We start from the raw sequence: 144179 nt of genomic DNA on the forward strand, positions 1-144179 counted from the left end.
ACAGCTGGGTTGTTATCGGGCGCAGTCACCGCGTACACAAATCAACGGCCCGTTATGTACGCGAATTACATGAGCGGTTCATAGACATCTAATGCGACAAACCTCCACAAACCTACCAACAGACTGTCGCCTTCCCCACACGCAGAATCAGTGATGTACTTCGTTCCAAAGACGGACAAACAAGCTATTAAGCATATTGTTTCGGCTCATTAGTGTAGTACTAAATGTAATTAGATCTTTTTCATACCCTATATACAAGCTTGTTCTGATACTGCAACTATGCCGTAAAAGTCTCACTTCATTATCTTCATTGAAGTTCAGGGATATAAAATTTACCAAAAACCTTACCAACTTTTCTGATACTAAAAAAGAGAATGAGGGACTGTTATGTATTCACTTATAGTCTCCTCTGAAACTATAACGAAAAAAGATTCAGTTCGTAGAAATAGTTTTTTCTAGAACTTTGTTTGCTTTCGTTAGAACAGCTTGATGACGTAGAAGTAACAACTTCACAATTATTATTTAATTACGTTTTGTTGTGAGAGGGATGTGGGAAGCCTGAGAGAGAGTGTATGGAGGACATGTGCAAGATATGGATATTTCATTTTATTTGAAACTATGTAAATTTAAGTGTGAGAAAATTCTTTTGCAACGATGAGTGTGTGATGTCCAAAGGGCATGCTTTTGTATAAAGCAGCCATAAGAAATGTTATGGGTTAAATCCATTAGTATTTCATTTCTGGGGACAATTCGTATTTCGTTATGTTTTATTCAAATTTAGTTTTGTAAAGTTAGAGGTTCTTTCATAAACAACTTTCTGTAATCGTATTGCTTGAGTTAACGATTACCGCGAGTATTTGAGGGCTGGAACTTTTCTTTTTGGCTGCCATATCATTAGCCAATATGAATCAAGCAGTTCCTCTGCTCAGTGCAGGGCTTTGTACTGCAGTCCAGTGCCCAACTGTAAGAGCAGTCGCTCGGTAACAGTCTTACTGTGCCCAACAAATGGAGCCGCAGCGCACAAATTTCGGCTAAGATGAAGGAAATCTTTCGTTCTGACGGTTTTTTATCGTAATTGTGAAGCGTCTACAGTTTTAAATATTTTACTGAAAGTCTCAAAATTTTAAGCGAATATGTGTGGAAGTTATTTGCATATGAATTTTCTTGTGGCGAGTACTTCTTCTAAAGAATACCACTGAACGACTTGATGTAGCAACTCGCGAACACCTGTGGGTCAATGACTGTGTAGAACGTGGAAACTATTCGGGTTTGACTCGTAAAATTCTGGCTGCTTTTCGTGTGAAGAATTGTAGAAAAACAGTAGTGGACTTGCGATGATAATTATTTTGACAGTAAACGAGGACTTGACAGCCATTTCAATCTTGTTTCTGGGTTTATTGAGCTTTAAACCTTTTTACAGAAGTTATTAAAATCCCAAACGCCCGATATTTTCTTACAGACTTACAGATTCTTCCACGAAGTTTGAGTTATGCGGTCTTTGTTGAGTAGCTATTTACTCGATGTTTCTTCAACGCTGCTTTTCGTCGGTTGAGCCAGTGCCTATCAAGAAAGAGGGAGGGAGGGAGGGAGGGAGGGAGGGAGGGAGGGAGGGAGGGAGGGAGGGAGGGAGGGGAGGGGAGGGAGGGAGAGAGAGAGAGAGAGAGAGAGAAGGGGGGAAGGGGGGGACGGATTTCAATAAGCCTATCGAGGTAGATAAATTGAAAATTCTGCACCGAAACCCCAAACGCAATCTTTTAGGTCAAATTTTTATGTGAAGCAGGTGTAGTAAGGTGACGGAGGTGATAACCCGCCCCGCCGCAGTGGCGACCACTGCATGACACAAAACTTGACTTTCAATTGCCAAAGAAAAGCATGAAGTTTGTACTGGGAGGGTATCTCTAAAAGCGAAAGTCGAACTAGGCAACGTGGTGATCATACCATTCCTAAATTTAAAAAAAATTTAAAAAAGATCGTATGGCATGACTGACCGGGAGTCCCTCAATCTGCTGGATGTTCAGGTGCCTCGTGAAGGTCTTTTAGCTGGGCGCTACTTCGGCGCCTGTGTGCCCCTGACGTACAGCAGTAATTCTACCAGGGCGCGGGACTTGCAATTTAACGCGGAATACGAGCCACGTGTCGAATCTTCGCATCACTGAGAAGTGAAGTAAAGGAAGAACGAGAAATCTCAAGGTGTGATCGGGATTCGATCCCGCGACCTTCCGGTGTCCAGCTTTCCCTTCGCCATTCCATCACCGAGGCCGACACACCACGCCTGCAATGGCGGCGACTGGGCAGATGCAGTGTGACCTCTGCCGCCGGGGTGACGTGCATGCGGCAAACACTCGTCAGAGCGGCGCGACAAGCGCCAAATGAGCTGTGTAGTGTGGTGTAGAGTGGTGGCTACACGGCCGGCGAGTGTACAGTGTAGCGCTGTGCGGCCGGTTCCAAAACCAGGCCCCGCCCTCATTATGCACGCATTTGCGCGGCTCGAGTGCGTATTACACGGCCACCGCGCCGCTGCGTGCAAGCCACGTCTGCCTTCACTGCTGCACCAGGCTTTTATTCGTCGAGACACGAAATCTTTTTACGTGGCCCGGAGTCGTTAGAGTTCCCATTTACCGCAACTGCTATATGAGGGCGATTTTTGATAGATGCAGTAACCTGCCTACGGAAAGATCGAAAATATATCTCCTATTTTATTTATCCACTAGTTTAGTCAATAATTAACATAAAAGTATTTTGTTTACAGGAACGATCTTCGAACACCTAGGTTTGCCAGAGGATCCAGCCACGCAGATGTCTGGAGAAGCGCCTTAGAAGCTCATGTACAATCAAAGATGAGCACTACCTGATCTTGTGAATCCGAACACCTGTTACTGGATCTTAATATCGCGTGTATCCATCCTTCGCCTTCGTGAGGCCTTGAACTCTGCTGAGAACATGTTTAGTGTCGAGTCTGCATGTCCGTGAAGGAATGGCAGAGCATTTTTCCGCAAGAGCCGAAACCAAGTAGGGTAGTAATGTTGGATTCTGCAATATGGAGAAAAGTCGACGTTTTACCTCACCCAAAGATGGTGAAGGTCGGGATTCTGGGCAGGCTAGTCCATTTCATAAATGCCGCTATCCACAATCCATTACCTCACAGATGGCCCTTTATGGCAGGTTGCAGTGTCATGCTGACACAATGATTAATCTTATCCGAACATCAGGCAGTACACAATTCAGTAAAATGTGTTCACACCCTCCACTGTTGGCACTACACATGACGGCAGGTAAAGTTCTCTAGCAATTCGCCAAAGCCGTACCCTTCGATTTGACTGAGACAGAGTACAGCGTGATTCGTCACTCCAGATCACTAGTTTCCAGTCGCCCACGGTCCAATGGCGTCGCTCTTCAGACCACCTCCAGTGTCGCTAAGCGCTGACTACAGGAATGTCTGACTTACGAGGAGCTCCACCACTGTACCCCACAGACAGCCATGGTGCGAGATGGACTGCTGCCGTTAATTTCAGGCTATTTTCTTATAACCACCCTCCACAATGGTCGACCGTGTCTCTCCGACAGTACATTATGTCTGTGTGGTCTTTGTTTAGCTGTGATTTTTCTTTCACGTTTTGCACTTTACAATCGTATCACCAACAGCCCATGGATTTCTTACTCAGGTCACATCCAATGACTAGTCCACGACCGAAGTCACTGAGCTCTAACGCAGTACTCCCTGCCTTCCTTTACCTCGGCAGGCACGCCTCTCGTGAAATCTAGTGTCCCACTCTGCATTACACAGGAGTGTCCAGATACTTTGGATCAGACAGTTTGTGTCCAAGATGCTCTACTTTATTCGTGCATTACAGCCGTCAGGCAAAGCCGGGAGGAACTACGCCGTTTCTATAACTGCTACCCTCTTAGGCTTCGTCCATGACTGTAAATGTCGTTCCTGTTCTGGCCGTGTGTGTTCCCTTTAGCTGAAGCAGCTTCATGAATCGCTTGATGTTCTTTCTACTTTCTACAGGAAAGTAGTGACAGCTGATAATTTATATAGATGTGAAATATGGTACGTACAGGGTGCTCCAGTGAACAATGGGAAGCCGGCCGTAGTGGCCGCGCGGTTCTAGGCGCTACAGTCTGGAACCGAGCGACCGCTAAGGTCGCAGGTTCGAATCCTGCCTGGGGCATGGATGTGTGTGATGTACTTAGGTTTAATTAGTTCTAAGTTCTAGGCGACTGATGACCTCAGAAGTTAAGTCGCATAGTGCTCAGAGCCATTTGAACAATGTGAGGTAGGGCACCTGGCGTCGGAGAAGCCATCGTAAGGAGGTAACAGGAATAAAATCATATTACTACTTTTTTTTGCATTAGTTACAGTTAATTGCAAGTACCATCACTGACACACTGAGATTAACATTTGTACTGTGTCTAATAAAATGTGCTGAAACTGACGGCAATCAACCTCAATGCAAGCATGACATCAGCGAACAAGATCCTGACGCTCCCTGACAAACATCCCTGCTGTGTTTCGATTGAATCACATCACAGGCAGCTACAATTCCGTCAAGTAATTCCATCTCCTTATCCACTGCGATCTCATACTCAAGTGACTTTTCATGTCCCCACTGGAAATAATCAAGGGGATTTAGGTCACGTGGTTTCGCAGGTGATGGGACAGGACCTCCCCCTCCAACCCAGCGACCGGGAAATACTGTACCGGTACTGTACTGTACTGTACTGTACTGTACGTCTCTGAATTGCACTGATTAATGGATGCGCCTGTCGTTGATTCATAGCACGTTCTGTCATGGGACAATGTAAATACGATACAACAGTGTCGCCTTATGGACAAGTAAAGTAAACAAAACCTGCATCATGACATCCTGGCAACGAGGCTCGTCCTACTTGTTTCCTTGCAGGTAGTAAAGAATGTAAACACAAATAAACAGCACAGTACTTGTAAACTTGCACGCGTGTTAGTTGTAAATAGGCTGGAAAACAGTAATGAAAGCGGTAGAGAAGTTTACTTTCATCTCTCCTCAAGATGGCTCCTCCGACCACAGGTTCCCTACCTCAAATTGTTCAGTGGAGCATTGTCTATGTCCTGCTAGATTCTCGCACGCTCTTACGGAAACACGCTGTAGATGTTCTGTTCCTTTCAGTATTCCCTCATTTTCGTACACATCGGAACGTCGCCGTGTATAAACGCAGTTAAATGTGAATAAATGAGAACTGTATAAAACACTACCGACATACCCTGTCAGTCGTGCTCTGACCGCCTCTGCTGCAGAATAAGCCGTAGCAGTCATCACACTCGTGGAAGGCACCTGCCACTGCTGGTGGGGCACCGTGGGGTCACAACGCTACGTCACTGTACCGGCTTCATCATCCTTCATCGCTACCAGAAGTCAGGAAGTATAATAAAAACTACTACAGTGTAGATTGCAAGTATTCGGTCTCTCCACTGCTACCATCCAATTAAAATTTCACCCATATTCCTGCCAAACTGACTTAACGACCGGGTTTGATTTACACTATGCAACACCAGAACGCGGCACTAGCCCAGCAGGAAATACGTCATCTTGATAAAGGCCACTCCAAAAGTGACAGAAACGTTGCTTTTGTAAATGACACAGCGACACGGTCACATACTGGGTGACAATTATTGAACTATACGATAAAAAGAAAACAACGTGAATTACTTGCAAAGTACGGTGTCCACACACTTTACTTATGTAAACGTCACTACAGATACTCGGACTTAAGTTATGACGCGTTCGACATGCCTGCCATCATTGGCGATGATGTGGTGCAGACGAATAGCGAAATTCTGCTTTACCCGCTGAAGTGTCGGAACATTGATGCTTTCGATGACCTCTTGAATGGCTGTTTTCAGCTCAGCAATGGATTTGAGGTTGTTGCTGTACACTTTATCTTCAATGTAGCCCCACAAAAAGTCGCATGTGTTCAGATCCGGAGAATATGTTGCCCAATCGAGGTCCGTGGCAGTGGGCTCTGGGTACCTCAGAGCCAGAATGCGGCCCCCAAAGTGCTCCTCCAGGACACCAAACTCCCTCCTGTTTCAATGGGGTCGAGCTCTGCCTCGCATGACCTATACCTTGTCGAAACCAGTCACTTTGGATAATGCGGATGAAATCATCAAAAATCATCAAATGTGTGTGAAATCTTATGGGACTTAACTCCTGAGGTCATCAGTCCCTAAGTTTACCACTCCGTCTGCAGGCCACTAGTGGCCCATCGGGACCATCCGACCGCCGTGTCATCCTCCGAGGAGGATGCGGATAGGAGGAGCGTGGGGTCAGCACACCGCTCTCCCGGTCGTTATGATGGGATTCTTGACCGACGCCGCTACTATTCGGTCGAGTAGCTCCTCACTTGGCATCACGACTCTGAGTGCACCCCGAAAAATGGCAACAGCGCATGGCGGCCGGGATGGTCACCCATCCAAGTGCCGACCACGCCCGACAGCGCTTAACTTCGGTGATCTCACGGGAACCGGTGTATCCACTGCGGCAAGGCCGTTGCGTAGTCCCTAAGCTTACACACTACTTAACCGAAATTATCCGAAGGACAAACACACACACACGCATACCCGAGGGAGCACTCGAACCTCCGCCGGCACCAGCCGCACAGTCCATGACTAGATGAAATTATCTTCCAAAACTTGCACGTACTGTTCGGCAGTGACCGTCCCATCAAGGAATAACGCACCGATTATTCCGTGACTGGACATTGCTCACCACACAGTCACCCGTTGAGGGTACGCGCTGCCTCCCATTTCCGGTCACGAGAGCAGCCGGCAACGCATACACAACAGACGGGACTGTTTGGTAATCGGCACAGCGCCTGTGCACCAGACACGTGCGGGGCAGGCTGCGGCGGCGGCGGCGGCTCGGTATTACTGCCACGTCCGGACGCCGGCCTCCGGTGGCGCCGGGGTCGCGCCGTCGGCGTAAACAGCCGCGGCGGCGGCGGAGGCGGCGGCGGCGGCGGCGGCGGGTTTAAATATGGAAGCGGTGGGGCGGCCGGCCGGCTCACGTGCTCTGGCGGCTCGATACGACGCGGGACGCGACCCACTTGCCTACTCTGCGAAATTGCATCCGCTCTGCACGGCCCAGCCTCCCCCGTCAGATGAACAACTCCTACACCCACTGGGAGCATAGGAAGTGAGCCCTTTCCCCTCTGGGCTGGAGCTGTTCTCAGTCGTGTGTGTGTGTGTGTGTGTGTGTGTGTGTGTGTGTGTGTGTGTGCGCGCGCGCGCGCGTTGTAACACCTACAGCGCCTCTCGGTGTTGAAAAGAAACAAAAATAGCTTCCAAATTAGCTCCCATGTCCTTAAAATATCAATTCACAAAATGACCCAAGTCCCTCTACAAGTAGTAATTACGAAAAACAAATAAAAAACAAATAGAGGAAAATATCTAGTATAGAAAGCAAAAGAAGAGAAAATGAAAATTTAATTATAAATTTTAGAAACATGGAAACGGGGAAAAGCAGAAAATATTAAAATATTAGTTATTCCAATACGTAAGAAAATCAATATTATAGTCATAGAACGTAGGTCTGGGACTCCAAAGGTGGTGTTTATTGAAGTATAAATAGCCATACGTTCTGAAACTTCCTGGCAGATTAAAACTGTGTGCCCGACCGAGACGCGAACACGGGACCTTTGCCTTTCGCGGGCAAGTGCTCTACCATCTGAGCTACCGAAGCACGACTCACGCCCTGTCCTCACAGCTTTACTTCTGCCAGTATCTCTCGTCTCCTACCTTCCAAACTTTACAGAAGCTCTCCTGCGGACCTTGCAGAACTAGCACTCCTGAAAGAAGTTTGGAAGGTAGGAGAGGAGATACTGGCAGAAGTAAAGCTGTGAGTACCGGGCGTGAGTCGTGCTTCGGTAGCTCAGATGGTAGAGCACTTGCCCGCGAAAGGCAAAGGTCCCGAGTTCGAGTCTCGGTCGGGCACCCAGTTTTAATCTGCCAGGATGTTTCATACCAGCGCACACTCCACTGCAGAGTGAAAATCGCATTCTGGAGCCATACGTTCTAATTACGATACTCCTGTCTCTGTTCTAGTTTGAAAGTTATTTAGGACGTACAGCTTTAGAGAACAACAATTGGAACTTTATTAAACGGGGATCAAGAATAGATCGTGACGAGATTGTTTTCGAGGATTGTCAATTCAAGACTTTAATTTGGACATTCATCATATTAGATAAACGCGAAGGTGAATAATTATCTCTTTGGCTTTAATGTCAATTCGTGTGAATATTTAAACGCTTTACTGAATTGAGAATTTTAACCGGATTCGGACTTTGAGTTGTGATAGTGGGAAACTTTAACTTCACGCGACTAGTGATCATAGTTAATGACGGATATTAAATAGAAATAACTTATTTACCGAAAGTGACAGGATATTATCTAACATCTCTGATGCTAGCGGCAATCCTACTTAGACATCTAATTAAAGAACTTCTTTGAGTCAGATCGTATGAGTGAACCTATTTATTAATAACTCTTGTCAATAAACTGACGTTGTTAATTTGGAACATAATACAAGTCTTGAACATTAATTTAACTTAGATTAATAAACGTTAAGGTTACGTGGTCTATGCCAAGAACAAACTAGCGGTTCGTAACTAAAACAATTGAACTAAAGGTTAAAGTATCGTTCCCTGTAAACATTGGTAGTAAAGCTACTAAAGATTTTTTTTTCTCTCTCAGAGTTGGGAAGACTATACATGTACTCACCCACTTTAACACTTGGTTTTAAAAGTAATCAAACTGATGCTTAGCCGGGACAATATTAAATAAAAGTAAAACCCTTCAATGACAGTCAATGTGTGAAAAATAAAATCAGACTTTCACCTATTAGGCGAGAAAGCGAAAACAGAGAAAGGGCAGCTACAGCGTGTGTGTGTGTGTGGGGGGGGGGGGAGAGGTATTGGTGCTGCATTCGACTTGGTTACGTCATTTCCTTCTCGTTATTCCTCTGTTCACGAGACATGATATATGCTGAGGTACTGTCCCACATTTCTTTCCTTTGGTGTACGTAATGCGTCGTGAGTCTATGATCGGAACAGGCACATACGGATGCGGTTATCTGCCATTACTTTGATTTTGCAAATTAAATGCTGCAGCGATGCGGGTACATGCAATAATGATTACTTTGCGGTTAAAAGTTGCACCACGGTGTCAATACGACTGATTTCGTCTTACATGTGATCGACAATAATGATTATCATTTTTTTTAAGTCGTTAGTATTGCCCATTCGGCACGGAAAGCCGCTGTATTGTGCAGTCTTGGGTGGGAATGACGTCTGCATCTCATCTACGTGATTGCTCTGCTATTCACAATAAAGTGCCTGGCAGAGGGTTCAATGAACCACCTTCAAGCTGTCTCTGTACCGTTCCACTCTCTAACGGCACGCGGAGTAAACGAGCACTTAAATTTTTCTGTGCGCACCCTGATTTATCTTATCGTGATGATCATTTCTCCATATGTAGGTGGGTACCAACTGAATGTTTTCGCAATCGGAGGAGAAAACTGGTGATTGAAGTTTCATGAGAAGATCCGGTCGCAACGAAAAACGCCTATGTTTTAATTATTGCCACTCCAATTCACGTATCATGTCTGTGGCACTATATCCCCTGCTTCGCGCCGGCCTCTGTGGCCCAGCGGTTCTAGGCGCTTCAGTCCGGAACCGCGCTCCTGCTACGGTAGCAGGTTCGAAACCTGCCTCGGGCATGGATGTGTGTGATGTCGTTAGGTTAGTTAGGTTTAAGTTGTTCTAAGTCTAGGGGACTGATGACCTCAGATGTTGTCCCATATTGCTTAGAGCCATTGGAATCCTGTTTCGCGATAATACAAAACGAGCTGCCCTTCTTTGTACTTTTTCGATGTCATCCGTCAGTCCCACCTGATGCGGATCCCACACCGCACAGCATTCTCCAGAATAGGGCGGACAACCGTAGTGTAGGCAGTCTCTTTAGTAGACGTGTTGCACCTTTTAAGTGTTCTGCCAATGAATCGCAGTCTTTGATTGGCTCTACCCACAACATTATCTAATGGCATCGTTCCAATGTAGGGTGTTTGTAATTGTAATCCCTAAGTATTTAGTTGAATTTACAGCCTTCAGAATTGTGTGACTTATCGCGTAATCTAAATTTAGCGGATTTCTTTTAGTACTCATGTGAATCATTTCACACTTTTCTTTACTCAGGGTCAATTGCCACTTTTCGGACCAATGACTTTACAAGACGGTAAATGACAGTATCATCTGCAAACAATCTAAGACGGCCACTGAAACTGTCTCCTATGTCGTTAATGTACATGAGGAACAATAGAAGGCCTACAACACTTCCTTGGGGAACGCCGGATATTACTTCTGTTTTACTCGATGACTTTCCATGTGTAAGTGCCAAAGACGGCGATACGGCGATACGGCGATCTTCATTTTCCACACCATTACACGTACATCCTGCATCTGCCGTACCAGCAGCTACCTTACATCTCAATGCTTCCTCTTTCGTTTGTATTAACAGAGGTAACTTACATAATTACCGAAGGCTGCCATGAATCGAATCTAAAGCTGTTCTAGGCCACGCCATCTATTGGTCTAACAAAGCAGGGTCAATCACTTACGACATTAATTATGATCGAGATAAAATCAGTAATGTTCTCAACGTCTCTCTTAAAAACCTCTATAACGATACAATATACGTACGCTATTACATTCGTAAGCGTACTACGTCAAAAAGTTTTAACATGATGCCGAATTATCTAACTGGCGAGCTTTTCTCTTAACATTTGAGAGTATATAATTTATTTCATGACTTCATTCGATTTCTCAGTAGTGAGCAAATATTCTGCAGTAAATTTCAACGCGAACCCTTTCACTAATTGTGGCAGAATGTAGTAACTTACGGAACGCATCAAGAATGTTGCAAACCACGCTATCAAAAACGCGATACGATACGATATTGCAGTCCCTGTGTTATTCTGACTACGATGCAAAGTTCCTTTGGGTATGCATCAGAATAACACAGTCACTGCGATATCGTATTTATCTGCCGATAACGGGCAAGCGACTTCCAAGTATAACGTCTGACTTGTACGGGAATGTATACAACGGATGCACGAGCACAGATCGACTTGTGGAAGTTTGAGTACTGCCGTGAGTCGTGCACGGATAGCCGAATACTAAGCCGACCGCTCGTGATAAGCGGGAAATCCGGGTTAGAGTCACTGTGCGGCAAAATAAAAAAAAAAAAAAAACCAATCGTCGTCGTTCCGATCTACAGCTGATCGATGTCCTTATTCGCAATTGCGAATATATTGAATATAATGACAAAAACACTCTGTTTAGTTGCAGCGTCGATAGCGGGTGGCGCCACCTGTGTATGCTCGGACACAATCTCTGGCAGCATGACGTAATGAGAAAGCGGCCACATCAACAGCAGCCAAGGCACACTCTTGCTCCTGAGGAAGACGATGGAGCATTCTGTCGCAAGCTCGAATCATTACTCAGAACTGACGCGGAAAGCAAACCGAGAATGTTTTATACAGGAACTGTGCCTCTGCATGCCCCGGCGACTGATGACCTCAGAAGTTAAGTCGCATAGTGCTCAGAGCCATTTGAACCATCTGCATGCCCGCATACCTTGCAGGACGAGCCCTCCTGGGAGACAGAACAAAATCACTTCTTCTTCGCCCGTAATCTTCTCTTCGTCAGGGCTCTTTTCTGCATCTCATCCACCGAGCGTGTCTGTAAACAGGCGCCTCTTCAACCAGGTCAGCTCGGATCGCAGAAATATTTCGGTCTCAGTTGAGCTAAGCAGCGGACCCAAGTTCTTGGTGCGAAACCAATGACTGACTTCAGCCACCACCTGCAGATTAACATGGCAGCGAGACGAACTGTAGAGACAGTCAAGTCATTTCTACAGACTTTCAGTAATTTCAGGCTTCATTCTGAAGACTTGTTGTGGTGTCACCGCCAGACACCACACTTGCTACGAGGTAGCCTTTAAATCGGCCGCGGTCCGTTAGTATACGTCGGACCCGCGTGTCGCCACTGTCAGTGATTGCAGACCGAGCGCCGCCACACGGCAGGTCTAGAGACACGTCCTAGCACTCGCCCCAGTTGTACAGCCGACTTTGCTAGGAAAGGTTCACTGACAAATACGTTCTCATTTGCCGAGACGATAGTTAGCATAGCCTTCAGCTACGTCATTTGCTACGACCTAGCAAGGCGCCATTACTAATTTATATTGAGATTATTATTGATTTATCAAAAAGAGCGATGTTCTCCAATTATGGATTAAAGTTAAGTATTACATCAACTACGTACTTTATTTGCTACTATTAATTCCCTTAACTGTTCCAGACCTCACGCCAGTCTGCATGAGCTAAACGCGTGCCTTTCGGCTACCTCCGAGTGGCTTGGCTGTCTTGCCAAGTCACTACAGTTTGGCGACGAGTGTAAAAACGGTCTTCTTCTTTATACTTGCTTAAATTACTTGTGTCATGGCTTCGCCACAATCTCCAGATGTACTGTCCGAATTTTATCGCTTGCAGAATCAGCAGACGCAGGCCTTATTGGATGCCCTTGGACAGCTCGTCCAGGGTCAACGTGCAATGCAAAACGATGCGGCCGCCGCCGCTCCACCGCTCCCGCAGCCACAACACGCAGTTGCACCACCTTTTCGTCCTCTTGATGCGGCACTGGAAAGCTGGACGGAGTGGTCACGCCAATTTGGATTCCATCTCTCCGCCTACAGAATTCAAGGTATTGAGCGGCAGCTTTTTTGCTTTCGTGTGTAGGCGTCCAGACGTACCGAGTGATAGTGAAATTGTTTCCCCGACGCGACGTAGCAACTCTGTCATACGACGAAATTTTGTCTGCATTAGATGCATATTTCAAGGAATCAGTCAATGTAGTTGCCAAACGGTATACGTTCTTTCGTACAAAACATACGGCCGGTCAAACTAATCTGGAGTGGGTTGCAACTTTGCAAGGCCTTACTAGGGATTGTGCTTTTGAGTGTGAATGTGGACTCCCTTATTCAGATACTATGGTGCGTGATGCAATTGCTCAGAACGTTTCTGATGTTCGTATAAGGGAACAGATTTTGAAACTAGTCAATCCCTTCCTTCAACAAGTGATAGACATATTGGATCGGCAGGACACACTTCACTTTGCTCAGGAATCATTTGAAACTTCGCCAGCTGTGTGTCACATTAACCGGCCCGCCGGGCGCGCTGCACGGAACAGTAAACAGTGCTCGCGCCCGTCTGAGCAGCTGCCGCCAAGCTCTCCGCTACGTGTGCCGCGCAAGCAAGCAAATGCAGTGCTAAAGTCATGCCCGCGGTGTGCAGCTAGACATTTGCGTGACAATTGCCCGTCACGCCAAGCTATTTGCTTTTTCTGTAATAAAAAAGGACATGTTCAGAGTGTTTGCCAGAAAAAGCTCAGATCGGACACTCCCAACCATTCCAGGCCCTTTGCTTCGCGCCGGAATCGAACCAATAATACTCAGGCTCGTGAACCTTCGCCCATGGACATTCATGGAGTTCATTCCACTCTGCCCAGTGCCACTCTCTCTATCACGGAATCGAACCAATAATACTCAGGCTCGTGAACCTTCGCCCATGGACATTCATGCAGTTCATTCCACTCCGCCCAGTGCCACTCTCTCTAACAGTGACTGTGTTTGTCCCACAAATAGTGTGCGTCGACGTCGACGGAAATCCCGTCAAGTCGCAAGTGCTTCGGTACCAGTGTCTGTTCACGTTACACGAGACAGTCGCTCTTGTCGTCAGCAGGACAATAAACTTTTCGTAGACTTGGACATTAATGGCAACGTGGTCCCATTCCAGACGATACCGGAGCTGCAGTTTCACTAATCAATAAAGACACGTACAAACAACTGGGCACACCTCCGTTGCGTGCCGCAAATGTTAAGTTAAATAGTTATTCCGGTCAGAATATCCCTGTGTTAGGACAGTGCAGCCTTCTTGCAACATACAAGGGACAAACAAAACTTGTGTCATTTTACGTACCTCGTTCTTCTTCTGCAGTGAACTTGTTTGGTTTAGATTTATTTCAGTTGTTTAACTTGTCTATAGTCAATGAGGTCCTATCAGTGAACCAGACTGTGCCTTCAGCCAGTGTTTCTCGTCTATGTGAAGAATTTGCAGACATTTTTGCACCGGGCCTTGGTTGCGCTAAGAACTATGAAGCCCATTTGGAACTGAAAGTAAACGCGCAACCGAAATTTTTCCGAGCGCGCAATGTTCCCCACGCAATGCGTGATGAGGTCGCAAGGACCTTACACGATTTGGAATCACAAGGTGTGATTGAACGTGTACAGGCTTCTCTCTGAGCCTCACCCTTAGTAATATTGCCAAAACCTTCCGGAAAATTGATACTTTGTGTGGACTTCAAGGCTATGGTGAATCCACAACTAGTGATTGCAACTTTTCCTTTACCCCGCCCGGAAGATCTTTTTGACAAACTGTGCCCGGGTAAATATTTTTCGAAGTTGGACCTCGCAGATGCGTACTTGCAAATACCAGTGGACGACAAATCCCAGTGCGTCTTGGTGGTTAACACGCATCTTGGTTTGTATCGATTCAAAAGACTGCCATTCGGGTGTGCATCCGCCCCTGCATTGTTTCAGCAATTGTGCATCGGTTCCTACTGCAGTAAACTATCTGGACGAGATTCTGATCTCCGGAAAGACGGAAGAAGAACATTTAGCCAATCTCCGAACATTATTTCAGGTCTTGCGACAAAATGGTCTTCGCTTGCGGAAGGACAAATGTGTGTTTTTTGCTCGTAACCTACCCTATCTGGGACATGAAATCAATGCCCGAGGCATACATCCCAGTCCAGAACACCTCCGTGCCATACAAGACTTGCCTTCGCCGCAGAATTTGAAGTAGCTACAGAGTGTGCTGGGAAAAATCAATTACTATAACAAATATGTGCGCCACGCCTCTTCCATTTCAGCTCCGCTTCATCGCTTACGCCGTAAAGGTGTTCCGTTCGTCTGGACGACGGAATGCGAACGCGCCTTTCGCCAATTGAAACTGGCGTTGCTTTCCACTACTTGCCTTACGCCATTTGATCCCCAGAAACCCCTTTTGTTGATGGTAGACGCATCGGATTTCGGGATCGGTGCTGTGCTTGCGCACAAAGATGGCTCGCATGATCGCCCTATTGCCTTTGCGTCCAAATTGCTCTCGTCTGCGCAAAGAAATTATTCACAGATCGAGAAAGAAACTTGGCTCTCGTATTTGGTGTTACAAAGTTTCATGATTTCTTGTATGGTCGTCACTTTACCATCATCACAGACCACGAACCTTTGACATCGCTTTTTCATCCGAACAAGCCTGTACCTCCACGTACAGCGCAGAAATTCATTCGCTGGTCTATTTTCCTCTCGCAGTACCGCTACGATATCTTGTATCGGTTCACTGCTAAGCACGGAAACGCCGATGCGTTGTCCTGTTTGCCTGTTGCTGAGGATAGAGCATTCGATTCTTCCGAACTTGCTTGCATGTTCAGTGATGCGGAAACCGATGACGTGGTCGAATCGTTTCCGATTGATTTTCGTCGTGTAGCTACAGCCACAGCTGCTGACCCTGTCCTTGCTACCGTTCTGCGTTTTGTTGCTACGCAATGGCCCTTGTCAAAGTCACGGATCGAGGATCCGTTGGTTCGCCGATTTTTTGCTCACAAGGAGAGACTTTTTGTTCGACGTGGTGTTTTGCTGTTGCGTTCTGATAATGATCAGTCCAGGGTCGTGGTCCCACGTTCGTTACAGTCCTCTGTCTTACGGCTTCTCCACCAAGGACATTGGGGTATAGTGCGAACGAAACAACTTGCTCGTCAGCACTGTACTTGGTTCGGAATCGATGCTGCGATTACGAATATGTGCTCTTCTTGCATGGCGTGTGCCGAACAACAGTCCGCACCGCCGCGGAAATTCTTTGCATGGCCGAAAGCCATTTCCCCTTGGCAATGCTTACACATCGATTTTGCTGGTCCATTCTGGAATGCTCGATGGTTGGTTGTGGTAGATTCATTCAGTAATTTTCCGTTTGTTGTCCGGATGTCTTCCACGACGTCATCTGCCACCATCCAAGCGTTATCCGCTATCTTTTGTACTGAAGGTCTTCCACAGACTATTGTTTCCGACAATGGCCCACAATTCATGTCCGCAGCATTTCAGTCATTCTGCAAGGCCAATGGTATTCAACATCTGACATCCGCGCCGTTTTCGCCTCAGTCAAACGGTGCCGCTGAACGTTTGGTCAGGAGTTTCAAATCACATATGTTGAAGTTCAAAGAGTCGCATTCTCGGGAGGATGGTCGCTCGCCGGCTGAGTTGTTGCACGGTCGTCCTCTTCGAACCTTGATGTCTTTGCTACATCCGCCGCATCAGGTTCCTGTGCAGCGGCAGCCACCTGCTTTTGCTCCAGGCGACGTTGTATACATCGCAACTATCGCGGTTCACGGCGTTGGCTCGCAGGGTGCATTCTTCGCTGCCTCGGCCGCGCTATGTATCTGGTTTTGGGGGCCTCTGGTGAGGTGCGTCGGCATCTCAATCAGCTGCGCCTCTGTCGTCGCACGGGTTCTGCCGCTCCCCGTCTGCTTTCAGCGACGGTGCCGTCCGGTCAGCGCCCTGGGGACCCATCTACTGGCTCGCCTCATCCCCAGGTGTTCCCGACGCTGCCTTCCATTTTGCCCCATGGCGACGCGTCGCCGCCGCCGCCAAGCGCCTCCCTGGGTCACGCGCCGCCGATCGCTTCCCGTGACCAGCTGTCCTCCGACATGGACCTCTTGCCCGCTTCGGACCACAGGGCGTCTTCGCCCGTCGGGTGCCCCTACGCGATGGAGGTCGACCCGTCGGCCCCTCCTGTTTCTCTACGGGCGCCTACACCGCATGTTGGCGTGCACCCTGGACTAGGTTTTCAGGCGTTTCCTAGCTCCGCTTGGACCGAATGGCAGGGTGCGGGTGGCACAGCCTCGCCTGTTGTTAGGCTCCCCACCTCGTCGCATACGTCAACATGGGGTCCTCTCCACGGCGGGCGGAAGCCTTACGCCACAACCGTTCGCCGATTTGCGGGGGAGGAATGTGGTGTCACCGCCAGACACCACACTTGCTAGGTGGTAGCCTTTAAATCGGCCGCGGTCTGTTAGTATACGTCGGACCCGCGTGTCGCCACTGTCAGTGATTGCAGACCGAGCGCCGCCACACGGCAGGTCTAGAGACACGTCCTAGCACTCGCCCCAGTTGTACAGCCGACTTTGCTAGGAAAGGTTCACTGACAAATTACGCTCTCATTTGCCGAGACGATAGTTAGCATAGCCTTCAGCTACGTCATTTGCTACGACCTAGCAAGGCGCCAGTACCAGTTTATATTGAGATTATTATTGATGTATCAACAAGAGCGATGTTCTCCAATTATGGATTAAAGTTAAGTATTACATCAACTACGTACTTTATTTGCTACTATTAATTCCCTTAACTGTTCCAGACCTCACGCCAATCTGCGTGAGCTTAACGCGTGCCTTTCGGCTACCTCCGAGTGGCTTGGCTGTCTTGCCAAGTCACTACACTTGTCTACAGATTTTACGGTCTGTATGCCTTCAACACCGCCCTGAGATGCAAACGCATACGGTTCTATAACGCTATCTGCCTTTTAATATTAACACTTCAACAATCGCGTGACGACTTCACGAATATTACTGTTTTATAGTGAGATGCAGTTATTAGAATCCTACCCCAGATCATTCACGCAGATTTTCCACGGTCATATTTTGATACTGTCAATGTTTGTCAGAAGATTTAATGTGCACGTTAATGTAATAAACTGAATTGTGGTTCTTCTTTATTTTCGTAGCTAGCGAATTGCCTAGGAAGGGCTAAAATTTATGTCCGATTAACAGGGCCAGTTTACATAACTCAAAAGCTTGTACACTGTGTCCACCAGCAACGGTCATAGGGGTCGCTGACCCTTTGGGATGTTGTGAGGATCGTCACAGAAGTCCTTGGGGGGGCGATATTAGTCTCTTCACGTATTTCAGGATACGAAAAAAATACAAAGAAAACAACGATCAACGCACAGCACAAAGCATTCGGTACTGGCTAACGCGCTACTCCGTAAACGAGGTAGTTAATCTCAGACATCTACCAGTATTGCACGTAATCACACTTCAAAGCAGCCGGCACCTAAAATTTCTATGTCTGCATTATACAAGCTTTCGAACTTCAGATAGCAGACTAACGTACGAGTTTCGTTGTTCTAAGGTGCTAGGTCCTATGGTTGAGTCCTACGTTGCATTACGCAGTGCGTCATCTCACACCGCCCATTCAACCACACGCAGCTGGCGTCGCAGCAGAGGATCTAGCGCACTGGTACGTCGTTGCCATAGTGCACGTTTTGTTTTCTTACACATACTATCTCTTCAAACTGAGCTTCGCCGATGTACAGTATCAGTAACTGAAACTAACGTTTTAGGTATTCATATGCCGGAAATAAAACTATTACAAACTATCTCTGATAAAGTATTTCATATTGATACAATTCGCTTTGAAATAGCATTTATTAGATAATTTCGTATTTTGAGGCAACATTCGCATCTACGACGGGGTGCTGAAAAGTGCCTGGCTTTGTTGCCTTAATAATTGAAATAAAAAGAATAAAAAAAGAAAAACAAATTGAGGTTCATTTGAAAGTTTAAAATCTTAATATGCAACTGTGTAAGTATCAGGTGTTCACTATTTGTACGTTGCGGAGAAATCTTCTTACGAAATTACAATCTCCACCTTCATCCTCCGAATGCGAAAATATTTTATTGACGCCGACCTATGTAGGGAAAAACGATCACCATAATAAAATAAGGGATATCTAAGCACGCACGGAAAGATATAGAAGTCCGTTTTTTCCGCGCGCTATACGAGACTGGAGTAATAGAGAATTGTGAAGGTGGTTCGATGAACCCTCTGCCAGGCACTTAAATGTGATTTGCACAGTATCCATGTAGATGTAGGATTTGTTCTGTTGCAGGTGATAGTCGAGACTGCAGAGCAACAAGCAAGTTTCTCGTCACAGCAGTTACGTGCCGTCATGAAGTTAATGTTTCACCAGGGAAAATCCACAAATTACATTCACAATGAGACGCCACAAACACTGGGAGAGAAGTGGGCTTCGTACAGCACCATGGAAACTTGGACATCTCGTTTCAAGACTGGCCATTTCGCTGCTGAAGACGAGCCTTTCAGTGGTCGCCGCCAGACCAGAACGGGCTCGCATTCGGGAGAACAGTTCCAACCCGCATCCGGCAATCCAGATTTAGGTTTTCCACGATTTTCCTAAATAGCTTCACGCAAATGCTGGGATGGTTCCTTTGAAAGGGCTCGGCAGATTTCGTTCCCCATCCTTACCTAATACGAGCTTGTGCTACGTCCTAATGACTTGGTTATCGACGGGACGTTAAACATTAATCTCCATCTCCTCTTCTTACGCCAGCATCACAACCGCCACAACTGACACTCCAACATCCGATGATGTCCATGACGTGACTCCTCAAGACCGAAGAATATCCGTTAAAAAGATTAGCGAGGTACTGGACATCTCCCAGGAGTTTGTTGCTTCCAGTATCACCCCTATCCTTGGTATGCGCGTGCTTTCAGCGAAATGGGTACTGAAATGTTGAAAGTGTCACCAGGGAAATGAACGCATTGAGATATCGAAAGCCATTTTGCTCCATTCTGAAGATTCAGAGACCTTTTCGGTGAAGCTAGGGACTGAGGGTGAAATTTGGCTTCACATTTATGATCTTGAAACCAAGGAACAACAGAAAGAATGGACTCGCTTTCGGGAGGACGACGGTTCCAACCTGCGTCCGCCCATCCTGGTTTCGGTTTTGCATGATTTCGGTATATCGGTTCAGGCAAATGCCGGGATGGTTCGTTTGAAAGGGCACAGGCGATTTGTTTCCCTAATCCCATGAGACCGATGACCTCGCTGTTTGGTCTGTCTCCCAAATCAACCAACCAAAAGCACGGCGACACAGCGGGTCCCTATAGCCGAACAAGTTCCGCACACGGAAATCGGTCAAAAACGTGATGGCGTCCTTTCCCTGGTGTGACGATGGCGTTCTATTGGTGGACTATTTACCTCAGGTATGTACTATAATCTGCTAACCTGCTGGATCAGTTGAAGGATTCCTTTGTTCCATGACACAGCACCTGCCAAACTGACGATCCCGGGCTCCCAACTAGTCGACCACCCTCCCCATTCTCCAGACCTGGCCCCCTCAGACTATTATGTTTAAGGACTTGAAGCAACACATGAAGGGTAACCGTTTTCAGGAGACTGAAAAGGGACTGCGGAGAGCTGGTTTCGCGATCGACCACACGTCCTTTACTTGAGCGGACTAGAAAAGCTGCAACAATGATGTACCCGGTGTATCAGTCTCAGAGGAGAATATACTGAATAGATGGCTATTTCCAAAACTCTAGCTTTATTGTACGAGGCGTGTTTTTTAAATAAGTATCGTTTTGAAATTAAAAAAAGACGTGCTAAGATATCTCAGTAATTTTATTATTATTTGAAAGCCTGTACCTTAATCTACGCACTGACGCCATTACAGTCTGATTCTTCCTTGTTTACGTTGTGTACTGAGTGTTTAAGATGCCTCCGATAATCGTGAGTCCCGCCGACTGTGAAGTACGGGCTGTTATAAGATTTCTTAGTGCTAAAGGCCAAAAAGCGATCGATATTCGTCGTGAGATCTTTGTAGTTTACGGAGAAAACATTATGAGTGATGGAATGGTAAGAAAGTGGGTGAGAGCATTTAAAGATGGCCGCACAAATGTGCATGATGAACAACGGAGTGGACGTCCTTCGGTCGTTAATGAAAGTTTGGTGCAGGAAGTGGACAATAAGGTGAGAGAAATTAGACGCTTTACGATTTCCTCCTTGCGGGATGACTTTCCTAATGTTCCTCGTAGTGTTTTCTATGGCATTGTGACCGAGCACTTGATGTACCGAAACTTGTGCGCACGTTGGGTACCGAAAATGTTGACGGATGTGCACAAAACCAAACGTTTAGATAGTGCTTTGACTTTCCTTGAGCGGTACCACAACGACGGCGATGATTTCTTAAACCAAATTGTTACGGGCGATGAAACATCACACCAGAATCAAAGCAACAGTCCATGGAAGTTGAGCAAGGGCATCGTTCTGCTGCAAGACAATGCCCGTCCGCATGTGGCGAATCAGACCAAATATCTCATCACATCTTTTCCATGGGAAACTCTAGATCATCCTCCGTACAGCCCCGACGTTACGCCTAGTGACTACCACCTGTTCCTGCACTTGAAGAAACACCTGGGCGGTCAGCGTCTTCAAGACGATGACGAAGTCAATACAGTGGTGACGCAGTGGTTAACAAGTTAAGGTACAGGCTTTCATGTAAAAATAAAATTATTGAGATATCTTAGCACGTCTCTTTTTTACTTTTAAAACGGTACTTACTTAAAAAACACGCCTCGTATCTAGGGACAGCCACGAACTTTCGAGCACCCCGCTAGTGCACTGGCATCTATCGCGAACTGAGAATTTTTTTAGGTACCTACTTATTCAAATGGTTCAAATGGCTCTGAGCACTGTAGGACTTAACATCTGTGGTCATCAGTCCCCTAGAACTTAGAACTACTTAAACCTAACTAACCTAAGGACATCACACACATCCATGCCCGAGGCAGGATTCGAACCTGCGACCGTAGCAGTCGCGCGGTTCCGGACTGAGCGCCTAGAACCGCTAGACCACCGCGGCCGGCACCTACTTATTCCGGATCGCCATACGTCTTCTGAGCATGAGGTAGCTGTCGTTTTCTAGAGAGCACTGGAGATGTTGGGGAACTTTTTCTGACAGTGAGGCTGAGACCTGAAAGGTGAAGGTCGATACTCATACAGTGGCAGTGGGTAGGGATACCGTGATCCACCCCCACCCACGCCCTCATACGCCGCAGCCGCCGTTCACCACAGGTCTGTGATGTCAGATTACAAACACGTGATAATCACACCGTACTTGTCGATAAAGGCCGCACGCAGCTGATCCGCACTGGCCGATGTGAAAGCCAAGTGCTCCCTGATCCAGTTGGCGATAGCGGCACTGCCTGGCTGGTACTCGGGGGCGAGCGAGCGCGCGTGATCGGGCTGCTGGGGGCGGTGGGGCGGCCTGGCCTTTGCATTTATATGCGCCGCTTGGCAGCTGTCGGCTGACAGCCGCCAATCTGAATGGCCGCGCCGCCCACACTTAGTATTCCGGCGGGGGCGGCGGCGGTCCGCACGTGCCGCCTGCCTGCCTGTTCTCTTCTGCTGCTCTGCTGCTGCCACTGCTTCCGCCCCCCCCCCTCCCCCTCACACACACCACCGTTCCACCACACTCTACGTCCACGCTTACCTAGTTTCTTGTGTCCAGCCCAGGACACACTTTTTAATTTACTTATGAAGTAACAGTTTACTGACAGCAAAATGTAAACTTTCGCGGCATGTATTGTCACAATGAATAAAATATTTCACTTTAAAACCCGACGTTTCGTCCCTATCTGCAAATGACATTTTCAGGCTTACTGATATTTTAAACTTTATTTCACTAGAAACAACACTGAATTGTGTACAACGTCGGCTGTACAATCAATTACTTAAGTAAGTCTCTAAATAACTTTGAACGTTTCTGAACAGACTTTCATTCCCCTTTCTCTTCATACCGCGAAAATTACAGCAAGCGTTATCAGCAGTGTAGCAAACCAACTTTAAGATCGTATTTTTTCACACGTTGGAGAAGATGGCGAGACAAAATTTGAGCAGTTTGCCTCACACTTTACGGGAGTTTAAAAGCTTAACTCAAATTTCCTCCGAAGACGGAAATATAAGGGGCGTTCAAAAAGAAACGAGCCGGAGGCATAATCACAAAAACCAGTACCTTATGTAAGGAGTACTAACCCTGGCTGTTGAGAAACTTGTCCCACTGTGACACAAGGCGGTGAATGGCTGTCTCATAAAATTCACGGGGCTGCGATGTTAACCAGTTCCGCACATACAGCTGGACGGCGTCGACCGAAATGAATCGTTTGCCCCTCAGAGCAGTTTTAAGGGGACCAAATATGACGTAATCACAGGGAGATAGCTCCGGACTCTATGGGAGAGTGGCCAAGAACCTTCAAATGGTTCAAATGGCTCTGAGCACTATGCGACTTAACTTCTGAGGTCATCAGTCGCCTAGAACTTAGAACTACTTAAAGCTAGCTAACCTAAGGACATCACACACATCCATGCCCGAGGCAGGATTCGAACCTGCGACCGTAGGGGGTCGCGCGGTTCCAGACTGTAGCGCCTAGAACCGCACGGCCACTCCGGCCGGCCCAAGAACCTTCGATTTGAATTTCTGCAGGAGTGCCGCGACTGTGTTGGCCGTGTGAGGCTTTGCATTGTCGTGGAGCAGAATGAGCCCACGGGTGAGATTGCCTGGTCGTTTTCGTTTGATCGCTTGGCGAAGGGTGGTCAAGGTTTGCGAGTATCGCTGGCTGGGCATTCACTGTTGTCCCTGTGATAACGCCATTTTTGGTCTCCTTAGAAAGGTTCTGAGCGGCAAACGATTCACCTCTGACGACGACGTCCAGCTCTACATGCGGAACTGGTTAACATCGCAGCCGCGGGAATTTTATGAGACAGCCACTGACTGCCTTGAGTCACAGTGGGGCAAGTTTCTCAACAGCCAGGGTTAGTACTCCTAACATAAGGTACTGGTTTTAGTAATTATGCCTCCGACTCGTTTCTTCTTGAACGCCCCTTACATCTTACAACAATGAAACAAGTTTAGATCACTTATGTTTAAACCCTCTATCGTTAATCTTAAATAACTAATGCTTTCGAAAGAACGCAACACATTATCAAATATAAACGGCGAAAGAACGTTGACAATAACCACCTCGGTTTTCGTTCAAGTAAGTGAAAGTTTTCGTTCACATAACTAACTAATCAGTTTATGTGTGTTTTGAAACTAAGTCTATGCTATGAAAATGTAGCCTCTTTAGTAGCACACTCCATATCACTGTCAATCCCATGTTTGGTTTATAAACAAATCTCATATTTGGTGAAACAGTAACATCAGTAACACACCTATGTTAAAGTGTTTCCGTGTGGTCTTTAATGTCTCACGTTTCTTTCCATGCAACAGACACCTCACCAGTGCACACTGTGCAATAAACACAATTATTTTTACTGTCATTACAAAGAGTCAAAAATTTGGATCGCTGTTGCAGGTTAACGTTGAACACACACTTGCTTTTGCCCGCTGCTAGACGAGTAGAGATAAAATGATGAAAAACGTGGAAATGAGATAATTCAGACACGAGAGAAACATAAATAGCCCGTGTTGTGTTGCCACGTGACTTCGACGTCAGAGCTTGCTCTAAGTCGGCTGAGAGAGACAAGGTCGTAAGCGAATGTTTAAAAACGCGATGTCCAAGATGTACGCCTAAAATTAACAAAAGGGACTTGCGAGTTATCAATTTCTCAAACTATGGACATTTTTGCAATACCCGACATTGCCCCGGACAACACTAAAAAAACAGGACTGTACGGCCTATTCCTGAGCATTTGGTAAGCCCACTACATACCACACACACACACACACACACACAGACACAGACACACACACACACACACACACACACACACACACACACACCGATGTGGCCGCGTGGAAACGCCAACTTAATTTAAGCGTTTTCCAGTCAATTAACATTTTTTCCTTTTTTCTTCTGTTTTTTATTCTAGTAACAGCACGCTACTAAAATACCATTCTACCAGCTGTCATCAGTGAAGATACTTTTACGGGACCTACGTTCATAAGCCGACAGTTATATTAGTTACCTCCAGCAGCACAGTGACAGTTTGGGTCCGTAGTCCCACACAGTAACTGGAACACAGTAGATATTCCATAATGTCTAATAAGACTTTTATGTAACACCTAGTAACGATGTATTCAGCCAGTTCTGAATACCTGTGCAGGTCGTTTGTTTGGAAATTGCGACCAGGCTTTTGTGATGTTCGTAAAACTTACCTAGCCAAGCCATTTATAATGTTCCACTCACTTCGCCATACTGTAGCACATCAACTCCTGGCAACGCCTGTGCGCGCGCCCTGTCCGCTACTGTGGACCCTGGAGCCGGTTTCTAGCATCCACGAGACAGAGACGTTGTTCAGCCTGGATGTGGTGTATGGTGGACCAGACTACAAGTCTACCCCCCACCCCCCCCCCCTCCTACCCACGATGGTCGGTGTTTTTGCAGCATCTCTGGAACATCAATTTTGAAAAGCCCTAACAGGAAGCAAATCTTCGCCGAGAGCTAGTAGTTTTAATACCACTCCAGTACAACCTTGGAATTTTGCGACGGTAATAATCCGGAGAAGCTGTGCACGCGAGCTCTGAATCTCTGTCTGGGTTTTTCTTCCATTGCTCCATTATGAACAACATAAAAGGAAATCTTATCTGAGAAAAATGCCCGTTCTCTTTTCAACAGTCCGCAGCTCGTGGTCGTGCGGTAGCGTTCTCGCTTCCCGCGCCCGGGTTCGATTCCCGGCGGGGTCAGGGATTTTCTCTGCCTCGTGATGACTGGGTGTTGTGTGATGTCCTTAGGTTAGTTAATTTAAGTAGTTCTAAGTTCTAGGGGACTGATGACCATAGATGTTAAGTCCCATAGTGCTCAGAGCCATTTGAACCATTTTCTTTTCAACACAGAGAGTACATGTATTTACGAATGGCGCTTATGTATGCCATTTTATAATTTGCATTACAATTATAAACTGAGCAAGATAAATTAACTTTCTTATTATTTCACTGGCCTGACTTAACGTATATATTTTTCACAGTATCAGGATCGATTTTGAAAGTACTAGTATGGCGCAATGTCTATCTGATGAGAAAACCAACAATATGTTCAACGTTCATTCTTTGATTATTCGTTTAATTATGAGGTCTAAAACTTTGCTCTCGCCGTTTTGGCATTTGCGGCTAGTGGTAGTACAGGTGGTAGATCGTAAGCGTCATAGAATAAGCTTAGGCACTTGTAAACATAACGCCACCAAAATATTAGTCGACTTGTGATTGGTTCAAATGGCTCTGAGCACTATGCGACTTAACTTCTGAGGTCATCAGTCGCCTAGAACTTAGAACTAATTAAACCTAACTAACCTAAGGACATCACACACGTCCATGCCCGAGGCAGGATTCGAACCTGCGACCGTAGCGGTCGCTCGGCTTCAGACTGTAGCGCCTAGAACCGCACGGCCACGCCGGCCGGCACTTCTGATTGCATCACAAAGCTATTCTCCATTGAATAATACGTGAAATTACAAACCCAATTCTCATTATTCGCGGAAAGTTTTAACTGTTTGTTTTAACATGCAGAAATCTGCGGCTGAGTCTCATAAAATGCTGCGTAAGGCCTATGGTAAGGCACCTATTAGTGGAGGAACGTGCAGAGAATGGCTTCAAAGCTTCAAGATCGGTGATTTTGACGTCGAAGGCCGGCATGACGGTGGAAGAGACAAAGTGGTCGAAGCTACTGAAGCTGACGGAAACAATCACAGGAGATAGTTATTCAAAGCAACGACGCGTTTGAGCTATGCACTGAAAGACACACGGCCACAAAACAGCGATAGACATGAAAAGCTGATTTTGCAGCATGACAATGCTCAACCCCACGTTGAAAAACCACACGACGTCAAACCCCGCTCGCCGTGTTCTCCAGACGTTGCTCCCCTTGACTACAAACTTTTTCGATCAATGGCACACGGCATGGATGACCAGCACTTCCGGTCACATGATCAAGTGCAAAACTAGATCGATTCATGGATCTCCTCGAACGACGTCCAGTTCCTGCGCCGCGGGATTCGTGTGCTGCCCGAAAGGTGGGAGGAAGAAATAACCAGCGATGGCCAATACGTTGAATAGTAAATGTTTTGTAAGTTTTTCACAACATAGTCTCAAACTTCGAGAAAAAACGGCGGAAGCAAAGTTGTAGACCTAATATATTCCCCGACATGCATCTTTGTGAGATAGTTTAAAAAATAATTTCAAGCAACTTAAAACGTAACCATGTATGTTTCACTTTTAGCAGCCGTCAGTCAGCTAGAGCACACACATGTTCACACTACGTAGTGAGAGCTGGAAATGGTCAATGAGAAGCTTGAATTTTGTTCCTAAGACTCTTAAACACATCAGCGAAGATTGTTTCGCTGGATCAAAAATAGCCCCAGCAGGAATATTTCGACACAAACTAGATTTCCTCGAGAGAGCCTGACCTGCATTTCCACAGCATAAATCCTTGATACCTGACAATCATTTATAGGAAATACTCCAGGAGGGACAATTAGAAGGCTCCTGTTAACAGGGTATTATCGATACAGGTGGTGGTGGTGGTGGTGGTTAGTGTTTAACGTCCCGTCGACAACGAGGTCATTAGAGACGGAGGAGGAGGAGATTAGTGTTTAACGTCTCATCGACAACGAGGTCATTAGAGACGGAGCACAAGCTCGGGTTAGGGAAGGAAATCGGCCGTGCCCTTTCAAAGGAGAAATGCGAGTTTGTAGCTTAAAATGAAGAGTTACAAGAAAAATGTTGCTTTATTTACGGGAAGTTACTGGAGCAGCATTTATGACGTTCCGCTTAGTATCATGAGGAAGAATGGAAAGAAACCAGGTACACTAATAGCATTTGGATGCCTCCAAGAATCTTTGCAAAATAATATTACGCGTGAAATCCTCACGAGAACGAGAATAAACGAATGGGAAATTAAAATAAAGCATCAAATTATTTGACAGTGTTGGGGGTAAGTTGTACCAGCGTCACTTGGAGAAAGGAGAGGACTATCACCCTGTAAACACAGAACAATGATACCACAGAATATATATAAAACATCGAGCAAAACTATGTCATATCAGACAAAACAATTTTATATATATATATATATATATATATATATATATATATATATATAAATAACTGTTATTATTTCCTTGACCTTTTTATCAGCGGAGGAAGTGTTCGAACTCAGGTCGAATATTTTGCTCTGCACAAGCAATAAGGAATTAAGAAGATTAAGACGGCAACATTTTTCACTACTAAACTAGTATGAAATTAAGTATATTCATTTTCTTTTATTTAAAAGAAAAAAATTAGCCTCCATATGTTTTTTTTTTCGTCAGCTCACGTCATTTTACTGGAAAGCCTTTCGCATACGAACGTAGAATAGCGTACGTGATCGTACGACCTCGCGGCGGAAACATTTTGTAATACAGTTGGAATGTTCACGTGCTTGGAAAGGGCACAGGTAGCTTCGCCTTGGTTTTGCTCTGGGTTAGGTAGGGATACAGCGTTCGAGCGATGTACACACAGCAGCACGAAAAAATAAAAACATACTATTAATAGAAAACTACAATTTCAGTACTTTCAAATACGTCCCAACTGTCGACTGGCGGTTTAGAAATAAGAGGGCGGGGGGGGGGGGGGGGGGTAATGCAACGGACATAATTGTGTCAACTTCGATCCATGTGAACATCCGCTATACTTTCCGTCAGAAACTCGCTAAAAAAGTTCGCAGCTCGTGGTCGTGCGGTAGCGTTCTCGCTTCCCGCGCCCGGGTTCCCGTGTTCGATTCCCGGCGGGGTCAGGGATTTTCTCTGCCTCGTGATGACTGGGTGTTGTGTGATGTCCTTAGGTTAGTTAGGTTTAAGTAGTTCTAAGTTCTAGGCGACTGATGACCATAGATGTTAAGTCCCATAGTGCTCAGAGCCATTTTTTTAACTCGCTAAAAAATAAAGCTCTCCACGCTTGGAGTTACCTTACATTGCATCAGCTGTTATGAATCGAAAGCAAGGACCCCACGTTCCAGTTTTAGAGACCCGACAAACAATGTGGGAGGCCTGTGACAGCTAGATGAGTGTTCCTACAGAGAGAAGGGCCTGATTCGCAGGCATAACTCACTGGGGCGGCTCAGGGCTTATCGACGGCGCCGCGCCGCTGAAAGATACGGCCCTGTTTACCTGCTCGGTGCGGCAGGCAACCGTAAATCTCATACTGGCAGGCGGCCGGGCAACCTTCTCTCCCAGTCCGGCAGCAGCGGCGGCGGCGCGGTACCAGGGCAGCGGAACGCAGAACTCCGGTACAGTCGCACTACTGCTGGCCCCCTGACCAGCGAATGATGGCAGACATCAGGAGAGCTCAGTAGTTTTCTAAACAGGGCTGGGTGTAAATCCTGAAAGCAAATACCTGAGCACGTACCGAAATCCTACACTGGCTGAACTTTCACGTCGCACACTGAGATGGCAAAAGCCGTGGGATAGAAATTTTCATATACAGGGTGAATCGCTAAGTATTGCCACCAAGAATAACTCCGAAAATACGATAGGAGCTGAAACGTTTACGGGACAAAAGTTGCATCGGACAAAGGGGGTCACAATATGACATTGGTTTTTTGTTGCTGGGTGAGGTTGCGTCAGAGACATGAAGGTCAACTTTGTTTCTTTAAATTCGATGCTACAGTTTGGTACTTATTTTCTGATAACGACTATCTAGACGAAGCCAATGATGTGAAACAGTAAAGTCTTTGAAGGTCAACGAAGGTCAAAAAGGTGGCATGAACGTCCGTTAACAGAAGGTGTTCTAAGTGATGACCATTGGTATCAATGCAGTGCTGTAGTCTTCTTATCATGGATTGAGTGATATTCCTTATCACTTCGGCACTTATCGAAGCACATGCTCGGACAATTCTGTCTCGTATATCACGCAAATAGTAAAAATTCGCCGAATACGGCGTATCCATCTAACGTGCCATTGACGAGTAAACACCATTCGACGGTTTCGCAATACAGCACTAATAGCAGCGGTAAGACTAGTGTCGTCGAATCAAGCGAATGTGATTGGTGTATTCCTTCGAAGAACAAGTCGATGTGCTTCTCATTTACGGAGAATGTCAACGAAATCCAGTGAAAGCTAGAGACTTATACTCTGAAAGATATCCTCAACGTACTCACCCTACACGTCGCACATTTAAATGTTTGTATGACAAATTGAGAACAACTGGATTTTTAACGCATCGGAAACATAGTCGGCAAGGAAAGCTAAACGAGCGAACGGAAATCGGTACTTTTGCACTGTGGTTCGAGATCCTTGTGTTAAAAATGGTTCAAATGGCTCTGAGCACTTTGGGACTCAACTGCTGAGGTCATTAGTCCGCTATAGCTTAGAACTAGTTAAACCTAACTAACCTAAGGACATCACAAACATCCATGCCCGAGGCAGGATTCGAACCTGCGACCGTAGCGGTCTTGCGGTTCCAGACTGCAGCGCCTTTAACCGCACGGCCACTTCGGCCGGCCAATGGTATCAACATGATGTGTGTCCGGCACATTTTTCGCTGATGGACAGAAATGCGTTGCAGAGACAATTCCCAAATCGTTGGATTGGCCGGTTCGTTCGCCAGACTTGACGCCTCTGGATTCTTTCTTGTGTGGATTCGAGAAAGACATTGTTTATAAAGACGTTCTAACTACACCTAAGGATACGCGAGAGAGAACTGTCAGAGCACGTGCTTCGATAAGTGCTGATGTGATAAGGAATACCACTCAATCCATGATAAGAAGGTTGCAGCTCTGCATTGATACCAATGGTCATCAATCACTTAGAACACCTTCTGTATGTGGACGTTCATGCCACCTTCTGACCTTGGTTGACCTTCAAAGACCTTACAGTTACACATCATTCGTTTCGTCTCGATAGCCACTGTCAGAAAATAAGAACCAAGCTATAGCACCGCATTAAAAAAAAAATTGACCTTCATATCTCTGAAGTGACCTCACCTAGCAACAAAAAACCAACGGCATATTATGGCCCCCGTTGTCCCATGAAACCTTTGTCCCACAAACATTTCAGCTCGTATCATACTTTCGGAGTTATTCTTGGTGGCAATAGTTAGTGACTCACCCAGTACACAGGCGGCGCTGCTTTACCGTAGACACGGAATAAAAGGGCAATGCATCGGCAGAGCTGTCATTTGTCCTCGGGTAATTCATACGAAAACGCCTACGATGTCATTAAAGCCGCGTGACGGGAATTAACAGATTCTGAACGCGGAATAGTAGTCGCAGCTAGACGCATGGGACCCCCCATTCCGAAATACGTTAGGGAATTCAATATTTCGAAATCCACAGTGTCAAGAGTGTGCCGAGAATACCAAATTTCAGGCACTGCCTCACAACACGGACGACGCACTGACCGCCGGTCTTCACTTAATGACCTACAAGGCCGGCGTTTGCGTGAAGTTGTCAGTGTTTACAGACACGCAGCACTGCGTGACACATCGCGGAAATCAATGTGGGACGTACGACAAACGTATACCTTAGGACAGAGCTACGAAATTTGCCGTTAATGGGCTATGGACAGCAGACGACCGACTCTAGAGCCTTTGCTAACCAGCACGACATCGCCTGCAGCCGCCTCTGCTGCGCTCGTGACAATATCGGTTGGACCATAGACGACCGGAAACCGTGGCCTGGTCAGAAGAGACCCGATTTCACTTGGTAAAAGCTGGTGATAGGGTGCGAGTGTAGCGCACATTCCACGAAGCCGTGGACCCAAGTTGTCAAACTGCTGGTGGCTCCATAGCGGTGCACACTGTGGTTACATGGAATGGACAGGGTCCTCTAGCCCAATGGAGCCGATCTTTGATAGGAAATGATTGTGTTCCGCTACTTGTAGATAATCTGCATCCATTCATGGACTTAATACTGCCAACAAGGATGGAACTTTAATGGATGACAGTGCGCCTCAATTGGAGCGAAGATCGCCCGACATAAATCCCAACCAACATTTATGGGACATAATTGAGATGTCAGTTTGTGCACAAAACCCTACACCGACAACACTTTCGCAATTATGGGTGGTTATAGAGGCAGCATGGCTGATTATTTATATAGGGGATTCCAACGACTTGTTGTCCATCTACATCTACATCTACATCTATACTCCGCGAGCCACCTTACGGTGTGTGGCGGAGGGTACTTATTGTACCACTATCTGATCCCCCCTTCCCTGTTCCATTCACGAATTGTGCGTGGGAAGAACGACTGCTTGTAAGTCTCCGTATTTGCTCTAATTTCTCGGATCTTTTCGTTGTGATCATTACGCGAGATATATGTGGGCGGTAGTAATATGTTGCCCATCTCTTCCCGGAATGTGCTCTCTCGTAATTTCGATAATAAACCTCTCCGTATTGCGTAACGCCTTTCTTGAAGTGTCTGCCACTGGAGCTTGTTCAGCATCTCCGTAACGCTCTCGCGCTGACTAAATGTCCCCATGACGAATCGCGCTGCTTTTCGCTGGATCATGTCTATCTCTTCTATTAATCCAACCTGGTAAGGGTCCCATATTGATGAGCAATACTCAAGAATCGGACGAACAAGCGTTTTGTAAGCTACTTCTTTCGTCGATGAGTCACATTTTCTTAGAATTCTTCCTATGAATCTCAACCTGGCGCCTGCTTTTCCCACTATTTGTTTTATGTGATCATTCCACTTCAGATCGCTCCGGATAGTAACTCCTAAGTATTTTACGGTCGTTACCGCTTCCAATGATTTACCACCTATGGCATAATCGTACTGGAATGGATTTCTGCCCCTATGTATGCGCATTATATTACATTTATCTACATTTAGGGAAAGCTGCCAGCTGTCGCACCATTCATTAATCCTCTGCAGGTCTTCCTGGAGTACGTACGAGTCTTCTGATGTTGCTACTTTCTTGTAGACAACCGTGTCATCTGCAAATAGCCTCACGGAGCTACCGATGTTGTCAACTAAGTCATTTATGTATATTGTAAACAATAAAGGTCCTATCACGCTTCCTTGCGGTACTCCCGAAATTACCTCTACATCTGCAGATTTTGAACCGTTAAGAATGACATGTTGTGTTCTTTCTTCTAGGAAATCCTGAATCCAATCACAAACCTGGTCCGATATTCCGTAAGCACGTATTTTTTTCACTAAACGTAAGTGCGGAACCGTATCAAATGCCTTCCTGAAGTCCAGGAATACGGCATCAATCTGCTCGCCAGTGTCTACGGCACTGTGAATTTCTTGGGCAAATAGGGCGAGCTGGGTTTCACATGATCTCTGTTTGCGGAATCCATGTTGGTTATGATGAAGGAGATTTGTATTATCTAAGAACGTCATAATACGAGAACACAAAACATGTTCCATTATTCTACAACAGATTGACGTAAGTGAAATAGGCCTATAATTATTCGCATCTGATTTATGACCCTTCTTGAAAATGGGAACGACCTGTGCTTTCTTCCAGTCGCTAGGTACTTTACGTTCTTCCAGAGATCTACGATAAATTGCTGATAGAAGGGGGCAAGTTCTTTAGCATAATCACTGTAGAATCTTAAGGGTATCTCGTCTGGTCCGGATGCTTTTCCGCTACTAAGTGATAGCAGTTGTTTTTCAATTCCGATATCGTTTATTTCAATATTTTCCATTTTGGCGTCCGTGCGACGGCTGAAGTCAGGGACCGTGTTACGATTTTCCGCAGTGAAACAGTTTCGGAACACTGAATTCAGTATTTCTGCCTTTCTTCGGTCGTCCTCTGTTTCGGTGCCATCGTGGTCAACGAGTGACTGAATAGGGGATTTAGATCCGCTTACCGATTTTACATATGACCAAAACTTTTTAGGGTTCTTGTTTAGATTGTTTGCCAATGTTTTATGTTCGAATTCGTTGAATGCTTCTCTCATTGCTCTCTTTACGCTCTTTTTCGCTTCGTTCAGCTTTTCCTTATCAGCTATGATTCGACTACTCTTAAACCTATGGTGAAGCTTTCTTTGTTTCCGTAGTACCTTTCGTACATGATTGTTATACCACGGTGGATCTTTCCCCTCGCTTTGGACCTTAGTCGGTACGAACTTATCTAAGGCGTACTGGACGATGTTTCTGAATTTTTTCCATTTTTGTTCCACATCCTCTTCCTCAGAAATGAACGTTTGATGGTGGTCACTCAGATATTCTGCGATTTGTGCCCTATCACTCTTGTTAAGCAAATAGATTTTCCTTCCTTTCTTGGCATTTCTTATTACACTTGTAGTCATTGATGCAACCACTGACTTATGATCACTGATACCCTCTTCTACATTCACGGAGTCGAAAAGTTCCGGTCTATTTGTTGCTATGAGGTCTAAAACGTTAGCTTCACGAGTTGGTTCTCTAACTATCTGCTCGAAGTAATTCTCGGACAAGGCAGTCAGGATAATGTCACAAGAGTCTCTGTCCCTGGCTCCAGTTCTGATTGTGTGACTATCCCATTCTATACCTGGTAGATTGAAGTCTCCCCCTATTACAATAGTATGATCACGAAACTTCTTCACGACGTTCTGCAGGTTCTCTCTGAGGCGCTCAACTACTACGGTTGCTGATGCAGGTGGCCTATAGAAGCATCCGACTATCATATCTGACCCACCTTTGATACTTAACTTAACCCAGATTATTTCACATTCGCATTCGCTAATAACTTCACTGGATATTATTGAATTCTTTACTGCTATAAATACTCCTCCACCATTGGCGTTTATCCTATCCTTGCGGTATATATTCCATTCTGTGTCTAGGATTTCGTTACTGTTCACTTCCGGTTTTAACCAACTTTCCGTTCCTAATACTATATGCGCACTATTTCCTTCAATAAGAGATACTAATTCAGGAACCTTGCCCTGGATACTCCTGCAGTTTACCAATATTACGTTAACTTTTCCTGTTTTTGGTCTCTGAGGACGGACGTTCTTTATCAACGATGATAATGTTCTCTCTGGTAAGCCGTCAGGTATTTTATCGTTTCGCCCAAGGGGGGGTCCCTCTAACCTAAAAAAACCCCGTGTGCACGCCACACGTACTCTGCTACCCTAGTAGCTGCTTCCGGTGTGTAGTGCACGCCTGACCTGTCTAGGGGGGCCCTACAGTTCTCCACCCAATAACGGAGGTCGATGAATTTGCAACCATTATAGTCGCAGAGTCGTCTGAGCCTCTGGTTTAGACCCTCCACACGGCTCCAAACCAGAGGACCGCGATCGACTCTGGGCACTATGCTGCAGATATTAAGCTCAGCTTGCACTCCGCGTGCGATGCTGGTTGTCTTCACCAAATCAGCCAGCCGCCGGAAGGAACCAAGGATGGCCTCAGAACCCAAGCGGCAGGCGTCATTCGTTCCGACATGTGCTACTATCTGCAGCCGGTCACACCCAGTGCGTTCAATAGCTGCCGGAAGGGCCTCCTCCACATTACGGACGAGACCCCCCGGCAAGCACACCGAGTGCACACTGGCATTCTTCCCCGACCTACCCGCTATTTTCCTGAGGGGCTCCATAACCCGCCTAACGTTGGAGCTCCCTATAACTAATAGGCCCGCCCTCTGTGACTGTCGGGACCTTGCCGGAGAATCGGCCACTGGCCCAACAGGCGAGGCATCCTGTGGTGGCTCGGAAACGATGTCATCACCACTAGGAAGCACCCCGTACCTGTTGGAAAGGGGTAAGGCAGCCGCCACGCGGCCAGATCCCACCTTCGCCTTTCGGCCAGGCACGCGCGAGCCCACCACTGTCCGCCATTCACCCTGGAGTGATGGCTGACCGGTAAGATGCTCACTGCCGGAAGACGCAGCGACATCAGGGGTTCCATGTGATTCCAAGGCCACCGAAGTAGGCATAGGTCTCACCACAGTTGCCCCAACGCCACTACGAGCCGACGCCTGCGCCTCGAGCTCGATGAGCCTAACAGACAAAGCCTCCACCTGTCCCCGAAGAGTGGCCAATTCTCCTTGCGTCCGCTCACAACAACCACAGTCCCTACACATGACTATGTTTACCCTACTCTATACGGTGACAAATTCCCAAGATAATCTTCTGATGAGCTACTCTGATAATCAAGAAACACACACTGAAATACGAGACGCGAAAACTACGCTAGGTTTTCCCAGAAAAACTATTTAAAAGCTAAGCGCAGCAAATAAGTACAAAAACACTGTTATTGAAATAAAAGGTTCTACCTAGTAAGCACTCGAACACGCAAGAAATTACAAAAATAAACTAGTAATTACACAGATAACTGAAAATAAGTCGCTGCTGTTTGTAAAATATGTAAGAAGCAAACGGTGTACTCGCCTTAGTAGTAGCAGGAGCTAGCGATGCGCTCTCGCTGACGGTCTAACTGACACGTCGAGTTTCTGCACTACGCCGGGCAAAACGAGGTCCGACACGATATTAGGGGAGCCTCAAGACTTTTGCCACCTCAGTGTATAGTCGACAAAACAAAACATTTCGCACGTGTTGTTAAGTTGGGGTACCTTCGGTTGTGTACGATTCGCACGAGTGGTGAAGCAACAGACACTCGCAACGGTGGCATCGCCACTGTGTCAGCTTTCAGAAGCGTATTTGTTCCTGTCTAATTGTAGCGATGGCAATTCTGGGCCTTTCTGACTTTCTATGATTAGGTATATTTACCACATGTTGTTTTTTATATGCGATATGACCTACTTTTATCTGTCTGAAACGGTTTGTTAATTGATTTGGGGGAGGGGCCCAAACAGCATGTTCATCTGTCCCATTGAATTCGGGAAGGATGGGAATGAAAGTCGGCAGTACCTTTTGAAAGGAACCATCCCGACATTTGCCTGAAGCGATTTAGGGAACTCGCTGAAAATCTAAATAGGATAGCCGGACGCGGGTTTGAACCGTTGTCCTCCCGAATACGAGTCCACTGTGCTAACTACTGCACCACCTCGCTCGGTTGTCTGAAACGCTGTGATGCTTCGTTGAAAACACAAGTAACAGCAACTATGTACTGTTGCGCGATAGCCGCGTCATAGCGTTTGAGGCTCTGGAATTCCTTTGTTCGCCTACCTTCGATATTTTTTTTACGTTGTACTGTTTGTTGATGTGCTGAAAGCGTAACACGAATATAGCGGAGTTACGCCGAACATGTTAACACACTGCGCCAAAGACGGGTATGTGACAGTCATTTACTGCTGGGATGTGTGAGCACACGCAAGCCATCACAGACGGCATCCTGGCACTCGTCCAGTACGATGGTTTCAGTGTGCGTCAGGCGGAAGCCAGGTGCGGCGTTGAGCTTCGCTGCTCCCGGAAGTGCATATAGCGGTGGCGCGTGACCGGGGAAACCGACCGGCTTCGAGGAAAGGTGTCGTCGACGCCTCAGGTAGACAACGTACACTCCTGGAAATGGAAAAAAGAACACATTGACACCGGTGTGTCAGACCCACCATACTTGCTCCGGACACTGCGAGAGGGCTGTACAAGCAATGATCACACGCACGGCACAGCAGACACACCAGGAACCGCGGTGTTGGCCGTCGAATGGCGCTAGCTGCGCAGCATTTGTGCACCGCCGCCGTCAGTGTCAGCCAGTTTGCCGTGGCATACGGAGCTCCATCGCAGTCTTTAACACTGGTAGCATGCCGCGACAGCGTGGACGTGAACCGTATGTGCAGTTGACGGACTTTGAGCGAGGGCGTATAGTGGGCATGCGGGAGGCCGGGTGGACGTACCGCCGAATTGCTCAACACGTGGGGCGTGAGGTCTCCACAGTACATCGATGTTGTCGCCAGTGGTCGGCGGAAGGTGCACGTGCCCGTCGACCTGGGACCGGACCGCAGCGACGCACGGATGCACGCCAAGACCGTAGGATCCTACGCAGTGCCGTAGGGGACCGCACCGCCACTTCCCAGCAAATTAGGGACACTGTTGCTCCTGGGGTATCGGCGAGGACCATTCGCAACCGTCTCCATGAAGCTGGGCTACGGTCCCGCACACCGTTAGGCCGTCTTCCGCTCACGCCCCAACATCGTGCAGCCCGCCTCCAGTGGTGTCGCGACAGGCGTGAATGGAGGGACGAATGGAGACGTGTCGTCTTCAGCGATGAGAGTCGCTTCTGCCTTGGTGCCAATGATGGTCGTATGCGTGTTTGGCGCCGTGCAGGTGAGCGCCACAATCAGGACTGCATACGACCGAGGCACACAGGGCCAACACCCGGCATCATGGTGTGGGGAGCGATCTCCTACACTGGCCGTACACCACTGGTGATCGTCGAGGGGACACTGAATAGTGCACGGTACATCCAAACCGTTATCGAACCCATCGTGCTACCATTCCTAGACCGGCAAGGGAACTTGCTGTTCCAACAGGACAATGCACGTCCGCATGTATCCCGTGCCACCCAACGTGCTCTAGAAGGTGTAAGTCAACTACCCTGGCCAGCAAGATCTCCGGATCTGTCCCCCATTGAGCATGTTTGGGACTGGATGAAGCGTCGTCTCACGCGGTCTGCACGTCCAGCACGAACTCTGGTCCAACTGAGGCGCCAGGTGGAAATGGCATGGCAAGCCGTTCCACAGGACTACATCCAGCATCTCTACGATCGTCTCCATGGGAGAATAGCAGCCTGCATTGCTGCGAAAGGTGGATATACACTGTACTAGTGCCGACATTGTGCATGCTCTGTTGCCTGTGTCTATGTGCCTGTGGTTCTGTCAGTGTGATCATGTGATGTATCTGACCCCAGGAATGTGTCAATAAAGTTTCCCCTTCCTGGGACAATGAATTCACGGTGTTCTTATTTCAATTTCCAGGAGTGTATTAGCTGACAACCATTTTTGAATACCTTCCAACTCACAAGGATAACACCAGTTTCCCTGGATGCATGCAAACCGTCCACGACCGCTTAAGGGATGCTCACCTTTAAGCCCAAAGGGCTCTTAATAAAGGAGAACATCTTTGATGATCACAAACTTAATAGGCTTGCCTTCGCTAAATTCAATGTAGACCGTGCTTGGCGCCACGTCATCGTTTCAGTATGTAGCTCAGTGAATGACGATATGGTGATGGTCTTCAGGCCATGGGGAGCACATCAGGGCCCGCGGGGGCGCAACATTTGCTTGTCGGCAGCATGACGGTCTTGTGCTGGAGGTGGATGTCGTCATATGGGGCAGGGATACTTCATAAAGTTCGTGGTCGACTCGCCTCTGAGCAGTATGTGCACATCAGGAAACATACTATGGTGCCGAGAGCCAGAATGCGCGAACCCAGTGGAGTGACCCAGTTTCCACAGGGCACTCACCGTTTCACACCAGTCGAATCGCCCAACAATGGCTCTCGCAAAAGGCTGATGTCCAGCTTATCGACTGGCCTGTTCGTGCGCGAGAGCTCTATTGAAAATCTGTGCCCCTAAAGTGAGCATCACGTGAACTTACACTGGCCGACATCCCCCACCCCCCACATACACACCTGAACACTATGGAACGCAGCGTTGAACACACAGGAGTCTTACGGACGTTGAGACATACTTCCGGATGCTGACCACCTCCATCTCTGATCATATGAGGCAGGTAATTTATGTCAATGGATGGTGGATCTCACACTAGCTTATCCCTGATGTGAAACTTTCCTCCTCTCACTTAACTTCATAATTATTACAACATTTGATACAACTGTACGTTTTTTTAAAGTGGAAATCCACGTGAACTCGTTACATCGTAAATTCTAATTCGTCTTACTTCACACTTAATACATGTAAATTTGAAAAAAAAAGTACTAACACGTAAGTTTCACCCGAAGTAGAAATGGTGACGTAATTACAGTCAGAGAAGACAATACCGACCAATATAAGAAGAAGTAAAATCTAAAATAATAACATTCTCTTCGTTACTGCCTCCCCAACATTTTCTGCGTTTATTGTGCGCAAGAAGTGCAGTCAAGATATACAAAAACTATTTTTCCAAGATAACATCCTTCGGGAGCCCAAGAGTAGCATCCCACGCACTGTGTCTACTTCTCTATGTTAGTCTTCAGAGAAACTAGCACTGCAGAGGACGCCATCAGTGTCTTCTTCTTCTTCAGACTGCACATCTGAAGCATTGCCCTCAGTTAAGTTTTATCCGACTCCGAATGATTGGAAGATTATATCTGCTGCGTTTTTCTCTTTTCATTTTTTCAAGACCAAAAGTATTGCTTCCGTTTTCTTTGATTCCGCCACAGCTTTCTTTCAACTGTTTCAAACGTTCCCTGTATGGCGACGATACTAGCTACTTAACGGATTGAGAACGAGCTGATTTTACAACGTCCGGTGGCTCTTGTAGTGGCTTCATGATTCTGGGACCTGGCCGGATATGATTTGGATTGACGCTTACTCCGTTGTTTGCATCTTGTATGCCAGCCACCTGGTGTACGGCAAAGTCATGTCTCTAAGTATATGCCTCTAACGAGGGAAGAGTCCACTTTTCTAGAGGCCGTTTACAGCAGTTTCCACTGTTACTGCTCTCAAGTAGGCTAGTCCAAATGACCTCATAATCAGATATGAGGTTACCACTTGACCTCGGTTATTTGCCCTCTATGTGTGCCGGACCGAGACTCGAACTCGGGACCTTTGCCTTTGCCTTTCGCAGTAGAGCACTTTCCCGCGAAAGGCAAAGGTCCCGAGTTCGAGTCTCGGTCCGGCACACAGTTTTAATCTGCCACGATGTGTCATTTCATTTGTATACGTACCTGCACCTGGGTTTCAGGCTAGATACGCCATTTACGTTCGATGCTGAGAAGCTATTCCAGCACATGGAGAGCCTCGGCAATTTGTTCGTGTGTAACAAAGTAGACTGAGGCGGCAGAGAGAATTTGGACCGAGGGAGGGAGGCGCGCCAGGGTAATCCGTGCAACTGTGTCAACCGCTATGCCACGGTGGCTTAGTGGCTAACGCACTTGCCTAGTAAACAGGAGACCCCGGTTCGATTCCTGGCCTTGGTACCAATTTTCACTCGCCGCTTCAGTCTATGTATAGAAAATCATATCTTGCATGAAACCAGTAAAGTCTCTGAAATTGTGCCATTTCATTTCAGATGACTGTATAGTATCATTGGCCGGGAGCTGAACCGAAGATGAGATGAGACGAGAGGATTAGGACAACACAAGCAGGCGATACGCCAAGAGATACGGCCTATCAGAAGAAACACCATCGGCTAGTGACATTTCGATGGCGATGGAAGTATCGTGGTTGACCGATCGTGATAACTGCAAGAAGACTCTGATTATGTTTTGACTTGGTGTAATGAATGTTACGCCTCTTTAGAAATAAAGTAAGGCACTGTAACACAAAAATAATGACAAAAGACCCGACAGTATCCGATTACAATATTACTGGTGAACGTTTTGGGGGCGCCACAGCGTATAAGTAGGTAGGAGTAAACGGAACTTGACTAACGCAAAAAGAGGTTCTGATACTGTCATCTTAGAAACCCTGTCCGGTACAAAATTTCAGGTTTCCCCAATGATTTAAACGGTTCAAATGGCTCTGAGCACTATGGGACTTAACATCTATGGTCATCAGTCCCCTAGAACTTAGAACTACTTAAACCTAACTAACCTAGGGACAGCACACAACACCCAGTCATCACGAGGCAGAGAAAATCACTGACCCCACCGTGAATCGAACCCGGGCGTGGGAAGCGAGAACGCTACCGCACGACCACGAGCTGCGGACAATGATTTAAATCAATGCACACTCGCAGTCAATGTCTGTAATTCCTTTGTGACTTTCGGGGAGTGTTTTGAAAGTTAGACTCCTTAAAACGCTATTTTAACGCTTTTCTGAGCATTTTGAAAGTGCGTAAACAAGGTTTGTACTCGTAAAAAATAAAGTTCTATAGCACCACATTTCAAAACCTGCGGTTGTGACTTTTTATCGTCAGATGTACCAGCACGGCGAATCGGCGCGCACTGTCACAAATCGAGCACTGGGGATAAAACTAAGAAGCGGTATGCACGGGAGAACTCGCATAAAATGGCGTACCAGACGCTAGTGCGACCAATTCTATAGCGTGCATAACGACAGACACAGGACGAGTTGAGTGGAGTTGAATCGTAACTGGTCGGCACAACCCATACGAGGGTGTAACAGAAATACCAAGGGACTTTATAAATGTGAATCTTTGGAGAAACGGCCGTGTAGTTTCCGCGACGCCCTGTCGCAAAAATTCTTGTATGTTGTATATCTCGCGAAGGTATGACGAGAATGACAGCTCTTGGGGCGCGTACAGAGGCAGATAATGGTTTTTCGCTCGCTCAATGTGCGAACGCAGTGTGTTAGAAAACCGAAAATATTGGTATGACCAACCGTCTACCATGTAACGGCACGGTGGCTTGAGGACTATATACGTAAATGCAAGCACATTAACACACTGCGCTTAGATACCAAGCCGCTACATCGAAAGTGTGCCTTTCACTAAAGCGTGCCGCTTGTAAGTAAGAATTAGCAGCAACGAAAATTAAAACACCCCCAGCCGTCCTTTTTACACTTTGCATTGACATCGTTGATGAACGAAGGATAGTGACGATGTGTAAAGAGACCTGGGAACAGTGGTTATTTAATATTGGCTCTTGTTATGACTGCACACGAGATTGGATTTCTACCCATTTACTCCTTTTGTCAGGAAAGTTCCAGGACAGCTTTTTTTTTATTTCTGAGTTTGTAACACTAATAAGACCAAATGTTCGTTTTATGTTACGTGGTATGTGTGTGTGGGTGTCGTTGAAATGACATTGGTCATGTTTCTACGCAAACTCATTAGGTGGCACGGCTGTGCTTAGCAAAATTCTGTTTGGGTTCTTGGTGCATTAGTATGGTGACACAATGAATGCTGACTCTGAGTAAAGAGTGAACATTAAGTTCAGCTCAGTAAAACCCCTGGCGAAACGTGGACAATGGTTAAGCAAGCATACGCAGGCGAGGCACTCTCAAGAGGTGTGTTTTCGAGTGGCACAAAAGGTTTCGCGAAGGCAGAGATTCAGTGCGAGACGATCGCAGAGCTAGTCGCCCGTCTACAGCATCTACCGATGCGAACGTGATGCGTATAAGGCAGTTATTGCACGAAGACGGTCATGTAACTGTGCGTTCGATATCAGAGTAACTTAATTAGATTCGTGATGTGTGTGCGTCATAAGATTTTACACGAAAATTTAGGAAAACGGAAACTTAATGCAGAAGTCGTCCCTCAAACACTAACAGACGCACAGAAAGAGAAAAGCCGAAGAATTTCTGCCGAACTGCTCCGTACACCCAAAACCAATTCCACATTTCTGTCAAAGATTATTGGTGGGGATGAAAGTTGGTGCTACTACCAGCATGGTCCCCACACGAAGCGTCACAGTGCTGAATGGCGGGATCCTGGATCACTAGCCTCGAAAAAAGTCAAACGACAACGTTGGAGAACAAAGACAATTTCATCGCATTCTTCGATTGTAAAGGAGTTCATGAGTACGTTCCTGCAGGTCAAGCAGTGAACCAAACTCTTTACATCCAGGTCTTGCAACCATTGCGGCGAGCAATTCGACGACGTCGCTGTCCTGATCTGTGACATTCTGAGGCCTAGTTGTCGCTACCTGAGTACGCAAGAGCCCATACTACTTTATCTGTTACCAAGTACCTGGCCACACATTCTGTTGTTGTAATCCCACATCCACCAAGTTCGCCCGACCCCTCGGTTTGCAATTTTTTCTTGTTTCCGCTAGTAAAATGGCAACTGAAAGGAAAGCTTCACCAAGATATTGCAGACATTCAAAAGCCTGTGACAAATGTGCTTACAAGCATCGCAGTTGAAAATTTACCGGCTTGCTTCCAAGACCTCCAGAAACGTAGGCACCTCTGCATAGATATACAGGGTGTTTCAAAAATGACCGGTATATTTGAAACGGCAACGAAAACTAAACGAGCAGCGATAGAAATACACCGTTTGTTGCAATATGCTTGGGACAACAGTACATTTTCAGGCAGACAAACTTTCGAAATTACAGTAGTTACAATTTTCAACAACAGATGGCGCTGCGGTCTGGGAAACTCTATAGTACGATATTTTCCACATATCCACCATGCGTAGCAATAATATGGCGTAGTCTCTGAATGAAATTACCCGAAACCTTTGACAACGTGTCTGGCGGAATGGCTTCACATGCAGATGAGATGTACTGCTTCAGCTGTTCAATTGGTTCTGGATTCTGGCGGTACACCTGGTCTTTCACGTGTCCCCACAGAAAGAAGTCACAGGGGTTCATGTCTGGCGAATAGGGAGGCCAATACACGCCGCCTCCTGTATGCTTCGGATAGCCCAAAGCAATCACACGATCATCGAAATATTCATTCAGGAAATTAAAGACGTCGGCCGTGCGATGTAGCCGGGCACCATCTTGCATAAACCACGAGGTGTTCGCAGTGTCGTCTAAGGCAGTTTGTACCGCCACAAATTCACGAAGAATGTCCAGATAGCGTGATGCAGTAATCGTTTCGGATCTGAAAAATGGGCCAATGATTCCTTTGGAAGAAATGGCGGCCCAGACCAGTACTTTTTGAGGATGCAGGGACGATGGGACTGCAACATGGGGCTTTTCGGTTCCCCATATGGGCCAGTTCTGTTTATTGACGAAGCCGTCCAGGTAAAAATAAGCTTCGTCAGTAAACCAAATGCTGCCCACATGCATATCGCCGTCATCAATCCTGTGCACTATATCGTTAGCGAATGTCTCTCGTGCAGCAATGGTAGCGGCGCTGAGGGGTTGCCGCGTTTGAATTTTGTATGGATACAGGTGTAAACTCTGGCGCATGAGACGATACGTGGGCGTTGGCGTCATTTGGACCGCAGCTGCAACACGGCGAACGGAAACCCGAGGCCGCTGTTGGATCACCTGCTGCACTAGCTGCGCGTTGCCCTCTGTGGTTGCCGTACGCGGTCGCCCTACCTTTCCAGCACGTTCATCCGTCACGTTCCCAGTCCGTTGAAATTTTGCAAACAGATCCTTTATTGTATCGCTTTTCGGTCCTTTGGTTACATTAAACCTCCGTTGAAAACGTCGTCATGTTGCAACAACACTGTGTTCTAGGCGGTGGAATTCCAACACCAGAAAAATCCTCTGTTCTTAGGAATAAACCATGTTGTCTACAGCACACTTGCACGTTGTGAACAGCACACGCTTACAGCAGAAAGACGACGTACAGAATGGCGCACCCACAGACTGCGTTGTCTTCTATATCTTTCACATCACTTGCAGCGCCATCTGTTGTTGAAAATTGTAACTACTGTAATTTCGAAAGTTTGTCTGCCTGAAAATGTACTGTTGTCCCAAGCATATTGCAACAAACGGTGTATTTCTATCGCTGCTCATTTAGTTTTTATTGCCGTTTCAAATATACCGGTCATTTTTGAAACACCCTGTACACAGCCACAGGGAATACTCCGATAGGAGCTAGGATCATTACTTGGCAAGCGCAATTTTCTATTTTTTATTTTTTTAATAAACCTGTCCTGGAATTTTTCTGACAAAAGGAGTACGTTGGTCAACGGTCTGAAGATGGTGTAATGGAAATGGAAACTGGTTGAGTAAATACATTAAGTGCAAAAGAGACGGCTGCAGATGTTTTAATTTTCATTTCATATTGAACAGCCGAGGTCCTCGTGTCCACATATCACAGGGACGGACATGCAAATAATTTGGTGCAGTCGCGGCCCTACAAGTGTGGAGGGCGGGGCCACCGACGCAGGTCCGCGCCATCTGTCGTGCAGGGCGGAGCAGGGCGCGGCGGTGGTTGGGAAGGCGGTGCACGTCCGCCGCGTGCCGTGTGGTTCCTCCCCACAGCGCTGCCTGCGCGGCTCGTGGAGTTGTGGAGTTGCCAGCAGAAAGAAGGGACGAAGGAAGGGAGGACGGGAGGCAGCTCTGCGCGCGGCGAATCGCGAACTGCGGGTTAGCGCGCCCGCCCGGAACTAACGTAATTAAAAGCAGCCGCGCCTCGGCTACACCGTCACGTGGCTGGCGCCAGAGCGGGCAACACGGCGGAGACTTCCGTACTCGGTGGCCCAATTACCGGAAGTCGCGGTCCGGGGTTCAGTTCCCGAATGGGGAGGGTCACAGTCGGTTACTCGCTTCCCAACCCGCATACAGAGGGGTCCGGCAAACTAATTGACGGAGTTGTCTCATCTTTGGTAGTGTACTAGTTTGTAGTTCCGGCAATCCCACGATTGATACACGCAATGAACGAGGACGACCCAGATCGTAGAATGGAGTACTCCGAGTGGTTTGCTAACATGGTGCGCAACGATGAAGAGTTTGCAGAGATGACTGTGTGTTCTCATGAGGCACAGTTCAAACTCAATGGTACCGTATATCGCCACAATCGCATCTACTGGGCCGCCGAAAATCCGAACGTCCATGTAGACAAACCCGTGAATTTGCCAGATGTGAGGTGTGGGTTGTCTTACCGGGGCTTGATTGGGCCATTCTTCTTTGACGGCACAGTTACCGGTGAGATGTACCTTCAGAAGCTTCAGACATCCATTTTACCTGCCATCCGAGACTTGCATGGAGACGGAAGAGTTTACTTTCAACAAGATGGTGCGCCAGCCCACTACCAAACTGATGTTAGGGCGTATCTCGACAAAAACCTACCAGGAAGACGGATAGGCCGGAGAGGTGCTGTGGCGTCGGCGTATCCACCGCGTTCCCCAGACCTAACTCCTCTGGACTTTTACCTGTGGGGAACACTAAAGGACGTCGTTTATCGACAAAAGCCACGCACACTGGATGAACGTCGAGAATCCATCGTACATTCATGTGGAAATATCCAACTGAAAACGTTGCAATCAGTAGTTCGTGCTGTAGCTTGGCGGCATCTTTTGTGTGTCGATGTTAATGGTGACCATTTCGACCACCTACACTGATATCGTTAAGTTGGACTTTACGCTACACTTTCACCAAAAATGAGACAACTCCGTCAATTAGTTTGCAAGTTACGGACTTTTGAACAGTGGATACATTTTTTTGGACGCCTCTGTATAACTCGTCGTCGCTCCCACGTTTAACGTTACACAGACGCCACGCATTTTACACATATTCCCGCGAAAGAAGTCAGTATACGAGATGTGATCAAAAAGTAACGTGAATTTTTTAATTTCGAGGGCTGTAAACATCCAATTTTCAATTTTTTATGTTGCTGGTATACATGTTCCTGATGTATGATTTAAATATTAAGGTTAAACATGTTTTCGAGTGCTCGGAGAATTTTTACTTTCGAAAAAGATGGATCACAGAATTGTATTAAAATTTCCTTGAAAAATGGAATTAAGGGCAGCACCGCATCCGAAATGTTGACTGTCGCATTTGCGAAACCACTAAGGAAAGACTTTACGGGTGGTATAAACGCTTCAAAGAGGGTCGAGAAGACGTCGAACACTACGACCGCCCTGACGCCCTAGCACATCAATTACTGACGACAGTGTGGAAGACTAAACAAAATGTTTTTGTATGTCCATCCCTGTGACTGGACATCTGGGGCACTAAGGTCGTTCACTTACGTAAGAAAATGAAACACCTACAACCGTCCTTACGATGTCGTTTACACTATGGCTACAAGTTTGGGGCTTCAGTGCACCACCTTCAGGCCTTAGCTGATGCCAAGAGGGTTAACACCATCCGTACATACGATGTATCAGAGCCCAAGATCTATAACTGGTTTTCGCAGATTACCTGCAACTGCAATGTTATCTCCTCAACCATCAACACTGCAGTTACATGTAATCTGCGAAGACCAGTTATAGATGTTGGCCTCTGATACATCGTGTGTACGGGTGGCATTAACCCTCTTCGCGTCAGCTAAGGCCTGAAGCGCCGGCCGCGGTGGTCTAGCGGTTCTGGCGCTGCAGTCCGGAACCGCGGGACTGCTACGGTCGCAGGTTCGAATCCTGCCTCGGGCATGGGTGTGTGTGATGTCCTTAGGTTAGTTAGGTTTAAGTAGTTCTAAGTTCTAGGGGACTTATGACCTAAGATGTTGAGTCCCATAGTGCTCAGAGCCATTTGAACCCAAGGCCTGAAGATGGTGCACTGAAGCGCCGAAACTGGTAGACATACAATAAACGACATCATACGGACCGCGGTATGTGTTTCATTTTTTTACGTAAACAAAATCGTTCTGGAAAATCGGCGAATCACCATCAAAGAAGTTACTGATGATGTCGGGATATGCTTTGGCTCATGCCAAGCAAATTTTTCGGATGTTCTGAGCGTGAAACGTGTAGCAGCAAAGTCTGTTCCGAAACTGTTGAAACTCCACCAAAAGCGACGTCGCGCAGCCATCACTCAGGAATTACTGAATGAAGTCGACAACGACCTAGAACTTCTAAAGACGGTTGTAACAGGTGACGAAACAGTGGTACACGAGTATGACGTGGAAACCAAGACCCAATCGTCCCAACGGAAACTGCCTGGAGAGCCAAGACCCAAAAAAATTCGACTAGTTGGATCACATGCGAAGGTTCTTCCCACTGTTTTCTTCGATTACAATGCGACAGTGCATCATAAGTCCTGCCTTATGGTCGTACAGTCAATAAGGAATAGCATCTTGAAGTTATGAGCCGTCTGGGTGAAGCAATCCGAAGAAAGCGACAAGAATTATGGGTAAACCACTGGTGGAAATTGCTTTACGCTAATGTTCCCGCTCACACCTAAATGCTTATTCGTGATTTTTTGGCAAATAAAAACCTCTGTGATGCCTCAACCGCCGTCTTCGCCGCACATGGTCCCTAGCGCCTTCTTCCTATTCCCGAGGCTGAGGAGAACCGTGAATAGACGTCGTTTTGCCCCCATTGATGAGATAAGAACAGAATATTTGAAGGAGATGAAGGCTAAAAAGAAAGTGAGTTCAAGAAGTGCTTCCTGGACTGGAAAAAGCGCTGGCACGAGTGTATTATATTTAAGGCGGATTATTTTGAAGCGCATTAATAAACAAACGTTCTTTACACAAAAATTCCCTTTACGTTTGCCGGCCGGAGTGGCCGAGCGGTTCTAGGCGCTACAGTCTGGAACCGCGCGACCGCTGCGGTCGCAGGTTCGAATCCTACCCCGGGCATGGATGTGTGTGATGTCCTTAGGTTAGTTAGGTTTAAGTAGTTCTAAGTTCTAGGGGACTGATGACCACAGAAGTTAAGTCCCATAGTGCTTAGAGCCATTTGAACCTTTACGTTTTGACCACACCTCGTATGGACACACAATCAACAGGGAAACTCCCACGAAAAACACACTATGTGAAAATCTTAACAAGTGCCTGACTTACAGTACTTGCGAGAAACTATCCAACGCACAGGACTGAACACAGCTCCAACACAAAATGAATACCGAAGCTGGTAGAGGCGTAGAAACTGACGTGGAACCATATCACAACGCTGTCTGTATCTAGTAATGCGAAACTGCGACAGTGCTACATATTAAACCCCTCCACTACTGTTCGTTTAAAAAGAAACAATTTGTGTAAAAAAATGAATAAATACACGTCACCCCAGAAGAAATTCGCCGTTTCCCCGAAAACAGGCAACAACAGCTATCCAACTGTGAGCAAAAATAAGAAGGTTTAATGCTATTCTAGCAGACAGCCCCATAGAAGTTAAAATCGCAGCTGAAAGGGCCAATAAGAAGAAAAAGCCACGTACTATCAAGATGGACGACGTGGCTAATGTTGACAAGTCGAAGAAGAAAAAATAAACTATCCAGAAAAAAAAAATCTGAAATTTCTTCTAGAAATTCTGATGACGGCGTGTCAGAGGTTAGCTATGCCGACAGTGAACACAGCTTGGCCTTCTTTAACAGTGGTACTTCGGAGCCTGAAGAACTTTTCCATGGCGAAGAGCTTTCACCCTCCGCTTCCTGACTAGACGAAGGTGAGGGCTCTCATTCGAATGTTCCCACGCGTCCTGGAGAACCTCGAACAGATGCCAACAGGTCACATCGAACACGACCAGCAACGAATCTCACACGAACTGGAGACGGCCAGAAGAGGATTATTCAGTGTCATACCAACAAAGAAAAACTCAGCGGAAATTGAATCCATCTATTAAAGTAAACGGGCGCCCAACTGCAGCACTCCTGGCTGAAATAAAACGGTGTTCGTCTCAATTTTTTACCCCAGAGCCAATACTGGCATTTTCGGGTGGCAGCTGAGGCCTCATACGTATTGATATTATTATTAACTAACGTACAAATAAATACGTTATGAGCTCCCAATAGACTAGTTACAGCATGGGCGCGGTAACGTCGACCCCCAGTACTGGTCGTTGAAAGTCGGCACCATTCCAAACACTTCGTGTCGACTTCTCTGTGCCAGATTGTCGTCACCCTCAGTGATCCCTAAAGTTGTAACACTGTAACAGCCTGACGAAGAGCTGTTGCGCGCGTATGATTAACCGATTAATAACAGTAACTGTACTTTTATTTAAATACACTTATACAGTACGAGCCAGGAGCCTTGCCGCACTGGTAACACCAGTTCCCGTCAGAACACCGACGTTAAGCGCCGTCGGGCGGGGCTAGCACTTGGATGGGTGACCATCCCGTCTGTCGAGCGCTGTTGGCAAGTGGGGTGTACTCCGCCCTAGTGAGGAAAACTGAGGAGCTACTTGATTGAGAAGTAACGGCACCGGTCACGAAAACTGACATGTACGGGCGGAAGAGCGGTGTGCTGACCAGAGGCCCATCCGTACCCGCATCCAGTGACGCCTAAGCTCTGAGGATGAGACGGCGGCCGGTCCGAACCGTTGGGCCTTCAAGGCCTGTATTTGTTTTACACAGTATGAGACAGGATCAAAAATGTAACTAAATGTTTGGACTGTCATTTTTCTTCGATTTATTCCTAAGCATAACAACACCCTTAATGCAATTTCATATTAAGTGCTACAAGTACGCACCGCATTTGGAGATGACCGTTGCTGTACTGTGCATTCACGAATCCATGTTACTTCCGTTTGAAATTTATACTCACCAACAGGTGATCGGTACGAAATACGTTCGTCCAAGAGTTGTCAGTACTGGAAGACAAGCAGTAAAAAATTCGGGCCGGCCGCGGTGGTCTAGCGGTTCTGGCGCTGCAGTCCGGAACCGCGGGACTGCTACGGTCGCAGGTTCGAATCCTGCCTCGGACATGGGTGTGAGTGATGTCCTTAGGTTAGTTAGGTTAAGTGGTTCTAAGTTCTAGGGGACTTATGACCTAAGATGTTGAGTCCAATAGTACTCAGAGCCATTTGAACCATTTTTTGAGTAAAACATTCCCCACTCACCCTCCCTCACATCTTTCAACCCCGCAGTTCTATGTTCTATGTTCTAGGGGACTGATGACCTCAGATGTTAAGTCCCATAGTGCTCAGAGCCATTTGAACCATTTGACTCTTGGGCTGTGTCAACTAACGGCGCACTGGGAATTAGTAGGCATAATTTCAAGCTTTTAGGAAAAGTGGTTTTAGCATTATCTAAACACGCATTTAATTTAGGGGCTCTATAAGACTTTGTAATCAAAAAGTTTAGCTATCCGTTGCATTCGCCGGAACCTGTCCAGGTATTGAACCACAAAGAAAAGGAAAATCAAATTCCAAAATTACGCCAACTGGCCGCAGACTCCCCTATAAAATGTTTGTTGCTACGGCCAGCACCTTACCACTTGCAGATCCAGGCTCCGCACCGTTCGAGTGAAGTCAAAAAAATATGACGCGCAAGAATACGACAAGCAAACAGTTCCTTAGTAACGCGAGCAGTCTCACTACTTTCGTGGAGAGATTGTGCGTTCTGAAAAGCGCGAACGCGATAGGAAAGGGAGCGCGACTTAATGATATTAGCGAGTACCCGACGTCACGAATCGCCCCGGCTGCTTGCGGCATGATGTATGCAGATGTGATTCTCGCTGCGACGCGCGGTGGAAAGTTAGTTCCCGGCACCTGGCGCACGCTGCGCGCCCCTGTCCGGCGCCAAGTGCCTCCGCTAACGAATGCGCGCTCGCTCGCACCATGAGAGGGGGAGGGCGGGGGGTGGAGGTCCGGCGGCCGCGCGCAGACGCAGGGCCTCCGCTAATGAAGCCCTCCTGCGCGCCATTAGCATGTAAATGCCCGGAGCTAAACTGCCGTTGTGTGGCGCTGTCTCTCTGACTGGTCACCCCCGGACGCGGATTGACTGCGCGCGGCCAAACAACGCAATTCAATTGCAGTACAATTTTGCAGGTCGCTATTTGCATCTGGCCGCTTCATTCATAATTCATCCGGCCGCGGGACCCCCCCGGGGGGGCGGCGGTCTGCGGGGGTGGAGGCGCCGGGACGGCGGCGGCAGCCCGTTACCACGCCGCAGGCGGCGCGGCATCGCACGCCGGCCATACGCCGCCGCCGCCGCCAAATTCCATCAGCGGGCGCCGGCGCCGGCCGGTGCTCGCGGCTTAATGCGCGTTCGCGATCCGCCGCGCTGCGGGCACGATGGAAACGTGCGCGCGCCACACGAGCCCTGGAGCAGCGCGCGTGCAACTTTCGCTTCTGTCGAGCGCGGCAAACCCGCACGGAAGGGAGAGCAGTAATTCACCCGGGAGAAAAGACAACACTGGTCGTAAAAAAAACCCCTAAAAGTCGTCCTCTCCTCTCGAGGGACGTGTAAACGCACGTGCACCAGGAGATGGTGACGTCAGAGCGTGGAATTCCACGTTCCGCTACACTGCCCGAGCGTGAAATAAAGAATCTGGCGTGTCCGATTTTTGCATCGTGGGGGGGCGGGATGTGGCCACTGAGACGCAACACCGTTTCTACGTCACAAGTTGACGTAGGAGTCATCATATTCTATGAAGTCGAACTTCTATTTTTTTTTTTATTATAGAGTAGGTCATATGAATATAGGCTCTTTCGAAGCTACGCCAAATTTGGGATCCCTGCAAAACGCGTCGATTTAGATACGATTTGTTACAATAATATTGAGGTAAGTGCCAAAAGGCCTCGCCCACCGATGGTTTCATACAGCCATCCAAGGAAACGTGAATTGCTTGTTATCGAAATCGATACTGGCAAGATATCAAAATATGTGACTTAAAGTGCCGTATCTTTTGACTGCACTGACGCAAAAACTAAAATTTTCCACACGGCCAAGCGACTGTACTCTTTCAGTGTGTGACATAAATTTGAACTTGATATATATACATGTTCGTGACAAAAAAAAAAGGGGGGGGGGTCGTATCGGATGGACAGGAAGACAGTCGGATACCATCACAAAACAAATATTTTTTCCTGCGATATAATCACAAATTAACAGTATTCGGAATTTTTCTTCTTCTTGTACTGCATAAACGTCTTGTCAAATTTCAGGATTCTAGGTCAAATGGAAGTACGCTATAGCTTTTGATGTGCGAGTTTGCGAGTATCACAGTATTTGACATACAGGTTGACAATTACTGAACTGTATGAAATAAAGTCGTCTTAACTTGTGAAAAATTCGCGATAGGACGTTCAAACTGCACGGTTCGCCGCGGGGCATGACGGGAATTAGTATGCGATTGCATGGTTTGGTTTAGGGGCGAAGCCCACTTTCATTTTGGTTCGTCAGTAGGCAAAACTGGCACATTTGGGGGACAGAGAATCCGCATTTCGCGATCGAGAACTCTTCTTCACTCTCGACGGGTGACTGTGTGGTGCGGTATTCCTTGATGTGATGGTGACTACCAAACGGCACGTGAAAGTTTTGGAAGATGATTTCATCCCTGCTATCTGAAGTCACACTGATACCGACAAGATGTGGTGCATGCAAGACGTAGCTCGACCCCACCGAAGCAGGAGAGTAATGTCCTGGAGGAGCACGCTGGCCGGCTCTGCAGCACCCGAAGGCCAAAGGCATGGGCCTCGATTGACCGCCGTATTCTCCGCATCTAGACACATGCGACTCCTTTTTGTGGGGCTATATTAAAGACAAGGTGTACAACAGACACCGCAAAACCACTGCTGACCTGAAAACAGCCATTCAGGAGATTATCGACAGAATCGATATTCCGACACTTCAGCGGGTCATGCACAATTTCGCTATTCGTCTGTGCCACATCACTGCCAATGATTGCAGACATATCGAAAAGGTAATAATCTAAATCTCAATATCTGTAGTGATGTTTACATGTTAAAGAAAGTGTGCACACGCCGTAGTTTATAACTAATTTACGTCTTTTTTTTATTTCATACAGTTCAATAAATGTCATCCTGTAAATGGCGGTATCTCCTGATTGCACAGCCGCACAAGCTTAATTTATTTTACATCGCCACGGACCACAGACCTCAGTATGTGACGTACATTTTACCTTGACACATTTTGCAGGTTCTTACGAATTGGACAGAATGACAGACGGATAACAGGGTGATCCCACAACGGTCCCGTTTCACCGACTGAAGTACGGGATCCTAAAAATTAAGGGAAAATACATGTCGGTAGTTAAAGCTTCCCATGTTTGTTATGTTTCATGTTATAACTTGTGTGTTATGGAAGTATTCCCTTTCGATGCTACTACACAATGCTCTATCAAAAGTGCGTCGTTTTGGTACAATTTCTCATAACTGAATATAAAAAAATGACATTTGTAGCTACAGTCTTTGCACAGTGCGTGCCACATACGAGGGCCTGGCTGCTATGTCGAAGCCATAGCCTAGTTGGTAGCAGTTTCGAATTCACCTCCTTCCAATATTTCTTTTCAGCTTTTGTTTCCTATAATAGTCTCAGTCTTTCTTATTAAATGAATAGGAGTCTTAGTTGCAATAGTTAATGTTATTTACCATATTAACAGAATCTTCCGTCGGTTCTTGGTAGAACAACATTATAATAATAAATGAAAAGCCAACAGTGGGGTATACTAAATCACCTGTTCTGATTGTGACAAATTTTACATTGGTCAGTCAAGCAGAGACATATCAACTAGGCTGTCTGAACATGAACGCAGCTGGAGGTTGCAGAATTCAGACTCTGCATTTGCTGAGCATGTACTGAGTGAGGGTCACAACTACCAGCCAGTGTCCCATGTACTTCAATTAGCAAACAAAGGCCATAAAGTCAACCTGCTCGAAGCCCTGGAAATTAACAAACATCTTGCTCACAGTCCAGATCTCATCCTAAATGACCAGACACAACTCAACACTTCCCCTCTCCTAAACTTCATATAATCATCTTTGTTGTTCATTACTTCCCACACTCTCTCTTCCTACATATTCCCATTTTCCTGTAGTCATTAAGTTGTTTTATTTGTTGCAGTTGTATTTGTATTCCACATATGCTGTAGTTTCAATAGTTAAGGGTTTGCTTTTAACTTGTACTTGTATTACTGTCCATGTTTAACTCCCCTTGTAGTTGTCTCATCAAATACAGTTCATATTTTACTTTGCTCATTTATTTAATGTAAATTGGTATACAGCCACTGCTTTGATTATAGTGTTAATGTTAAAATGCAGGACCACCACACTCTCAAACTGTAGGTTCCCTCAAACACCTCAATTTTCCTGCATTTACTAATTTCTGCTTATCTTATTGATATTGTTTAAGTTCCTCGTGTACTCTGTATTTACATTGACAACTGTCTCTTCTTTTTTAATTGTTTGTGTATCACTCTCCATGTTTCATACCTCTTCATGCAGCCTTGTTTAGTACTAATTTTATCTTATTTCATTAGTTTTGTTTATTAATAGAAACTGCTATGTAGGCATGCTATTCCTATTTTGTGCTAAAGTTTTTCCTGTCAACTCCATTGTTATTTATGTACTGTTCAGTTTTTACTATTTCATTGCAAAGATGTTACTCACTGTATGTTTCTACTTCACTCTAGATGTGTTACTTCTCTTCCAATGTTGTCTGCTAACATTCAACTTCTTTGGTGATAATACTCAGTAAATGTCTGAAGATGGCCTTGTAAGCCGAAAACCGGTTAGCAATAAAATTAATATTGTAGAACAGAAGCAAACTGGTGCTTTTCATTTATTATTATAATGTTATTTACTATAAATAATGTACGTGCTGCATTGCTTGTTGCAAAGGTCAAAAACTGAAATGTTTCCTCATTGGCCAGAAGTCTTAACGTGAATCCTAGTCTACTTCATACAGTAAACACGAGTTACACACTGGAAGTTTTTGCTATTACGAAGTTTACTGTAAAATATATACACCTATCTGTTAGTTTTATGTAGTGTTTGATTTTTGTATCTTGCCAGTGAATATCTTTTCCAGTTACACTGAGCTTACAAAAGTCCTAGGATAGAGATGTGCGCATAAACAGATAACAATAGTATCGCGTAAACAAGGCATACGAGGGCAACGCATTGGTGGAGCTACCGTCTCCACTGAGGTGATACATGTGAAAATGTTTCCGGCGTGTTTAAGGACAAAGGAAGGGAATTACGAGACTTTGAACGTGGAGCTGGACGCATGGGACATTCCATTTCGGAAACCGTTATCGAACTCAATACTCCGAGATCCGGAGTGTCGAGTGTGTGGCGAGAATACCAAATTCCAGGCATTATGTGTCACCACAGACAACGCAGAGGCCGACGCCCTTCGCTTAACGACGGAGAGCAGCGGCGTTTGCGTAGAGGTGTCAGTCCTAACAGATATGCAACACTGCGTGAAATAAAAGCAGAAATCGAAGTGGGACGTACGACGAACGCATCCGTTAGGACAGGGGGCGAAATTCGGCGTTAATGGGCTATGGCAACAGACGTCCGATGCAAGGACCTTTGCTAACAACAACACATTGCCTGCAGCACCTCTCCTGGGCTCGTGACCATCTCGGTAGGATCCTAGACGACTGGGAAACTGTGTTCTGGTCAGAAGAGTCCAGATTTCGGTTGGTAAGAGCTGATGGTAGGATTCGAGTATAGCGCAGACCCCACGAAGCCACAGACCCAATAAGACACTGTACAAGCTGCTGGTGGCTTCATACTGGTGTGGACTGTGTTTACATGGAATGTACTGGATTCTATGGTCCAACTGAACCAATCACTGACAACGGACGATTATGTTCGGCTACTTGGAGATCATCTGCAGCCGTTCAGGGATGTCGTGCTCCCGAACAAGGATGGAATTTTTATGGATGACAATGCACCATGTCGCCGGGCCACAATTGTTCGCAACTGGTTTGAAGGACATTCTGATCAATTTAAGCGAATGATTTGGCCACCCACATCGTCCGACGTGAATCCCATCGAACATTTATGGGACATAACCGAGAGGCTAGTTCGTGCACAAAATCCTACACCGACACTTGAAATTGTGGACGGCTGTAGAGGCAGCACGGCTCAGTATTTCTACAAGGAACTTCCAACGACCCGTTGAGTGCTTGCCACGTCGAGCTGCTGCACTACGCCGAGCAAAACGAGGTCCGACACGATATTACGAGGTATGCCATGACTTTCGTCACCTCAGTGTATGGTGAGCAGCTTCGAGAAAATCTGTTATTCCATTCAAATAAAATACCGAACAAATTTCTGTGTTGACATGCACGTGATGAAGCAAGTTACTTCAGTGTTGGCAATAAATACAACATCGAGAATACGGATATTATGCTCGCGCAGTCACACATTCAACAGTATTCCTTAACTATACCCAGTTTAAACGAAAATAGAATAAAAATTCTACTGAGCTGACGAATAATTTCTACTAGTATGTACCTCAGATCGTTTTTCAGCATCAAGTAGTGTTCCTCTATCAGCAATTCGACGAGTCCAGAATCTTGTTTGGTATTTTCTAAGCGCTTCTTCGACAGTCGGTAACAGAATTAACGCAGCTATTTTACTGTCGTAAGGAGACTTGTGTGATTTACGCTGCTGCCGGGAACTGCCGCTGGAGACCGCTGCGACACTGCAGTCAAGCTGCACGTCTCCACTGGGGCAAACAAACTGCCTGAAAGGTTCCTGGGCGTATTGTCGGATCGTACTGCCTACAACGCAGAATATTTCCACGCGGCGGCTGCCAGTCATCTTCAGGTGCGGCAGAGGCCAGCTGTTGTGGTTTGACAGTTTATACACTGTTACGCTAGAAAATCACGCGAGCCAAGAAGCGGGGCTATAACGTCTGCGCAAAACCTCGTGTCTCTGTTAATTAAGTTGTTAGCTACACATATTTCGTCTGTTCATTAATGATGGAGTTCCAGCACTTTGAGGCCGACGAAAAGGTCTTGGTCTCTCAATAATTCATGCTGTGTCCCACATTAAGACAGTGATCACCCATAGCAGATTTTTCTAGCTGGACTAATCTGTGTCCTTCGTTAACAGTGCGACACATTTGCACAATGTAATTTTCTATACTGTTTTAATAGTTGTAAATGCTGCTCTGTTGTTTGAAGCGGGTCACAGATGCGGTATGGAGTTGTTCTGCCCATCGCCTTTCCTTCTAGGACAGGGAGTTACATTGAGCTGCTGATCTGCGGTCCCTGGACCGTAAATGCGTCGAATACTTCTCTCTCCATCTGTTCCGTCGCCTAACTGCTAGCTTCATTTAATCACAAAGGGACAGCGGGGAAGTTACAGAGCATAATTGCTGAAGCACCTAAACAAGTCTGTATTTGCAGTGAGAATGATGTCAGATGTAGAAGATATAAATATAAAAAAATCCATACTTTGCTTGCTTTCATTCTACTTTGTCACGCAGGATCATATTCTGGCTTAACTCATCACACCGAGCAAAAGTTTTTAGCATGCAAACGCGTGTAATAAGACTCATTTGGGGTGTAAATTCAAGAACATCATGTACAAACCTGTTCAAGGAACTTGGTATTTTAACCACTGCTTTTCAGTATATTTGTTTCTTAATGAAATTTGTTGCAACTAATATATCTCTATTTCCAATCAATAGCTCAATAGCTCAATCAATCCTTGCAATAAGAAGAATCTACATAGAGACCTAAAATCACTTACGTTGGTCTAAAAATGGGTCCAATATATAGGAACACACATTTTCAATAAACTGCGAGCGACCATTAAAAAATTGGTTTCAGTAAAGGACGGTTTTCACGGAGTTTGAAAAACGTTTTGATAGGCAACTCCTTCTACTCTACAGATGAATGTTAAACCAGCTTAAGTAAAAATTTAAGTTACATTTCAGTTTTGACAGCACTTGGTCACAAAAAAGATTAGGTATTTTGTGTACGACAAATTTATTAAAACTGCATAACAATGTTTCATTCTGGCAGTGCATTAATTCTGTAAATATTAGCAGTTCTGTTCCAGTTTACTGTAATGTATTCACCTATTCTGACAATCCCCTGAGAAATGATCTGGGTAATAAATATTCTATTGAAATGTTTTATGTTTTGTATGTTATACTTCTGGCATGTTCCCCATCCACGAGAATCATCTCATTTTCGGGTCTATGGAACGAAAACTGAATGTAATCTGATATTACGAAGTAAATATGATGAGAATAGGCATATATATTGTAGTAAAACACACGAATGTGAGGCAGCCCAGTCACAAGTTTTCCAGCAAGCACTCACAAATCTGAGTGACTTGGTGCAACCCACCTTGCGGAAGGACAAGAAATTAAAACAAGAAAATACATCAAAGCTCACTGAAGTGAAATGAGACTACGTCCAGTCCCTAGACATCGAGGACGGTTCAACTAGAGACTGGGAAGATGTTAGCCGTGAGATTCGTAGGATGAAAACTGGAGCAGGAGCCGAACCAACAAAGTTCATCTCACTGCGATTTGTGACTGAGGGAATTAATTAGGAAATGACACACTTAAAGTAGTAAAGGAGTTTTGCTGTTTGGGGAGCAAAATAACTGATGATGGTCGAAGTAGAGAGGATATAAAATGTAGACTGGCAATGGCAAGGGAAGCGTTTCTGGAGAAGAGAAATTTGTTAACATCGAGTATAGATTTAAGTGTCAGGAAGTCGTTCCTGAAAGTATTTGTATGGAGTGTAGCCATGTATGGAAGTGAAACATGGACGATAAATAGTTTGGACACGAAGAGAATAGAAGCTTTCGAAATGTGGTGCTACAGAAGAATGCTGAAGATTAGATGGGTAGATCACATAACTAATGAGGTATTGAATAGAATTAGGGAGAAGAGGAGGTTGTGGCACAACTTGACAAGAAGAACGGACCGGTTGGTAAGACATGTTCTGAGGCATCAAGGGATCACAAATTTAGCATTGGAGAGCAGCGTGGAGGGTAAAAATCGTAGAGGGAGACGAAGAGATGAATACACTAAGCAGATTCAGAAGGATGTAGGTTCCAGTAAGTACTGGGAGATGAAGAAGCTTGCACAGGATAGATTAGCATGGAGAGCTGCATTAAACCGGTCTCAGGACTGAAGACAACAACAACAACAACAACATCTACATCATTCCGTGATTTATTCAGTTTCCAAATTTATACTGACTTTTTGATCATCCGGTATAATATCCAGTCAAGGCAAACGCATCATCTACGGTAAATCGTATCTTTCAGTAACTAATTTATTGTTTCGTTTTTTTAACATTTTTTCCTTTTACTTTCTTCCTGGGATCATAATTTTTTCCGGTTACATGTTTTCGGGCTGTGTATGCCTAATGGTCAGTGACTGATGTTTACTATGTTCTGTACTTACTTATGCGTTCGGCAAATATGCACTTTCCCCAGATTATTCTTAACCTTTGATCGCTACTGTACTACGTCTACTGCCTTTACTGCTATCTCAACCACCCTTACAATTCACTTACTATTTTTGCTACTATCTCAACCACCCCTCACATTTTACTAGTTACGTGGCACTGTCGTCCATACAACAGAAACACATACCGAGCGACTATTGCTTCACCCTCTCTCTATTTACACGCATTTCGGGAGATGCGAGATCATGTTTAATGAACTTTCCACGGCCACATGATGCAGGCGCCGAGTGATACCGGCAGTCCCGATTTGCGAAGGGAATTGTTTAACTTGGCCTAGGGGGGACAGTTATTACTCGCTGCCACTCACGTGTTAGATTGTGAAGCATATAGCTGGAGGAGGAGTTTGCCCACAGGTGCTGTGTCCGTCAAGCCCCGACGTCTAGGTTACCAGAACACTTACCTCGGCGTCAAGCGCTGCTCCAACCAGTCCTCGTGTATTATTATTATTATTATTGTTATTTCTTTCTTTTCTCAGACGTTATGTCTGGTCAAAAATGGAAAGTGACGCGGACCTTGATCAAGCGTGACTTCCTTTTAACTGTACGGTATATGTTATATTGCATTTAGGAACTTTCGGGTAATTGAACATGTGTCAATAATTACAGATTTCTGTAGTTGTATATATACGTTTGGATGTAGCTGTATTGCATTGATGTACTGGTGGATATTGTGTGGTATGACTCCTGTAGTTGATAGTATAATTGGTATAATGTCAACTTTATCCTGATGCCACATGTCCTTGACTTCCTCAGCCAGTTGGATGTATTTTTCAATTTTTTTCTCCTGTTTTCTTCTGTATATTTGTTGTATTGGCCATGGATATTTCGAATAGTTGTGTTAATTTCTTCTTTTTATTGGTGAGTATGATGTCAGGTTTGTTATGTGATGTTGTTTTATCTGTTATAATGGTTCTGTTCCAGTATAATTTGTATTCATCATTCTCCAGTACATTTTGTGGTGCATACTTGTATCTGGGAACGTGTTGTTTTATAAGTTTATGTTGTAAGGCAAGCTGTTGATGTATTACTTTTGCTACATTGTTATGTCTTCTGGGGTATTCTGTATTTGCTAGTATTGTACATCCGCTTGTCATGTGATCCACTGTTTCTATTTGTTGTTTGCAAAGTCTGCATTTATCTGTTGTGGTATTGGGATCTTTAATAATATGCTTGCTGTAATATCTGGTGTTTATTGTTTGATCCTGTATTGCAGTCATGAATCCTTCTGTTTCACTGTATATATTGCCTTTTCTTAGCCATGTGTTGGATGCGTCTTGATCGATGTGTGGCTGTGTTAGATGATACGGGTGCTTGCCATGTAGTGTTTTTTTTTTTTTTCTCAATTTACTTTCTTCGGATCCGTTGATGTTATGTGATCTAAAGGGTTGTAGAAGTGGTTATGAAATTGCAGTGGTGTAGCCGATGTACACTCCTGGAAATTGAAATAAGAACACCGTGAATTCATTGTCCCAGGAAGGGGAAACTTTGTTGACACATTCCTGGGGTCAGATACATCACATGATCACACTGACAGAACCACAGGCACATAGACACAGGCAACAGAGCATGCACAATGTCGGCACTAGTACAGTGTATATCCACCTTTCGCAGCAATGCAGGCTGCTATTCTCCCATGGAGACGATCGTAGAGATGCTGGATGTAGTCCTGTGGAACGGCTTGCCATGCCATTTCCACCTGGCGCCTCAGTTGGACCAGCGTTCGTGCTGGACGTGCAGACCGCGTGAGACGACGCTTCATCCAGTCCCAAACATGCTCAATGGGGGACAGATCCGGAGATCTTGCTGGCCAGGGTAGTTGACTTACACCTTCTAGAGCACGTTGGGTGGCGGACGTGCATTGTCCTGTTGGAACAGCAAGTTCCCTTGCCGGTCTAGGAATGGTAGAACGATGGGTTCGATGACGGTTTGGATGTACCGTGCACTATTCAGTGTCCCCTCGACGATCACCAGTGGTGTACGGCCAGTGTAGGAGATCGCTCCCCACACCATGATGCCGGGTGTTGGCCCTGTGTGCCTCGGTCGTATGCAGTCCTGATTGTGGCGCTCACCTGCACGGCGCCAAACACGCATACGACCATCATTGGCACCAAGGCAGAAGCGACTCTCATCGCTGAAGACGACACGTCTCCATTCGTCCCTCCATTCACGCCTGTCGCGACACCACTGGAGGCGGGCTGCACGATGTTGGGGCGTGAGCGGAAGACGGCCTAACGGTGTGCGGGACTGTAGCCCAGCTTCATGGAGACGGTTGCGAATGGTCCTCACCGATACCCCAGGAGCAACAGTGTCCCTAATTTGCTGGGAAGTGGCGGTGCGGTCCCCTACAGCACTGCGTAGGATCCTACGGTCTTGGCGTGCATCCGTGCGTCGCTGCGGTCCCAGGTCGACGGGCACGTGCACCTTCCGCCGACCACTGGCGACAACATCGATGTACTGTGGAGACCTCACGCCCCACGTGTTGAGCAATTCGGCGGTACGTCCACCCGTCCACCCGCATGCCCACTATACGCCCTCGCTCAAAGTCCGTCAACTGCACATACGGTTCACGTCCACGCTGTCGCGGCATGCTACCAGTGTTAAAGACTGCGATGGAGCTCCGTATGCCACGGCAAACTGGCTGACACTGACGGCGGCGGTGCACAAATGCTGCGCAGCTAGCGCCATTCGACGGCCAACACCGCGGTTCCTGGTGTGTCCGCTGTGCCGTGCGTGTGATCATTGCTTGTACAGCCCTCTCGCAGTGTCCGGAGCAAGTATGGTGGGTCTGACACACCGGTGTCATGTGTTCTTTTTTCCATTTCCAGGAGTGTATTTATATGAGTGACTGCCTTGTGTATTCTGCTAGTTTCTGCTCGTTCTAGAAAGAATTTTCTTAAAATGTCTACCTGTCCATAATGCAGGTTTTTTATATCGATAAATCCCCTTCCTCCTTCCTTTCTGCTTAATGTGAATCTTTCAGTTGCTGAATGTATGTGATGTATTCTATATTTGTGGCATTGTGGTCGTGTAAGTGTATTGAGTGCTTCTAGGTCTGTGTTACTCCATTTCACTACTCCAAATGAGTAGGTCAATATTGGTATAGCATATGTATTTATAGCTTTTGTCTTGTTTCTTGCTGTCAATTCTGTTTTCAGTATTTTTGTTAGTCTTTATCTATATTTTTCTTTTAGTTCTTCTTTAATATTTGTATTATCTATACCTATTTTTTGTCTGTATCCTAGATATTTATAGGCATCTGTTTTTTTCCATTGCTTCTATGTAGTCGCTGTGGTTATCCAATATGTAATCTTCTTGTTTAGTGTGTTTTCCCTTGACTATGCTATTTTTCTAACATTTGTCTGTTCCAAAAGCCATATTTATATCATTGCTGAATACTTCTGTTATCTTTAGTAATTGGTTGAGTTGTTGATTTGTTGCTGCCAGTAGTTTTAGATCATCCATGTATAGCAAATGTGTGATTTTGTGTGGGTATGTTCCAGTAATATTGTATCCATAATTTGTGTTATTTAGCATGTTGGGTAGTGGGTTCAGAACAAGGCAGAATCAGAAAGGACTTAATGAGTCTCCTTGGTATATTCCACGCTTAATCTGTATTGGCTGTGATGTGATATTATTTGAATTTGTTTGGATATTAAGTGTGGTTTTCCAATTTTTCATTACTATGTTTAGGAACTGTATCAATTTAGGATCTACGTCGTATATTTCCAATATTTGTAGTAACCATGAGTAGGGTACACTATCAAAAGCTTTTTGGTAATCAATGTATGCGTAGTGTAGAGACCTTTGTTTAGTTTTAGCTTGATATGTCACCTCTGCATCTATTATCAGTTGCTCTTTACATCCTCGTGCTCCATTGCAACAGACTTTTTGTTCTTCATTTATAATTTTGTTCTGTGTTGTACGTGTCATTAATTTCAGTGTAATGACTGAAGTTGGTATTTTGTATATTGTTGGTAGGCATGTTATGGGGCGATATTTAGCTGGGTTTGCTGTGTCTGCCGGCCGATGTGGCCGTGCGTTTCTAGGCGCTTCAGTCTGGAGCAGCGTGACCGCTACGGTCGCAGGTTCGAATCCTGCCTCGGGCATGGATGTGTGTGATGTCCTTAGGTTAGTTAGGTTTAAGTAGTTCTAAGCTCTAGGGGACTGATGACCACAGATGTTAAGTCCCATAGTGCTCAGAGCCATTTGAACCATTTTGCTGTGTCTGCTTGATCTTTAGGTTTCAGATAAGTTATTCCATGTGTAAGTGTATCAGGGAATGTGCATGGCTCTGCAATGTAACTGTTAAATAATTTAGTTAGATGTGAGTGTGTTGAGGTGAACTTCTTTAGCCAGAAATTTGCTATTTTATCTTTTCCAGGGGCTTTCCAATTGTGAGTAGAATTAATTGCTTGGGTGACTTCATGTTGCAAAATTATCACTTCAGGCATTTGTGGCATCATCTTGTATGTGTCTGTTTCTGCTTGTATCTACCGTGCATCCCTGTTATGTTGTACCGGGTTTGACCATATGTTGCTCCAGAAGTGTTCCATGTCTGTTATGTTTGGTTGGTAGGTTGGTTTGGGGAAGGAGACCAGACAGCGAGGTCATCGGTCTCATCGGATTAGGGAAGGACGGGGAAGGAAGTCGACCGTGCCCTTTGAAAGGAACCATCCCGGCATTTGCCTGGAGCGATTTAGGGAAATCACGGAAAACCTAAATCAGGATGGCCGGACGCGGGATTGACCCGTCGTCCTCCCGAATGCGAGTCCAGTGTCTAACCACTGCGCCACCTCGATCGGTGTCTGTTATGTTTGGTAGATTGTCTATTTTAATGTGTGTGTTATCTATTGTCTGGTAAAATTTCTTTTGGTTTGTGTCGAATGTTTGGTTTTGTTTCCTTCTATTTTCACTTTTTTTGTATCTTCTAAGTCGTTTGGCCAATGCTTGTAATTTCTGCTTCTTCTCGTCTAATTGCTCTATCGCTTCTTGTTGTGAGATTTTACCTAACCGTTTTCGTTTTTTTTCTGACATTTCATTTCTTATAAATTGTGTTAGCTGTCCGATGTCTTTTCTCAGTTTTTCTATTCTGATCTGTAGCCTGTGTTGCCATGCTGGTTTTGTGGGTTTCTTCTGTGTGTTGGTTGGTTCTGATCTCTGCCTGGTGTGTATATTTAGTGTAGTGAGTGCTCCTATATAAACCAGTAGTTGTAACTCTTCCATAGTTGTGTTTTCATTTATTTTGTTGTGTATGATTGTGTTGATAGTTTTTATTGTTGTTTCGACTTGTGGGTTACTTGGCAGTCTATGCAAGAATGGTCTAATGTCTGTATTTGTGTCTTTGTATTCTATATATGTCAGCTGAAATTTTTCGTCTGTATTTAACATGTGTGTCACTTCGTGTTCTATTTGTGCTTGTTCTGGTGGCTGTCTTAAGATTTCGTTTTCCTTTGACTGTTTAATTGATGCGTGTTGTTCTGTGTTTGTTTGCTCTGGGATGTTTGAGTCCATTACTCTATTTTCTTCTTCTTCTGATTGCACATTATTTTGTTCCAGTATTTGTTGTACTTGTTGTTTGATGTTTTCTAATTCTGACTGGGGTATCCTGTTATTTTTGATTATTACACGGATCTGATCAGCTAGTCGTTGTTCTGTTAAAAATTTTAATTCTGGGTATCTGGTAATAAATGTTGTGTATACTTGTGATCTGTATCCAGTTGTGTTGGTTCCTAGGTTTGTTGCTTGGTAATAACAGAACATGAGGTGTCGATTAACTTCATCTGACCATCTCATCCTCTGCCTTTGTTTTCCTTCCAGGGTGGTTGCAGGAAGCATATCCTGCAAAACACCTCTATTTGGATTTAAATCATTTTCCAGTTGGCTAGCAGTGTCGTTACCATTGTGGGCGGGCATAGAGCTCAAGCGTCGTCCCCGACCATGACGGCGCTTGTCCGAGGCTTCTTTAGTTCTGTCCTGAACCAACTCATCACACTAAAAGGGCGGTTAACCCTATTAGTGGTTTCTTCTTTTCGTCGCCTTTTACGACTGGCAGAACATACCGGAGGCCTATTCTTTTCCCGGGCCTCCACGAGATTATTATTATTATTATTATTACTAATTCCTTTTAACTCCTTGTGTGGAGCATAGGGCTGAAACAAAGGATCGCCATCTTGTTCCGTCTTCTGCTAGTATCTTCATTTCTTCCCACCCTATTCCTTGCTGATGGCCTTCTGCTTCTACTGACTGCCTCCATGCCATTTTGGGCCTACCTCGTCTCCGTCGTCCTTTCGGGATCCAGTCAAGTGCTTCTCTCGCAATAAGTTCATTTGGTCTTCTAAGAGTATGTCCTAACCATATCCACTTCTTGCTTCTGATCTGCAGCTCAATTGGCTTGTGGTTTGTTCTTTCCCAAAGAGTTTCTTTACAGATGACATTTGGCCACCGTATCCCGAGGATGTTCCTCAGGCATCTGTTGTTGAATGTCTGCAGCTTGTGGATTAACTGTTTTGTCACTTTCCATATTTCACATCCATAAAGAAATACAGATTTTACATTACTTTCAAATATCCGCAATTTGATCCTCAGAGATATTTCCTGGACCTCCAGATAGAACGTAGAGTTGTAAAAGCTCCTCTTGCTTTGTTGATGCGGCTGTTAATGTCCTCTGTTGCATCGCCATCTGGTGTGATCATGCTTCCAAGGTAGTAAAACTTATCCACCTTTTCAATTATCTGGCTCCCAAGCTTAAGATTGGATTTCAGATTTTCTAGCTTCTCTTTCATGCCATTGAGGCTGTGGAATAGAAGGCAAAGGTCATCTGCAAAATCTAGGTCTTCTAGATGTGTCCCATTGCTCCATTTTATTCCTCTCACTTTATCTATTGCTTGCGCCATTACAAGATTAAGTACTATGTTAAAAAGTTCGCCTCAATGTGGGGGAACAAAGTGGGCTGGCAAATCCAACTCATGTAATGAGCCCACAAGCGAGAACAGCGATTGACCCACCGCGTGCCAACGTACCTCCCCAATACCCAAGTGTAGCGTCACAGGATGCCCCCGCTCCCTCCCCTTAAAGGAGTGTTTTCGGGAGAGTGCACAATTCTTTTATGGGAAGTCGCGGCATTCACGCAAACATCATATCCAGGCTCTCGGACTCAATGCTTTGTGGTGCCAAAACCAGAAGGCCATTCCTGCAGACGTACACTGCTTGACAATTACTAAGAAACAGAGCCATGTTGGAAAAGAATAATCACAGGCAATAATGAACGACATGATCCACAATACACACGCAACAGAGGTGGAGTGGGGTATTTATACCGAAAAAAAATGGTTCAAATGGCTCTGAGCACTATGGGACTTCACTTCTGAGGTCATCAATCCCCTAGAATTTAGTACTACTTAAACCTAACTAACCTAAGGACATCACACACATCCATGCCCGATTCAGGATTCGAACCCGCGACCGCAGCGGTCGCGCGGTTCCAGACTGAAGCGCCTAGAACCGGTCGGCCACACCGGCCGGCATATACCGAAAAATGGTAGCGATTTCACCATATGGGAAAGCAGGATAACAGACGTATGTAACGTTCATGTTTGACACAGATCAGATTCCTAACATAGTGGTCGATATCGGACTCTTAGTAGAGAAGATGCACTTGTCGGGCGCTAGTGCACATTTTTCACCTGTTATTCTTCCAAGCTACCAAGCAGTTTTTGGGGGATATTGTCCCCATCTCTCAAAGCAGTTGTCAGTTCTCGCACGGCTGGGGGAGAAATACATCTGCTTAGAGCGTTCCACACATGTTCTGTAGGGTTTAGGTCCGGCGAGTGCGCACGCCGTTCCATACTTTCAATATTTTCAGTTTCCACTGCGTCTGACACCTCTGGGATCCTGCGTAGCGAGCTTGGTGCAAGGAAGTCGGGACCTACCGCATCCCTGAACACACGGCCATCATCCAGAATAATCCGCCCGCAGTACTACTGTGCTGTAACGGTACCTCGCGCAGAGGTATGCAGCTGCCTGTACACGTCTGGCCACGCCGTAACTCCCAGGCCACACCGATGTATTCATGAACATTGTGGGGTGTGTAACGTGTTGTCTTCTCTTTCCACATTAACTGCTGGCTAGAATCTCTTGCCACAGTGAAGCGGTATTCGCCAGAGACGATCACTCTGGACCACTGTTGCTGACCCCAACCAACATGCTATCGACGAACTCTTTCTCGACGGTGGCGTTGTTGACGTGGGATTTATTAAACAGGGTTCCGAGTATACAAACCAGTCTGAGTTAATCGCCTTGAAATGGTTATAGCAGCGACATGTGTACCGGCAGCAGTTGCAAGGTCAGCAGAGATTTGCTTGGGAGAGAGATGTCTGCTCGTTTTCGCCACTAGGGCTACGTACAGAACCTCTTGGTCCACCCGCGACCACCGACCCGCTTTCGCATGAAACTTCCACCTTCAGCTGCCTTTTTTAACCGCGAGATGACACTTTTGGACACACCCTTCACTGTTACCACAGTATTGACGCTCTGACCGGCTTCGAGCCGTCCAACTGCTCGTCCACAATCGTAATCACTCAAATGATGTCTTGCAGACATATTGCCATACCACACGGAATGTCACAATAATCGGCTCGACAAAAACCTTCGTCAAACATCGCACTGCATAATGTGTCAAATGCATAGAAAGCGTTGGTGCAGAGGCGTCGCTGGAGTTAACACGTTCCGCCCACGACATTTCCTTTTACTATCATCGAGGATGAGGAGGAGGAGGAAGAGGAGGATGAGATTAGTGTTTAACGTCCCGTCGACAACGAGGTCATTAGAGACGGAGCGCAAGCTCGGGTGAGGGAAGGATGGGAAAGGAAATCGGCCGTGCCCTTTCAAAGGAACCATCCCGGCATTTGCCTGAAGCGATTTAGGGAAATCACGGAAAACCTAAATCAGGATGGCCGGAGACGGGATTGAACCGTCGTCCTCCCGAATGCGAGTCCAGTGTGCTAACCACTGCGCCACCTCGCTCGGTTTTTACTATCATCGGTCGGGTGTTACATAGAAATTGTCAGTTGATCTCTAGCAAGTGGCAGTTGTTCTGTAGTTATACCTTAGCGCGTGTCGAGCAGTGTATTCATCATCTGGTGGAAGAAGTGGTAACACGAATAATTTCGTGTGGCTGAATGGTCGGATGCAAGTATCACCTTGTTAAACGTAGTTTTGTTATTCAAAGAGTTCCGTGACGTTGCTTCGAGACTCCTAGTTTTCGTGCTAAGATATTCTCCGAAAGCCAGCTGTGAAATTTGGAAATTGATATACTCGCATGTATACAGATATCAACGTATCTATTAAAACAATTTCTTTCAAGGGAGGAACATGAACCCTATGAAAAACCACTGTCGCTCCGCTGGATTCGTGTCCGCTGTTGCGAAAACTCGTCTCTACGCGCTGAAAAAAGTGCATGTTGTAAACCGTCTGCCTGTTTAGCAAGTGGAGGTCCTGTTTAGTCCTGGACAGCTTTTGCAGACGACTCGGGAGCTCGGGGCGATCTGGGCTGATGGCGGCCATTATCCCGGGAACGGAACGGCCGCACTAATTGCAAAGAATCGGAAGCAGCGGCGCCGGCGCCCCCCTTATTGAACAACTTGCCCACCGGCTGGAGCTGTTGTCAGCCGAAACGCAGTTAGGCGGAGGATGGGGAGGGGGCGAGTGTCCGCTAGGCTGCGCCTGCTGAGCGCAGCGGACGCCGGAATCGAAATTGGAAGCGGGGGGGGGGGGGGGCAGGGGGGGAGTGCTGCGATGCGATGCGGGCCCCAACAGGCGGGGGGTGTAGGAGGGTGGAAAGGGGGGGGGGAGCAGGGCGGAATTTCTTGCCGGCGGTGGTAGGCGTACGCCGATTCCAATCTGTTCCGCCGGTCGTACAATTCAGTTTCTCTCTGCGCTCGCCCGGAAACGGCGGCAGCCGCCCAAATGATGCCGCCAAACGGGGAATCCGCGTCGCATGCGATATTCCGCTGGGCGGTTCTGCCGGCTGCGCCAGAGCGAGGCCACCGTGCGTACGCGTCCGCGAGAAGCGATGGGCGCCAGTCGGTGCAGCTGATGAACAGGTGACGGTTGCAAGCGGCAGATAACGTTAAGGTTCTACATCTACAGGGTTCGGCGCTTAAATCAGGAGAATTTTCAATTTGAATTTCCCGCCATATCCTAGTTCCGCCAGAGGTCGCGATTGCCGTTCTTGAAAGCCATAGGCACAGTCAGAACCCCAAAATGGCCGAGATGTTAACGGCCAAGTTCGGAGTACAACAGAAAACTCTTCGCGCTCGGCGTTCGCCCATTGAAATACTTTGATTTTGCGGGTACCCGAGATCAACTGTTTATAGTATTGTGGCCAAGTATAATGCTTCGAGGAAGTCTGGGGAAGGTTCCGCTAATCCTGCAAGAAAACCTCATTCGCAGAAACGTGTGTCACAAACTGCGGCAGTCATCGAAAAGGCTCGAGCGCTGATTTCGGAGGACCCGGGACAGTCGCTGGAGCCGGCCGCTATGACCGAGCGCTTCAAGGCGCTTCAGTCCGGAACCGCGCTGCTGCTGCGGTCGTAGGTTCGAATCCTGCCTCGGGCATGGATGTGTGTGATGTCCTTAGGTTAGTTAGGTTTACGTAGTTCTAAGTCTAGGGGACTGATGACCTCAAAGTCCCATAGTGCTTAGAGCCATTTGAACCATTTGACACTCGCTGAGTGAACTGTCGTCAGTTTTGAATGTCAGCGAGCGAACAATGCGTCGGATGGCAGAGGAGGACCTCATACGGGCCATTTAGTCCAAAACTGGTTCTCGGATAAAGTAGACATCTTCTGGTCAAAGGAGTTCTGGCCGCCGAATGGGCCGGATTTGAGCCCCCTCGACTACTATGTTTGGAGCGTAGTCGAAGAGGCACCCTCATGTCGCATGTCTACGCACCGCTATCGAGGCAGCACTCGCGAATATGGTCGGCGCTGTTTTTAGAGAGTGCGTTCGATCGCTTCACGACAAGATTGGAGGCGGTCACTGCGGCTGAAGAAGGGTTACGTCGAGTAATGTTACTCTTGAAAGATAACACTACTTATATGATAAAGTCTTCTCGTGTTGACAGCCGAGTCAATGCGTTGTTGTCCGGCAACGTTTCAGTTAGTTTCTAACTTGCCATCTTGGCCTGAAGAGGGCAAGTAAGAAACTTGCTCAAACGTTGCCGGACAACAACGCACTGACTCGGCTGTCAACACGAGTAGATTTTATCATCGAGATTCGCCGAGAAAACATGCTTTCTCATATACCACTACTTATATGTAAAAGGATTTTAATTTGTATTCTGATTTAACAAATTTGCGTTTAAAAAAAATGTTTCATTTGTCCTGATTTAACCGCCACACTCTATACATAAATACTAGACAAACCACCATACAGCTGATAACAGAGAGTACCTTCTACTAATACTGGTTTTTCCCTTCCCTGTTCCAGTCGCCAATGGAGCGAAGGGAAAACGGGTGCCTGTTGCCACCGTACGAGCTTTAATTTTTCTTATGTTCCTGGTCCTTATATGAGAAATACGTTGTAGGTAGTAAGGTGCACCCGTGGTCTAGGGCTGCCGGCACGGTCGCTCAGTGTGTTCGGTCAGAGGGTTCGCTACCCTATGTAATAAAAAAACCTGACAGAACGGATCAACGAATAACCTGAACGGGTGTCATCGGACGTCCGCCACGAACAAATTCAAGGAACAATATAGAACAAAATGAGATAAAAAAGTAGCGTCTTTGCTTCGTAATCAAAAAAACGTTCTCGGTCCCTGGTTCGAATCCCACCACTGCTTACATCTTGATTAATAATCAGCACTGGCGGCCGACGAATTCCGGCATAAGAAGCCACCCTCGTTCTGCCAACGGCCTTGTCAAAGAGGGCGGAGGAGCGGACAGAGGTTCAGGGCACCCTCTTTTCCCTATCAGCAATGATCAACGGCGTGAGGATGCAGAAGGCAATGGAAACCTCAGCATTAAAGACACGTAACGTGTATTTACAGGACATGTGACATGTATTTGAAGAAGTGTCATGATGATCTCTCCATTGGCAAAAGATTCCGGAATAGTCCCCCATTCGGATCTCCGGGAGGGGAATGTCAAGAGGGAGGTGACCATGAGAAAAAGATGGAATTATCAACGAAAGGATAACGTTCTACGAATTGGGGCTTGGAACGTCAGAAGTTTGGACGTAGTAGGGGAACTAGAAAATCTGGAAAGGGAAATGCAAAGGCTCAATCTAGATATAGTAGGGGTCAGTGAAATGAAATGGAAAGAAGACAAGGATTTCTGGTCACATGAGTATCGGGTAATATCAAGAGCAGCAGAAAATGGTATAACAGGTGTAGGATTCGTTATGAACAGGAAGGTTGGGCAGAGAGTGTGTTTGAGTGAACAGTTCAGTGATAGGATTGTTCTTATCAGAATCGACAGCAAACCGACAACGATAGTTCAGGTATAGACGCCGACATCGCAAGCTGAAGATGAAGAGATGGAGAAAGTGTACGAGGATATTGAAAGGGTAGTAGAGTATGTAAAGGGGGATGAAAATCTAATAGTCATGGGGGACTGGAATGCAGTTGTAGGGGAAGGAGTAGAAGAAAAGGTTACAGGGGAATATAGGCTTGGGACAAGGAATGAGAGAGGAGAAATACTCGTTGAGTTCTGTATTAAACTTCAGCTGGTAATAGCGAATACTCTGTTCAAGAGTCACAAGAGGAGGAGGTACACTTGGGAAAGGCCGGGAGATACGGGAAGATTTCAATTAGATTACATCATGGTCAGACAGAGATTCCGAAATCAGATACTGGATTTTAAGGTGTACCCAGGAGCAGATATAGACTCGGATCACAATGTAATAGTGATGAAGAGTAGACTGAAGTTTAAGGCATTAGTCAGGAAGAATCAATACGCAAAGTAGTGGGATATGGAAGTACTAAGGAAGGAATGACGAGATACGGTTGAACTTCTCTAAGGCTATACGTACAGCAATAAGGAATAGCTCAGTAGACAGTACAGTTGGAGAGGAATGGACATCTCCAAAAAGGGTCATCACAGAAGTTGGAAGGGAAAACATAGGTACAAGGAAGGTAACTGCGAAGAAACCATGGGTAACACTTGATCAATAAAAGGAGGAAGTACAAAAATGTTCCGGGAAACTCAGGAATACAGAAATGAAAGTCGCTCAGGAATGAAATAAATAGGAAGTGCAGGGAAGCTAAGGCTAAATGGCTGCGTGAAAAATGTGAAGAAAGCGAAACAGGAATGACTGTCGGGAGGACAGCCTCAGCAAAAAGGAAAGTCAAAATAACGTTCGTTGACATTAAAAGCAAGAGTGGTAACATTAAGAGTGCAATGGGAATTCCACTGCTGACTGCAGAGGAGACAGCGGAGAATTAGAGGAGATAGGGGATCCAGTTTTAGAATCAGAATTTAAAAGAGCTATGGAGCACTTAAGATCAAATATGGCAGAAGGGATAGATAACATTACCTCAGAATTTCTAAGATCATTGTGGAAGTGGCAACAAAACAACTACTCACGTCGGTGTGTAGAATGTATGAGTCTGGCGACATACCATCTGACTTTCGGAAAAATATCATCCACACAATTCCGCAGACTGCAAGAGCTGACAAGTGCGAGAATTATCGCACTATCAGCTCCACAGTTCATGCATCTAACTTGCTGGCAAGAATAATGTACAGAAGAATGGGAAAGAAAATTGGGGATGTGCTAGATAACGATCAGTTTGGCTTTAGAAAAGATAAAGGCACGAGAGAGGCAATTGTGACGTTGCGGCTGATAATGGCAGCAAGACTAAAGAAAAATGAAGACACATTCATAGGATCTGTCGATCTGGTAAAACCCTTTGACAATGTAAAATGGTGCAAGATGTTCGAAATTCTGAGAAAAATAGGGGTAAGCTATAGCGACGGACGGGTAATATACAATATGTACAACAACCAAGAGTGAATAATAAGAGTGGACGACCAAGAACGAAGTGCTCGGATTAAACAAGGTGTAAGAAAAGGGATGTAGTCTTTCCACCCTGCCGTTCAATCCGTACATCGAAAAAGTAATGATAGAAATAAAAAGAGAGGTTCAGGAGTGGAATTAATATTCAAGCTGAAAAGATATCAATGACACGATTCGCTGATGACATTGCTATACTGAGTGAAAGTGAAGAAGAATTACAGGAACTGCTGAATGGAATGAATACTCTAATGAGTACAGAATATGGATTGAGAGTAAATCGAAGAAAGTCGAAGATAATGAGAAGTAGCAGAAACGAGAACAGCGAGAAACTTGACTTCAGGTTTGATGGTCAGGAAGTCGACGAATTTAAGGAATTCTGCTACATAAGCAGTAAAATAACCAATAACGGACGAAGCAAGGACGACATCAAAAGCAGACTAGCAAAAAGGGCATTCCTGGCCAAGAGAAGTCTACTAGTATCAAACATAGGCGCAAATTTGAGGAAGAAATTTGTGAGTACGTATGTGTGGAGTACTGCATTGTACGGTAGTGAAACAAGGACTGTAAGAAAACGGGAACAAAAGAGAATCGAAGCATTTGAGATGTGGTGCTACGAACGAATGTTGAAAATTAGGTGGACTGATACGGTAAGGAATGAGGAGGTTCTGCGCAGAATGGGAGAGGAAAGGAATATGTCGAAAACACTGATAAGGAGAAGGGACAGGATGATAGCACATCTGTTAAGAGATGAGAGAATGACTTCCATGATACTAGAGGGAGCTGTAGAAGGCAAAAACTGTAGAGGAATACAGAGATTGGAATACATCCAGCAAATAATTGAGGACGTAGACAGCAAGTGCTACTCTGAGATGAAAGGAACTCGTGGCGGGCCGCATCAAACCAGTCAGAAGACCGACGAGAAAGAAAGTAAGATCGTTTTGCGGTCAGTCGCAAATGATGGTTGCCTAAACATTCTCAACAGCGTTTCGCGAAAGAATCGTCTTCTCCCATCCGGGGATTCCCATTTGAGTTCACGGGACGCTTCCGTAATAGCGGCGTTTTCATGAAACCCAGAGGTACCAGATCCAGCAGCACGCCTCTGAACTGCCTCCATGTCTTTCTTTAACCAGGACATATGGGGATCCCAAACCCTGGAGTAGGACTCACGAATGGGTCGCATTAGTATTATTCTTCATAGATGAGGTAAGAGTTTTAAAGAAACCCCACAATAATCCGAAGTCGACCATTTGCCTTTTCCACTGCCAATCGTGCGTGCTCGTTGCATTTCGTATCGATACGAAATGCAACGTCACCCCTAGATATTTAATCGACGTTACTGCGTCAAGCAGCACTAAAACAGGATAGAGAATGTTTTTTAACGCTCGACTGCATTAATTTACATTTTTTGCATGTTTACAGTAAGCTTCCGATCATCACACCAGATAGAAACTCTACCAAATCATTTTGTACCCTTCTACCGTCAATTAGCGACACTGAAAAGCCACCAGCAGGCAGTCATCCTGCCCGTCAGCTCGGTTGAGTACACAGTGAACAAGGGCTGCCCCGTCCCACTCGCCTGGGGCGCTCTTGGTGATACGTTGGCGCCTCACATCAATATCCGCCTAGCGCCTTCTCGAAAGCAAAAAATCATCTTCTCCCGCGGCACGTACTGATAGAAAAAAAGGTATCAGGGAGAAGTTGTCCGAGGCGACAGCAAAAGAAAATTACGGTACTCACCATTCGACACAAAGCACATGCTCCAATGACCTCAGAGTCCACTTACCTGAAAAACAAAGAAAGAAACAGCTGTGAAGAAGTACATAGTAGTGTTATACATGAGTAAATAACATTAAATTTCGCTTTTTACAAGAGTCACGTGTGTGTGTGTGTGTGTGTGTGTGTGTGTGTGTGTATTTGTGTGTGTGTGTGTGTATGTGTGTGTGTGTGTGTGTGTTGTTTTCCACATCTCCTCTTACACCACTGCACCGATTTCAAGCAAATTTCGTACACGTAACCTTCACTGCCAGGCTACAATCGCTGGGGAGGGGGGAGGGGGAGGGGGGTGTTAACAACGACCTATGTAACATCATTCAATAGATATCACGTCAGAAACAATGAGATGCGTGAAAACTACCAGATCATGCGTGACGCTTAAATTTATTACTTCGTTTGTACTAATTCTTTCTCTAGACATTTTGCAGACAATATCCACATGTGACGCAGAATGTAACTAATAAATTATACCATTGTATGATACACAGTTCAAGAGACATGACGTCATAAACACTGAGATGCGTGAAAAAACTGACGCATCATGCATAAAGTTGTTTTGAGAGCTTTCAACTGTGAAGTTCAAACGGTTGTAGGCGAAAACAACAACTGCCTTTAGACCTATGAAGAGCGGTTCTCAGAGAGACGTTTACAAAATCGCGTTGTAGACACGCGAGACAGCTGCACCCAGCGTACAGAAACTGGCCGAGTTCATGTTTCTTAATTCAGATACTGCATTTATACCACTGTACAGTTGGCACATTTCTTCGTGCAGCTGTTTCATAATTTCAAAGATGTTTTCAATAATGAAAATTAAATTTTTCCAATACTTTATTGCAAACACAGTTAATTTCTTGTTTTCGTTTCTAAAAGAAAATTTGCGAATTGAATACCGGGGCAATGCCGGGTTTGCCAGCTAGTATTTAATAAAACACTTGTTTAACAAAACAGCGTGAAGTAGCGTTTGCGATGCATAATACTAATTATTGCACGAACTAATGAACTTAGCAGATAAACAAGGACAGCAGTGCAAAGTTGCTTAAATTTACAATCTGACTGAGGTATCGTACGTACGTATAGCGTAAAGTTAGTAAACTAATATGTATGTATGGGAAATCGGAGGAAAGTTGATTCAACGCACGATAGTGCGAGTGCGTTCATTTTCTTGTTGGTGATGCGTTTGCAAGAGCCGGAGCTCTGAACACTTCATGTATGGGCGACGAGCGGGTCGCCTTTCTGCAGTGTACGAATGGTACCGTACATCCAGGGAGTCAACAAACAGCATAAGATGCAGGTGCAACCACTACGGCCTCCACAGTGCCCAAACAACCGGCAGGATCTGCCTGTGGGTCGGGGAGCGATCGACTGCCTTGTGGAACGTGACAGACAAGAACTGACGTTACTGTAACAGTTGCAGACATAGTTAGATTTGATAGTACCCGTAGTTTTTATTTATTGTAGAACCAGTTTCTTTTTTCTAATAATAATAATAATAATTATTATTATTATTATTATTATTAGCAGTAGTAGTAGTAGTAGTAGTAGTAGTAGTAGTAGTAATGGTGATGGGAGGTAGTTCTGTGAAGGACATAATAATGTATATTGGATAATCTGTGTAAGAATCAGTACAATTTGTGTTTAAATTATAGGTAACAGGCACTAATGGAATGAATGAATGAATGAATGAATGAATGAATAAATAAATAGTGTACGAAAAATTTATGAGTGCTAACTTGAGGAACAGTGTTTTTGCGCGTGTTTGTAACGAACACACATATATATTTCAGCGAGTTTATCTAGCGTGTGAACTAAGAGTAATTCGCGCTAGGTGAACGGCATGGACTCCAAAAACATTTCCGCGGATAATTTTATGACTGAAATGCTTACGTTTTTATTGGGTTAGCCGACGTCGGACTTTAATTTTAAAACATACGCTAAATGCACTTCGAAAAATTTTCGAGATTTTACCCAACATTACTCTTTAGGTAACGTGAGATACTGCCCTGGTTTTATTTTATTTTAAACTCTAGCACAGTCGTTAGGCTGATTCAGTAATAAAAAGAGAATAATAAACCCAATTTTATTTAAATCGAAAATATTACGAGTTGTGAACGTTAATTATTTTTCGCCGCATAATCCTGCCTGCGTATTTAATTGCCGAACTTCTGTGACGAGCTATCAGCGGTAATTGAGCCAAATGCGTTAGGCTTGCCGTATGACAGTTGCGTAACAAAAATGGTTCAAATGGCTCTGAGCACTATGGGACTCAACATCGGTGGTCATAAGTCCCCTAGAACTTAGAACTACTTAAACCTAACTAACCTAAGGACATCACACACATCCATGCCCGAGGCAGGATTCGAACCTGCGACCGTAGCAGTCGCGCGGTTCCTGACTGAGCGCCTAGAACCGCTAGACCACCGCGGCCGGCAGTTGCGTAACCAAATGGTGAAAAAGCAATGAAGCATACTGAAACGCAAGACCCGTGTTTTTCGCTATTTCAGTTTATAATTCGTGCAGTCGCAAGTGAGAGCTCGAGGGCAAACTAAACGATGTTTTTGGTAGCGTTTATACTTCTTTAATATTCTTCAGTTCAGTTGTCTCGGAATACCGTGTCAGTTGCCAGCTAGCCACGACCGCTTCCTGGGCCCGTGACACTGAAGGCGTCAAGTATCAAAGTGACGGGTAACAGTTCTTTCCTCCGTGCTCGCCGCTTTACTCGAGAACCCACCGCACAGGTTCGCGTCCCGCAGACGTAACTCTGCGGCCAGAACCGGCCCGTTCGCAGCGCTGCAGCAAGAAGTGGCTGCGCTGCCGCCTGGGAAGCAGCACTTGCTTCAGTCCACACACGTCGCGTCAGCGGGCGTTCCTGGCACCGCTCAAGATGTCTCCGCACGTCTTTTCAATTGTCGGGTGCACCAGATCTCCGCTGGTTTCGTTTCCGGCGAAGCGCGACAATACATGCGATGCGATGCGAAAGCGAAGGGTGCGTGGCACAGGGGGAGCTGTGTCGAGGGACCGAGCACCAGTCCCTTTCTGTTCGCAGGGCACAGACCAGCAGGTGCTCTGCATGCCGGCGACTTCGTTTGTCGGCGTGGGATCACGGCGCGAGTCGGCAAGGGTGCTTCGCCGCGCTCCTGGGTAACCGGGGCGTGTTCTGCCAGACCCAGGAGGTGGTGACATCGCCTGGGCTAGGTTAGATGGGCCCAGACCGCCGAACGACTGGGGGACCGACCCACCACCTGAGTAGGAGTGGGTCCTTGGCCTTCAGGTGGAAGCTCGGGCTAGTAGGCGGCGAAGGGCGAGGGGTGCATCCGCCTCTCCGGAGTGCGGGGTGCACTTGCCGAGGAGCGTCGTGTGGAATCGTCGACGACGAGGCCTTCGACGGGGACCAGGGCGCTGGCAACGGCGCGCTGAACCCGGCAGCTCTGGAGTGCCCTTGACCTAGGGGCGAGGTTGGTGGGCGAGCTGCAGAAGTCCCCCCCCCCCCCCCCCCCCATGCCAGAGGAGCCGGTCCGGGGCAAGAGACGGGCTCCCAATCCTTTTTTCACTCGTCTAAACATGGCTGAATCAGAGACGAGTGACTCCAGTGCGACCTCGAGGGCGTCGATCGCGACTGTTCCTGCCTCACAGGAGGAAGCGGAACAGAATGTGCAAACCACACTCGAGAGACATACCAAAATTAATCAAATTCTTGGATACGAGTGTAAAAAAGGGCCACTGCAAGTGCAAAGCTTGAGGGGCGACTCGAAGAATTAGAAAAAGCCAACCAAAACATGGGCTGCAGTGGCTGCACAAGCAGTCACAAAAACCCAAACCACCAAGGAAACAATAGCTAAGGTCACAAAAAGGCCGGACACGGCGGTCTTCTTAAGACCCCTGCCCGGACAAACAGTAAAAAAGGTACAAGAGATATTCACCACAACAATTGACCCCGCTAAAGACAAAATTAAAATAAACAAAGTTAAGGGAACAAGAAACGTGGTAATAGTTGATGTAGCAACAGAGGAAGATAGAGACAAAATCCTAAAAAACACCAAATTGAATACAGCAGTCAAGTGCGAACCACCGAAAAAGCGAAATCCGCTGGTGATCCTCTATGACGTACCAGTAGCATTAACAGAATCTGACTGGGAGATGAAGAAGCTTGCACAGGATAGCGTAGCATGGAGAGCTGCATCAAACCAGTCTCAGGACTGAAGACCACAACAACAACATGACGACTATGACCCAAAAAATAGGAATGCACGTCTTGTAGCGAAAGATGCATTTTCCACCCAATTGCACAGTCAATATAAATAAATTATTTCGTCCTTTCTTTTTAACCGATAGATCGGATTTTTTAAATAACTGAAAATTATAATTGGTAAATACAAGTAAATTCACACTGTCAAAAATTCCCAATGGCAGAAGAATGGCACAAAGAAAAAAATGAAACAAATTGAAAAGTTCATTCGGCGATTAAAATGATGCGATAAGCGTATAGAAATAAAAAAATTACATTTAAAACAATTAGTTCAATAAAAATAATGATCAAAATCATTTCGATAAAGACTTAAAGAAAAGAAAAAAGTATGATGCAACTGGCAAGGTCCGAACCCACAACCTCCTGCATGTGAAGCCCATGCCCTTTCCATTACATCATGCAAACTGTCTGTTGTACTTAACTTTATTAAAGATATTTATCGTCACGGAAAATTCCGAAATTTTTTTCGTCAGTTACTCACAAACGAGGGCCCACCACGGTGAATGGCTACAGGGTGTGACGCCTGCGATCTTAACCTACGTCACCGTACAGACGGTTTCAGAAAGCCGAGCCCGCCGCTGAGGACCACTCCTTCCATCTTTGCAACCATGAAACAGATACCTTCTACTGCAACGTGTTCGCTATTACGAACGACCTACATAGTGCAGTAAACAAATGAGCACACATTCCTCCGTTAATGTCCATTGATACAGCATGCAGTGATCAACTGTCAGTGTTGTTACTGTAAGCCGTATTCACAGTTGCGAGTGAGTACAGCGCATAGATTACTCCCAGCGGAATCGGGTTGTGTTGTATACGTTTATGAAATGCTTATACGTTGTAGTCTTATCTTTGCACTTACAAGCGTAACGGGGAGCAGTTATTCGACAAGGTAAATGGCGGACATGGAATGAAGTGATCGTGTGACATTATTGGCTACAAGTCATTCCATTTGACGCAACTTGGGCGACTTGCGCGTCGATGGAAACGAGACGAAATGATTAGAAAATAATCAACCAGTCCCAGAATAAAGAAAATCTCCGACTCGGCCGCGAATCGAACCCGGGGCCCAACAATGTACAGACAGCTACGGTAACCCATACACCAAGAGCAGCGATCTACGGCAGACATTACTATATGTTATGTTATGTTCTGTCAAATCGAAGTAACCGTCGAGTACGTGTCCTGTATGCTGAAATGTACCCAGAACGCGGGTACCACCTGCACAATTATCCAGCCGTCTTTCCCAGCGAGTAGCAAGACACTGGCTCCGTAAATCCAACAACTGCGCGTCGAGGCAGGCCTCGTAGCCATTTGTGCTCCCGTTGTGCAGAAGCGAGTACTGGAAAGATTACATTAGAACGTCTACTGTTTCACAGTAAGAGAATAATGTATTCTCATTTGTTGACCGTATTCTGCAGGTCGTTCCTAACATCAAAGAGCCTGCAATAGAAAAAGGTGTGTTTCGGAGCAGTGAAGAGGAACAAGTGCCGGTAGCTCTTCAGTTATCCAGTTCAGAGCCCAAGTTTAACGGACTTTTGTCTGTTTTGGTCCATATTACCACCTCTCAAAATAGGGAATACTTTTTTTTGTACACCCTGTACACACTGCAAACCGCTGTACTCGATGTATGGCGCTGGGTGTATCGTATCGAATGATACGATCGATTTTCTTTCCTACTCCTTTTGCCTATTGAGCAAGAGAAGATTGTCTACATGGGTGCTCCAATCTCCACGTCTTTTTTTCGTGTTCCCTACGCGAGACATACATGACCCAAGCATACTAGTCGCACACTCCTCTGCAGATACACGATCCCTAAACGTATCCAACACAGTTCTCACAACGGCCCCGTTACCTTTCTTCCAACGAGTGTGCTTCGCGGGGTAGCCGCGCGGTCTTAGGCGCCTTGCCACGCTTCGCGCGGCTGCCCCCATCGGGGGTTCGAGTCCTCCCTCGTGCACGGGTGCGTGTGTTGTCCTTAGCTTAAGTTAAGTTAGATTAAGTAGTGTGTAAGCCAAGGGACCGATGACCTCATTAGTTTGGTCCGATAGGAACCTAACATAATTATAGCATAGCTTACTTCAATTTGTTACCGACATTATCTTACCTTTAGCTACATTCAAACAGGGCAGCCGTTCATTACAGTATGTGACAATTCTGGTCGAGTCCTTCTGCAGTTATTTACGACGTCCGACGACGGTACACAGCAGTAGAGTCATAAAACAGTCTTACAGTGGCGCTGACGTATGTGATACGTGGTTTGTCTGTACTAAAAGCACTAGAGATTGTTCAAGCTTCCTTCGGGCCACGCCCAATGTTCGTTTAGATTCTGTAAGTCATTCGCCATCCAGTAGTCCTTACTTGGTTCTACTAGTTATATATTTTTAGCGCCAGCGACATATTTGCGAGGACACTCCTCATGACAGCGTCTTCGTTAGTAGCCGACGACTTGCCACAGAGACGAACGCCTTTCGAAAATCTACGTAAACGGAATTTCCCCGTACACTTTCCAACAACCCGTAGTTCTCTCGTACTTCTAAGTAACTCGTTCGATAAAAGATTCGTAGTAGATGAATAGTCTGATAACATTTTTGGACGAATTCTCACCATCTACAAATTTTTGTTCAAATGGTTCAAATGGCTCTGAGCACTATGGGACTCAACTGCTGAGGTCATCAGTCCCCTATAACTTAGAACTACTTAAACCTAACTAACCTTAGGACATCACACACATCCATGCCCGACGCAGGATTCGAACCTGCGACCGTAGCGGTCGCGCGGTTCCAGACTGTAGCGCCAGAACCGCTCGGCCACCAGCGGCCGGCTTTTGTTCAAAAACACAGTTTCTAAATTACTTTTATCATGGCCTGCCACTTCACTATCGATTTTATACATTATGAAAACATGTTAATATGATTTACATAAAAAACACATTGACTCCGAAAAGATTATCAGCCCGATAGTTATCATGATCAATTTGAATAAAAATAATCTGGATGATACCGTGTAAAGTAAAAAATGTTGTAATGTAACAAGATATTACATGAAATTAGAATTTCGTCGATGCTGTCTCAAGAACACAGGATATTCATCTTACTGAAGATAGTCTGAACGTATGTCTGACTTCTGAAATCTTTGAACTTGTTATTCGCGCCTTTACTGCATGTAATGCGTTCGAAATAGGGCATGTTACTCCGAGATGATCGTCATAAGGCCGTGATATCAAGATCGAGTTTATATGTAACTGATTTGAAAGTTATATCAAATATTACAGTTGCTGACACGAAAAGCTGGCAATAAATAGGCGATGTTAAAATGGCATTAGTTTTCTCAATCATTTCGACATAAAGACCCAGAGCAACTAATTACAGATCCTGAAGAAAGCGAGTTTACGCCGGGACGATAGCCATTGCAAAAGGTAAGTGCTCACATAAATATACAACGACCACACAATATTCACTCTACAAAATCGTGACGATACAATTCCAAAATACACAGTGATATTGTTCGATTATTAGTTGGCCGTCTATTTCTGTGTATGGTATTACAGCCATCTATTGTTTGCAAAATTTCGCGAAGTAATAAACGAAGCCGTGAGTTCACACGAGGTCTTTTTTTCTGGAATGCGTGTTGATTCTCTGAGAGAAGCTAGTTGTCTTGGAGAAACGTCGTAATGCCTGAGACCAGTAAAGGACGGACATGAGCAATGTCTGCGCGTTATTCTCTCGCAAAAGCCTGAACTACTTGCGCTCGCCGGCTACAGACGGGAGCCCTGCCCTGTTTCACGTCGCGGCGGGTCTGTGGAGGAGGCGCTGACGACCGACGTCCAGCGCCGCTTCCGCCGCAGCCGGCGCTAATTTCCGTCGCCTTGGAAGTGGGACACGCATATATCACGCACTGCCCACACTCGCGTGCGCCCCAGACAAAGGCCCGTCTGATGCAGGCGTTCCCCACTGGAACGCCACCTGCTGCTGGCTCAACTCCCCCATTCAGCACAGCTTTCACACGCATGAGATCGAAATACAGGCTCAAGAAAAATTCGCGCACTCGGACTTCCCAGCGCGATTCCTCACGCACTGGCAATACAAAACTGACTGTCACAAAACTTCGTGCTGCGCATATTTCGGGCAGTAAATATACATCTACATCTACATGGATACTCTGCAAATCACATCTAAGTGGCTGGCAGAGGGTTCATCAAACCAGCTTCACACTTGTCTATTATTCCAATCTCGTATAGCGCGCGAAAAGAATGAACACCTATATCATTCCGTACGAGCTCTTATTTCCCTTATTTTATCGTAGTGATCGTTTCTCCCTATGTAGGTCGGCGTCAACAAAATACTTTCGCATACGGAGGAGAAACTATGTGATTGGAATTTCGTGAGAAGATTCCTCCGCAACGAAAAACGCCTTTCTTTTAATGATGTCCATCCCAAATCCTGTATCATTTCAGTGACACTCTCTCCCCTATTTCGTGATAATATAAAACGTGTAGCCCTTCTTTGAACTTTTTCCATGTACTCCGTCAGTCCTATCTGGTAAGGATCCCACACCACGCAGCAGTATTCTAAAAGAGGACGCACAAGCGTAGTGTAGTGAGTCTCCTTAGTAGATCTGTCACAATCTCTAACTGTCCTGCCAATAAAACGCAGTCTTTGGTTAGCCTTCCCCACAACATTTGTTTGTTTTCCTTCGTAATTGTACGTAATTGTAATTAAAAAAATGGTTCAAATGGCTCTGAGCACTATGGGACTCAACTGCTGAGGTCATTAGTCCCCTAGAACTTAGAACTACTTAAACCTAACTAACCTAAGGACATCACAAACATCCATGCCCGAGGCAGGATTCGAACCTGCGACCGTAGCGGTCTTGCGGTTCCAGACTGCAGCGCCTTTAACCGCACGGCCACTTCGGCCGGCTAATTGTAATTACTAGGCATTTAGTTGAATTTACAGCCTTTAGATTTTACTGACTGATCGTGTAATCGAAGTTTAACGCATTCCTTTTAGCACTTATGTGGATGACCTCACAGTTTTCGTTACTTAGGGTCAATTGCCAATTTTCGCAACATACAGATATCTTTTCTAAATCGTTCTGCAATTTGTTTTGATCTTCTGATGACTTTACTAGTCGATAAACGACACCGTCATCTCCAGGCAAGCTAAAACGGTTACTCAGACTGTTTCCAAATCGTTTATATAGATAAGGAACAGCAAAAGGCCTATAACACTACCTTGGGGAAAGCCAGAAATCGCTTCTGTTTTACTGCATGCCTTTCCGTCAATTACTACGAACTGTGAGCTCCCCGACAGAAAATCAGGAATCCAATGACATAACTGAGACGATATTCCATAAGCACGCAATTTCGCTACAAGCCGCTTGTGTGGTACAGTGTCAAAAGCCTTGCGGAAATCCAGAAATACGGAATCAATACGAAAAACCTTGTCGATAACAACACGTTGTGCAAGGAAAGAGCTAGTCGGGTTTCGCAAGAAAGATGTTTTCTAAGTCCGAGTTGACTGTGTGTCATTAGTTTTCTTCGAGGTGCTTCATAATGTTCCATAATCCTGGTTCATATCGACGTTAATACTATCGGTCTGTAATTTAGTAAATTTCTCCTACTCCCTTTCTTGGATATTGAAATGGACGTCGAAGTTTGGGAATCTGGCAACACTGCAGTCACGTGTACGGTAACTACCTCTGTTAGCACATAACACCAACGTTGTGCAGTTGGTGCAGTGGACAGCGTTTTGGGTTGGGATGCAGGAGGTCAAGGGTTCGATTCTCGGCCGAGGATTATGTTTGTTCTTATTTGCTAAAAGAAGTCTGTGTGGTACAATATCCAGCGTCTTAATCGTGAGACAGCAGTTACAGTGGGTCTTCCACAAAACATTTGCAGTTACGTAATATAAACACAGAACTGGTAATGCAATCGTTTTCATTAGTCAGCTTTTAATGAAACTTTTCGCACGTCGTGGGCGAGAATTGTTACGGACCACTGCATCTACTAGATTCAAAACTCGTTTTGTGTGCACCCTTCCCCAATGATCCCATCGAGTAATAGAAACTATTATTCTTGCCAAGTTGAGGTGTACTACATTTTGTTAGGGCCTTACGTTACCAGTAGGACTAGCAACGTACTTTGGAAATGGGCCCACTCGGCGAGGGTACACAGAAAACAAGTTTGGAATCTAGTAGACGCAGTGGCGCGAAACATTCCGCGTCCACGACATGCGAAAAGTTTCTTCAAAAGCCGACCAATGAAAACGATGTACTTCCATTTCTATATTCGTAGTACGCAACTGCAACTGTTTTGTAGAAGACCCACTGTAATCGCCATACAACGATTAAGACGCCAGATATCGTAGCACGCAGACTACTTTCAGCAAATAACAGTAAATAAGTCTCAACCCAGAATCGAACCCTCGACCTCCTCCATGGCAATCCAAAGAGCTATCCACTGCACCAGCCGCACAGAACTGTACTATCTGCTGACATACGGAGCTGCCGTAGATGTGATAACAGCGTTGCCAGATTGCGTATCTTTAACGTCTATTTACGGGCCGATATATGCATAGAGCGAAATTTTGTGTGACACATTTTTATATTGGCAATGTGTCAGGAATCGCGCTGCGACGTCAGAGTGCGCGAATTTTTCTTCACCCTGCATATTCTACGCGACGTCAAAGTGCTCTACGTTTCTTCGTAAGACACTGCAAGCTAGACTGTTCAGCGTAAGCTGTGGCCGGGTTTAATTCAGTGCACTGTCTGGACTGCTCCCGCAGTCACTACACCACTGGTAGCTGTCTGCTGCTCCAAGTTTTCCCGAGTCCTCGTCACTGAAACAGCTGCGACTTCAGGGACAAATTTTCTCTTTCGCTAACTTCCCTCACACATTTCTTTACTATTTGGATTCTCTTTAATCATTATTTATTTACTGTGGTATCGATAGCTACGATGCCACAATGTAGGTGCGCTCTCATAGGTTGGCACTACGAGAACGGACGAACAACGCCGACCACATTCAGCTCATTTGATCACGAGTAGACGGACGACCAAGCAACATTGCTTCTATTTCGTAGTGCGCGAGCGACTACAGATTTTACCTTTGTAACTTTAGTGGCTGCGTGGTCATCTCAGCCAAAGTTAAGTAACTATGTATGTACAAATATTTGTGCCCATACGAAACTTGTAAAATCTACAAGCAGTACCGAAGTACTTCATTTTTTCCTGCTCCTACTCGCGTCCTTCACTCTCGGCCTATTTTGCAGAAGCAGTTCACAGGAGCAGATCCACGCGCTGCCTATCCAGGCGGGGTACAAAATTTATGTTTTCCGATCTTTGAATTTTATTTTATAACCTGTATTTATATTTAAAAAAAATAAAAAGAAATGCTAATCGTTAAAACAGTCACAGTACTAATTGTTCCTACAAAGTGTTATATACAGAGAGGTCCAAAAAAAATGTATCCACTGTTTAAAAGTCCATAACTTGCAAACTAATTGACGGAATTTTTGGCGAAAGCGTAGCATAAAGTCCAGCTTAAAGATATCACTGTAGGTGTTCGAAATGATCACCATTAACATCCACACACAAACGATGCCGCCGAACTGCAGCACGAACTACTGACTGCAACGTGTTCAGTTGGATATTTGCACATGAATGTACGATGGATTCTCGAAGTTCATCCAAAGTGCGTGGCTTTTGTCGATAAACGACGTCCTTTAGTGTTCCCCACACAGGTAAAAGTCCAGAGGAGTTAGGTCTGGGGAACGCGGTGGATACTCCACAGCACCTCTACGGCCTATCCATCTTGCTGGTAGATTTTCGTCGAGATACCCCTTACACGATTTTGGTAGTGGGCTGGGGCACCATCTTGTTGAAAGTAAACTCTTCCGTCTCCATACACGTCTCGGATGGCAGGTAAAATGAATGTCTGAAGCTTCTGAAGGTACACCTCACCGGTAACTGTGCCGTCAAAGAAGAATGGCCCAACCAAGCCCCGGTAAGACAACCCACACCACACATTTACTCATGGCAAATTCACGGCTTTGTCTACGTGGACGTTCGGATTTTCGACGGCCCAGTAGATGCAATTGTGGCGATTAACTGTACCACTGAGTTTGAACTGTGCCTCATCAGACCACAGAATTATCTCTGCAAACTCTTCATCGTTGCGCACCATGTTAGTAAAACACTCGCAGTACTCCATTGTGGGTTGTCGTCGTCGTTCATTGCGTGTAGCAATCGTGGGATGTACAACGCTTGTGTGGCGATTGCCGGAACTACAAACTATTACACTACCAAAGATGAGACAAATCCGTCAATTAGTTTGCCAGTTATAGACTTTTAAACAGTGGATACATGTTTTTGGACCCCTCTGTAGATAGTGGGCTAATTATAGCTAATAAATAAATAGATGTCGACCACTACAAAGAACTGAGATTAATCAACAGAGAGTTAAAAGACAGATAGGCGAATGGGTTAGCTCAGATAAAGACTAGGGATTCCTCTGACACTAACACCAACGACGAGACAAATGAACAATACCATGTCCAGAATACATAAACGATACTAAATGATGATATAGGAACACACAGACAAATCAAAATAGAAACCTGTTAGTTTAGTAGGAAGGATAGATTGTGGCCGCGCATTGTACTAGGTGCCACGTTAAACCTGTAATTAGTCTATATTAACATAGAAAAATTCAATGCAAATAATCAAGCTAATCAACACACATACAGTATAAAAACACCAGAAATACTTAGATACTACAACAGTTATGCGACTGATGAATCGATTCGTGACATCCGAGCTGTGAATTATCTCGTGTAATAAACGAACAATTGCTCGAGGACGCATTCCGAGACCACCTACATGAGCAGCGCCGGTGAGGGCGACAGCTATCTCCAATACTAATATCTGCTATCTTCTTTTTCCATTTCTTCTTAAAAGTTAGAATTATATAATTGTCCACTTTCAAGAAGTAATCACAGCTGTATCTTAAACAAAAAAGGACAGAAGTGCCCACGTAGCCCCACCTCCACGTGATGCTGCATTGGCAACGGTGCTCGCGGCATCAGCCGCCTAGTCAAACGTTGTTGCTCGGTAGAGGCCCTGGGTACCACTTAAGAGCGGTCCGCACAAAATTTATGAGATGGCGGGCCCTAGCTGTCTAAATGCAGCTTTCAAAAGCACACTGGCGCGCCAAATAAACTGGTACAGAAAAGACGGCGCTGCGGTCGGAAATGCCTATATAAGACGACAAGCGTCTGGCGCAGTTGTTAGATTGGTTACTGCTGCTACAATGGCAGGTTATCGAGACATAAGTGAGTTTGAACGTGGTGTTACAGTCGGCGCACGAGCGATGGGACACAGCATCTCCGAGGTAGCGATGAAATGGGGATTTTCTTTTATGACCATTTCACGTGTGTACCGTGAGTATCAGGAATCCGGTAAAATATCAAATCTCCGACATCGCTGAGGCCGGAAAAAGATCCTGCAAGAACGGGACCGACGACGACTGAAGGGAATCGTTCAACGTGACAGAAGTGCAACTATTTCCGCCAATTGCTGCAGATTTCAATGTTGGGCCCATCAACAAGTGTCAGCGTGCGAACCATTCAACGAAACGTCATCGATATGGGCTTTCGGACCCGACGGCCCACTCGCGTACCGTTCGTGGCTGCACGACACAAAGCTTTACGCCTAGCCAGGGCCCGTCAACACCGACACTGGACTGTTGGTAACTGGAAGTATGTTGACTGGTCGGACGAGTCTCGTTTCAAATTGTATCGAGCGGATGGACGTGTACGGGTATGGAGACAATCTCACGAATCCATGGACTCTGCATGCCCGTAGAGGACTATTCAAGCCGGTGAAGGCTCTGTAAGGGTTTGGGGCGTGTGCAGTTGGAGTGTTTTCGGACTCCTGATACATCTAGATACGACTCTGACAGGTGACACGTACGTAAGCATCCTGTGTGGTCACCTGCATCCATGCATCTGCATTGTGAACTCCGACGGACTTGGGCAATTCCAGCAGGACAATGCGACACACCACACGTCCAGAGTTGCTACATAGTGGCTTCAGGAACACTCTTCTAAGTTTAAACACCTCCGCTGGCCACCGAGCTCGCCAGAGATGAACATGGTTGAGCATACCTGGGATGCCTTCCAAACTGTTGTTCAGAAGAAATCTCCACCCCGTCGTATTCTTAAGGATTTATGAACAGCCCTGCAGGATTCATGGTGTCAGTTCCCTCCAGCACTACTTCAGACATTAGTCGAGTCCATGCCACGTCGTGCTGCGGCACTTCTGCGTGCTCGCGGGGGCCGTACACGATATTAGGTAGGTGAACCAGTTTCTTTGGTTCCTCAGTGTATATACAGGGTGTTTCAAAAATGACCGGTATATTTGAAACGGCAATAAAAACTAAACGAGCAGCGATAGAAATACGCCGTTTGTTGCAATATGCTTGGGACAACGGTACATTTTCAGGCAGACAAACTTTCGAAATTACAGTAGTTACAATTTTCAACAACAGATGGCGCTGCGGTCTGGGAAACTCTATAGTACGATATTTTCCACATATCCACCATGCGTAGCAATAATATGGCGTAGTCTCTGAATGAAATTACCCGAAACCTTTGACAACGTGTCTGGCGGAATGGCTTCACATGCAGATGAGATGTACTGCTTCAGCTGTTCAATTGTTTCTGGATTCTGGCGGTACACCTGGTCTTTCAAGTGTCCCCACAGAAAGAAGTCACAGGGGTTCATGTCTGGCGAATAGGGAGGCCAATCCACGCCGCCTCCTGTACGTTTCGGACAGCCCAAAGCAATCACACGATCATCGAAATATTCATTCAGGAAATTAAAGACGTCGGCCGTGCGATGTGGCCGGGCACCATCTTGCATAAACCACGAGGTGTTCGCAGTGTCGTCTAAGGCAGTTTGTACCGCCACAAATTCACGAAAAATGTCCAGATAGCGTGATGCAGTAATCGTTTCGGATCTGAAAAATGGGCCAATGATTCCTTTGGAAGAAATGGCGGCCCAGACCAGTACTTTTTGAGGATGCAGGGACGATGGGACTGCAACATGGGGCTTTTCGGTTCCCCATATGCGCCAGTTCTGTTTATTGACGAAGCCGTCCAGGTAAAAATAAGCTTCGTCAGTAAACCAAATGCTGCCCACATGCATATCGCCGTCATCAATCCTGTGCACTATATCGTTAGCGAATGTCTCTCGTGCAGCAATGGTAGCGGCGCTGAGGGGTTGCCGCGTTTGAATTTTGTATGGATAGAGGTGTAAACTCTGGCGCATGAGACGATACGTGGACGTTGGCGTCATTTGGACCGCAGCTGCAACACGGCGAACGGAAACCCGAGGCCGCTGTTGGATCACCTGCTGCACTAGCTGCGCGTTGCCCTCTGTGGTTGCCGTACGCGGTCGCCCTACCTTTCCAGCACGTTCATCCGTCACGTTCCCAGTCCGTTGAAATTTTTCAAACAGATCCTTTATTGTATCGCTTTTCGGTCCTTTGGTTACATTAAACCTCCGCTGAAAACTTCGTCTTGTTGCAACAACACTGTGTTCTAGACGGTGGAATTCCAACACCAGAAAAATCCTCTGTTCTAAGGAATAAACCATGTTGTCTACAGCACACTTGCACGTTGTGAACAGCACACGCTTACAGCAGAAAGACGACGTACAGAATGGCGCACCCACAGACTGCGTTGTCTTCTGTATCTTTCACATCACTTGCAGCGCCATCTGTTGTTGAAAATTGTAACTACTGTAATTTCGAAAGTTTGTCCGCCTGAAAATGTACTGTTGTCCCCAGCATATTGCAACAAACGGTGTATTTCTATCGCTGCTCGTTTAGTTTTTATTGCCGTTTCAAATATACCGGTCATTTTTGAAACACCCTGTATATGCAGCATGGAAAGCGCGCCGCAGACTTCATTTCGTGGTACGACGCCAGAGCGTTCGTTCCGGTTCCATTCACGCGTGTAGCGCGAGAAGAATGATTGGCGAAACACGTCTCTGCGCGCTATAATTAATCTGACCTTACCGTCGGGCTTCCTGCGGAAGCGTTACGTGGGAGTTTGCAGTGTGCTTCTAGATTCCGAACTAAATACAGGTTCTTGAAGCTTTGTAAGCTGGCTTTTGCGGGATAATTAGTTTCTGTCTTCAAGCGTCTGCCAGTTCAAATTCTGCAGCATCTCAGTGACACTTCACCATGAGTCAGTCAAACGCTGGTCCCCTCAGTACACCTTCAGTATCCCCTGTTAGTCCTGCTACTTGGGACGGCTTTCTCACGCTTGAGCGATATTCTATGATGCAGCACACGCACGGCTTTGTAGGCTGACTGTTTCCCCAGCATCCTCCTGGCAATCAACTAAAATCCACCACCTGCTTTACCTACGACAGGAGCCTGTGTTATCGTTCCGTTTCATATCCTTACAAATTGCTACACGCAGGTATTTGTACGAGTTGAATAATTCCAAACGTGACTCAATGATATTGCAGTTAGCGGAAGGTACGTTGTTTTGGACTTCGTGAAGTGCGCTATTTTATATTTCTATAATTCAAACCTACGTGCCAATTTTTGCACCAATATAAAATCTTATCAAAGTGTCACTGATTACTTACGCAGCTTCTTTTCTTAGATATAACATAATTATATACTAACGCATCATCTGCTGTGAGTTTAACGATAGAATGATTCTGTCTGCAAGAAAATAAATATGAAAATATTAATTACATGTTCTTCAAAATTACATATTAATTTTATATGTTCGAAGACAGAAAAGTGAAATACCATGAACGAACGGCTTTTGTTGAAGTTTCGAGAACATACCTTCACCGAGGAGTCAAGCAGTATATTGCTCCCTCCTACATATATCTCGCGAAGAGACCATGAGGATAAAATCAGAGAGATTAGAGCCAACACAGAGGCATACCGACAATCCTTCTTTCTACGAACAAATCGAGACTGGAATAGAAGGGAGAACCGATAGAGGTACTCAAGGTACCCTCCGCCACACAGCGTCAGGTGGCTTGCGGAGTATGAATGTAGATGTAGATGTAGATGTAGAATGTGACGTCATTAATCCACCTTACACGTCACATGAACTTCCCAACTGTGGCCGTTTCTCGGATGTGTTGCATTGCTGTTTCAAGCGTCATCGAGCCCGAGGTTTACGTCGCAGGGCGCCGTAGTTTCGCACCCTTAGAGGCGAAGGTTGTAGAAAAAAGAAACATTTGAGCCAAATTTCAGACTTGCTAGTGGCAATGGGATACAATTATAGATTTTCGAAAAAGCAATCCTTTAATTCCGTTGCAAATTATAGGTAACCGCATCATGTGCAAAAAGTCTGAGGTTACTGTTAATACTATGAATGCTGGGCACCATGTGGTTTCCTAGTTGTGCAGCGACCGTAAACCATAAAATTACCAAATATGCAGCAACCAGTCGCAAAATCGTGTTTTATTTATTCACTTTTGCAAATCGGTTTCAACTGATTAACAGCCATCATCGGCGCTTTCAACCAATATATGCCCTGAGTAGTAATACTGTCTTAAGCAGAGGTCAAACATAAAGTCACAGTATTACTACTCAGGGCACATATTGGTTGAAAGCACCGATGATGGCTGTTAATCAGTTGAAATCGATTTGCAAAAGTGAATAAATAAAACATGATTTTGCGACTGGTTGCTGCATATTTGGCAATTTTACTGTTAATATTGTCTGCAAGCTCATTGAACATATGACAAGAATAGCATGAAACGCAACACACTTCTCTGGGGAACGTCCGAAGTTACCTCTACATTGTCGACGACTCTGCATCCAATGGGACGGAAATCGGTAGGTGAGATGTACGTGTACAGACAAGCGAATGCTTATTGCACCATCTCAGAAATATTGGATGATTTATTCCACAGAAAGAGCGTCACACACTAAGGAAGCTAATAACGCGTTGGTCAACCGCTGGCTCTTACGCTAGCAGTTATTCGGCTCGGCTTTGAATGGCAGAGTTGTTGTCTGTTCTCCTAAGAGACCGTGCCAAAACTGTCCAACTGTCGCGTTAGATCGTCAAACTCCCGAGATGGTTGGAGGGCCCAGTCCATAATCTTCCAAACGATCTCAATTGGGGAGACATTCGGTGACCGCGCTGGCCAAGGCAGGGTTAGCAAGAACGAAGACGAGCGGCAGAAACCCTCCCCGTGTGCGGGCGGGTATTGTCTTGCTGAAATGTAAGCCCAAGATGACTGCTTATGAAGGGCAACGAAACGGGGCGTAGAATATCGTCGACGGATGGCAGTGCTGTAAGGGTGCCGCAGAACACAACCACAGAGGTCCTGCTGTAAAAAGACATGGCGTCCCACACCATCACTCCTGGCTGCAGGGCGGTATAGTGGGTGACAATCAGCTGGTACACCGCTGCTGTCTGGAGTCTTCTTCGGCCTGGAATCTCATTGACTGGAGTAGAATTATTGTCATCAGTGGTGAGCCCCACTATGCTAGAGGTGTTGTCTGTAGCATACATAAACGAAGTCCTAAATATCCATGAACATGGCTCAAATGGCTCTGAGCACTATGGGACTTAACTTCTGAGGTCATCAGTCCCCTAGAACTTACAACTACTTAAACCTAACTAACCTAAGGACATCACACACATCCATGCCCGAGGCAGGATTCGAACCCGCGACCGTAGCGGTCGCGCGGATCCAGACTGTAGCGCCCAGAACCGCTCGGCCACTCCGGCCGGCTCCATGAACATGTTATGAGGCAAAAAGAAAAGTGCAATGTCAACTCAGTAAGGAAGGACGAGTCGTCGGCTGCCGACATCGCGAGTTGCCATATTGTCTCCGCGCTCTGTCACGTTCTGGACAGGCCTAGTTTTCAATACTGTGCTTTCTTAGTCTTTGTTTTGGTCGTTCTTTTGATTCTGTGAAACAATGTGAAGGCTCCGTAACAACTCGAGAACCACTCGAGAATTGCTTCGGCCAGATCAACAGTACTGCCGGATGGATGATTCGATACACCGCAACGTGTATAACAGAAAACAGATAAGCGAATGATTACCTCGCTTATATCCTGCGAAAATGTGGGAGATGTGGGGGAGGTACGGTCAAACTATTCGTACTCACTGTCCCCTACAGACCTGACAATCGTGGACAAGGCACATCCTAAGATGACGTATACATATAATAGCTAGACGAATTGAATGCGAGAACGTAATAAAGAGAGAGACACTCCATGGAGCGTCAGACACACGGAAATACTTAGTGAACATGATATTACTTACTTCCTCGGGCATCTTTCTCATTTTCAAAGAGACTATTTAATTTCTGAAGAGTATATCGTGTTTTACAGATTACGGTATTTAGAAAGAACTTTTTCTAATTTGTCATTTTTCAAGAAAGAATAATTCCTCTTTTCGGTTTTCCTTGCTGAGGGGAAACTTCAAAACGGCAGTGACGCCGGTAATAGCTTGTTCATTCAAAATTAAATTTTAATTCCGAGAAGCATAACTTTTTGTAACAAAAGAAACTTATATTTGTTAATTACTAACTTCAATACAAAATACTGCTGTTCATACTTGGTATTCAAGTTATTAATATGTTCCCCCAAGAACCGACAGAATATTCCGTAAAAACGTATCTTTGTTTTGAGAAAGAACGAACTTCCAGTTTGCTAGAGAAGACTTTTAGTTTCATGTTCACATTATGAAGACAAATACATAGATAGTTTCGCAAAGATGCTAGGCAAAGGACGAGACTGAATAGATGGCCTATTAGCAGAGACTGAAAAAAAGAAAGACTGTAATATGTTCCCTTTGATAGTTACAACGGAAAAGTGGCTAACTATCTGAAAGCAAAAAATTATTCAGGTCTTACAATAGCTGGAGAAATAAAAAGCCCACACTGTACGTAAGTTCGAACACAAATACAAGAAAGAAATTCATGAAAAACAGTATATTTTTCACTTTCAAAAGAGAATGTTTCACAGTTAAAACGATTTGTAATGAGAATTATTTCATCTACTTATCTTATTAATTACGAGCAATATAGGCTTTGAGTCTGTCCGCGTATCGTGTATCGTAAAATTCGTATAATTTTTCGCTTTCGGATATTTGGTTTCTCTTGTGGACGAAAATTCGCAAGGAAAGTATCCTAGTCGCAATGGAACAGTCGCAGAGTGTCACGAAAACAAAGAGAACAATGACACAAACGAAACCATAAAATCCATGACTGTAACACGAGATAGCTCGACGAGAATAGGTTAACTTGCGCTCCGCTCTCAGCGTGCGACGCCAACCTTCCCCCCACCCCCCACCCCCCACCACCACCACCACCACCCACCAGCAGCAGCGGCACAGGGAACGTCAAAACTTACTTCGAGAGAATCTTTTGACGTAAACGTCATTGTCTTTCCAATCCGTTGTCGAGATGAGAGAACGCTGCCATTAGAGTAGCACTGAGGAATAGTTTGACGTTCCGTTTCGTGATGTACTGTGAATCGACGTTTACTTGGAAAGGTTGTTTGCAGGACCGGTCGTCAAACTCGTCGACGTGAGCTGCTCCTCGTACAAACGTCCGCACACTCCCAGTTTGTCCGGCGCGCTACCTGCCACTGGTGCCGGCAGACAATGACGTGGCATTCCTCAGGGGTGACCAACGCTGCGACCCACGGCGCTTGTAGCGTGTGTGCAGAGAGATCAGAGCGATGAACGGCCGGGAGCTTCACAGCAATGCTCGGTGAACTGCAGTCGCAGCCCTTGTCTTGTGTGCATAACGGTGCGGTTTACCGTTGAAATTCCGGGAACGTAGGTTCCTAGAAGAGCCAGCCGTGTACAGCTCCCTTCCTCCTACGTACAACTGGAGAGAAGACTGTTGCGGCACGATTATAGATTACACACACAAGCGAATTCTCGCCGAGGCTTGGCGACAATAGTTCTTCCCACGCACCACGAAAAGGACGAAACCACACTAGTACAGTCTAGGGCATGCCTTAGAAGTGCTTGCGGAACAGGGCTTAATTTCGACCGAAAAGCGCACCTGAGATTCAAAACAGTACACGTGTATTATGTCACAAGGCAATTACAATTTTTTTCGCTGCTCCGGCACCAGTTGATAGTGAGGGATCAACGCGACGTGATGGGCAGGGGCGTGGGACGACGTGCGTGTGTGTGTGTGTGTGTGTGTGTGTGTGTGTGTGTGTGTGTTATTTCCAAGATCAATTAGGCTTCTTTCGGAAACTGTGGGCGGTGCACTACGTCACAGTCACGAAGACTACCGACTTGGGCCGACAAGTGTCGAGCAGAACTAGGGAACAAAGTGACACTGCTAAGGTGACAGACGGTAGCACCTGCTGTTTATAATACATCTTGCGGTTTTGTTGTTTTGATTATACGACACCATACTTAAAATCTTGAACATGGCTGGAGGCAGCAACTGTGATGTACGCTTCGTGTACGAAAATGTGAACCAACTGCCAAATCAGTTGCAATATCATAAGGTTTAATGAAAACACGTCGACCTAGGTTTCAATCACTCTAAAATCAACTTTTACAGAAGGATCAGTTATTAAAACTGTTAAAACACTGATCCGGAAAAAGACGTTTTTACAGACGTCAGAGTCTAGGTCAAGGGGTATTCAATAAACCTTGTACGACTGCAGCTGAACTGTCTGTTTCCCACGATTTCTTACTCGAAAAGAAATTATGTTTTAAAAGCCTGAATTTCAGAATAGTATTTTGCAAAAAATTATTTCTCGTTGTACGGTTTATCCCAAGTTTTCAATAATCGAAAATAGTGATTTTTATGGCAAGTGTGTGGGTGGGTTGTTTGTTGTATAGTTCAAGAGGTGAGTTACGAATCCTAAAATTTCAGTAATTAGGCATTGTTGCGGAGTACAGAAGTTCAGAGGTCGCAGAAGAACGGCTTTAAACGGAAAAAGATTGAAGGATTCAGAAAGGAATGAAACTGGAGCCAGAAATCGTAAATCAAATACGGTTTGATCATAAAGTATCTTGTAACGAATAAACAAATACAATCTCTTTTCCAATTAAATATGAACAAAGAAGTATACGACAGCAACGAGAAATATACAAACTAGGCGAGATCTAGGTGATTACTGTCAATACAGCAGGCCAGTGCTAACCTGGCACACTTATGGATATAATCTCACATAAAAAATAATTCGTCATCAGTCTGCTCTCTTGTGACAATGTCTTCATCTCGAAGTAGTACTTGCTCCATACGTCATCAGTTATTTGCTGGGTGTAAAAAATGGTTCAAATGGCTCTGAGCACTATGGGACTTAACATCTGAGGTCATCAGTCCCCTAGACTTAGAACTACTTAAACCTAAGTAACCACCGAGCGAGGTGGCGCAGTGGTTAGACACTGGACTCGCATTCGGGAGGACGACAGTTCAATCCCGCGTCCGGCCATCCTGATTTAGGTTTTCCGTGATTTCCCTAAATCACTCCAGGCAAATGCCGGGATGGTTCCTCTGAAAGGGCACGGCCGACTTCCTTCCCTAATCCGATGAGACCGATGACCACGCTGGTCTCCTTCCCCAAACCAACCAACCAACCAACCTAACTAACCTAAGGACATCACACACATCCATGCCCGAGGCAGGATTCGAACCTGCAACCGTAGCAGCAAAGACACAAGGTAGTTTGCAAGTGGTTCCCTTGAAAACGTTTGGCGCAATACCAGACAATGTTGAGTTCCAAGGAGTGACCGAAACGAAGATCCGTTATACTCTGTCGATAGAACACTGAACTAACTTTCAACTCAGTGCAGCGATCGTAGCAACAACAGTAACGTATTTATAACATCCAGTTTGCTGCTTTATTTTTGCAGATTAATGTAATCTTGAAGGAGTACATTCCGTCTTAAATCGTCGTTGCGTAGTACGGCTAATATTAACCTGTTCCATTTATTTATAAATAAAAAATGTACTTGCACAACATGTACTACCACATCAAAATAACTTAACAAAATACAGATCAGTTGATGTAACAACTTGCTTGCACCAACTTAGACCCAATAAGTTCGTATTAAAATTACTCCATGTAGAAACTAGGCCTGTAAACAGTAAGCACGGAATAACATTCTGGAGAATCTTTTAATGAAGTTGTCCAATTCTCTTTCTACCCTTCCAAATACACGATTAGCACTGAGCAACTGGACTTAGTCAAGATTTCCGGATCAGTGAACTTTTGAAACGTTTCGGATTTGTTCACGAGATGTAGGACTCAAGTGACGAAATTTTCATCGTAAGACTACAGTCCGTTTCCTCGAAGGGAGAGCGAATAAAAGTAAAACGATGGTTGCCGTCGGAACTACTATTATGATGTTTAGGCCGATAGCATACAGGTTCGGATCAAAAGGGGAGGGGAATGGGCTAAGAGAGACATCATCATTGAATCATCTGCATGGTTAACAGCGGCCGTAAAAATTTCCAATCTTTCCTCTGTCAAGTCTCGCCACGGTCCTGAAACATGATTAAATATTGAATACAACACAAACACCAAGTACCCGGGCAGAGAAAATCCAGGGCCCGGTCGGGAATCGAACTCGGGACCCAGTGATCCAGGGGCAGCAACGCTTGCCATTACACCACGAGATGCGAAGAAGGGGAGACATACACCCTCCCTCCCCCCCCCCTCTTCCTCCTCCAGGTGATTTTACTGGCACATTTGTATTTTTACATATACCAGTTTCTAAATCTCTCAGCCAACTTCCGGAGAATGAAATAGCACTGAAAATCAAGAGACTTGAAAGAGGCCACGATCTTATAATTTTGCAGTCTATGTTTGATACGGGGTACTCTCCGGCCGTTTGCCTGAGTGCTTGCACACGTGAAAGAGGTTGTGGTCCGACCGGCTGCAGGAAACGTACAGTAGTAGAGACAGGAGGGCAACTATTCGCAGGCCGACCACAGCTGCTGTCAGCTGTACATCGGAAAGGGTTCGAGGGGCCACGAGCAGCATCGGAAAAACCGCAGGACACCGAGTAACGTAAGAAGCCTGCACAAAGAAAAAGCACGCAACACGAAGACCTATTTTCCTGGACGTCGGCAGAACCGACTGAAACACAACAGCATTCACCCATCAATCGTGATTTCCTGTTAGGAAGGTCGCAGTTCGTAGTAATAGACAGCAAATCATCGAGTAAAACTGAAGTGATATCGGGTGTTCCCCAGGGAAGCGTCCTGGGACCTCTGCTGTTCCTGATCTATATAAATGACCTGGGTGACAATCTGAGCAGTTCTCTTAGGTTGTTCACAGATGATGCTGTAATTTACCATCTAGTAAGGTCATCCAAAGACCAGTATCAGTTGCAAAGCGATTTAGAAAAGATTGCTGTATGGTGTGGCAGGTGGTAGTTGACGCTAAATAACGGAAAGTGTGAGGTGATCCACATGAGTTCCAAAAGAAATCCGTTGGAATTCGATTACTCGATAAATAGTACAATTCTCAAGGCTGTCAATTCAACCAAGTACCTCGGCAGGACACTTAGAAGATGCAACAAGTCCATTAAAGAGACAGCTTACACTACACTCGTTCGTCCTCTGTTAGAATATTGCTGCGCGGTGTGGGATCCTTACCAGGTGGGATTGACGGAGGACATCGAAAGGGTGCAAAAAAGGGCAGCTCGTTTTGTATTATCACGTAATAGGGGAGAGAGTGGGGCAGATATGATACGCGAGTTGGGATGGAAGTCATTAAAGCAAAGACGTTTTTCGTCGCGGCGAGATCTATTTACGAAATTTCAGTCACCAACTTTCTCTTCCGAATGCGAAAATATTTTGTTGAGCCCAATCTACATACGTAGGAATGATCATCAAAATAAAATAAGAGAAATCAGAGCTCGAACAGAAAGGTTTAGGTGTTCGTTTTTCCCGCGCGCTGTTCACGAGTGGAATGGTAGAGAGATAGTATGATAGTGGTTCGATGAACCCTCTGCCAAGCACTTAAATGTGAATTGCAGAGTAATCATGTAGATGTAGAATGGTCTACAAACTTGTCTTCACAATCGTACTGTTAAGTGAAATATTCGTAATGGTGAGGGCGCAATTCGATTTTATTTCGTCTGAGTTGTGACGCTAAGAAAATTGTGAGAGAGTGTTGTAATTACAGTACTTAAATAAACTGCTTAAAACATTGAAATCTTGTCGGGCTTCTAACCCTGTGGCTGCGTTGCAATTTCGCGACGTTTCGCCAGAAAATGCTGAGAGTGACACTAATCGAAACGTTGCGGAAGTGATTAATGCAGTCACCGGGGTGGAAGCCCGACAAGATTTCGTCAGCAGTATACGCCGGAAAAGTCTTCATTAGTAAGCAGCTGACTCGTTCGGAAACACCTACATTCAAAAACTGAACTTCGTCACTGCAGTGCCCGACCGCCTCTTGAGTTTTGTCGCTGGCCTCTGCCGCTGGACTCTGCCACTGCCGCGCCCAAGAGCGCAGAGGGGCGCTTTAAGGCGGCCACACACGTAGCTGCATGCTTGACAAGCACGCCTGCGCAAGAGTGCTTGAGCGCGCGCAGCATAAATCTGAACAGGCATCAGGACTCTACAAGCAACTTGATGCTTGATCGAATTTCGACTACGCGTGCTTGTGCACGCGTGCTTGCGTGTGTGTACTTGAGCGTGTGTACCAAGTAAGATAAAAACTTTCTAAAGCCAAGAGAGCAAAAATATTTCTGTGTTTACAACAACCGATTTCTACAGAGTAACAAAACCTTATACGCCGTCTAAGGAGGATCTTCAATTATTAGAACTTATTCAGCTTACGTAAACAAATGTGCTCCTGTGCATTTTATTGTGTAGTGTGATTTTTACGACGTAAACATTATCCTGTATGGGTTAGAGACGTCGGCCTTAAGTAAAAACATGGAGAACAAGCTGGAGGCCTTTGAATTGTGGCTTTATAGGCGGATTCTGATAATACCTTGGACCCAGAGAGTGACAAACCTGGAAGTTTTGAGAAAAATGAACAGTACTCCTAACTTAATCAACATAAAGAAATGCCGAAAGTTGCATCTAGGGCATATCATCCGGAATACAAATAGACACGATTTGCTACAAAAAACACTTCAAAGGAAAAGAGGTCCTGGAAGAAGATGAATATCTGTGTTTGACAACCTTAGATGCTCGTACGATATGTCTTCAACAGAACTATTCCGCGTTGCTGCCAACAAGAGAAGAATAGCCAACATGATCGCGAACATCCGAACCGGGTAAGAACCGAAAGCATAAGAACCAGTATCTGCGAGCGTTACGCATATAGACATGATTTTAAATGTTTTATTTACGGCAAACATTTCTATAATGTGCCGCATTTCATCCACTAACACGTCAATTTGGCGTTAAGTTCCAAATCAAAATGAACACGTTCGATGACAAATTTTTTTGTAGATCTGAAGATGACAGCAATGTCTGTCGAAATCTGTTGTTGTAAATGAAGAAATCTTTACGCGATCTAGGCTCGATAACGTTTTTATTGACAAGTAAATCAGACCGCTCGTTCTGATTTCTCCAAATGAGAAAATTCTAGCAAAAAAGGCTTATGCAAGCGTTCGTCAGTGGTTTGATTTCGCTTTTATTTGGTCCTGTAAAAAGTTTTTACTGTAGTGTACATCAAGTCAAAAGACGGAAGAAAAACAATACTACCGTGGGACAGTTTCTATGAAATGTGGTGCTGGAGAACAATGTTGAAAATTAGCGGGTGGAGCATGAAACTAATGAGGAAGTACCGAACAGAATTGGGGAGGAGAGGAATTTGTGACACAACTTGGCTAGAAGAAGGGATCCGTTGGTAGGAAACGTTGTGAGGCACCAAGGGATCACCAAATTAGTATTGGAGGGCAGCGTGGAGGGTAAAAATCGTAGAGGGAGACCAAGAGATGACTACACTAAGCAGATTGAGAAGGGTGTAGGTTGCAGTAGTTACTCTGAGATGAAGAGGCTTGCACAGGATAGAGTAGCATGGAGAGCTGCATCAAATCAGTCTTCGGACTGAGGACAACAACAACAACAAAGAAGTGTAAAACCAACGTTTCGACCCTATTGCAACGGCCTTCCTCAGGGCAAGATCGATGTAATACGATCGACCAATTGTTCGTAGAGTTTATAATTGAGTGTCTTATACAATGACGCAGTAGAACTCGCAGAAGAATTTTAAGCATCACTGTGCAGCCACACAGTTGGGTGTGCGTCGCGACCTCGCCTCTGCCCAGCCTCGGCTCACCTGTTCCCCGACGACCTGGCAGATAGCGGCCGGCGGGGCCCCACCCGCCGCCGCCGCCGCCGCCAGCGCCAGCAAGCGTGCGCACGCACTGCCTGCGTCGTTCCCGCCGCATTCCTCGCCGTCGCCCGTCGCAATTCCCATCTCAACGACTTCACCACCCGTCGCACACGATCAAACACAACACAACACAACACACGCGCGCTTCCTTCCTGCACTATACACGCGGCGCACACCAGCTTCCCGCTGGGACACCTTCATAAATCGATGAAACTTCGCGAGCCGAGGAATCGCACGCTACTCACCGCCCGCCATGACACTTTATCTCTATCTCGACCGATAGCGTTGGGCAATCGGTGAACGACTGAGTTTCCCATTCCAGTCTGTTCTCGAGAACCGGCCTCGGTTCGCACGGTCTCAGTTCTCAGAGGAGTATTCGTTTCCTTTGTGCAAGACGAGACGAAATTTCTCAGACTTGTTTCCATTTTGTGCCATGTTTCCTGTCAACGCCACTGCTACGCTCATCCTTTACAGGAAGTACAACGCTACATTGAAAGTACTAAAATCATGCAATATATTATGCTCGCAAAACACGCACTAAGAGTTACTTTACGAAATATCCGATGGAACTTCACAATAGATTATAAAAAAATTCAAGAAAGCAAAATATTTTGGAAACGTGTGCTGGTCAAAATAATGAAACTGAATATGGGCTACTGGCATAGAAAGAGGCAGCAAGTTTTATCGGTGCCCCCCCCCCCCGCACAAAAAACAAAACAAAAAAAAAAACAGGTAAATACCACTGAACCAACAAGGTGTTTGTCTACGGCATGAATGCAGCCTAAGCGGTCGGCATCCACGGTCTTGCGGTAGCGTCATTGACCGGTGTTACATTTGTCGCGAGTTCAATCCCCGTACAAACCGAATTTTTTTTAAAATTAGTATATAGTTTCAACCAATGATGTGTATCAAATCGATTATTTGTTTGTCTGCGAAAACAATTTGTAATAAAAATAAGGAATAGTGATGAATAATTTCGCCACAACGTGCAGATTCAAATGGATGTACGATTCGTGCATATTTCTGCATACGTCAGGAATTATCCTTAGTTCGCTTAAAAAAAAACACACACACAACGGCAATTTACAATAATTTCAATATGACACACGTCAAAAACAAAGACGTCTTACAGTTCATCTGACTCATTGACAAAGAAAAAAATCCGTCTATCTTCCACAGAACATTAGTTTCTAATCTAGTAGTCTTTCATGCTATTTCAGCAGTACGGTGTCTAGTTAGCGCATGGATAGTACTCATCCTTCTTTTAACTGCATAAACGAACGCAACTGGAGAACTTCCAATGAGGATGTGGTGCTACGATCGTTAGATTCCAGGACGTGTATTCGATTCTATTTCGTTCTGGAGAACGGAATACAGCACCTAGCTTCTTAAAGTTCACTTTTTTACCCATCTTTACTTCATACGCTTACACAGATAGAATGTGACAGAAAGTTGTTAATAGGAGTATTTATGCGAACTACGCCACGCTATCTTTTCTCGAGAATCCACAGTTCGTAAACACAGTTTCAAGCATTTCAAAAAGAATTTGTGATAAACATCGTCACTGTTTACGTATTAATGTGTTTCCCAAACAAATTACTTTTTTCCGAAGGACGTATTTCGACATTGGGATTCTGTTTTTAACATCCATTAGATTTGTATTGTCGCCGGTTACTATCCTAAACATTTATTTTCTATTTACACATGTATTCCCTATCTCAATGTCTGGTCTCTCCGCCTGTCCAATTTATCTGTCAGCACTGTTGTAGATTTATTTGTGTACAACTTTATTGCAAAGTTCCGCCAGGCATCAGTCTAATTTCCCATTATATACGCCATGTAGTTTCCTGAATCTGTGAACATTACCATCAGCAAACACAATGCCTTGGAAACAGAGAAAATGTTCATTAATGGGGCCGCAAACAATGCAAGTAAAACGAAAACCCTGCTCCAACCAACACACCTGGCGGACATGCGCGCTTTAATGCATTACTCTCCCGGTGACAAGGACAGAGCTCTCGAACGTAAACACCATTACCGAAATGTTTCCCGAGAGGGCTATCATTTCCCCAAGTCGAAATGGCGTTGCATTTGAAGCACATTTACACGGCTGGCAGTATTCGCTAAATAAAAAGTGACTTTCTGTAATTTGCACAGACCACATGCTTGTAGTTTTATGTCGAAAGTCCCCGAAATTCACTCTGGGATTCGTAGCGGGGATAAGTATTAAACTGGTCGCTGACCAAGGCAGTAAAATGAAATTTCTCATAATTGGAGCTAAGAAGGAGCGATATGTAATTGCTATGGAAAATATTAATACCTAAGATTGCACTCAGTTCCGGATGCGATCTTGGCTATTAAACTTTATCCATGGTAATAAAAGCGCGTCAACATTGTGGCGCTGGACTACAGAGGTATTATCTTCGCCTCTGGACATTCTGTCTGCACGATTTAGGTGGGATCGGGAGAAAAACTGGTGACTGACAGACCAAGCACCAATATCTACGTTAAAGGCTGCTGAACACTGGACGAAACAGATGATCATCAGAACTATCCACAATGCATTTGAAATAGCAACATGCACACAGGCCGCCAACGGAAAAGAACGGAACGCAACTGTACGGAATGTCAACGTCTAGGTCAGCGTTGCTCATGAAGGAAGGTACAGTGTCGACGTGTGTCACCGGCTGCTAAATCTAACGTCGCAGCGCTCGCTCTACTTACAAGGGAACCTCCCCATCGCACCCCCCTCAGATTTAGTTATAAGTTGGCACAGTGGATAGGCCTTGAAAAACTGAACACAGATCAATCGAGAAAACAGGAAGAAGTTTTGTGGAACAATGAAAAAACTAAGCAAAATATACAAACTGAGTAGTCCATGTGTAAGATAGGCAACATCCAGGTGGGTGTAAATCCTTGAACGCCGTGGTCCCGTGGTTAGCGTGTGCAGCTGCGGAACGACTGGTCCTTGGTTCAACTCTTCCCTCGGGAGAAAATTTTAATTTTATATTTTCAGACAATTATCAAAGTTCAGGCACTCACATATAATCAACTTCGCTCTCCAAAACTCCAGGACATGTTCAGATTTGCTTGGACATATGCAGGATTTGACGGGCTACACACGGAAAAATTTGAAAACGTTAAAAACATATGTTTTGACAGAGCACAGACAAAACTGCGCGACTCTGAAGCTGTTGCATTCATTTGTTGCAGTTTATGTGACAAACTCGTATGTTTTCACACTTTTTTGGGAGTGATTATCACATCCACAAGAAAACCTAAATTGGGCAAGGTAGAAGAATCTGTTTACCCATTCGCCAAGTCTACAAGTTAGGTGGGTCGACATCATATTCCTGTCATGTGACGCACATGCCATCACCAGTGTCGTATAGAATATATCAGATCGTTTTTCCTGTGGAGGAATCGGTTGATCTATGACCTTGCGATCAAATGTTTTCGGTTCCCATTGGAGAGGCACGTCCTTTCGTCTACTAATCGCAAGGTTTTGCGGTGCGGTCGCAAAACACAGACACTAAACTTATTACAGTGAACAGAGACGTCAATGAACGAACGGAGAGATCATAACTTTGCAAAAATAAAAAAAGTAAACTTTTCACTCTAGGGAAGATTTGATCCAAGAACCTCTCGTTCCGCAGTTGCTCACGCTAACCACGGCACCACGGCGCTCCTAAACTTGGACTCTCCTAGATGTTGCCTATCTCGCACATGGACTATACAGTTTGTATATTTTGCTTAGTTTTTTCGTAGTTCCACACAACTTCTTCCTGTTTTCTCGATTGATTTGTGTTCAGTTTTTCAATGCCTATTCACTGTGCCAACTTATAATTAAATCTGAGGGGGGTGCGATGGGGCGGTTCCCTTGTTAGAACAGCGGATTTCTTGCTTTTGCGTCTGCTACGTTTTCGTGACATCTTGTGAAGATCCCACGAGGACCTGGCTATGTTTCCAAGGAGAATTCTTCCACAAGGGAGACCAAATATCTGAAAGCGAAAACTGATTTACGTTTTAGAATACCTGAAGAATCGAAAAGCCTTTACTGGGCACAAATAAAAACAAACAGATGAAACAATTTTCATTACAAAATCTTTATTAGCAGTAAGAAAGTTAGGTCTGTTGCAGGAGAAAAATACAGTGGTTATAAGGTAAGTAGAAAGAAATGAAACACAATGGACTAAGTAGAACAACACTAGGTATTACTTTCTAAATATTGATTGATGGGTTTTATAGGCACTTATTTTATAGAGGAAATAGACACTGATGTTTTGAAATGTTTGGGCGACACTTCCTATTCTTTCACTTTCAGCAGTGTCGAAAATTTACGATACAGTCTTTCTCAATAACATCTGTTATGCTTTTTGCTTTGGGCATAAATGAACTCTGTCGTTGTTGCCTCCTTGATTCCTATCTCATTTTTAATCAAGGATAGTACTTCGTAGCCTCACATTCACCGTTCCGTACTGGGCTAAGTGAAATTACATGGTGATAAAAGTTCCATCTAGTGGGAGCTCACCTTCATTTAATGGTGATATTACCCTTAGTCCCGTTCCGTTCCGTTGACATTCATCCTGAATTGGCTTTTATAGAATGGCCGTCCGGGTAGAAACCTCGACTGCCATGTAAGCAAGGTAAGTGAACGGGAGTATCGGACCAGTAGTCTCTACAATGAACGACTCTCGCAGCAGGTCAGGTCAGTGTGTTTACACAGTTGTGACCACAGGAAAGCCACACCGCTTCTCGCTCACGTACAGTACATGTTCAAAACGAGCGTAGCAGACGATAACACTGCTGTAATATGTAGAAGCTGATTACACTCATAGCGTATTTTCTGGTCTACATGGACCCAACGGAAGTGGTGAAGGCGTGCGCCAGTGGTGTAGCACAGCGGACGAGGACGACGGATTTCCACGACGTTGGCAGTAAGCTGACGTCCGTCTGAAGCGAGCAACTATCTTGTACAGCAAATTTACGAAAAAATTCGTGAAAAATGGCGTTTGCAGTATTTCAACTGTGTAGTGAGTGAACAAATAAGGCACGATAAATTCTGTGCTTGTTGGGTTCCATAAGTCGCAGGTGGCCTAGTTTTGTACGGAGGGAATTTGCGAATTCGTCAAGAGATGTGATAAATAATTAAATTTAAATGATCATGATGTTGTTGTTGTGGTCTTCAGTCCTGAGACTGGTTTGATGCAGCTCTCCATGCTACTCTATCCTGTGCAAGCTTCTTCATCTCCCAGTACCTACTGCAACCTACATCCTCCTGAATCTGCTTAGTGTATTCATCTCTTGGTCTTCCCTTACGATTTTTACCCTCCACGCTGCCCTCCAATACTAAACTGGTGATCCCTTGATGCCCCAGAACATGTCCTACCAACCGATCCCTTCTTCTAGTCAAGTTGTGCCACAAACTTCTCTTCTCCCCAATCCTATTCAATACCTCCTCATTAGTTACGTGATCTACCCACCTTATCTTCAGCATTCTTCCGTAGCACCACATTTCGAAAGCTTCTATTCTCTTCTTGTCCAAACTAGTTATCGTCCATGTTTCACTCCCATACATGGCTACACTCCATACAAATACTTTCAAAAACGACTTCCTGACAAATCTATACTCGACGTTAACAAATTTCTCTTCTTCAGAAACGATTTCCTTGCCATTGCCAGTCTACATTTTATATCCTCTCTACTTCGACCATCATCAGTTATTTTACTCCCTAAATTGCAAAACTCCTTTACTACTTTAAGTGTCTCATTTCCTAATTTAATTCCCTCAGCATCACCCGATTTAATTTGACTACATTCCATTATCCTCGTTTTGCTTTTGTTGATGTTCATCTTATATCCTCCTTTCAAGACACTGTCCATTCCGTTCAACTGCTCTTCCAAGTCCTTTGCTGTCTCTGACAGAATTACAATGTCATCGGCAAACCTCAAAGTTTTTACTTCTTCTCCATGAATTTTAATACCTACTCCGATTTTTTCTTTTGTTTCCTTTACTGCTTGCTCAATATACAGATTGAATAACATCGGGGAGAGGCTACAACCCTGTCTCACTCCTTTCCCAACCACTGCTTCCCTTTCATGCCCCTCGACTCTTATAACTGCCACCTGATTTCTGTACAAATTGTAAAAAGCCTTTCGCTCCCTGTATTTTACCCCTGCCACCTTCAGAATTTGAAAGAGAGTATTCCAGTTAACACTGTCAAAAGCTTTCTCTAAGTCAACAAATGCTAGAAACGTAGGTTTGCCTTTTCTTAATCTTTCTTCTAAGATACGTCGTAAGGTTAGTATTGCCCCACGTGTTCCAACATTTCTGCGGAATCCAAACTGATCTTCCCCGAGGTCCGCTTCTACCAGTTTTTCCATTCGTCTGTAAAGAATTCGCGTTAGTATTTTGCAGCCATGACTTATTAAACTGATAGTTCGGTAATTTTCACATCTGTCAACACCTGCTTTCTTTGAGATTGGAATTATTATATTCTTCTTGAAGTCTGAGGGTATTTCGCCTGTCTCATACATCTTCCTCACCAGATGGTAGAGTTTTGTCATGACTGGCTCTCCCAAGGCCATCAGTAGTGTAAGTAGGCTGTTTAGGTTTTTTTTATTGGTAACGCCACCTCTGTATGAAAATCACTGGCTGTGCTGTGTGCAGTCTGTGGCTGCTTTGCATTGTTGTAATACTCGCCATTGTAGTGTTAGGCAGCTGGCTGTGAACAGCGCGTAGCGTTGGGCAGTTGGAGGTGAGCCGCCAGCAGTGGTGGATGTGGGGAGAGAGAGATGGCGGAGTTTTGTAATTTGTCATGAACTGCTATATATATGATGATATCAAGGTAAATACATTGTTTGTTCTCTATTAATATCTTTCATTTGCTAACTATCCCTATCAGTAGTTAGTGCCTTCCATAGTTTGTATCTTTTATTTAGCTGGCAGTAGTGGCGCTCGCTGTATTGCAGTAGCTTGAGCAGCGAAGATTTTTGTGAGGTAAGTGATTTGTGAAAGGTATAGTTTAATGTTAGTCAGGGCCATTCTTTTGTAGGGATTTTGTGAAAGTCAGATTGCGTTGCGCTAAAAAATATTGTGTGTCAGGTTAAGCACAGTCTAGTAAAATTGATAAAAGGGGACGTTTCATATGTCGACCCTTAGCCGAGGATACCTCACTGGAATCTTCTGATTTTTTTTCTTGTAGTTTGTGTAATTAGTGTAGCTTTTGTTTATTGCTAGCGCGTAATTGTAGAGAAAATCTCCTTTGTAGTTGCAGTCTTTCATTGTTGTACAGTAGAACAGTTGTGGTATGCATGTAGATTTGCACCAAGTATTTCGCAGCTGCAATTAACTAGATATTATTTTCAGTGCTATGTTAATGTGTTCCCCTATTTTTGCTCTTCAAATTGTGTTTTTCTGTGTTGTCGTGTGAAATATTGTGACAATAATGGCGTGTGAAAAACGTAATACTAGGCTCCAAAGTAAACTGAGAAATGACAGTGCAGACGAAAGCAGGTTTAGCGCCGCAGAGTAATGAATTAACTAATGTTCAAAGTAATAATTTGGTAATTGTGCATAGGGAAATGGAGCGGGCGGCAAACAATGGCGTAGACAGTGAAACAATTAGTGAGCAGGGAAGCATTATCGATCGGCCGGTCGGCAACAGCTCGCCTCAGGAATCCGAAATGACAGGACACAATTTCGCAAATACTGTAGATTCAGGTTTTGGGTCATCACCGTTTTCTCAAATAAGTCAAAACACATTTTCTGCTTGTCAAAATGTGAATGTTGCCGGTGCAAATGCACTGCCGAAAAGCGTAGAGAAACAGATTCCAGACACTAATACATTATTATTGCAATTAATGCAACAAATGGAACAAAATCAGAAACAAATGGGACAAAAGCTTCAAAAGTTAGACATAATGGAACAAAATCTTCAAAAGTTAGACACAGTGGAGCAAAATCTTAAAAAGTTAGACACCACACTTGAACAAACACTTGAGGATTTAACTAATGAGTTACATCACATTGAATCGAAATGTCAAAAAGTCTGTAACGACGTAAAAACACAAATTTGTGAGCATTTCCAACCTATTTTTTCGCATCATGAAAATGCACTACAGAATCACGAAGCAGCCATAAAAGAACTGCAAACTACTGTTCATGAAAATCATGAGACCTTACAAGCTAAATTTGACTCAGTTGCATCTACCGATTCGGTTACGCAACTTGCAAAAACTCAGGAAAACTTGAAGGACACAGTAGATTCGATTTCAACGCAAATGGACAATCTGAAACTTGGTTCAGAAAAACACACTGAGGAAATGTGTTCACTATCGGAGAAAGTAGCCGAACTTTCGGATCAGGTCACTAACTTATCTACGAAGGTAGATGATAATCTGAACGACACAAAACCGGTAGTCTTTAATGACACAGAAGAGAGCGAACAAATTAGGAAACTCGCGCCCCAATACAGGAAGAGGGACATAGAAATACGGAAGAACAGCCACAAAATAATAACACAGGACACTTCGGAAATTATGAAAGAAATTGGCAAGGTGCACCGAATTTTGAGATAGAACCGCCGACACGACGTAACAATGACCGATATGCTATTCGCCGACACGATGATTTTGACTATAAGCTGTTTATTACTACACGTAAATTCAAAACGTTTAAGAATTCTGCCAACGACATTCATCCACAAGCGTGGCTCCATCAATTCTCTCATTGTTTTCCTCCGAACTGGTCATTGGAGCACAGGTTAGAATTTATGTGTGGCTACTTAGAGAATGAACCAGCTGTAAGAATGCGATCGGTCATTCACGATTGCCACAGTGAAGGAGAATTTTACCATGCCTTCCTCTCAGCATATTGGTCTCAAGCTACACAAGACCGAGTAAAACATAGCATCATAATGATTAAACATTTCGAACAATTTGAATTTTCCAGTCTTGTGAAATATTTTGAAGACATGTTACACAAGAATCAGTATCTTTCAAACCCATACAGCCCCTCAGAACTCATCCGCATTTGCTTACTCAAATTGCCTGAACATTTACGACATATTATTTTAGCAGGACGTTGCAAAGACGACATTGAAGCTTTCCAGGGACTCCTACAAGAATTAGAAATTGACACAGACAGTCGCCGGATGCGAAAACAGGAAAACAAACACTACAGATCACATCCGTCGCAATTCCGCGATGAAAGAAGTAATAACTGGACGCGACAAGGCTATTCTCGCAACACAAATCGTGACCGAAACAGACACCACCCGTATAACAACCGTTGGCAGAGTAGTAATAATTACAGGGAAAGATCACCTCTCCGCGGTAATGACTATCACAGAGACAATCAGAGAAACAGACAATATGGGAACCAAAACAATTATTATTACGAGAGACAGAATAACTTTAGACGCAACAGTTCGGCGCACAGTTACGATTCAGGGAGAAATTCTCCACCACGTGACGGACAAGGAAGAAACTACGGAACCTACCGACATGACGACAGACGATATATTCGTAACGACAGACCTGAATTCCATCAGAACTGGCGGGATTTAAACAGGGCAGGGCCTTCTCGTCAGAGTGAATGTGTAGAAGTTAGGTCTCCTAATCCCAATAACGGTGCGCGCCAACAAAGAGACAATGACTCGCACAGCAGGTAGCCGCGTGCGCCCGCTGGCTCCGAGAAAAATAACATAAGACGCTAGCCTTGAGAATAATTTTAGCATTCTTTACCGACGTATACCGCATGATAATTACGTTCAAGTCGAAACTCTGAGTACTGTGAAGAGTAAAGGTTTACACCACATTTCACATGTAAAACCGTTTATTGAAAGATAATCTACTTTATAACTTAGTCTTTGCCATACAATGTTTCATTTCACGTTACTAGTATGCTTTGTCAGATTTAAGAAACTGTTACCATGCAACAATGTTTGAAGTTAAATATCCAGTCAAGAACCAAGGGAACATTTTTAAACAGAAATTACGAATGTATTGTTATAGTGAACAGACGACACAGTGTTGTATTTGTACATTCTTGCTTGTTAGTTGCACGATTACGTAACGACTATAAGGCTTACATACATAGAACATGTACTGGTACTGCTAATGAGATTTTAGTGCAACATTTTGGTTTATTTGAAAATACATTCTGAAATTAAAGTGCTTTCTGAGAGATACCAGATGACACAGAGGTTAGTTTATGTGACAGCTACACGATTTTATCACGACGCTACTAATGAGTGACAATTTACAATGTTGCTTTTGCGGTGTATCTGTTTTATATCTGTACAGCTTCCTGAATTCTTCTGGAAAGTAAAACATATTTTAGTAGTAACTCTTGTGGTATAGCAACAATGAGACAGCCTTTTTCGTGGCACAACAATACGTTACTGTACAGTACTTTCTTCATCACGCCAATAAGCGTAATAACTACGATATCTATACACAAAGCATTTCACTTTTGTTTATCAGGAGGTAAGTACATTGACTTCTGCAGAACTTAGCTTTCGGAGGACGATAACTACGACACTTCCACAGAATTATCTTACAGCAAGACGCACATTTAGCGCTACAGGACGCGCATTTGAGAGATTAATTTTGTACTTATGCCATTTATTTTTCAAGATTTTTGAATTACAAAGAAAGTTTTCCGTGATACATTTCATTCCATTGCTGTAATCTGTAACACCTGAGGGTATAATTACATTAATCCTCAGGGGGGTACACGCTTACTTTGTGTACCATGTGTTTGGCAAACACAAGGAGCCCTAGCTAATATGGTATTTGCTTACACAACTTTACACATCGGTACCATATTTCTCTAACACACAAATTACACAGCTATCTGATCATGTAACTGAGAGACAAACATTTTTTTTACTACATCAGTGACACATGTTTACGCAATTTCACAGTTGGGTAATTTCACACTTATGAAATTGTATTTTGTCTGTACTTTGTGAACTGTTCATATTTTTTCGGAACCATTGTGATACTATGAGAGCTTTGAATGATGTATTTGGTAAGGGAGCATGATTTTAAAGTACATTTGAGGTAGATGACACTTTTGACATGAGCAGAGAATTTCTTTAGGTTTTGAAATTATTGGAGGAAGCTACGACGTTTTTGAGATTTGACTGAGGTGTTATGATGTTATTTTTATGATGACGATGTGTATTATGCTGTTGAGGTATGTTTATGATCAATAAGATGATGCTATATAAGGAATGTGATTACGTGTTTATATGTATATGAATAATGGATAGAAGTTAGGGACTCTTGACTTGTGAAAAAGGATGTTGGAAACCAAGAATCGTACTTTAAGAGTTATGAAATATGTGTAAATGCGCGAATGTATCACAATGACGGCGAAAATTTCTTGGACACTGTTATATTCATAGGATTTTGTTTCTACACATTTGCAACGTAAATTCTCGACCTGTGAAATTTTTATATAAGACTGTCACTGTAGCGGAAACTGCTGTCGTAAATATTTCCGTAAGAAACTTAAGTGACCACCTGCACGTGCGTCGTGGGCACACAGCTGTGTCAGACACCTGGAGAACAAGCCATTAGGGTGTGCCTTTCCGGAAGCACAGGTAGAGGAAAAAAAAAAAAAAAGAAGGGAGGCCATTATCCTCGCTATTGACATTCGTTTGTAGAAAGCATCCTAAATACGACACGCTAATAATAACTTGGAAACATTCTTACATCTGCACACCTGATTAGGACAAGTGTCTATCTACGAGAATTGAGAGAAATGCCATATGGCTTGCTTTATGTATTTATTTACTCATTTTGTTTAATATCTAGTTTCTAGCTGCACTGCAGCACTGGTTAAAATAAAATTTTATAGATGTACTAATATAAATATTTTCTGTCTCCAGATCCAGTAAATAATAGTTTTGTGATATATTTTCAAAAAATGAGGGAGCATAAAAAGACATTTCCCTTCACAGGAATTGCATAAACAATTTCTTTACGATTTGGTAACTTATCTGCTAGTGTAAGTTCTCGTGATGCATCACTCTAGTGTTAAGATGTGACGTAAGTTTTAAACATGGCCATTTTTACTGTAATATTTTTTCTGCTTGAGCTATGTCATGTTTAGGTATAAGTTGCTGCTGTTTGCCAGGCATAATGTTACTGAATTTGACTTTGTATTATGCTGTTCAGCCAGTTTTACTACTGATTTATTTTTCTTGTTTGCTGCGCATTGCCTCATATTAGTTGTAATGTTGAATTGCTTGGTAATTTAGATTTACTGTAGCTTGCTTTGCCAGCTTGAAATTTTTGTCATTGATGTTTGTGTTACTTGATTTGTTCTGCTGCATTGCCTCGTCCCTTAGTTTAGCATCTGAGCTCAGTAGATTTAAGTTAGCTTAAGAGGGGGGTAGACTATATAAGAGAACAAGTTGTGATGAATTGGAAGAAATACATTGAAAATCTATAAGAAAATGGTTTGGCCAAAACAGTATTTTGAAAGAGGATATGAACCAAAAAAAGTAGGGTTTAGGGACAACAGGTTTAGGTAGGATTTTCTTGGAAATAAATGATGAAGTAAGATAATGGAAAATAAATAATGAGGTAAGAAATATGTGAACATATATATACAGAAAGCATGCTTGAATAGGATTTTTTTGGTGGGAACAAATGTGGAAATAAGACGAAAGATCTATGGAATGAAGTCTTGGGTTGGACTGCAGTACCAAAAGTTACACTGAAAACGAACCCTGTCCTTTCCATTGTGTTATCCCACTATGTGTTTGTGTACCCTTGTGTATTTGTTTTCTTCCTGTCTCTGTAGAGTTTCATAGAATTTTTCTTCTTCTAATACTAAGCTACATTCACTATGATGAGGAATACTGTTATCCTCAAATATAATTGGCATTAATAATGTTATTTAACTTGTAAATATGCTTAGACTTGATTTATTCTATTTTGTTTTAATGCTCATGTGTGAAGTGGATGTTTCAAAATTTATTCTGATCTTTTATGTATCTACTTATGTCATAATTCCTGTAACACTGTTGTATATGTTATTTTGATTCTTTTGTAAAGCCTGTACTACAAATGTTATCTGTATTGTTATGTTCTTTAATGATGTATTTTGTACCTTTGTAATTGTATTCTTATGTTATAAAATTGTAATTGACACCAGTTCATCATATTATTAACTTGTAAGTTACATTTCACTGCACACGTTTCTGTTGGTCATAGTATATGGACAATATGTGAGAAGTAGGGACTGTTAGTGTTTGTATGTGTGTTAATAATTCAGCAAGGGACTGGATAACAGCATTGCTGGTTCTAAGGACAATTCCAAAAACTTTGTGAGTGCACAAGTGGTGGTTATGGACTTGCTATATTATCCGCAAGACTCTTCAATTGTGATTGTGCACCTGCACAGTCACAACGGATGGCTGCTGGCCGTCTCTACGAGGACTACAGTGGGTCTACGTCGTTGCTGACTCACCAGTACCATAATCTCTACAAGGACTACAGTGGGTCTACATCTTTGATGATCCATCGGTACCATTATTTCTACAAGGACTGCAGTGGGTCTGCGTCTCTGGTGGCCCACCAATACCGTAATCTCTACCAGGACTACAGTGGGTCTGCTCTGTGATGACCTACCCACCAGTACTCTTCAAAACTTCGACTGACTCTGTGGTGGGTTTGCTCTGTTGTGGCCCATTACCTGTCAGCATGTCAAGAGTCAGCACTGTCTTTCCGTTGGAAGGACAATGCTACTTCTTCAAGACTGCATGGAAATCCACTACTTCCGTGTGCATTTTCTTTTACTGCTCAGACTTTGAGAAAAACACTGCTATTTTACCGTCATGAGCGATCAGGACTGTCTTTATGGACTGTGAGAAAATTTGAGCTTTTGACCAACATTGTATCAATAAGTGTGTGCATTTGATTTCTTTGTTATTGTAATTACGATTATGAAAAATTTTAACAAATATGTATTGGCCACTGCCCACACCAATTTGTAAAATTTTTTGTGGGGAGCATGGGGGCTATGTAAGTAGGCTGTTTAGGTTTTTTTATTGGTAACGCCACCTCTTTATGAAAATCACTGGCTGTGCTGTGTGCAGTCTGTGGCTGCTTTGCATTGTTGTAATACTCGCCATTGTAGTGTTAGGCAGCTGGCTGTGAACAGCGCGTAGCGTTGGGCAGTTGGAGGTGAGCCGCCAGCAGTGGTGGATGTGGGGAGAGAGATGGCGGAGTTTTGAAATTTGTCATGAACTGCTATATATATGATGATATCAAGGTAAATACATTGTTTGTTCTCTATTAATATCTTTCATTTGCTAACTATCCCTATCAGTAGTTAGTGTCTTCCATAGTTTGTATCTTTTATTTAGCTGGCAGTAGTGGCGCTCGCTGTATTGCAGTAGCTTGAGCAGCGAAGATTTTTGTGAGGTAAGTGATTTGTGAAAGGTATAGTTTAATGTTAGTCAGGGCCATTCTTTTGTAGGGATTTTGTGAAAGTCAGATTGCGTTGCGCTAAAAAATATTGTGTGTCAGGTTAAGCACAGTCTAGTAAAATTGATAAAAGGGGACGTTTCAGTAGTTCTAATGGAATGTTGTCTACTCCCGGGGACTTGTTTCGACTCAGGTCTTTCAGTGCTCTGTCAAACTCTTCACGCAGTATCTTATCTCCCATTTCATCTTCATCTACATCCTTTTCCATTTCCATAATATTGTCCTCAAGTACATCGCCCTTGTATAAACCCTCTATATACTGCTTCCACCTTTCTGCCTTCCCTTCTTTGCTTAGAACTGGGTTGCCATCTGAGCTCTTGATATTCATACAAGTGGTTCTCTTCTCTCCAAAGGTCTCTTTAATTTTCCTGTAGGCAGTATCTATCTTACCCCTAGTGAGACAAGCCTCTACATCCTTACATTTGTCCTCTAGTCATCCCTGCTTAGCCATTTTGCACTTCCTGTCGATCTCATTTTTGAGACGTATGATCATGATACAGAGAAGAAATACAGAGACTTAGTAACAAATCTGCTTTAACTACTGCATTGTTTTATGTGTGAGTTAACGGAGGTTACTTTGCGCATAGCCCTCGTATTCCAAACGTCTGCGTACCGTCTTGTCGTGGGACTAGGCGAAACATTGCTCATGATCAGCATTCCAAACGCATGCGTGCATTACCTGAGTAAGCATAACGCGAAAAGTGACAGTTTGTGCCGCATCCGAATCAGAATCTGAATTTGCCGCTTTTCGCGAGCACTCGCCTGAATCAGCACGGTATCTGAGCACGCCTGTCTTAGCCGACTCATACTCTCACAAGGGCTCCGCGCCTGTTCGTCATCAATAGCGATGTCGTCCAAGTTCACGGTACGTGAAGGACTTGGCCAGAAACGAAAGTGACGGAAGTCGGAGCTCCAGATGGTCAAAAGTTCAGAAAAAGCGCGGGTCGGCCGAAGCATGACGCGCTAACTTTAGCGTAGTTGCCAGGCAGCGGTTGGCGCAGCGGGAGAAGCACGAAACAGTAACCCAAGGTCTTGGGATCGAGTCCCTATGAGGAAGTTTTATTTTTTTCCAATTCTTACGCTGCAAATAAACCGAGATAATGTTCACCACATTGTACGTGATGTGATGAAACCGCATGAGCAGGAGAAAAAAGTTCTTCTAATTACAGGACAAACAAATCCACGACGAGATTTTTTTCACGATGAGTAAGGATTGCCAACGTGCAGTATTTAAGTGATTCTCCCAAATGTATTCGACTAGTCCAACCACACGACACCTATTTTTATCGTCACCAAAAGAACTCGATTAAAAAGCTTCAAATCTACTCATAACTTGTCGGAACAGAAAAAAAAGTCACCTGCCTAGTAGGCTGCATCGAAATACATTCCAATGGCGGAATGGTGCGTAACGCGTGGTTTGCTGCCAAACTGTGCAATGCCAGAGAACATTTTATGAATGTTAACCATGTTTGTTTTTATGTAGGGACTTAAAACAACCGTGTAATTGTAAAAATGTGGTGTTTAATCGGTTTGCAAGATTCCGGGGAAATTTGTGCTCTCCCCGTTTTGACGATGAATATTAACGCAAGACGGGTAAATCAACAACTGTAAAATAATGAAAGTATATAATTTTATACTCGAAGTTCTCGTGTAGGCTTTACACTCCCTTCCTGTGTATTTACTTGCAATCCCCTTCGCCTTCCCTTGTCATGCCATCAGTGTTCGATTTGTGCTTTTACCAGTGGGGGGGATGTCTTAGGGGGTTAGTATAATTATATATGTTACTAGCTTGGACCGTGGCGTTACCCATGGTTAAACAGTTATTTATAAATAGATGTTAATGCCGAAACTCACTATTCACGCGTAAGCACTATCAGAAAAGCCATCCCTTGTTATATCTTTAAAAGTACATTATAGGTAAAGCTTATTTACAAAATCATCTACATACAGATATACGAGGGGAATTCAAAAAGTAAAGGCACATTTGTGAAAAGCTGTACTTGTTCTGATGATAGAAAACTGAAACATGCGTTATTTTTCTACATAACCTCCATGGACTTCAATGCAGTTTTCCCGACGTTTTACGAGTTTTTTTTATTTCATCAGAAAATACGTTTTTCGGTTGAATCTGTAACGAATTTTGCACCCCAGCAATGACGCCTTCGTCACTTTTAATCTTCTTCCCTGTAGTGCTTCCGTTAAGGGTCCAAACATGTGAAAACCGCTTGCAGCCAGGTCTGGACTGTACGGTGGATGTTCCAGCACCTCGAATCTCAACTCCTTTATTGCGTCGGCTGTCCGTTTGGCAGGATGTGGGCGAGCGTTATCTTGCTGCAGGATGACACCTCTTCGCAGTTTTCCACGACGTTTGGATCTGATTGCAGGTTTTAGTTTCGTACGCAACACAACACATCCACCATACAATACAGACCTGGCTCTAAAGCCTCGTTTACGCTGGGGCGACGTCTTGCAACATTGTGGGATGCTACGGAAATGTGGCGTGCGTCGTCTTCTCGTTTAGTTCTAAATGTTTTGAAATGCTTACCTACTATATAACACTTTTTCAAACTTAATAAGCATACATATTAATAGTAATAATAGTAAGACTGTATTAAAAAGTTTCAGTGTTCGGCTCAACAAATTTAAATTATATGTGAAGTTTTACTCCAGTGCGTGGGAAATAAACATCCCAGGTTGGGATGCATAAACTAAAACCAGAGGAGGTGATGTTCTGATGCAGAGGGGGAAAATCCCCCCCATCCCCCCCTGCAAATCGCACACTGCATGTCATTAATGAAAAGATTAAGCAATACAATACACTGAGAATTATTTCGGTTTATTTGCAGCATAAATCACGTAAAAAGTGATACTAAAGCAAAACGTTCCCATGTCAATGCTCGATCCCACGACCCTTGGAGTACCCTTCTGTAGTCTTTTCAGTGCGCCAGCGGGTGCCTGGGAACTACGCTAAGTTCAGTCGTTCATTCCTTGCCCGACCAGCTCCAAAAATGCTATTTATTTCTAAACGCTTGGCCATCTGGAGGCCCCGGGTCTATCACTTTCATTTCTCACAAATCCCTGCGTACACTATAAACTTGGACGAAATCGGTCATGGCGAGCAGGCGTGGTGCCCTTGTAAGTCAACGATGTTTCCTGCTAAGATTTCTGCACACTACGACTGCGAGAGGCTCTGCCACGGAGCAAGTGCTTACAGCACCAATGGAGAAATGTATTTGGTGCACGAACGTGGTTCTTTTTGCCGCATAGGCGTATATGAATCGATATAAATTCATTTAAATGAATACAGTCAAACTGAATTAAATCAATGACACGGAATGGTATTAGTGAAAATTCAGAAATGATGATCTTGTGTTGTAATGGATATTTCGGGATAGATTAAATATGTGCAGGGAAGTGAATCTTATCGCCCGCTTATCGAAAGCACTCACCTCGCCTGCAGGCCAAGCTCATGGTTTCGAGGTCACAGTGCTCTGAAGTAACACAATGTAAATATCCGCGTGAATGATAGTTTGAATCAGCCCTGGAAGCGTGCCTGGATAGCTTCATGGGTAAGGCCGGTATTACACTATCAAATTTCTTTGTCAAAGATTTGATCAAAGATGTGATCCAATATTCCGTCCAATATATTTGACAAAGATCTTTGACGTAGCGCTACAAGGGGTATTACACTGTCATCAAATTTTTCGTCAAAGTTCAAGATGGCTGACAACAACTTGTTATTAACCGCAGCAGTTGCACTTACCGCAATTACAGTGTGTGCACACGCGGAAAAGAAGTGGGGGGAAAAATGGAACCATACAAACGAGGTTGACAGTCTTAAAAGTCCTGGGATTACAACTTGATAATAAATTCAGTTGGGAGGAGCACACCACAGAACTGCAGAAAGGCCTTAACAAATCTGTATTTGCAATTCGATTGTTAGCAGACATAGGCAACATAAAAATGAAAAAGCTTGCATACTTTCATTCCATAATGCCATATGGGATAATATTTTGGGGTAAATCTTGAAGTCAAACAAAAGTTTTCAAGGTCCAAAAGCGTGTAATACGTATTATTTGTGGAGTAAATTCACGGACCTCCTGCAGAAACCTCTTCAAAGAACCGGGTATACTAACTACTGCCTCTCAGTATATTTACTCCTCAATGAAATTTGTCGTAAATAATATATCTCTTTTTCCAACAAACAACTCAGTTCATACATACAATACCAGGAACAAAAATGTTCTGCACAAGGACTTAAAAGCACTTACTTTAGTTCAAAAAGGGGTCCACTACTCAGGAACACTCATCTTCAATAATTTGCAAGGAAACATAAAAAATTTAGTTAGAAATAAAGATCAGTTTAAAAGGAGCCTGAAAGACTTACTACTGGCCAACTCCTTCTACTCCATTGGCGAAATTTTTAATAGAAACAAATGATGTATTGTATTTATTCATACTATTAGTATTGTTATATCAGCTTAAAAAAAATCGACATGTTCCACATCCACGAGGATCTCCTCAGCACGGATCTATGGAACGAAAACTAATCTAATCTGGGTGAAGACGTGGCTTTTACGACGACACGATAAAAGCATTCAACAAAACTTGTTACGTGAGCTTACAGTGGAAGACGTCAAGTCGTACATCAATTACTTAAGAATGGATGAGCATACATTTCTGTATATGCTCAATGAAGTGTATCCTCATATCACAAAGCACAATATTCACTTAAGAACTGCTACATCTTCAGAAGACAGGCTCACTATAACACTCCGATTCCTTGCTACAGGAGAGGGTTATGTTAGGTTAGGTTAAGTTAGGTTAGGTTAGGTTAGGTTAGGTCAGGTCAGGTTAGGTCTCCAATCTTCTTAATCTATTTTTGTATTCAGGGTGCCTCACGTTGTAAAGCGCCTCATCAGCTTCATACATCTCTATTAATTTTGTAGTTGTCGCCACACACCAACTGTATTTACCCGCAATGTTTATAAAAACACCACAGACGACAGAACGCTGCAGCGATGCTAGCGCTCCATGTGGTAACATGTCACATTGCAGTGAACAGAAGACAAGCGGTTTCTTTGATCAAATATACAGCGAGGCCCTAGATTTGATCAAATATTGGACGACATTTGACAAAGTCCCTATTACACTATCAAATATCTTTGACAAAGATATTGGACAAAGAAATTTGATAGTGTAATACCGGCCTAAGGCGACTAATCGCCGAGAGGGAGAGAGCTGGGTTCGATTCCCGGCCCGGCACACATTTTCATTTGATTCGATATTTCTGGCACGCTGCAACTCCAGCACACCTCAAAGATCACACTTAATTCTTATTGTCATCTCCTCCTCAGCTGCGTATATGATTAATTTCAAGTCATGACATCTTCCCTGATTTCATTCCTGCTATTGAAAGGCATTTCGTCAAGCCGTGTGTGTGTGTGTGTGTGTGTGTGTGTGTGTGTGTGTGTGTGTGCGCGCGCGCGTGTGTGAATTCCTAAGGGACCAAACTGCTGCGGTTATCGGTCCCTTGACTTACACACTACTTAAACTAACTTACGCTAAGGACAACATACACACACACACACACACCCATGCCCATGGGAGGACTCGAACCTCCAGCGGGAGGGTTCGCGCGATCCGTGACATGGGGCGGCTACTTCGCGCGGCGCCTTGTCTGTTACTGTAACTTACAGGTCAGGAGCATTTTTGTCACTACTACACCGTCATTAGTCGTCCTATTTTATTCTTAAGTTTTAGTCGATCGGGCTTCGGAGCTACAATTTCGCTCAGAAGGATTAAAAACGACATTTTATGGTTTCAGATCTGCAACAATTCATAACGTACAGTAACAGGAAATGAACGACATAACTGTAATCTGAGACAGTGTAAAAGAAATCAGAACTTATTAATGATTACCTTCGTTCGGACACGAAACGTTCATCTTCTCCGCCGCAGGAAAACTTGCACATCTGTACTTACAGTCCAAATAAGGTGATGTATTTACTGCTGCGCAACGTTATTCAAACCACGCATATTAATTAGTGATGTTAGGATATATTACGAAGGTAGTATTAGTGTTGTGTACATGAAAAATAAAATTATTCAGGGTAGTGGCAGTTAAAAGAATTTTTTACATTCTTGATGTAAACTGACACCACTACGTAATGCGGAACTGACCACTAAATGTCAGGAGTATAAAAGGATGCGGGTAGTATTGTGATGTCAGTTGAAAAGAACTAATAGCGGTATTGGTTGGTCAGGGGAGCTGAGAGGCAGCCAAGATGGACTGGTCAGTGGACATCAGACGGGACACTTAAACCCTGTGAAAGCTGCCCAAGTCGAGTGTTCGGGATGTGAAGTGGAAACGCGAAGGAGCAACCAAACGGCTAAAGCGAGACCGTGCAGACCTCTTGTAGTAGTGGACAGGAGTCGCAGAGCAACGCGCAGAGTGGCCGTAAAGAAATCTCACGATGTCATCGGGAGGCCTCATTTGTGAATTCCAAAGTTCTAACAGCAGCCCAGCTGGCACAGTGGAAGTGCGTAGCGGGTTAAAAGGAATGGGATACAATGGTCCAGTAGCCCCTCATAAGCCACAGATTTCTGTAGTCAAGTGTTAGGCGACGTTTGAGGTGCTGGAAAGACAGACGCCACTGGACAGTGGATGACTGGAAGCGAGTGACGTCTACATCTACATACATACTCGGCGGAGGGTACCCTGTACCACAAATAGTCGCTTCCTTTCCTGTTCCACTCGGAGTTAGAGCGAAGGAAAAAGGACTCTCCATATACCTCCGTATGAGCCCTAATTCCTCGTGTCATACCTTCGTGGTACTTACGCGAAATGTATTTTGGCGGCAGTAGGATCGTTCTGCAGTCATCTTCAAATGCCGGTTCTCTAAAATTTCTCAGTAGTTTTCTTCGAAATTAATGTCCGCTTCCCTCCAGAGATACGAGCTCCCGAAGCATATCTGTAACACTTGGATGCTGATCGAACCTATCGGTAACGAATAGAGGAGCTCGTCTCTAAATTGCTTGGATGCCTGCTTTTAATCCGACCTAGTGCGAATCCCAAACGCTTCAGCAGTACTCAAGAATAGGTCGCACTAGCGTCCAATATGCGGTCTCCCTTACTGGTGAACTACACATTACTAAAATTCCCCCAATAAACTGAAGTCGACCATTCACCCGCCCGACCACAATCCTAACACGCTCGTTCCATTTCATATCGCTTCTCAACGTTACACCCAGGTATATAAGCGACCTGAGCGTTTCAAGGAGGACACTACTAACGCTGTATCCGAACATTACGGGTTTCTTTTTCTTACTTCACTAACTTAAATTTTACTGCATTAAGAGCCAGCAGCCATTCATCGCACCAACTAGAAATTTTGTCTAGGTCATCTTGTATCAACCTACAGTCACTTGTAACTTCCTGGCAGATTAAAACTGTGTGCCGGACCGAGACTCGAGCTCGGGACCTTTGCCTTTCGCGGGCAAGTGCTCTACCAACTGAGCTACCCAAGCACGACTCTCGCCCCGTCCTCACAGCTTTATTCCTGCCACTACCTCGTCTCCTACCTTCCAAACTTCACAGAAGCTCTCCCGCGAACCTTGCAGAACTAGGACTCCTCGAAGAAAGGATATTGCGGAGACATGGCGTAGCCACAGCGTGGGGGATGTTTCTAGAATGAAATATTCACTCTACAGCGGTCCGACACACAGTTTTAATCTGCCAGGAAGTTTCATATCAGCGCACACTCCGCTGTAGAGTGAATATTTCATTCTAGACTACAGTCACTTATCTTCGACACCTAACTGTACACCGCAGCATCACCAGCGAACAACCGCAGATTACTGCCAACCTTGTCTCCCCATATCGTTTATGTACATAGAAAATAGAGACGGTCCTATCACACTTCCCTGGGGCAATCCTGATGTTACCCGTGTCTCCGATGAAAACTCGCCGTCGAGGACAAATACTGAGTTCTATTACTTACGATGTCTTCGAGCCATCGCATATCTGGGAGCGTATTCGATATGCTCGTACCTTCGTTAACGGTGATGAATCAAGCTGTACCCTGTGGCAAACCGATGGAAGGGCTTGGGTTTGGCGAATGCCAACCATGATGCTGATGTTTTTCGTGATCAGTGTGTGGTCTACATACTGCGCTTAAGGAGACACTAGATGAAGCAGGATATGAACACATAGGGCAGCACTGTGTAGGAAAGGCGCCTATTACGCGATAGTTCCCTAATATGAGACACCCCAACTGTGCTCATGTTAGGGGCTGCACTGTGGTGGAGAGACTCTTAAACACGTCTGTTGTGTGCCAGACGACGACACAGCGAGCAGGACGCCATACTTGAGCCGGACACAGTACGTAGAGGTTGATACAAAATTTCTTGTGTTTGGAGTTTTTGTGACATCGGTGTTGAGACAATATTTCAGCTTAAAGGTGAGTGGATATTACTGCAGTCTTTTATTGTTGTTATTTGTAACGGTATTACCTATAATTATTGGCAATTAGGTTCATTTTCCAACGAACTTTGTTAGCAAGTGCGTGATTCTTTGTGTAAGATGGCGAAATTCCTAATATGCGATAGTATGGGGATCGAAATACGCGAGAGTGTCGCATATTACGATACCTATTGTAGTGGACTGACAAGGCAGCCAGTCCACAGTGAAGTAGCCGAAAGGGCGCGCGTCAACTCACGCCGTCTGGCGTGAAGTCTGGAACAGGATAAGTTATGAATGTGATAAAGAAAAGAACGTAGCTACTAGAACACTTAACTTTTATATCGTCCTTTGGTATACAGCATTCTTGATTATACAAGTGAGACTATCTTGAGATACATGCAATGTACAATTGGCGCCTTGCTAGGTCGTAGCCATTAACTTAGCTGAAGGCTATTCTAACTGTCTCTTGGCAAATGAGAGAAAGGCTTCGTACGTGTAGTCGCTAGCAACGTCGTCGTACAACTGGGTCGAGTGCTTGTACGTCTCTCAAGACCTGCCATGTGGTGGCGCTCGGTCTGCAATCCTGAGAGTGGCGACACGCGGGTCCGACATGTACTAATGGACCGCGGCCGATTTAAGCTACCACCTAGCAAGTGTGGTGTCTGACGGTGACACCACACCTATCGCATATTGGGCAAACTTGTTCTCTCACGAATTTTTATATGTAATTTACGCAATACTATCATGAGATAACAATATTTCATCATTTATTGTAGTAAAATTTTGGCAACTGTATTTATTTTAATTCGATTAAATTATCATAAACAGGGATTACTTTGACTAGTCTTATGATCAGAAATTGGAATGTTTTCTGGAACTTGATGGGCGGTGCACCTGCAGAATCAATATCAGCTTGTCATCCAAATGGCTGGATACAAACTCACATTATTACTCAGTGGTTTGGTCATTTTCTGACTCATGTAAAGCCATCTTAAAATGACCCTGTCATTTTGATTCTTGATGGGCATTATTCCCCACAAAGAATCTCGATGAGTTAGGTAAAGCACGTTAAAACAATGTTCATAATGTATGTTTGCCACCTCACTCAACGCATAAAATGCAGCCACTTGACGTCGGATTTATGGGGCCTTTGAAAACCTACTAGGCCCAAGAGATAGAAACGTGGTCGACAAGTAACCCAGGTCGTGTTATCACCCCATTATTAATAGCCAAGTTATTTGGGGCAGCTTACAACCGAGCAGCAACAATGGAAGCATCTGTTCAAAAATGGCTCTGAGCACTATGGGACTCAACTGCTGAGGTCATTAGTCCCCTAGAACTTAGAACTAGTTAAACCTAACTAACCTAAGGACATCACAAACATCCATGCCCGAGGCAGGATTCGAACCTGCGACCGTAGCGGTCTTGCGGTTCCAGGCTGCAGCGCCTTTAACCGCACGGCCACTTCGGCCGGCGGAAGCATCTGTGAATGCCTTCAGAAAAACATGTCTCATCCCATGCAACAGAAACATCTTTAGGGAACATGAATTTTCAGTTCATCGCCATGCTAACGCTGTTCAAGAAAGAGGTGCCAAAAACGAAAATGAAACTATTGATGGTGATGGTCAGCCAAGCTGTCAGCCCGGCAGACATCTGACCTCTCCCACACATCGCAAAGCCACCTGGAGTTAGTCAAATAGTCAAACATCGCGTCCGCGCTCTGCTGCGTTACTAACTTCAACTCCTTATGTGAAGCAACTGCAAGAATCTAAACAGAAGAAATCAGAGGCTGAAGCTAAGAAAGCAGCGAGAAAGTTACTAGGGGAGAAGAGTGGAAAATCTTCCAATCGTAGACCTAAAGCAGAAGAGTCGTCTCGTGACTCGGCATCCGACGACCATCTTGATGACAGTGGGGATTCAGACAGCAGTGATGACGATGACGCAGAGTGTCTGTTCTGTAATGGGCGCTTTTCTGAAAGCAAAGACGGGGAGAAATGGGCACAGTGCACGAAATGCTATCGCTGGGCTCATGAAGATTGCGCTGTCACAGAAGACAATTTTGTTTGCCCCGGATGTCGTAAATATAAACCTAAGTAGAGTGGAATGAGTGAAGGAAAACAGAAATGAATGAACATGTAAAACTGTGTATTCATAAGTCATTATTATGTAATAAAATAATTAATGCAAAATGTTATTACTGTCTCATATTAGGAAACCTTGATCTCATTTCTATGAAATGCCTTGTTTCTGAAGATTTAATAACTACTCTGAAAGATTGTTTATCATTGCAAATATGATAGTTGTATGATAAAATTAAATAATGTAAGATCTTATTACCATCATAAAAATACAATTGCACTTACGTTTAGGTCTTTCAAATGGGTTTACAAAAGTGAGTCTCATATTAGGCACCTTTCCTCTACAGTAGAGGAACGCTTCGGCGACGATGACTGTAACTACACGGCAATGCAACCTGTCACAAAGCAACATCTTTCAGCAATGCACTGTGACCAAGAAAACTGCTGAATGGAACTGGTCTGCACAGAGACCCGATGTGAAGAGAATCCAACACCTTTGGTATGAGTTAGAAAGTCGATTTCGTTCCAGAGCCTAGCGTCTAAACATGACTACCTTCTCTGCAAGTGTGTGTGTGTGTGAATTCCTAAGGGACCAAACTGCTGAGGCTATCGGTCCTTAGATTTACACACTACTTAAACTAACTTACGCTAAGGACAACACACACACACACCCATGCCCGAGGGAGGATTCGAACCTCCGGCGGGAGGGGCCGCGAGATTCATGACGTGGCGCCTCTAACCACGCGGCTTCCTTCTCTGGTTTCGGCTCTAGAGGAAGAATGCGTTGCCATTCCTCCACAGACATTCAGGCACCTCCTTGAAAGTGTCGTGAGCGGAGCTGAAGCCGTCACAAAGACAATGGTGGAATACACAATCCATATTAATGTCGGCTGCTGACTGTCAGGATACTTTTCAGCACACAGTGACTCAATATATTATTCTGCAATATTGTTCTGTCATTTTTCGTTTATGAAAACCAAAATAAGGGAAATGAAATTGCGTACTGTTGACAAGTTACAGTGAGTGTGGGTATGAGGAGGGGGATTGGTGGTTAGACAGCTTACAGAGAGTAGATCAGGGTATGTGTGGTGTGTGTCACTGTGCGTGAGGGGCCAGAGCTGATGGAGAGGGCGGAAGGGCTGGACACGGGAGTGTTTGTGAATATCTAAGGAAGATGGGAAACGGGCTCATTCATTCTTGTCAGGCTGTGTTACTGAGTCGCAGGTAGGTAGATGTAGATTGCTGAACATGTAAACTTCCTGATGACTGCATTTCTTTTTAATGAAAGTACGAGGGCTGCCCAGAAAGTAATACACCGCATTTTTTTTTTTTACATCTACATCTACATCCATACTCCGCAAGCCACCTTTATTGAACGTAACGAGAATTACACACATGAAAGAATGATGTTTTATTTATACACCCTATTTTTCCACGTAATCTGCCATCCCGTTCTGTGACCTTCCTGCAGCGCGAAGCAAGGGCGTGTATGACCTGTCGGTGCCAATCTTGGCTGCGCAGGATTAGCCGAGCGGTCTGAGGCGCTGCAGTCATGGACTGTGAGGCTGGTCCCGGCGGAGGTTCGAGTCCTCCCTCGGGCATGGGTGTGTGTGTGTTTGTCCATGCGATAATTTAGGTTAAGTAGTGTGTACGTTTAGGGACTGATGACTTTAGCACTTAAGTCCCATAAGATTTCACACACATTTGAACATTTGGAACAAGATTTCACACACATTTGAACATTTTGAACCAATCCTTGTCCTGGTGGCGAAGCCACTGCTTTACTGTGCGATTCACCTCCTCATCGTGCTCAAAATGTCTTCCACGAATGTCATCCTTTAATGGCACAAACTAGTGTAAGTACGAGGGGGCTAGGTCAGGGCTGCATGGTGGATGTCGTAACACTCTTCAACCCTGTTTTGCGATGTGTTCAGCAGTCCTCGGTCTTGTGTGGGGCCGAGCGTTATCGTGTTGCAGCAAAACGTCTCCTGGGTTGCCGTGGCGCCGAAGTCGCCGGAAGCGCGTTTCTAGTTTTGTTAATGTGTTGACATATGCTTTTGAATTAATGGTACCGCCTCTTGGCATCACATCAGTGAGGATCACACCTTCACAGTCCCAGAACACGGTGATCACGACCTTACCAGCGGAAGCAGTTGGTTTGAAATTTTTCTTCTGTGGGGAATGGGAAAGGCGCTATCGACCGTCGTTTTGTTTCGGGCTCAAAATGGTGAACCCAAGTTTCATCACCTGTCGCAATCCGGGACAAGAAGACCTCCCCCTCAGCTTCGAAACGTTGCAACAAATCGAGACAAACGTTTTTTCTGTGCAACTTGTCATCCACCGTTAGACAGCGTGAGACCCATCGTGCGCACAGTTTCCAAGTGACGGAAACTTGGCGCACTCACTTGGAGAGTTCAAAACAAAAAAAAACATTTGTCAGCTGAGAGAAAAAAAAAACTCTACATTACTTTCTCGGCAAACCTCGTAATTCAGCTGGTGAGGTTACTACCCGCTGACCACTTAACCTACGACGGAACAGAAGAAACGCCAGCTGATTTCCGCCTAAGTGTTTCACGGCGAGCACACACCGTTCTTCTTCAGTTAAACACCATCCGGAAAGATGTGCGGACGTGGAGCGCGCAGTCTCAGACGTGATTCGCGCAGTGTAAACAGCGGGAGAAGCAGTTTTTCTTAAGGACGGACCCGCAGGTCGTGAGCAAACACAACGCAGGCCGCCGGGCGCGCCTTTTCGTTCCGAGAAGCCTGCCGCTGTTTGCGACGTGATTTCCGGAATATGGAGCGCAAACACAGCCACGAGCACACGCTGCCAGGCGCTGAGGTGGGAGCTCCTCAAAACGACACACAGGAACTGCACAGCGTCTCTCCATATAATCTGGTGGTGCGGAAGCACCCAAATGCATCTCGCGATGTTCACTTCGCAGAATGACAAGATGGTAATCTGGTGTTCAGTGCCTCGGTTACTTGGAATTTTTTGCGACAGGCTGTAGTACGCTCCGTAACTTCACCATATGTACCTGCACAAGTTCTTAGTTAGCTAGGAAGACATTCGTTCGGAAATGTAGTTTTGGCGATGCGTTTTCCTTTCCCCGCTCTAACGTACGCGACCTTTTAGCTTCAGTGTGAGTAGGTTGAAGTTCGAATTTTGGAGTCGCCATGAATTACAGGTTATAGTCGAGCAGTGGCGTTAAATGACAGTCTGCGTGGAGCAGCAGTTACGTGACAATTATATCGACAGTGAGAGATCCAGGCAGACGTTATGAAAGGATGACAGGAAATTAATTATTAACACGTTCAACGAGATTAAGTTAGGAAGCTATCAAGACGAAGCCTTACTCAAATAATTAAGGCTAACAAACTGCCTGTTGGTTTCTGTCTCGGGTTCTTAGGCCGACGTTTGTTTGACGATTTTTCTAACTGCTGGTGGTTAAGTAAATGTTAAACTGTCATTTAAGATATAAATGCAGTGGGTTTAATGGTACGTATTGAGGTAAAGTCGAACAGGCAACTAGTTTCTACACTATCAATTAGAAATAATCAAGAACTACATTACCTGTCGTGTAAGTTGTGTTGGTATAATATTGACGGGAGCCTGTGTAGACTAGAAGTGTTAGCGTTCAGACTTGGTGCTTGTCAAATAAACAGTGACGTTATCACACAGTTTGGTTCAAAATGGTTCAAATGGCTCTGAGCACTATGGGACTTTACATCTCAGGTCATCAGTCCCCTAGAACTTAGGACTACTTAAACCTAACTAACCTAAGGACGTCACACACATCCATGCCCGAGGCAGGATTCGAACCTGCGACCGTAGTAGTCGCGCGGTTCCGCATCACATAGTTTATTTGTTGTGAATTACAGACTATAGACCATTCTGCTAGAATTGATAGTTTGAGTTAATATCACTGATGAGACTTTTCCGTTTTATCTGTCCGATCCATTTCCAACCATACTTCTCAGGTTTGCTGTTGGCTAACGTTGTGCAAGTCCTACAATATTTTATCGAAGCAACAATTCGACATACGACTGACGAACAAACTGTTATTAATTGGAACAGCAGCATGGAAGGCGTGCTAGGCAGACAACAGTTTTTAACCTTCTCGTGTTCACGTGTCCGCTAGCTCTACCCTCCATGCACATATATTTCGGTTGGCCTTACTAAAACTGTAACCTATGACAGCTTTGAAATCGTGGACGGGTTGGAGCGTGGGTACAAACTTAAGAGTTTCCGAGAAGTCCGGACGAGAATGACCTCTTTCATTGGTTACCCGATTAAGTTTCAACTCATTATTTACGAAGGTTGAGATGCGATTGTTCCGGCTCAGTGGTATCAATTGCCATCATCGTGGAGCTACGGAAGGAACACTTTTCTGCGATTATTTCTTATGTTGAAAAGTTGAACTAAGCGAATAGGAAAACACCGAGGGTCTAAAACGGGTTTCCGAGAAAATTCTTTCCCTAGCGACAGTTTTTCTTTGGTTTGTGATATTTCGCAATGGCAGAGTTTAACTTGAAGGCGATAACAGGGGCAGAGGACATAGTCCACGAACAGAGTGGCGCATTACAAAATATAGGTGTGACAGAACTAATAGCTTCGCCACCTGAGTGAGTCCTGCACGATTCGGAAAGGAGGCTGTCCTATTTGCCGCGACGATTTCGGGAAGTTTTGGTCATAAATGTGGACGAAGCTGCGACTTTGACAAATGTACTCTAACTCTGTAAAGACTGTGTTTGAGGCCAGAGATGTTGGTCAGAGAGGTTAAATCTATTTTGTCAGAGTAAGGAAGACGGTAGCAGTAGCGCTGGACAGTCTGACAATGCACTTGGTTTAAAAAAGAATGGAAGCTGTTCTGCTATGTAGTGGAGGCCGCATTATTTAAAATGGATTTTATAATAATATGTTCTGAGGAAAGATATTGAGCAAATGAGATTATATTAATGGAAGAATGATACAATGCAACTTTTAAGGTAATCCAGTTTTTTTGTATTTGTTTGCTGTAGAATTTTGTAATGGAGCATATGGTCTTATAGTTGCAACAACTGTCAAGGGAGGCATTTTTATAACTTCTCTAGGAACGAGAACTTTATGAGAAAGGTGTTTTGTCGTTATGGTTTCACGGAGCACAGTTAAATTTGGAGCCTTTCTTATCGTTTATCAGTCCTTAAGATTAATTCCCCATTTTCATTTACTTTCATGACTTTTTTCGCACACTCGCATTGCACATCGCGGGTTGTGTACCGAGAAGCATTTATGAAAACTGATAAGACATCGTCTTACATTGCACATGACCAATACGGCAAATGAATTTTGATTTTTGACAGCCACATTGTTATTCCTGTTACCAACAAGTTTGCAGAGCAGATGAGCGTTCCGTCAGCACGCGTAGGCCAATAAATTTAATTACCATCAAAGTTTATTTCCACTGTAAGGCACAGTGATTGGCGGAATGTATTTGTGAGTATAGCATCAGTATCAAACTTCCTGGCAGATTAAAACTGTGTGCTGGGCCGAGACTCGAACTCGGCGCCTTTGCCTTTCGCGGAGGAGTGCTCTACCGTCTGAGTTACCCAAGCACGCCTCACGACCCGTCCCCACAGCTTTACTTCCGGCGAACAGCTGTAAAAGATTTCAGTAAAGTGCTGTTTTGCGAACTTTCATGTAGTTTTATCAAAGTCGGATGTGTTAATTTTTATGTTCATTTGCTGCGTAATTACAGTAACAGTTCTGATACCATGATTGTTTTACCGAGCGAGGTGGCGCAGTGGTTAGCACACTGGACTCGCATTCGGGAGGACGACGGTTCAATCCCGTCTCCGGCCATCCTGATTTAGGTTTTCCGTGATTTCCCTAAATCGTTTCAGGCGAATGCCGAGATGGTTCCTTTGAAAGGGCACGGCCGATTTCCTTCCCAATCCTTCCCCAACCCGAGCTTGCGCTCCGTCTCTAATGACCTCGTTGTCGACGGGACGTTAAACACTAACCACCACCACCACCACCATGATTGTTTGCAAGACCAAAGATAAAGCTTAGCAATATTCAAGGCCAACATTTTGAATTGGGTGATTTTGTTTTGCAGTCAGATGGTGTACGTAAATGTCACTGAGAACGGATTGCTTTTTCGCAGACGAATTGTTTGTCGTAACGGCTCTTTTCATTCAAAAATAAATTTTCATATAGTTCTGTTACCAGCACTGAGATTTACATATTTCGATATCAAAAATAAGTTTCACACATTTCTCGGATACCAACTTGATATTTATGAACACGAGTTTAAATATACAAGAAACTTTCAGAGTCTGTCTCTCTTCGAAAGATGAGAAAAAAGGGTAACCGGATTGAATGATTCTAATAAATGTTTAGTACTATCCATCAGCAACAGTGAAGCGATGCAGAAAAAAGTCTGTATGACAACGCATGGCGTGTACTAGGGTGTCAGACACTGCATACGGTGTGTCCAGTTCACGTCTGGAGATGACCACCGTGTGGTTAAATCCACGCGCCGATATTGCGCACTGGTTTGCGAGGACATATGAAGATGTAGAGACTGGATGCATTGTGAAATGTTTTTTTGACTGTACCAATTACAGGGTAAAACATAAATGTTGAGCACGTGGCACGAAGTCAAGTCTAGACGCGTTCCTGACATTTTTACTGATACCAGACGGATTTCTCATTTGATCTAGAAATTGTGTGCCACACGGAGATTTGGACTTTTTCTGATGTAAAACCAGCAACGAGCACGATACGACTCAGAAATGTCTTCTTTTCGAACCGTGGTCGTGCTGTAGCTGGTGAAACAAGTAACTGTCACAGATGGGTGACCACAATGTCACTCCTACCACTCGATTTCGAGGAACTTTAAAAACAGCGGTCGAGGTCAGCACTGCCAGTGATTGTTCAAACAAATTTCGGGCTTGCAGCCGGTCGTCGTTCAATACTTCCCACGATATTTCAACTGGGCACCTGCCAGTCATCTTCAGGTGAGCCGTCGCAGACTGGCGAAAACGTCCTCCGTTCCGCAATATATAGCGTACTGTAACTATTCTGCGCATGCGTCGAAAACTTGATAGTTGAACCACACTACCCGCCGGCAGAGCCCTCGCTGGTGGAATAGTGGAACTCACAAGGGGAGGCCGCCAATTGTGAAATTCAGATTCGATTCATACTGCGCAAAATAAAAGCTCGTGGCCAGAGGTGTAACGTGGCAAAGCACCAAGATGCACTTCTCAGCCGTTATCGAGAAAATCGACAGTTAAAAGAAACCGTTGCGGTGAAATAGTCTCTACGATTGGTAATTTTCTACAGCGTCGTGGTGCAGCGGTAACCGCTCGGGTTCGTAATCCGAAGGTCGCCGGATCAAATCTCGCGCCATTCAACTTTTTTTTTTAGTATTTGTTTTTTGTATTTCATATATATATATATATATATATATATATATATATATAATTTGAATTACAAAAAATAATAATAAAAAAAATTGCATGGCGCGAGATTCGATCCGGCGACCTTCGGATTACGAACTCCAGCGCTTACCGCTGCGCCACGACGCTGTAGAAAATCATTAATCGTAGAGAGTATTTCACCGCAACGGATTCTTTTAACTGTCGATTTTCTCGACAACGGCTGAGAAGTGCATCTTGGTGCTTTGCCACATTACACCTCTGGCCACGAGCTTTTATTTTGCGCAGTATGAATCGAATCTGAATTTCACAATTGGCGGCCTCCCCTTGTCAGTCGCCCTCTGCGTTGCTGTTTGCCACGGCCGTCGACGCACTCTGTCGTCTTCGATTTGAGCAAATCGTGGAGATGATGGGATTCCATGCACTGTCCAGCTGGTAGCCGCTGTCACGGTTTAACAGATTTTCCGCCAGTCGTATTTCTACGGATTCTTTAATAATGGAGTCCCAGAAAGACGTTGCTGTGGACAAAATCATTGTTTTCTCATACTCCATTGAATGCCCAGTAGAAATACAATGTTCAGCAATAGCGGACTTGCTTGGCTGCAAAAGGCGGGTGTAACGTCGATGTTCAGTGCAGCGTTCTTTCACGGTGCGTGTGGTTTGACCTATGTAAGCCATACCACATTCGCACGGTATCTTGTAAATTCCGGCCTTTCGTAGTAACAGATTGTCCTTAACTGATCCCACAAGGTCCGCAATCTTCGATGGTGGGCGAAAAACCACTTTTACCTGAAATTTTCGGAGGATTCTTGCTATTTTAAACGAAGTGTTGCCAACGAAAGGAAGAAAAGCTAGAGATTGTTCCGGCATGTTCTCCTCTTTATTCACTTCCTGCTTCTTAGTTTTAACTGTTAGTGCCCTGTTAATCTGCCGGATGGAATACCCATTTTCGCTGAATACTGTCTTTAGATGGGCGAGTTCTTGATGTAAGATATCTAGATCTGAAATAGTATGAGCTCTATGAACAAGTGTTTTAAGCAAACTCATGGTTTGCGATGGGTGATGGCAACTAGATGCTTGCAGGTACAAATCAGAATGAGTGGGTTTCCGGTAAACTGAATGCCCTAGAGAACCATCATTCTTCCTTCGAGCCAGGACATCCAAGAAAGGCAAACAACCATCTTTCTCTATTTCCATGGTGAGCAGGATGTTGCTATGAATGGAGTTGAGGTGATGTAGAAACTCCATTAATTTATCTTCTCCATGTGGCCACGCTATGAAAGTGTCATCCACATACCGCCAAAAAACTGTTGGCTTCAGGGCAGCTGATTCAAGCGCTCTCTCTTCAAAGTCCTCCATAAAAAGGTTGGCGACCAAAGGAGAGAGGGGGCTACCCACGGCGACACCGTCAGTCTGTTCAAAATATTCTTGATTAAACATAAAATAAGTTGAGGAAAGAGCGTGCCTGAACAAGCAGTGATATCAACAGGAAACATGTTACCAATCAGTGTCAAAGAATCTGCAAGAGGAACTTTTGTAAAAAGTGAGACCACATCAAAACTTACTAGAAGGTCTACACTGCTAAGACGAAGAGCCCCTAGTCTATTGATAAAATCAGCTGAGTTTCGTATGTGATGTGAGCACTTGCCTACGAAAGGTCTCAGTAAGGAAGCGAGATGTTTAGCTAAATCGTATGTAGGAGCTCCAGTGTTGCTCACTATTGGACGCAGGGGAAGACCCTCTTTATGAATCTTTGGAAGGCCATACAGTCTTGGAGGTACACAAACATGTGCTCTTAACATTCACATTGCCAGTCATTATACTGCACCGTGACAAAGTGTCCGTGTACGCTGCATGTGGAGCAAGATACGTAGGCACCGAGGAAACTTTTCACGCCAACTAAAGCGAGCTTGTAGAACCTGTAGGAAATTAATGAAATACTGTCACCGTTTCATAAGAATACAGAAGTACACACAGGTTTCTTTGGCAAGTACTTTGAAAAAAATATGACGGTTAAACTGTTTGCCATGTTTACCTTTCAAAAACCCCGAAACTATGATAAACATCCACATACAATGCTGTAAGGTAATTTTAGACGCGATAGAAGTACCTTCAATTTAGCGCACCACACAGTATTCGTTCGGTCTGAAGTATGAAGTTTTTAAGTCGACTCATGTAGTGTAAAAGGGCTAGCTGAAAGACAATGACTCCAAATTTTTTATTCTGTTCTCAAAATCGGATGAGGTATTACGATATTACTCGGTCAGTGTTCCTGCTCTGCTAACGCAAATTGCAACCGTCTGCCGCTAGAGCGTTCCGAATCGTAGCTTGTAACAAGGCGGTCAGTAACGTAACTAAGTCGGTTTACTGCAAGACCCTCGGGAAACTGAAGGCACGAATTCGGGGACTTGGTTCACACACGGTGCACGCCCTCCTTTAGCGTGACAATGCCACACCACACGCGAGCGCGGCGGTGCCTCCGACAATCCGACGCCTAGGCTTCCCTGTCGTCGATTATCCCCAGTACAGTCCCGAATTGACCGCACCCAATTTTCATCTGGTTCCGAAACTTACTTCACACCTTTGAGGACTTCACTTTGCTAGTGATGAAGCGGTGCAAGCAGAGGTGAGGTTGTGGCTCCGTCAACGAAGTCAAACATTCCACAGTGACCGTATCAACGAACTGGTCTCTCATTGGGAGGAATGTGTTTGTCACCAGGGTGACTATGTTGAGAAATAAATAACATGTAGACATGAAGAATAAGACGTAGACTGTTAATGAAGTACGTTTCCTTTAAAAACCTTTAAGAGTTTTCACATAAAAAATTTGGGAGCCTTTTCTTTTCAGGAAGCCCTCGTTTTAGGGCTGCGACATTTATTCTCTTATTGCAGTTGGTAATAATCAAAATATTATCACGCATTTCCGATGTAAACACCACATACGTACTGTCTTGATTTTCAAAAGTATACACACTAACAAAACACGGCAATTTTACGTACGTATATACACAATGTGATCAAAAGTATCCGGACACCTTGATGAAAATGACCTGTAACTTCGTGGAGCCCTCCATCGGTAATGCTGGATTTCAATATGGTGTTGGTCCACCCTTAGCCTTGATGACAGTTTCCCCTCCCGCTGGCATACGTTAAGTCAGGTACTGGAAGGTTTCTTGGGGAATGGCAGCGCATTATTCACGGAGTACTGCACTGAGGAGCGGTATCGATATCGGTCGGTGAGGCCTGGAACGAAGTCGGCGTTCCAAAACATCCCACAGGTGTTCTATATGGTTCAGGTCAGGACTCTGTGCAGGCAAATCCACTACAGGGATGTTATTGTCGTGTCACCACTCCGCTACAGGCCGTGCATTACTAACAGGTGGTCGATCGTGTTGAAAGATGCAGTCGCCGTCCCCGAACTGCTCTTCAACAGTGGGAAGGAAGAAGGTGCTTAAAACATCAATGTAGGCCTGTGCTGTGACAGTGCCGCGCAAAACAAAAAGGGGTGCAAGCCTCCTCCCAGAAAAACACGACCGCACCATAACACCACCGCCTCCGAATTTTACTGTTGGCGCTACACACGCTGGCAGATGACGTTCACCGGACTTTCGCCATACCCACACTCTGCCATCGGATCGCCACATTGTGTACCGTGATTCGTCACTCCACACAACGTTTTTCCACTGTTCTATCGTCCCATGTTTACGCTCCTTACACCAAGCGAGGCGTCGTTGGGCATTTACCGTCCTAATGTGTGGCTTATGAGCAGCCGCTTGATCATGAAATCCAAGTTTTCTCACCATCCGCCAAACTGACATAGTACTTGAAGTGGATCCTGATGCAGTTTGGAATTCCTGTGTGATGGTCTGTTAAGATGTCTGCCTATTACACATTACGACCCTCTCCAACTATCGGCGGTCTCAGTCAGTCAACATACGAGGTCGGCCTGTACGCTTTTGTGCTGCATGTGTCCTTTCACGTTTGCACTTCACTATCACATCGGAAGCAGTGGACCTAGGAATGTTTAAGTGTGTGGAAATCTCGCGTACAGATCTATGACACAAGTGACACCCAATTACCTGACAACGTTCGAATTCCGTGAGTTCCGCGGAGCGCCACATTCTGCTCTATCACGGTGTGTAATGGCTACTGGGGTCGCTGATGTGGAGTACTTGACACTAGGTGTCAGCACAGTGCACCTAATATGGAATACGTATGTTTTTGGGGGTGTCCGGATACTTTTGATCACATAGTGCATCTCTTTCTTTAGTATCAGATTTCTCCTAAATTATCAGCATCCAATGTCAAGATCGGTGTCCTTTCGCGCATCTCTCAAAAAATGAGTCCGAGAAAAATTTTACCCTGCTGTGACAGTCGCACGATACTTTTTGATGATGCACACAGTTTTAAAATAAGTAAAAAATAACGGAGTTTACTACTTATATTGTTTCTGCCCAGTTCAATACGAACAGTACTGCTACTACCGGCATTTATCCATAGAGTGAACTTGGTGGGCGTTGGTAAGTTCCACATTACAGGCTTCATCTTGAAAAGGGTTTCATCTACGTGTAAAAAGCTGCCTGCCTGCAGATCATAAAAGGTTATTCATTTGAATCTGTCGACATAAGATTGATGAGATTAATCCCGTGAGATTAATATCAATTTATCATATCGTAACTGGAGACGAGCTTCGTGAAAAAGAAAGATTGATCTGAAGGATCCGTCGAGGATGACCTTTCTAGTGAGGGAGCACATACTCGTTTTCGACAATGTTGACGTAGTGTGCTCTTCAAACGACCCTTCCCAGCACATAAAAGAATCCACAGGAAACTGTATTTCGATGGTCGAACGTGGATGCTAGTGCCGATGCATTGACGTAGGTGGAACGTAACGGCAAATAAAGACTCAAAAACAATCATACAATATTACATACATTTCAATTCAACGAGTGTCTATATGGAATCTGGACATATTTTAACCCATTTTCTGGCGTAGGATGTTATAGAGAATATTATTTAACGGGTGCCGTCAATAAATCGACGGACTACTTCAAATCTCAACGACTGCAAAATTCTACCGAATTCAGGCAATGTCTTCAATTCACTGACACCTTTTTAGGTCTAGTTTATTTATAGTGTCCTAGTAACTGGTGAAAAGTACGTGTTTATACTTTTCAGTTGTCCAGATCACTTCTTACCTGACAATGATTAACATGCTACTAATAGGATGAGATGTCCTCAACTCGAAGGTTGGTTTTAGCACTGCAGTGCTTTCTTGGGCATGATGCTATTTGGGGACAGTGTATGTTTGCTCTGCCTAACCTTTGAGTTGACTTTCCCAGACCCACAGTGTAACGTGGACTCCGAATCGTGATACAACTTGGCATATTTCACATTAACAAATTATTCCCAAAGGAGAAATGATCGGTAAATAACAAAACTATTTTTAATACCTGCTGGGGATCGAAACCCAGACAATAATAATTTTATCTGGCCTTACCCACTGAGCCACCCAGTCGCTCTATCCCACTGATATCCAAAGATTAATTTTGGAAATAGGAGCTGCTTCATTCCAGGTACGTTGAGTCCCAATACCACTGTCCGACCTAAGAAGGAATAGTGAGGTGCCTACCTTACGTTCGTAAAATTGTCTAAAGCTACTGATCTACTTCCAGGATGATGGTTCTCTCAATGACGAGTGTATGGTTCTGTTGACAGCGTTCTCCATAGTCAATCTGTAACGCAGGTGTATTTTTGTCAATAGGCTGAGACGCATACTTGTAACGGCATCTCACTCTCGTATCAAACAGACAGATGACAAAGGCCAAAGACACGAGGGAGAGAACAGAGCTTGATGAAGAGTTCTCGACAGCACGCCTCGCGCTTGTGTGGAGGGAACGTGCAGCTCAGATCCACCTGCTTCAGCTGCCAGCGAACAAATGAGAGACGCTGCTGTATGTCGGTACCAAAGACAATACGCTGCCAGACAATGTGGCGCCGCAGCAGGGCACAATGCAGTAATCTGCTGTCCAGAATGTGTTGCAGGACCACCATTATCAGCACAAGAATGGCGCTCCCGCGACGTCTGAGTAGCCGCTTTCATTTACTGCTGCTGTCACTAAAACGAGACGTCAGTAGCATGAGACGTTAATGGGATACCCAGGTAGGTTGTGCACAGGTTTCATATTCCGTAGACCACGACAGGAAAGGATGATTTTAGAAAATACTAGAATTTGGATGAACAGGGACGTCGAAGAAAAGCCGTGAATGTCGCCCACGTCCAAACCAAATTCAATGTGTGTTGTTCCGAGGTCGAAAGAGAGAAAAACAAATTGTGCGTCAGGGGAGAGTGTGGATTCTGAGTTCGATTCTAGATGCCAACATATGCGAAAAAATAAAGACTACTGGGGGTTCGACGGTAGGTTGGCGGGATCGTTAAGAGGCGACGGGGAAAGAACTCGGCTACGACCCTTACAAAGGATATGCGTCGTTCGAATAGTGAGGTGGCAAAGCAAGGTTGGTACCTCGCAATCACAAGTGAGGATAGTCGCTTCCAGCAACAATGGCATGGAAACGCCCGGAACAGTTTCCATTTGCCGCCCCTTCCGTTCTCCTACGTAACGCCTAAGCCAAGTCCGCGATCATAGACGAAGACAACAGCATCGTCCTTCTACTGGGCTAACACTGCAAACATCGAATTATTCAGAACTTTATGTAAAAGGTATTGCCACTTACTTGTGTAGTGAAGAGAAAATGTATCTTGCCAGTATAAAGTGGTACGTTAATGTTCTGTGACAGTTATAAATGTTCATGACATACATGTTGGAATGGATAGTACGAAAGTTAAGAAATTCATCTTGTCTCTGTTATATTAAAGCGCTCTAATAGTTTGTGTGTTGTTGTATCCACTCGGCCTTCCCGGAGTAAAGTGAAAAACCAGCCACTGTACCGACGAGTGCATTGTCGTTCGTAACAACAAAGGAACCGCCCCAGTATTCGCCTGCATGGATTTAGGGAAAAAAACAGACGACTTGAACCTGGATGCATGTACGGAGATCTGAATTGCTGTCGTTCATGGCACCCATGCAGCAGTTACAGGGGATAGGCAAAATAATGTGAACACCTGTACTTACTCAGGAATGGTTTATTAATAACGGGTTCGCCCCCATTTGCCCTTTATACAGCTGAGTTTCTTCTTGGAATACTGGCGTATGAGTCTCCAGTGGAATGTTACGCAACTCTTCGATCAGAACCTCTTCTACCTCCTGTAGTGACGAGGGAGGCGGAAATCTGCTCCGGAGTCTGCGCTCCAACACAGCCCACAAGGGTTCGATGATTTTCAAGTCCGGGGGACTCTGCTGGCGAGGGAAGACGCTGCAATTCAGTTTTTGGAGAACATCATTTGAATCATGGGGTGCACCTGAGCACCTAAAATGTTCAATAATCGTTGGCTGTAACACGGCCTTTGAGAGTAACGATGGGACCATCAGAATACCATGACATGGCTGCACACACCATCACACTTCCACCTCCATGCTTAACCGTTGGAATCAAGCAATCAGAATTGTAGGCTTCTTTTGGGTTTCTCCAGGCGTAAATCCGGCCCGACGTTGGAAATAACGAAAACGTTGACTCGTCGGACCACATGGAATGTTTCCACTGATCATCCGTCCAGGATTTATGCTCCTGACACCA

General features: G+C 44.8%; 1 protein-coding gene and 1 pseudogene across 1 annotated transcript; both read right to left on the reverse strand.

Moving 5' to 3' along the window:
* Positions 1 to 6414: 6414 nt before the first annotated feature.
* On the reverse strand, positions 6415 to 6532 carry LOC126199883 (5S ribosomal RNA; annotated as a pseudogene).
* A 221-nt stretch (positions 6533 to 6753) lies between these two features.
* LOC126199704 (WAS/WASL-interacting protein family member 3-like) lies at positions 6754 to 104068 on the reverse strand. Its single transcript, XM_049936631.1, has 6 exons — positions 103957 to 104068; positions 37197 to 37369; positions 29174 to 29350; positions 27937 to 27970; positions 22117 to 22321; positions 6754 to 7111 (listed from the first exon to the last, which is right to left on the reverse strand). Exons 1-6 carry the CDS (start codon positions 104066 to 104068, stop codon positions 6754 to 6756), a joined length of 1059 nt encoding a protein of 352 aa, XP_049792588.1.
* Positions 104069 to 144179: the final 40111 nt, after the last annotated feature.

This window comes from Schistocerca nitens, chromosome 8, assembly GCF_023898315.1.
Source record: "Schistocerca nitens isolate TAMUIC-IGC-003100 chromosome 8, iqSchNite1.1, whole genome shotgun sequence".
NCBI classification, from domain to species: domain Eukaryota; kingdom Metazoa; phylum Arthropoda; class Insecta; order Orthoptera; family Acrididae; genus Schistocerca; species Schistocerca nitens.

Bases quoted from the DNA above. Each gene is read 5' to 3' on its own strand.
- LOC126199704 (XM_049936631.1), bottom strand. From the start codon at position 104,068: ATGCGGCGGGAACGACGCAGGCAGTGCGTGCGCACGCTTGCTGGCGCT. The intron at 37,370-103,956 runs GTGAGCCGAGGC...TTCCATTTCCAG, and splicing joins GCCAGGTCGTCGGGGAACAG to GAGTGTACGTTGTCTACCTG. The intron at 7,112-22,116 runs GTACGGTGTGAT...TGGGCCGTGCAG, and splicing joins CGTGCGGCCTTTATCGACAA to AGCGGATGCAATTTCGCAGA.